General features: G+C 40.1%; 3 protein-coding genes and 1 long non-coding RNA gene across 17 annotated transcripts; all 4 read right to left on the bottom strand.

Annotated features, from left to right (window-relative positions):
- Window positions 1-10,894: 10,894 nt before the first annotated feature.
- LOC115801214 (uncharacterized) lies at window positions 10,895-20,302 on the bottom strand. The gene is made up of 3 exons (XR_004021727.1): window positions 20,163-20,302; window positions 19,800-19,865; window positions 10,895-10,955 (listed from the first exon to the last, which is right to left on the bottom strand). It is a non-coding gene; the product is annotated as an uncharacterized LOC115801214 (long non-coding RNA).
- Window positions 20,303-28,554: 8,252 nt separating this feature from the next.
- On the bottom strand, window positions 28,555-41,331 carry LOC115774473 (kinesin-like protein KIF23). Of its 8 annotated transcripts, none has more exons than XM_030721784.1 (24): window positions 41,252-41,331; window positions 40,554-40,620; window positions 40,099-40,227; window positions 39,717-39,822; window positions 39,430-39,566; window positions 39,212-39,324; window positions 38,894-39,064; window positions 38,570-38,605; window positions 38,032-38,144; window positions 36,557-36,678; window positions 36,245-36,359; window positions 36,039-36,118; window positions 35,814-35,933; window positions 35,515-35,674; window positions 35,212-35,373; window positions 34,775-34,941; window positions 34,480-34,653; window positions 33,798-33,992; window positions 33,237-33,554; window positions 32,048-32,281; window positions 31,727-31,815; window positions 29,422-29,482; window positions 29,299-29,339; window positions 28,555-29,185 (listed from the first exon to the last, which is right to left on the bottom strand). In XM_030721784.1, the coding sequence occupies exons 1-24, from the start codon at window positions 41,263-41,265 to the stop codon at window positions 29,170-29,172; spliced, it is 2,940 nt and encodes a 979-aa protein (XP_030577644.1). In that variant the 5' UTR covers window positions 41,266-41,331; the 3' UTR covers window positions 28,555-29,169. The 8 variants fall into 8 exon arrangements, with proteins under 8 accessions (XP_030577644.1, XP_030577651.1, XP_030577676.1 ...); XM_030721791.1 differs by having other exon boundaries at window positions 36,245-36,347; XM_030721816.1 differs by lacking the exon at window positions 33,237-33,554.
- A 2,386-nt stretch (window positions 41,332-43,717) lies between these two features.
- On the bottom strand, window positions 43,718-52,242 carry paqr5b (progestin and adipoQ receptor family member Vb). Of its 4 annotated transcripts, none has more exons than XM_030724861.1 (8): window positions 52,149-52,242; window positions 51,671-51,798; window positions 48,545-48,750; window positions 48,035-48,161; window positions 46,809-46,853; window positions 45,996-46,092; window positions 45,202-45,346; window positions 43,718-44,688 (listed from the first exon to the last, which is right to left on the bottom strand). In XM_030724861.1, exons 1-8 carry the CDS (start codon window positions 52,200-52,202, stop codon window positions 44,414-44,416), a joined length of 1,077 nt encoding a protein of 358 aa, XP_030580721.1. In that variant the 5' UTR covers window positions 52,203-52,242; the 3' UTR covers window positions 43,718-44,413. The 4 variants fall into 4 exon arrangements, with proteins under 4 accessions (XP_030580721.1, XP_030580727.1, XP_030580734.1 ...); XM_030724867.1 differs by having other exon boundaries at window positions 46,809-46,817; XM_030724874.1 differs by lacking the exon at window positions 46,809-46,853.
- A 12,857-nt stretch (window positions 52,243-65,099) lies between these two features.
- Window positions 65,100-122,093, bottom strand: glceb (glucuronic acid epimerase b). Of its 4 annotated transcripts, XM_030725770.1 has the most exons (7): window positions 121,913-122,093; window positions 98,561-98,666; window positions 86,814-86,880; window positions 86,103-86,632; window positions 77,129-77,374; window positions 69,767-70,059; window positions 65,100-69,293 (listed from the first exon to the last, which is right to left on the bottom strand). In XM_030725770.1, exons 4-7 carry the CDS (start codon window positions 86,617-86,619, stop codon window positions 68,562-68,564), a joined length of 1,788 nt encoding a protein of 595 aa, XP_030581630.1. In that variant the 5' UTR covers window positions 86,620-86,632; window positions 86,814-86,880; window positions 98,561-98,666; window positions 121,913-122,093; the 3' UTR covers window positions 65,100-68,561. The 4 variants fall into 4 exon arrangements, with proteins under 4 accessions (XP_030581630.1, XP_030581624.1, XP_030581636.1 ...); XM_030725764.1 differs by lacking the exon at window positions 86,814-86,880; XM_030725776.1 differs by lacking the exon at window positions 86,814-86,880 and having other exon boundaries at window positions 86,103-86,628.
- Window positions 122,094-144,179: the final 22,086 nt, after the last annotated feature.

The following is a 144,179-nucleotide window of genomic DNA, read 5'->3' as shown; positions in this document are numbered from 1 at the left end:
GTCAACTGATTTTTGTAGTTGACGTCATCGATTATGTCGACGAATCGTTGTAGCCCTACTGTCAGGTCAGCAGTCTTTCCCATGATTGTGGCTGCATGTACTGAACTAGACCAAGAAATACACGTTTGAATAAAAATACAGTTTGAATAGTATCATATTATTTTAATTATCAACATTTTTTTAAAAAGAGGTTTGAAATATTTCAGTAATCCTGTCACGCTCTCTGAAAACATGTCAGCACTTATATTTCTCTTCTGTCAACTTTAATAATGTTGTCAGACATCCTACATAAGTGTTTTTTTTTTGTTCTTTTTTCAGTTCTGATAATAGTGTGCTGTGCCTCCTACTTCCATTGGCACATCTATAGGTCCAAAAACTCACGGCACATAAAGAAATGAATCGAACTATGATTCCAGTTTGATCTGAACTGACACAGTACACTGTTTGGTCACACCACAGCCTTGGGAAGGCTTCATAACCAATTCTTTTGCTTTTAGATGCTTTTACGTGATTGGAAAAAAAACTTAGGTGACCCCGCTGCATTACAATGAGCCATTTTAACAGTTGGTGTGCATTTGAGCCAAGGAGTCATTACCCAGAGGCAGAGCACACGGGTGACAAATGAGGCCTCCAAGTGAAACAAAGCCAGATTAGAATATTTTTCTCCTCTGAATAAATACAGAGAGCATCTTTTTGTGTGGATAAAGGATAAGGCCTTCTGTAATCTATTTATAGTATTTGTATTATGTTTGTACTATAGCAGATGGTGTAGCCCTGCTCAGCAGTGGTATTCCTGAACAGGATTTAGTTCAGTCAAATTCAAAGTTATGGATATGGTATTATGAGGGTGCCACAAGCGGGCGCATTTTAGAGCAGCTTTCATTTCATAATGTTACCAGTATGGCGGTGTATAAACCACAGCACATTCAGTAATGTGGGGATTATGGCTACAGCAGGGTTATGGGGAAATCCAAGGAAAAAGTGTTAAAGTGCCAGCTGAAGCTAAGAGCAAAACACTTAAAATATATATTTTAAGCAAAAACTATAAGCTTGTATTGAATGAAAGTATGCTGACAGCCTTCATCCACATCTTATCTGCATTCATCCACTACCATTAATCTAACAGTGGCACTGTTGTGATAGTTTGTTAGTATTTGATAACAAACCAAAGTGTTGAACGCATGTGGACATGGTTGTGGTAGAAACTGAAAAAATAAAATAAATATCAGGAATCATCTGTTACATAATAATATCAGTAACAAATTTCATGACAGATGTTTAGACAATTCACTCACAACTAATGTGAGCCTCATAGTTATGATAGAAAATTCTTTAGGCTAAATACCTAAACATACAGTTAGATTCACAAGTTTTTGAACAATGACACATTTTTTGGTCATTTTACCTTTTAATCAAAATTGCAGTTTTATTTCAGGGATATTAACAAAAGTACTGCATTGGAATTACAGACATTTTTATACACAGTTTAACCTTGGTTTCATCTGTCCAGATTTTTTTTGTTTTTAAGATCAGTGCAGGCGCTTTTAGGTGCCGTTTACACGAAGCCGTTTTCACTGGAAACGGTGTCGTTTTGATGCGTTTCAGCCTTTCGTTTACACGATGGCGTTTCAGAAACGATTCGCGTTTACACGAGGACATGTGAAACGATGAAAACGATGTAGTTCCCATGCCAGGCCACAAGTTGGCGTTGGTTTTCTCTTTGCAGTTTGTTTACGCAAGACGCGCATGCGTGGAGTGACACAGTAGGTAGTGCGGCAAATTGTTCATTACTTACAAAACGGCCAATGTGAGAGGTTTTGTGTGGACAGATGATGAGGTTGGATCGCTGCTGCACACAACGCTGAATTACAAAACGGTAAAAACACAGGAAAAGCATAAGAAGCACTCGTGAATCCGCGAGTGCTGTTTATCAGTTTGCGCGTGCGCGAAAAACTGGCCGTCGCAACCATAGTGCGCATGTGCGAGTCGAGCGTTTTCAAATCACCCCGGTTTCAAGTGTTTACACGAAAACGCAAGCCGGTGCGTTTCTGAAACGCTCCACTCTGGACCCCGTTTCTGAAACACATCGTTTTCACTCTGTTGTCGTGTAAACAGAAGGGCGAAACGCATCAAAACGACACCGTTGTCGTGTAAACGCAAGGCCGAAACGCATCAAAACGACACCGTTTCAAAATGAAAACGGTCTCGTGTAAACGGCACCTTAGATGTTTCCTGGCAAAGTCTGACCTGTCTTTGGCCCCGTTTACACGACAATGATCCCGTGGAAACTGTGCCGTTTTTCTGTTCTTGTTTTTGAAAAGTAACGCGTTCAGACAAAAACATTTTAAAAACAATTGCCGTTCACACGCTGTTGTCATGTAAACAACATCCAAAATGCAACAAAACATCGTTTTTACCTAAAAATGTTCTCGCGTTAACGGGGCCTTTGTTCTTGAGTGTAAACCCTTGTTGTAAACCCTCTGTATTTATATTCATGAGTGCGTCTTTTTTTTTTTTTTTTTTCAAAATTTTTTGATCACAGCTGCTTTATTGACAGTGTAGGTTACGACAGGAAAGCGAGAGGACAGATGGGGGGAGATGTGTGGCAAAGAGCACAGGTCACGTATGTGGTTGCCTGCTCTACCACTGTGCCACCCTGGCGCCCATATTCATGAGTGTGTCTTGATTGTAGATTTTGAAAAAATCACATCTCCACAAGAGTGTTGGCTTGACATGACTTGGGTAGAAGTTGTGAAAGGGTTTTTCTTAAGGAATTGTGATCATCCACTTCTGTGGTCTTTCAGTCCTTTTGGTTTTGATGAGCTGGCCGGTGCAATCCTTCTTTCTAAAAATGTACCAGATCATTGATTTGACCACTCAAAGTTTTTATTTTGGTTTTTCAGCCTTATGATGACATCCTTCCCTTGAACTGACATCTCTCTGGACCTCATATGGAGAGTTCCAGTGCAAAGCTACCAAATGCAAGTTCAACACTTGGAATCAACTACAAATCTTATTTGCTTAAACTGTCATTGAAAAATGAGGGAACAGGCCTCACTCAGCCATGAAACTGTTTATGAATCAATTGTTCATTTACATATTTTGATTAATTGTTTAAAATCTATCATCATGGAGGCAAAGTTACAAAAATGTGTCAATGTCCAAAGATTTATGGAGCTCACAGTATGCAGAGAAACCAAACAGGAGAAGTGAAAACCTTCACCTGACCTAATGGAAAAGCCAGGGGACCACAAGGTAACTAGGACGTATCATCTTTGGTATCACCTTTTCCTGACAGTCCTCCACAGAGTTGCTTTCATAACTGACCAGCTTGTTGAGTGGATAAAACATTTAACTGAGAGCAGAGGAAACGAAATCACAAAAATACAACCATGTACTGTTGCAATGTGTGCTTTTGCGTATTATTATGAGATTTGCAGCTGGTGCAGTCTGTCTTCAAGTTCACAAGTTCAAAACACTGATTTCTAGATGTCTGCACAACAGTGCCCCCCCCACTTCAAAACATTAACTCCTACACCAGGGCTCTTCAGCTCCAGGCCTCGAGAGCCCCTGTCCTGCAGGTTTTAGATGTGTCCCTGATCCAACACACCTGAATCAAATGGCTGAATTACCTCCTCAGTATGCAGTCAAGTTCTCCAGAGTCCTGCTAATGACTTCTATATTTGACTCAGGTGTGTTGAAGCAGAGACACATCTAAAATTTGCAGGACACCGGCCCTCGAGGCCTGGAGTTGAAGAGCCCTGTCCTACACAGATGTAGCCCTGATATACAAAAACTGGGCAACTGTTGATGCACTTTGCTAATGTCTTATTTAGAAGGTGGCCCTGCTAATTGAGTTTTAATGTCAGTAGCCACTCTCGTACATGTGTTTGACCAAGCACTGGGGAAAGTTTAGATTTTGATAGATTACAGCTGGCCGCTACTGGCAGCTCCAAAGGTCACGGGCAAAGCTGGGACAACCACCACAACCTCGGCTGATTTTAAAGGAAACTTGCCCGTGACCATTTTAATTTCCTTTTACAGTGTTCACAATAGTGAACAAGCGCTCCCCTAAATAAGACAAGATGTGGCATACAAAACAACCTTTACTATGCATATTAACAGCTATTTTTAACTAAGAAGCACCCCATAACGCATGCTTCAGGCTGAGGCAAAGTCTTCAAAGGTCATGATAAATCACACAGATACAAACAACACAAAAACGTTTAAGTTGTACTACAATCACTCAAGGCATGTAAGTAAGTTCTAACAAGAAAAGATCATAAAGAACTGCTGATCTAACCTCACAAAGAGAAAGCAATGAAGATAGCATAAACATCCATAATGCCCAAGCAGAGTTAGAAGGAAACTAGAAAACTGAACTGTATCCAAGTTGAGAAACAGTACAAGGTTTGTAAGCTGGAATTTGAATATGCTCTCTGAATAAACAAGGAGAAATTTGCATTTTAAACAGCAACACATTATGTGCTGCAGCTTTGTGGAAATCATTAGTTACACACTTCCTTGCAATTAGTTTGCAACTTCACCCCACACATTGCATATGATAGGAAGGCACAGAGAAAAGCTCTAGTCTTTATGAGAATCACTCACCCAGAGCACAAGATAAAGCAGAGCAATAACTTATTTCAAAAAATCCCAACCGGCTAATTAACATTGTGAATTCAACCAGAAAGTCAGTATTCCTCTGACGAGTTTAATTGCATTGATGTGTGAGCCACAATTAAACAGCTCAAATAGAGAGCTGCTTTGGCTCCCATAAATGACAGTATTTTCTCACCTCAAAGACTGTAACAGGATTTTTTTTTTTCCCCGAGCATAATCAAGTTTAGCTTTACCTGAGCTCATTTGATGATTTAAGAGACTTAAATGAGTTTTCCTACCAAGGTTAATTATGAAGCTCTGAATTTAATTTGCCACTGTGCTGATTGCTTATTTATAAAAAAAAAAAAAACGTCTTCAGCTCTGCTCAGAGGTAATGTGATTACTGGATTGGACTGAGCACCAGCCAAATAATGCTGTGTGCTTAAGCTTGCTGATGAGTTTGAAGGGTCACCGATAATCAAGATCTTCCTTGGCTGTAACAAGCAGTGAATGCAGAACAGTCGAAACATTTGGTCAACACTATAATATAAACGTGTTTCACAGAAATATGTACATGACAACAGTTTTCACTAAAATGAGATATGGCTGCTCTTTGTCCGAGTACTTTGCAAAAATGTCATTTTAATTGGCAGCTGAGCAGGCCTGTTAAACTCTAGATTTCTTTATGCATAGTGAAAGCTTTACTCTATATTTAAAGACTTGCTGGACCCATTTATTTATTTATTTTTTTAGGATTTCCAAAACCTAAATCACAAGAGCAAAAGTGTAAGGAATGATTTACACAGTGCATGTCTCCTCTGCTTCAACATAAGCTGCGATCCTTAATATCTCCAGTTACTGGTTTACTACCCACGATTATATCTAAGTCTCCTTTATAAAATTTCCATAAGTGGCCATAAGTGGTCATCATTAACTGGTGAATATGATAATGTCAGGCTACCCTACAAGAACCCAGGTAAAGGCCAGGACCTCCACTGTATCCACAGCAGCCCTGGATGCAATCAGAGTTTATGCAAGAATTAGCACTTTCTCTCCTGCTCTTCACGCTGATTCACTTGCTAAACACATTCTGCATAATATCACAGATGTAGCCTTCAAGTTTGTTTAAAGAGCCTTTTACAGAGTTCTCATTTTTAAACGAGTCCATTTAAACATAGCTGGAGCCAAAGTTAACTCTCTATAATCTGCTGATGTGCTTGTGTACCTCAATCTGAAATCAAGAATTTTCCGTTTATGATACTATGAAGCTAAAGTGGTAAATCTGCCACTGTTATTGTGCCATGGAGGAATGTGAAGATTGGCAGCACCTAAGAAGGGTGAGGCATAGTGAACAATTAGATGCACTAAAAGTCAATTACCAAAAAAAGGCAGCTACATTACCAAGATACATACCAACAAGACCGACAGATGACGCGAGAGCACGATGCTCTCATTCGTTTCTAACATATTTTCAGTGTCCCCACTCATCCTCACCATCCCCTTGACAACATCTCTTTCAGCTGCACAATGCTTTGCCTCTCACCTACAGGCTTTTTTATTATTATTATTATTATTTAAATTTTGCAAATTTATAACACCTCTAACATTGTGAAGCACTGCTCAAAAAGGCCACCGTGGCAGAGAGAACAAGTGATTATACAGTGGTACAACTCATCAAACGGAGCACTTGATATCTCAGACAAGTGAATTTAATAGCTGCCAGTGCTTGACCTTCTTCACAGGGCCTCCATTTTAGTCATTCTCCAGCAATTCCAAATTGAAAGAGTCACATCAGCCAGTGAATATGTGCAGAGAGGAGATCGAGAAAGTACACATAAGAGAGAGGAAGCACTTTGGAGAATTCACCCCCTCCCTTAGGGTCTCTCTCTATTTTCAGTCTACCCTGGTATAGCTGACTGGTTTGGGAGTGGGCTTCCCAATGGGATGATAGTGTGACAGTGTCTCTGAGTATTTCTCAAGCTAAAGTTTGTGGGTAGAAAGGAGGACTGCAGACCACCCCACTTACTCGATGTCTGAAGGCTCCAGTAGATGTTGCCAGCAATAACATTTTGGCTATGAAGGGCACTGGTGCTGCTGCAGACTGGGCTTGGTTATTCACAGTAACATACACAAGGCAAAACAAAAAAAACCCTCTGACTTATTTACTGTATATATATATATACTGCTCAAAAAAATTAAAGGAATGCTTTTTGATCAGAGTTTAGGATAAAGTCAGTTAAACTTCAGGGATATTGATCTAGTCAGTTAAGTAGCAGAGGGGGGTTGTTAATCAGTTTCAGGTGGAGGCCACTGACATTTTTTCCCTCATCATCTTTTCTGTTTTTTCATTAGTTTTGCATTTGCTAGGGTCAATATCACTACTGGTAGCATGAGGCGATACCCGGACCCTACAGAGGTTGCACAGGTAGTCCAACTCCTCCAGGATAGCACATCAATACATGCCATTGCCAGAAGATTTGCTGTGTCACCCAGCACAGTCTCAAGAGCATGGGAGAGATTCCAGGAGACAGGCAGTTACTCTAGGAGAGCTGGACAGGGCCGTAGAAGGTCCTTAACCCATCAGCAGGACCTGTGTCTGCTCCTTTGTGCATGGAGGAACTGGATGACTGCCAGAGCTACAAAATGACCTCCAGCAGGCCACTGGTGTCAATGTCTTTGACCAAACAATCAGAAACAGACTTCATGAGGGTGGCCTGAGGGCCCAACGTCCTCTAGTGGGCCCTGTGCTCACTGTCCGCCACCGTGGAGCCTGATTGGCATTTGCCATAGAATACCAGAATTGGCAGGTCCACCACTGGCACCCTGTGTTTTCCACAGATTAGAGCAGGTTCACCCTGAGCACATGGTACAGAAGTGAAACGGTCTGGAGAAGCCTTGGAGAATGTTATGCTGCCTGTAACATTGTTCAGTATCGGTTTGGTGGTGGGTCAGTGACGGTCTGGGGAGGCATATCCATGGAGGGATGCACAGACCTCTGCAGACCCTGACTGCCATTATATATGAAGATCAAATCCTTGGACCCATTATCAGACCCTACATTGGTGCAGTGCGTCCTGAGTTCCTCCTGGTCCACAACAGTGCCTGGCCTCATGTGGAGAGAGTATGCAGGCAGCTCCAAGAGGATGAAGGAATAGATAACTGGTCCCCACGCCAATAGAACACCTCTGGAACATTATGTTTCAGTCCATCTGATGCCTCCCGGTTGCACCTCAGACTGTCCAGGAGCTCAGTGATGCTCTGGTCCAGACCTGGGAGGAGATCCCCCAGGACAGTGACGTGCAGTCAGGGGAGGCAGGTGAGGCACGGCCTCACCTGTCATCGTGGAAATATAAAATTAAAAAATAAATTAAATGGTTATATTCATTCAGTGATTTGTATTTTAAAGTTCTTTTCCATTTAACTACACCATTTTTAGATTAGTTTTTTTCAAAATCGTTGAATTTTCGCATTTGCCGGTCAAATACTAAGAGACGAACGGTGAGGCACCAGCCCGGCGAGCCGCACCACGGATTGCGCAATCCGTGGTGCGGCTCAGTATAGTCATTGCCAATGACTACTAACTGTGCTGGCATGCTATGCATTACTTTCCCTTTGCATGTGGCTATTAAAATGTTCTAACACTTTTACTATATGAACTAAATTTCTATATTTTAGCTGGTGTATATAATGCACAGTTTTTTTTTTTGTTTTTTCATTAACAACTGTATGTGTGTGTAATGCATTATATACACATTGATCTAGTCAGTTAAGTAGACTAGTCAGTTAAGTGAATTTTCCTTTTATTCGGATGTTATTCTAAAGAACACCACGTTTGAGCGATCATGAAACTGCTGCGAAGAGACACTAGGTGAGGCACGCAGTTCTCGTGCCTCATGGTAGGGGGCGCTGGTGATCCCAGGGACTCTACGACTCCTCGGTGGCAAGCTACCATAAACAGTTAGCAAGGCCAGTTAGTTTTTCCTGTTGCTTGGCCTTATGTTCAACATGGAAGATTACATAACTCAACTGAAAGAATTTTCTAAACTGGACTTTCAATCGAAGCAGAAGATAATAATTAAAGGAAGACCAACACCGGAGCTAAAAGGTTTGCTTCAGACTATGTTAATGTTAAACAAAACAACTGTTGCCAATCAAATGGTGAATAAGCTATATGTTTGTAAATCTGATGTGATGACGTCAGTGCCTCACCAGTCACGACCCTCACCGCACGTCACTGCCCCAGGACACCATCCATCATCTCATTAGGAGCATGTCCAAATGTTCTGAGGCATGCATACGAGCACGTGGGGGCCACACAAACTACTGAGTACTATTTTGAGTTGCAGTGAAATTTTGGCAAAATGGACTAGCCTGCTACAGCATTTTTTTCACTTTGATTTTCAGGGTGTCTTAGAATTCAGCCTCTGTAGGTTGATAATTTTCATTTCCATCAATCAATGTGGCATCCTTTTGTTCCTAACACGTTACCTATTTTGTTGTTTGTTTTTTTTGAGCAGCGTATTATTCCTCTTGTTCAACCAGGGTCAGACAAATGAAAATGTTATCAAGAGTATATTTTTCTTTTTTAAGAACAGCATGAAAATTGAGCACAATAATGCAAAGAAAATACGTTTTTTGTGACCTAATAAAACCAGTCCTATCTGACCAAACAGTGCAATTTCACCATAGGTCCAGAACTGTTCACAATAAGCCTCCATCAGCTTCACATCACTAACCTACAGCTCCACCCCTGAATGGCCTGCCATTACTCTCATCCTCCTTATGGACATCCTGACATTCATAAGTGAATCTATTGATAATTACAATTATAGAGAGTGATGGAGCTCATCCCTCAAGTTCCAGTGTCGCTCGTGAAACATGCAGTAGGTTCTGTGAATGGAACAATTAAGATAATTGACTGTACAAGCCCCATTAACAAAGCCTGCTTGCAGCTAGAAGCTGTGATTAGATTAATTCTCATAATGGAGAAGCCCTTGTTCCTCCATTGTTCTCCATTTGCCCTCTTCATTCAAGGTGCCAGTCACATCCTGTGAGTAAGGTTTCATATTCAACTGAAATCACAGTGTTTGGTTGGACACAGGATAAAGAACAGCACACAGTCAATGTAAGAGTGGAGGGTATTTAATCAATACTTTAGCAACAGCTAAGCAACTCTAAATTAGATTTCTTTTCCCACAATTCAAATACTGTGTATTTTAGAGCTCTATTAAAAAGAACTGTATACATGTAACAACATTTCTAACATTTCTCAAGATGTGCCTCCATCACAAATAGACACAATCCAGCCCAGAGGGGAGCCCCTTTTAGTTTTTACACACTTTTACATGTTTCTTTTTTTAATGATGGTGGAAACTGGATAATTAAGCAGCAGTTCAGTTTAGCTAAGTTCAGTTCTCACAATCTTGAAGCTTTTATTTGGATGTTGAGTTGAGCCTCTTCAGCAGTACTAACATCTGTTTGCAGCTCAGGGATCTTCTGGCAGGTTGCACATGCGATATTTGTATGGATGATGTTTAACATCCATCATTTGTTTTCCAAATTTGCTCCCCCTCATTTATACTAATCAACTGAACACACAGGAAAAAAGTGACTAACCACTTAGTAAATTGTTACTACATATTAGATTCTATTCTGATTTGCTAGTCTTGAATCTAAGTATCACATCTACTACTTGCTGTGTTCCTATTGACTCTGACAATGCTTGCTGTGTGTCTATAGTGCTCTCAAACTCAGTACTGTATTCATTTTAGTCTGCATAGGATAATTAACACAACTATATGACCCTAACAGAACATAAAAATTCATCTCTAAATGACCAAAAATGTAACAAAGATGATCAAGTATAAAATATCACAATGTAGCGGCTCATTTTTTTTTGTTCCACCTTACAAACAGCTACAGTCCAACACCTGTCTACACCACTGCCGCTTATATGAATGGAGCATGGAGGTTAGGACTGAGGCTGTGGCTCCTGAATTTTCCTTTTATTCGGATGTTATTCTAAAGAACACCACGTTCTCTTTTATGTGGTCTGCGTCTGTCCAGTTGATTCAAGAATGATGTGCATTCCTCAGCTTCTTACAGCCATGTAGAACAGGACGCACTGCCAAAGTCAAGAATGGTACTAATGTAAATGCAGTTATTGGACACTGCTTTGGAGAAAAGAAGGATAAAAAGCCATAGACACAATATCACAGTAGCAAATGTTAGAACATACCACTTGGCAGAGAGATGAAAAAAAAAATGTTTTCTTTCTAATAAAGCGAGAGCGCACAGCTGCTTCAGATTTGTCCCATCTCTGCCCATTTGCAGTAAGAGCTCCTTCATGATGTCTGTAACAGAAGACAAACCAAATACCTTCTGAGTCAACACAACCTTGATGCAGCCTGCAGTTGGAAAACAAATAAACACTGGCTCACGCTAGGTAGCCCTAGCGAATCCACTCAGGAATTTCAAATACTCTTGAATTTATTTTCCATGAAGTCTTTGGGGCAATCAAAGGGGTCAATTTTACTTGGAAAGAGAAAAATATGAGGTAAATATTTTCAGGGAAGCTGGTCCTATTTGAAATGAAATGGCTTCTCTCTTCACCCCTGCCCTCTGTTTTTTCAAACATGCACAGTGTACACACACACACACACACACACACACACACATACATATACAAACAGCTTTTCTTTAGACACAGTCCAGTTTTTTTGGAATGATCAGCTCCCCTGCCGCTACACCAACTGACACGCTTGTTTATTTTTCCCATGCCCACTTTAAATTCCAACATTTCCCCCCAACCGAAGAGGTCCATGTGCGCTTGGCCAGGAGGATGAAAAAAGGTAGGAAAATATCAACAAGTTGTCATTTACATCAGAATAAAAACAAACAAAGCCAGGAGAAAGGAGCTGCTAAGGAGGTCCAGCTTTTTTTTTTTTTTGGCTCCAGGAATCCTTCTCATGTGGCTTCAGGCAGCCTGCCAGCCAAATCTAATATGGATTTATATACAAAGAAAGTGCTTAGTTTAACATAATGAATATTTAATCATGCATGGACCCTGTAAAGCAATTTTGCAGAAATAATTGAAAGCAGACTTTGTCTCGAGGCTTGGAAAAAAAAAAGAAAAAAAAAAAACACAACAGCTAAACTGTTGACCCAAAGGAGCCCAAAAATCTCACGCTGGATTAAATGTCTACACTGCTGGCATACACTCTGATAAATGAGGTTAGGAATCTGGGGTGGAATCAGCGGGTGTTAAATCTGCTGATTCTGTCAGGGCGAGAGAACACACAGATGCCTTGCTATGCATATAACACATGCACAGGATGAGCAGCTTCATCCTACATCCCTCAGCTGTCTACACACTCTGTATACTCTTTCATTCAGAGAGCAACGAGTCAGTGAAGGAATACAGACATGAATGCACCTGTGTGAGTCAGAAAACTCATATTAACTGTCTTTTCAGTAAATGAAAAAAAAAAAAAAAATCCAAACACATTTTTTGGGCCATTAGTTTATGTTTCGCTCTTCTCATTATACTCCTAATCATCCAGCAGTATTGTTAACTTGAGCAGTGATGTGACAGTTGTGATGACTCTCTCTCCACAGACTTTAGAGATTTTAATAAAACCAATCCCAGCTTGCCAATTAGCCAAAAAGCCCACCAGGAGAAATGCTAGATTTTCATCAGGAGAGCCTCGCCAAAGCACAGCCGAGATAAAGTACAATCAATCATAGGAGAAATATTACATCATATGAAATGCTTTGCACAAGGATGTCTCACACAGTTCATCTTTTGTGATTATTACTCTCTCCTAATAGTATTACAAAGAGACTGTGACGATAACATTGCACAGCCTCAGGTCACAGAAAAATACAAGAAAAGCTAAACTTGCATATAAAAAAAAGGCAGGACGGGGGCCACATAAGCGGATTTGAGGGAAAGTGTTCACTTATGCAAAATAAAACAGGTTATCAGGTCTATTTGGTGATTCCCTGGCACCCTTAATAAATCAGCTTAGGGTGAGGCCTAACGGCTTCATTCACCTCACAAATCTCTGCACTGCAATAACATGCGCCAGCGAGCACAGATTAATTTAATAACTCTTTAATATTCTCCATGAAAAAGAACAGGAGACCAACGAGTCAGGAGCATATGGGGAGGGTGGTGAAGGTGGCTATCTGTGGAATAGGATATTGCTGCAGCAACAGATTGAATATTACGTAATGATGTCATTTATATTCCATTCAAAGTGCTAGCTTTCTAGACTGGGGACTCAAACAGAGCTGGGGATTTGTCTGTGATCGAGTGTAATACTGAGTGAAAAAGTTTGCACGTATAGTTAGCATGAATAAGGACGAAGGCGAACAGGTAGTGGAAAAATTGCTTTATTATATCTGAGAGCGTGTGAGACTTGATGTAAAAAGTCAAATGTAATATATATATATACATATAAAAACATTAAATAATAAGCAGCAGTTATGAATCTGTTTGGTTAGGAAAATTTAATATGAAGCACTGTCTCCAATTGTAACCATGTTTTGCATGTAAGCAGTTCAATCAAAGAAAGCTCTCCCCCTCGAAGGCTGTTTCATTTGAATAATTTTTATGGTCTGAAAGGGTAAAATTACATATTTTTCTTTACAATAAAGAGGTGAAGATGAAGCCATAAAATAAACATTGCATAACAGAACTGATCTTTTTCTGGGAATTCCCTGTGCAACCAACTACATCTCCCTTGCAGCACTGCCAACCCACAGATAATAATTTAAAGTGCCCATATTATGTTCACTGGTTGTTTGTATGTGTGTGTGTGTGTGGCGGGGCGGGGCGGGGGGGGGGGGGGGGGGGTATAATGTGAGGCCAACGTTCAGCACTTCTTCTTCATTAGGATCTGGATGCTGGATCAACATCGGATAGATCTGAAAACTAGGTTGGTCCACATTCCTAATAGTTCCTAATAGGATTTTATTTGCTGTGCACACAATCCTGAATACATCACTCTTCTGGAGAGGGAACAGCAAGATGGAACAAAACTGATAACGTCTCAGATTACATGGTGCTGTTTAATAAATGCCCCTGTTTAATAAGGGTAAATGGTCCGCCCTTGTTTAACCTTACAGGTTCAACAAAGCACTCAACAACAGGTTTCAGTTCACCGACTCACATACAGATTGCAGTCATACAAGATGCTCGCCTGCCACTAGGGAACAACAAAGGGACGCTCTGGCACACACAGGTGCCAGGGAACCGAACCGCTGACCAGATCGGCTGAGATTACTGGACAGTCCACTCTACCCCCTGAGCCACAGCCGCATGAGTTTCAATACCCACCCCTAAAGAATAGGTACTGAAAGGGACTGTGGTTTTGGTTCCTGCAGCCAACAACTGCACATTTGCTCGTAGCTGACATTTTATAGTTGGTTGAGCATAAAAAAAGACAAGAAGACTGTTCATTCTTTGTCGGATCATATTCCTTACAAGCCACTAGGTAGGCTGTAGGCATTATAAATTACACATGCTTAATGTGTTACATAGTGACGTAGATAAGTCAAACAAAGCCTTTCAGGCAGTGTTGCACAGACTCTGGCTTCTGTAACTTTGCACACCTTTCACATGCACAAAAAAACATATACACATTCAAATCCAGAACTATTAAACACATTTTAATGATTACTTGAGAAATGCTGAAACAGTTGTTTGCTGTCAGGGTCCTGTTCCTATGTTTTGCCTGCGTTCCTTCGTCGTGTCTGTTCATTCTGTTTCTTGTCTTCTTCCTGTCTTACTTTGGTAGTCCTTTTATATCACGTGCTTTGTGTTGTGTTTTGCGGCCCTTGTCTCGTTAGTGTTGTTCTGTTCACCTGTTCCCCCAGCTGTTTCCTCTCTCTCCTCGTTACCCCCTGGTGTATATACTGTTCGTGTGTTCTTCAGTTCTTTGTCATGTCGTCATCTATGATTTCCCCTACGTAGTGTGCCTCTCTGTTCCGTATTTCCTCCCTGTAATAGTTTATTCTTTGTAACTTGTTCAGCCAGCAATTAAGGCTCGCTTTTTGTTCCACTTCCACGTTCTGCATCTGGGTCTGCAACCTGTCTGCCCCCCCTGCTACCACACTGTCACATGACTGCCAAAAAAAAAAAAAAAAAGCTTGCATGGCAAGAATAGACAAAACAACACTTTTTCACAGCGATCAATCTACAGAGCTCTCAAAACATAAACAAAGAACAAACATTAATGTGGGAACCATTGTGTTTATCCCTGACTTCAAGGATAAACACAATGTTTCTAGGGTAATATTGATTACATTAGTTTCCAACAAAACTCAGAGGAACCAGAAGAACCTGAAAGTTCTCCCTTGGACTGAATCCTAAACAAATCAAACGGTTTCTTGTGCTCCTTAATTACTTTTTTTTTTTTTTAACTTTCTCAGCAGCCAGTATAGTCACACTTCAACAAGCTAACAAAACATCACATTAAAGTTCCACTACTACATGTTCTCCACACTAGCACTGGCAGCTCTATTGACGTTAATGTTCCACATGCTCATGCAACCTCATTTCCAAATAATTGTGAGCTGAGTAAAATGTTAAACAAACATGTGTATGCAAACATGCCCACATATATGGCATGTCAATAATAAAGATGATGATTCTGAAGGAATGGAAGGCTACCAGCACTACTCATTTCACCAGATGGTTTGGGGAACTAGTGTCAGGGAGTGCGTAGAGTGTGCATAAAATCCACCCATCTATCTTAAAGGAGCTCAGGCTCAAAGAAAGCAGTGGCCTTTCAGGCTCTGGTTTAGTTATGGTTTATTTATCTTTATTTTTGATGGTAGAGTGTGATGCAATAACGAGAAGCCTGCCTGATAGTGTGCAGTTATTTCCACAGAATTGTGTTTTTAGTGCCGCGCCACCTGACGGCTCAACGATCACAGCCGTTCAGTACTGCTTTCAGCCATGCATACAGAGATTTCTCTGGACTCTGAATCTTTTAACAGTATTATGTACCATAGATAATGAAATCCACAAATTTGTAAATTGAGAACTGCATTTCCCTCCTGTGTTACTGACCTGTTGTTGGTTAACCTAATTAGTTGTGAGTTGGCCCATCTGGTGTGTTTTCAGAATTACACAACTTTTCTAGTCTTTTGTTGAATCGATCCCACATTTTTCGGATGTGTTGCCGACATCCAAACAAAGAGGCCAATTTATTATGCTCCCTGTTTCCGTTTTTCAGTTGAATGCAGAGTTCAAATTCTTGTTTTGACTTTACACTGTGACCCAGCTTTTAAAACTGGGCTGTAAATAGAAATACATAAATTACAAAAATGCCCCCGAAGTGAAATATAAGAGCTGCAAGTCTAATGCTAGTGCGGGCACCCTCACCGATTTCCAAATCACTAGTGGTGTGTCTGATCACGTTTGGATTTCTCTGTCTCGTGCCAATGTCTGACTCTCCTCCGATTTGTTGACTGTTATTTTACATTTATCACAAATGACTCCATTTATTAGTGATATTGTGGGATTTTTTTTTCATAATTATCAGGATCATTTTATTACCCAGCCCTAGCAACATGGCAACAGATCACTCTAAACAGCCCTTCAAAACAAATGATGTCTGCTTTTCCATTTTGCGTTGAAGATGATAAATATCCTGTAATCAGCAAAACGAGGCATAACAAAATGACACGTCGGCATCGGAAACAAGTGTTGAACACATCAGATGGCAAAGTGGTGCAAGGGGTGGAGGTGAGGCTCAGAGAGAATAAACAGAGCTTGCAGACGCTGTAATGAGAATTTGCTCCATTTGGCAGTAGCCCACAGCAAAGGTCTCCCATCTGTTTCCTATTGGAAAGGGAGTCAACAGTTTGAAGGGGGAAGGTGGAACAAGGAAATGAGAAAATGAACAGGCCACAGTGACATCTTGTGGCAGCAGCTGATAACACAGGGGAGGGTGGGGACAGGCGTATGCGTCCAAACATCCATTTGTAAATAAATCGATAACACAACAGATCAGTGATGCTGGAAAGCATTAACAGCTGTTCTTCACTCCTTGTGTTCAGGTGGAAAACGGAAGACACGAGTAAAGTTTCCAACATGACCTGGTCTAATCTAAACATCTACAGGAAATGCAAAAGCAGAACATGTTCTAATATCTGTAGTGTTTGATGAAAAACACAAATGGTTTGAGAATAAACTGAATCTCAGATCTCGTGTGTTGTTTAGTTGACAAACACTGCTACATCAGCACTGACTTTAACTAATGTTAGCTTTGGAGTCTACTATTTTAAAGAAGGGTACTGGCTTTGTCCTTGTGTTCACTTTCTCCAAAGAACATGGGAGTTGGCTGACAGTGACAAAAGATTTGTTTGCATGTTAAGTGACGGTCGTTTGTGCAGGAAGATTAAACACTAAGGTCAATGTTGAACCTGTGAAAGCACTCGACAAAGAATGGCATTACAGTTGTTATTAATGTGTGTGTTTAAACTGGGTACACACACTCATGTTTAGTGTCGGTGTGTGTATCCAGGGGGTGTGAGAGGCTTTTAGCAAGATCAACAGGCAAAGCGGGTAAACAGGCTCAACAGTGCCTATCACCTGTGGACGTGTTATACAGGAGCACACGGGCCCTGCCTTTAACTTTCAAACTGTGGAAACAAGATATAAGAGAGGTTTCACATGAACCCTCAGCTCAGCTACTGTCACAAATGCATATGTAAAAATGTCCTCAGCCACAGACTTATGTTGTCAATTTTCCCATCAGTTTTCCCATGATTACACTGACTACTCTGAAAAATTCACTGACATTCTTCCAAATGATAATCACTGTCAGTTAGACAGTAATGCCTAAAGATACAATTTAAAACTGGTCTTTTGCTAAGCCATCTGCTGTCTGTTCTGTGTAGACACAACACTGGCTCATCACTTGAGTTAGGTGCCTTTTATATGCTTGAATGATTCACAGGTCAGTGTTGAGCAGCTTAACAAACAAAAAGATTCCTCTGAAAATGGTCAGGCATGAGGACTGGACTGAAAATGAGTGAAAAAGTAGCCAATGTCTAAATAAAAACTTTAAAAGACCTTCAGAAAGCTGAGAACTATTGTTTCAGACCACTTAAAAAAAATGTACAAGAACATCTGGCTCCCTGGAAGCAAAATATAAGGAAATGAGGGGTGGCTCAAGACTTTTACACAGTACTGTAGGCCAGTAAGGAAACAAAAAAACTACCTCGACTGTCAGTGCAAACTGTGAAGTCACGTTGCCTTAAAACTACATGAAATTTATGTTATTAATATTTATATTAATTAATTAGTTTCTGCTATAATTTCCTTTGATGGTAACTAAAGTATGACTAACATTTAAAATTTTTTAGGCAAATCAAAGATCATCAGCTTACAAACATACTGAAAAAGAAAGCACAACACAAGATGTGTTCACGTTTTCTACATTTCATAACAGCTGCACTTTGTGCATTGCAAGAATAAAATTCACTTTTGTCAAACAACACAACGCCTCCAAAATCGAGGCAAAACTATCTACAGCAGTCCACGCCCATATTTTTCTCAGTTAACTTCAGATTCTTCCTTCCACAATCGATGCATCACATTAGCTGCAACCAATCAATACGTTATCTACAGTTGCTACACATTCGCCTCACAATCGGTGTGAGATAAATGTGTAATAATTGTAATAAAATGTAATAAAACTGTGTTGACATTTACTCAATGTCAGGCAGTGGACATAGACACCAACCTGGAAATTAACTGGGAAATGAGGTAGCCCACGACAGCTCCTTGTTTGTACCGACACTGTTTACTCTGAACACACACAGATACACATGACTGTACAAACACTCTTTGCTGACTCAGGAAGTGGCAAAGGAAGCAAGTGGAAAGAGGAGGGAGCTGAGGTGGAAGAGTGCAGTCATATATTTTTAGACAACGGTGTCAAAGAGTGTAATTAAGACAGATGTGGGGGGTAAACAAACACATTATCTATTACACTTTTTTTTTTACTCTGACCCCTCTGTTACACACACTCACACACACACATCAACAGTTGATATGAATATCTAAATACACTGGCCAACACTACCAGCCAAAACTTCCTCATCAGCCTCACCATTCTGTTCATTTGAAACAAAACTAAAACACAGCACAGCAGGACTCACAAGCCAGGAGCCAAATGATATTCTATTACTATTTTACTTAAATGCACCTTCAGATCAAAACTACCATGACTAAAAGTCCACTCTGATTATCACAGTGTGTGCGGTCTTATCAGAGGCCAAAACACTGAAAAGTGCTTTATAATACTACCAGGTAGGATTTTACAAAGTGTATATTTTATCTTCTGTTGCTATGATTGCAAGGCAAACAGCAGAATAATACTCAACACTTTACAAAGCAGTCAGCCAGGAATGTTTTCATGCACATACTTGACTGGCCATGACTGCCAGATATTGCCGCATTGTGTTGGGGCAAAAGTGGAGCCAGGTTCAACATTTTTGCCACCCCCAGCGTGCAGTGAAATGAATCGGCAGTACACCGAGCACACAGAGCATGACAAACAACTACACTGTAAGGAGATCTGAATTTGACCCACAGCTTCATCAGGAAACCAAAGATATTTGTGTTTTCTGTCCTCAGGCCTCTTGGCTATGTGCAGATAACTTAAATAAAATGCTTTTTTTGTGCTTGGACTCCAGGAACTGCAGACAATCTTAGTTTCTAAATGCTGTTTTAAGGGCCTTTCTTAGCTGGTACTTCAGAGTAGGTACTCTCCCAGCACTACTGCAGCTGCACAGTTAGCTACATTTTTTTTTTTTTTAATTTGACAAACAGAAAAATTTCCCTGGAATTTATGTTTTTCTCCCAGAGGGTATTTACACTGGGGAAGTCCCCTGAACTGTTTGGTCCTAGAGCAATATGACACAGCCAGATACTTCCTAAAATGACGTTTAATTCCTTTTAGGATGTTTGGTTAGTAATCTAGGGTTTTGTTTTTTTTTTTAAACACTTCTCTGTAAAAACCAAACTCATTAGAATTTATTATATGTGCATACCCGCTTCACAGACAGTTCCTAAAAACGCAGTAAACTTTGTCATACTGTACTGAATACTGTATGTTATAAAAAAAAAAAAAAAAAACATTGCAGGTGGGGACGGTCCATTTTCTGTACTGTACCTTGTGTGACGCCTTCATCAGATGTCAGGTGGGGCAGGTGCTTCAGTCTGTGGGAATTTGGTGACTCTGTGTTGGGAAATTGGTTTTAAATTCATTTACATATAATGACTACTAAAATGAACATGAAGAGGCATCAACTCCTGACTTTGCTCCACTTCTAGGTAGTTACACTGTTGGTTCGCATTTTTCTTAGACTTTGAATTATGTCTTTAATTACTGTACATAAACTTTAAGAAACTTAACCTGAGTAGATAACCAACATGTATACATCTATCAGAACCAAATAAATAAACGAATAAATACAGTTGTAGCTAGCATCACTGTACCTTGAAGAAGGCAGCGGTTATACAGTAACAAGCTCACCTGCGTCATTTATTGCTCTCTTGTACAGTTTCCTTCTCCCTACCTAATGTATCATTATTAGATAACAGAGCTTCACCTTTCTTTAGACTTTGGTATCATTTTTAACAACTTTATTCGTGTTAGTCACCGTTCCGACAAGGGGCGGACTGAACCATTCGCGTCCTGCTCGGGGGGAATTCGGGCCTCAAGATCGACACCATATGGAGCCGAACTTAAAGGCCCATTCAAACACACCGGACCGATCAGGTGTTGTACCAGAAAGTGATTTCCGGTGTTGTGCCAAAAAGTGATCGTCTGCCAGAAAGTGAATTTTGATGTTTCTATGTGCTTTTATGTGTAATGTCTTTGCTCATATTGGTGAATAGAGTGTAGTCAATAGGATTTATGAAGGGCTTAGATATAAAATGAAGAAATGACCTGTTATTCAAGTATGTTTATGACCCTGCATTGTTGCATGTACATTATAATAAATCCAGTCCTCTTTGGTCACTGAAAATATCTTTATAGAGTGTAATTTCATATTTGTTCTGATTTCTGCTGCTCTCTTGGCCACATATCTCTTTAAAATCTGGCCAATCGCAGTTTTTACCCTGATAAATAAAGAATAAGTCGCTGCCAAAAACTGATTGCAGCTTCAACCTTGTGACAGAAATGTTGTGTCTTACTCAAAATGACTTGATATCATTCACGAGAGATATGTTTGACAAATTTTTCACAGACTATAGGTCAGCAAGTCATTTACAACAGTTTAAATATGGGCAATCATTTTCTGGCAATCACTTTTTGGCAGACGATCACTTTTTGGCACAACACCTGTATTTAAACTGTTGTAAATGACTTGTTGGACATCTCTCAAACACATCTGTCATGAATGATATCGGGTCGTTTTGATTCAGAAAGAACATTCCTGTCGCAAGGTAGAAGCTGAAACCAATTTTTGGCAAAATTACTTTTTTATATATATCCTTTAATTGGTTAAAAAGTGTCCCTGACATTAAAAAAAATGTCTTTTGCAAGAAGATCTGGCCAAGGGAGCAGGAGAAATTTCAACAAATATAACGTCACAGCTTTATAAAAATATTTTATGTGGCTTAAAAGGAACAGATTGATTATAATGTAGGTACAATAAGGCTGGGTCATAAAGATACTTGCAAAAGGGGTACTTTCTTTCTTTCATATATAACCCCTTCATAAATCCTGTTCACTACAGTCTATTTACCAATAAAAGCAAAGATATTACACATTAAAAACACACTGAAACATCGGAAATCACTTTTTGGCACAACACCAGAACGGAGTTTCTGCGCCTTCAGCTAATGAGTAATTAAATCTGATAGGCAGGTTAATTCATGTTGCTGTTGAAACGCTTTGTTTTTCGTGCGCTAAGCCTGGCCTTGCTTCCAGTGACAGCAAAGTTGCGGTCGCTATAGGAAAGGTTAATCTGTGACACTGAAAGATGGAGGGAAATGTAAGAAAGAGGAAGGAAGGTAAGCACTGCTCAGCAAGTGACATTTACCTTACACGTTATGTCATGATTCAGTTTAGCGTTTTTAAATCAGGTGTTGGATTTGTGTTGCTGAATTATGTTTTTGTGAAACATTTTGCAGAGCAAATTGAAGTACACAAATTTTGTGTTATTCAAAGGTTGCATGAAAATACCACGTAGCTTAGTGCAGGCTACACTCGTTAGTTTGCAGGACTGAGATGAAGTTTATAGTGCTGCACTGTTGTTGGACTGGTTATCTAGGTTACCAGCTGCATCATGATGATCACTGAATTCTACCTTTTATACCAGCTTTATAGTGTCTTGGGGCAGTGAATATCGGAGTAGCAGCACAAGTCAACTGATCACAGACTACACACACACACACACACACACACACACACACACACACACACACACACACACACACACACACACACACACACACACACACACAAAGTCTACTGGATCCCACAAACAAAATATCATGCAACTTATTTCTAAGTAACTCTTTTCCTCTCACTGCACCGCTACATCTTAGGGGTTTTTTTTCCCCCCACCTGCCAAATCCCACTAACCCCAAGTTGCAACTAGTAGAAACAGCTTTTGCCAAAGTTACAGATTCATCAGAATTGACTAATGTGTTGTGTTTCCTTGCTCTAACCTCCTAAGCTCCTCATATACAGTAGTGGTCACCATAACCCGCTGGTTTTGGACTCAGTGCCACGCTGGTTTTCTGAAGCCAGAAGTTAAAGTATTCATGCGAGCAAGTTTTAGAAAGCTGATGGGTGCCCTGCAGACAGATTTCTGCTAATTAGTGGTAAATAACAGACTAATAAAATGCTAGACTTACTCCCAGCAAAACTGAAGTATAAACTTGTTGGACAGTCTGTACCAGACACCAAGCCACATGACAAGTCACATAATCCCAATAAAATCCTCTAAAACAAAATCAACAGCAAACAGGGTGGAGAGGGCCTAGCTGAAGCTACTCGAGGAACAGATGCCAGTGTCGGGAGACCTGTCGATGGAACCAGACGCATCTCTAACTTCAACATCCAGGCGGATGATTTTAGCTGAGTATTTAAACATTGCGGTCTTCTTCTTCTTAGAAGAAGAAGAGGTTTGCATTACTGCCTCCTGTCACATTATCCAGTCACAGTGTTATCAGCAGTCCCAATTAATTTTATTCAATTTAGAAACCTAAACAGTAACTTTCTCCCCTCTGCTGTGCCCCCACACAGAAGCACACTGCTAATATTGCTGTTCCACAGCCTTAACATTTGCGTGCCTCCACTCATCTTTCTCTTTGCTTCATTGTACCTCCTGTATAATACTAATGTGCGCTCCTCTGCCTGTCTTTCGTGACACCAATTACAATGGCCAGTCAGATGTTCCTCCATAATAAATTTAAATCAGTGTGTCCTATTCTCAGTCTGTCGATGATTCCCTTGCTTCCCAACCCCTTCTATGTTCCTTTGTATTACATGTAAATGTCTGTCTTTTATTTCACCATCCCAAATCTCCTGACATCACTATGAATCATTTCCTGCCATACTTTGCACTCTCCCTCTGCCTTTGAGAATTTGACATCAGTATCCGTGTTTCCTTTATTGGCAGATTCCTTGTTGCCTGGAATTCCTACTGGTACCCACATGAATATTATGACTGATTAACTGTGAAATGAGTGAGAGTAAATCTAAGTGTCCCTGTATAGATGGCTGTTAAAGCTGATACTGAATTATTGCAAATAAGTATTTGGTTTTCTTTCACTTCCTCTGCTCATTCCAAAGCAAGCAACGCAGCACATCATTCGACAGCATACGGAACATTGCAGTTTTATCAGTGCTGACTTGCTTTTTGAGTCGACGTCAAGCGGCCGCTAGAGGAACTGCAGTTCTCAGAGTCTCCACACTGGCTTCTTTTGTAGGTTTCTACTTGGAGAGGACAAATGAAGGCAACACGGAAGTTCTTTGAATAGCCATTTAAGGCTGGATCTAAAAGCAATGAAGTATAAAACATCTAGCTGTTGCATTTCTGATCTGCAGTTAGACACACAATCACATTGAAGTCATTAATCTGAGTGAGCTGCAGTTATTAACACGGCTGTAACAGAAAGTCCACATTCACCAATTACCTAATATCACTCATATAAGCCAACTCAGAGTTTGAACTTTAGGGCTTAGTGTATATTTAGTCTGTCATGCTACAGTCTTTACTGAACAGCATGTTTGTTTTTCCAGCCTTCTGTTTACTTGTACATCACGTCTTTGCGTGTGTACACAGGCCAACAAAACCCACCAGCCGCTGTGCGTCTGCATCATATTTGTGCTACACTGGGAAGAAAATTACCCAGAAAGTAAAAGCCTCAAACATCAAATACATGGTGTGTAATCTCTCACTTTCACACAGCAGTGCACAAAAAGGTGACCAGTCTAATACAATGAACCAAAGCAAACACAAAGTCCACAACGGATAAGAGGGGCCATATTTAAGCAGCCATTAGCAGGTGTTTGACCTGAGGAAGCCATAAACCTGTGCTGTCATATGGTATTTGCCTCCACGCTGCTGAAAGGCTAGCTAGTTAAACAACCAGGGAAGGAAACGTCAGTGTTTTTAGATGCAAGCATTGAAAAGGGGTTGAGACTGGCTGAAAGACACGTACCACTCTCTTACCGCAAAACCAGGTCACAGGACAGGATGGACATCCTGTGGGCAACAGAAATCACCACAGGATAAGTTTTCCTTGAGTTAGATTTTAAATCTGTGTCAGCCAAAGATTATTATTAGGTCACCAGCCATGTGTAATCAACTGGGGTCTCATATTAAAACAAAACAATTTGACATATATATATATATATATATATATATATATATATATAATTTTTATTTGATATGTGTTAAAAGTGTTGGAGTCCATATCATGATGAACAAGTTATAACGACTTTGCAAAGGACAGAAAGCCAGAAGCTCTATCAAAACTGTGCAAACATCAAAGAGCCAGGCTTTCTTAATCTTTTCAACTGGTCTTGAGCAACAGTTCTCCGGCTTTCTGAAGGTCTTTCAAAGTTTTCCTTTGGACAGTGGCTGCTTTTTTACTCATTTGCAGTCCAGTCCTTGTACCTGATCATTTTCAGAGGAATGTTTTTGTTTGTTAAGCCACTTATCGCCGACCTGTGAATTATTCAAGCATAAATAAGGCACCTAACTCAAGGGATGAACCAGTGTTCTGTCTACACAGAACAGATAACTTAGCAAAGAACCAATTTTAAATTGTATCTTTAGGCACTTTGTTACTAGCAGCCTGTCACATAAATACATAATTTGCTCCCATTTCTTTAGTTGAATCTAGTAACAAAAAAAAAAAATGCCAAAGAAAAAATAGGCAGAAAACAGTATGTTTGCACCAACAAGGTGACTCTCAAAGAGCTATTAGCTGAAAACTATCTGCAGCAGGTGAGCAGTATCTCTAAGTCATGTCCTTATGAAATAGGAAAATTAAAGCTCTGACACAGAGATACATCTGGCCCTTTATTTGATCCGTCTACTGTCCGCTGAAGCCTCGTCAGAAATGGTCTCAGTAGAAGGGTGGCTGTCAAGAAGCCATTCAAAGGCAAAAAGGGGGAAAAAACAGGACTGGACTGAAAATCAAATTTGACATTTCTGATTCAAATCTTTATCAATATGTACGGAGTAGGTCAGGAGAGAGTGTCTACAGACATCTGTAAAACATGGTGGAGGTTCTGTCATGGTTTGAGGGCTGCATTTCAGCCAGTGGTGTTTGAGATCTTGACAAAATTGATGGAATTATAAATGCAGAAAAGTACCATTAGACTTTGTTCTAACATGCAATACCATCTGGAAAACATCTGATTGGCAATGGTGTCATTTTTCAACATGATAGTGATCCCAAACACACTGCCAAAAAAACACACAATGGAACACTATCAGTCATGGATTGGCCTTCTCAGAGCCTGAACCTCAACATTATTGAAGCAGTGTGGGATCATCTTGACAGATAATGGAACAAAAGGCAGTCAACATCCAAAGAAGAGCTTTGAATGTCCTTCAAGAAGCCTGGAGAACTATTCCTGAAGATTGCTTAAAGAAATGAGAAGAAAGCTGCCTCAGAGAGTTCAGGCTGTGCTGAAGAATAAAGGTGGTCACACCGAATATTGACCTTCAAACTTATTAGTATTGTACAAACTCTGTTTTTGTCTTATATGCTGTATTTCCAGGTATGTTTGTACATTCCAATAAATCACTGCACATCTTTCCCGAGCAAAATGTAAAGAAATGTGGGGTGGCTCATAACTTTCGTACAATGCTGTACACTCTCTTGCACTGCATGTTTTTCAAATGTGTAAAATCAATTTTCACGTTCCTGTTCACCGACTGATTTTTATACATTAAAAGCCATTAGAAGCCATTATGAGATCATGAAGGTAAAATTACTTAGCCAGTAATGCTTTCAAGGATTTTGAACTCATTTTCACATCCTCAGCAACACTAACCATGCATAGAATAACAGCACATTAAATCATTCACAACAGGTTAACACAGGGGAGAAACACAACAAAAGCAGTTCAGTTATGAAGCCCTGGATGTTTTTTTTTTCTTTTTTAAATGTTGCATCATCAGCCTCCTGTATATTCCCATCTTTGAAAAACATGTGAGCAGTCAGTGTTTGTAACATCATGTTTAGTGGCCTCTAAGTTGAGAAAAAAAAAAAAAAACCCTACTCATATCCCATCAGCCACTTTTAGTAACCAAATTGCCCTCCATAGTCAATTTGCCAAGTGCACATTAGCCATCACCACACACACTTTTCAGCTTCATTTCCTGTGAAGTGAAAATAAGGCAATTTCAGTCTAATGACAGCTCATCATCCAGGCAGAAAAGTAGTTCATCAAATCAGTGACCTCATCATCCTGGTTGTCCAGGCATTCACTGTGAAATGATACCGCTGAGGCAGCAGGGAATCATGGGAGGCACAAGCTGTCTAATGTCAGTGGCAGTGAATGAGCAGGCAGCATTAAACCTCCATAAATGGATGACTGTCATACTCGTTTCACTGCTGGGTCATCTTAGGTCAGGAAAGTAACTTGCAGAAAGGAAAATAGATCATAAGGCCAGATGAACGTTTTAAGGTAATAATAGCAGATCAGATTTAGCCTAAAGAAGAATGAAACCCAGATCAGAAGCACATACTCCTCACTGAGCTGCAATTAGAAATACATTATGTGCTTTCTAGTGGTTTAGTTCCATCTGCTGTTCAGACTGTAAACTGCAGGTGAGTGAAATGAAGCAACCCTTATCAAAAAGTGGTATAAGCAAAATAAAATATTTATTAAGGAGAAAGTGAAGGAAAAGAATCATGTGTACTCTATAAAGATGTCCAGGTTTAACATTTTGTAATGACTGACACGCTGCTTCCATGAACTAATCTATCATTTTAAAATACAGTTATGCCCCAGTTGCTCCAGCTTTGCCATTGCCCTTAATAAATATCAATGGAATTTTATACAAACCAAAATCCAAACAGAGATTCAGTCCGCAGGATTTTAGCGGAGGTGGGGACAGAGCTGCTACTGTGTACTTCTACCTGGTAGTTTGGTTTGACATTTTTCACCTGCTGACAAGCCAAAAATGTTGCACAAAGTGCCTGCTTGTCAGCAAAGCGATCTGTGCGCCGAGTCTAAAAGGGAGCCTTGAACTCGAGCTGAGATGCTGCAGCTATGACAAAATGCAGGAGGAAATACATGTTTGAGTTTTAGCTCATGAAATCTCTCTTTACATGAGTTAATAACAGGAAGTCCCCCCAAAACTATTAAGAATAATTAAAAGGATCATTTTTCAATGAGCAGATTATTTATTGAAGCTACTCAGCATCCATTTACATTTTTTCTTGTTAATCATATAAAAAAATACAACAATGAACTACACTTATCGGTCACTTTTTTAGGGCTCACAAATGCACATATCTAATCAGTCAATCACATGGCAGCAACTCAGTAAATTTAGGCATGTTGACATGGTCAAGATAACCTGCTTAAGTTCAAATCGAGCACTGGAATAAAAAGTGATTTAAATGACTGATGTGGTTGTTGGCTGGTCTGATTACTTCAGAAACTGATCTACTGGGATTTTCTCCACAAAGCCATCTCTAGGGTTTAGAGCATGTCTGCATGCACATCAACCTTGAAGCAGACAGGCCACACCGGGTGCCACTCCTCTCAGCTAAGAACTGGCAACTGAGGCTGCAACTTGCACAGGCTCACCAAAATCTGATGAGTCTCAATTTCTGCTGCTACATTTGGATGACAGGATCAGCATTTGATGTAAACAACATGGATTCATCCTCTCTTGTATCAACAGTTCAGGCTGGTGGTGGTGGTGGTGGGATTTTTCTTTGCACACTTTGGGCCCCTTAGTACCAACTGAGTATTGTTGTCTCTCTCTTTATGACCACAGTGTACCCATGTTTTGATGGCTGCTTCCAGCAGGATAATGCACCATGTCACAAAGCTCACATCATCCCAAACTGGTTTCTTGAACATAACAGTTCTCTGTTCACGGTCACCAGATCTCAAGAACAGGCAATTCTCATCATGGATGTGCAGCTGACAAATCTGCAGCAACTGTATGATGCTATCATATCAATATAGACCAAAATATCTGAAGGCTTCCAGCACCTTGTTGAACCTGTTAGAAACTATAGTACATAAACTGTAAAATGTATGTAATATGCTGACCTCAATTTGAAACTAGACATGTTTAACATAAAGATCGACAACCGTAACTGCGACACAGACATGCAAACACAAACAGAAAATAAGGTTAAATATAATAAATTCACTTTAAGCTATTTTCTCTTTGTCGGGGAACAAGTCACGATGAGACTTGGTGTTCGTATTTGAATAAATTTAATGCCACCAAAAAGAGTCGTGTGCTACAGATCTCAGGAAAACGCTTCATAACACCTATTTACATGTAGCCAGAGACTGATTTCAAAACCTACATAATGGTGTAATATTTACAGTTGCAATTCTACACAATATAATCTAAAACTGTGTTTTTATAATCAGCAATATGCTTGATGTGACGATCAATCAATCAATGACCTTTGAAAAGAAAAACAATGACATACGGGAAAAAAAAAAAAAAAGAGAGAACAAACAGGCGTATAGCACACACATATGCTAATCTTTGAATAGTACATGGCATTCAAAAGTATAAAACATTGAATTGTTATATAGTGCTTTTTAGTGTGTCCATGTTTTTAAGAAGCAACATTTCCAGTAATCAAAAAGTTACACTAATCCAGCAATTACAAGTGAAATATTCTACATTATTCCAGCTATGATAAAGTATAATACACCAGAATAATTTCTAGTAGGAAATGACATAATAATAATTAAAAAAAAACTCTTCGTATTAAACAGATGCATAGTTTCCCTTCACCTTCCTGACAGCCAGCCGACCTCTTGCATGTCATACAAAGACAAAAATATTTAGGGCAGTTTAAGGCCTTCTGCGTCTGGAAGAAAAAAGAAAGACGAAAAAAAAAAAAAATCCATAGCATGAATAGAGTTCAGTGTAAACACCACAATTAATATTCATCTATAAAGCATACATATGCTCTCTGCTTACTTTTGATACCCATGGGCTGAATTTGTGCTGGCCACTGGAGCCTGAGGGAGGGAAAAGTATAAGAAGTGTTGAGAGAACTTTGATTAGAAAGAGTTCTTGTCTTTACAGTCTTTGAGAGCTTACCCTGTTTTCTATGTCCTCCACTTCAGCTGGTCCTTCTGCAGATCCTGATCGTCGTTTGCGACTGAAACAAAACAGTTTTTAATCAGTTCTCCGAACAGAACACCACCATCATCTATTAATCTACTTCATATAATTCATAAATTTCCGTAAATTGGTTTGCTGATGACACCCAGCTCTGTCTAACAAACCTACCACCACTCTCCCACCCACTGCCATCTGTGTTTGCCTCCACTAAATCAAGTCCCGATTCTCCTGCAGCGTTCTCAAATTGAACAGTGATAAAACGGAGGTTCCTCTCATTGGCACCAAATCCACCGTGTCTAAATCTAACAGATTCTTCCTCCCTATTGACAACTTCTCAGTTTCTCCCTCCTTTCGGGTCAAGAGTCTGGGTGTCATTCTTCACCACAGCAGAGCTGTGCTGCTCACATCATCACCTGAACGCCTTCATTAGTCACATCACACCTGTCCTTCAGCAGCTCCACTGGCTTCCAGTTAAATATTGTATTGATTTCAAGATTCTGCTCTTCACTTTGAAGGCAAATCCATAACCTTGCTCCGCACTAACTCTCTGAACTTCTGCACGTCACCACACCCATTCGCATGCTCAGGCCTTCTTCTTCTCTTCATCTAACTGTCCCCTCCCCCCATTTGACTACCATGGGGTCCACAGCCTTCATTTCGGCTCCTCATCTCTGGAATTCCCTCCCACCGTATCCCACCCTAACCCTCCCTAACGTTGACTCACTCATCACTTTCAAATCCTGTTTGAAAACCCACCTCTAAACTGGCTTAATCACTTGTCTTCTACCTGTCAATCCTCTCTCCTTAGTCATTTTACATACTGTAAACTTGTTTCATTTACTCGGGTATTTTGTTTTGGTTTATTCTTATTCTTTTTTTTTCCTCCTCAACTCTTCTGTGTAAGGTGACCTTGAGTGTTTTGAAAGGCGCCTAAAGTAAAATGTATTATTCTGTTTTCAGTAGTGTTTGTGTGCATGTCAGTCTGTAAACACAACAGCTTGAAAAGTTTTAAATTAATTCTGATAAAACTCTGTAGGGGTGTAGCGTGGGGGTCGCGTTAACAGTCCATTAAAATTTGCCGCCCATCCACCAAGGTCTTCAACATAACCTTGGAACAAAACTAACTTAGGAACTATGATTCTTATAAGTGTGATTTGTATTGTCAACATATAGAAAGTATGATATAAAGATTTAAAATATGTCACATTTACCTGACCTCTGACCTCTCCTTCAAGGTCAACAGATTGATCTAAAGGTCAAAGTGATTATAATGCTATTTAAAACTGTTACTTACTGCCATTGTTTGCATTGACAGGATACAGGCATATAGGGAATGTTATATGGGGATTCTAAATAGCACGTTACTTTGACCTCTGACCTTTTCTTCAAGGTCAAATAAGGTCAAACTTTCATTGATATTTCTTATCTTTAAAACTTTGCTTAAAATTCTGCTGCCTTTGTTTGTATTGACAGCATGTAGGAAATGATACTAGTATATGGGGAATGTGTTATATCCTTAAAGAATGTATTGTCAAGACAAAGCATGAGCTGCCTAGTTCAAAATATAATGCCATATAATATTATATAATACGCTCAAGTTATTTATATGCAGTTATTTACAGATCAGTACATATTATCTATTTCCTACTCCTACATAATCTTTGTGTAATCCAAGTAAACATCTGTCATGCTGTCCTTATCTGATTTCACTGCACTACAAACTTAAAGTACATTAAAAAAAACAAAACAAAGAAAATAAAATGAATATATACAAAATACAACAATTGTCCCTTAAAAGTAAATACCGCCCAGAGAGTAAGCTGCCTTGGTGGACGATTCAACCTTTTCTAATCTCAATTTCGTGACATTTATTGAATTTAAGAAAAGAGGCCTAGTTGAAAGTCCACCTTTAACATTTGTGTTGACTTAACGTCAGTCTAAATGTTTGGTATCACAAACATTTGACTCATATTCAAATTGTGTCCATTAAAAACTCTCTGCTCTGCAGTCTTGGTAAACATGGCTCACTGAAAGAGGTATCAGTTATCTTTGTACAGCTCGTCCTAGTTTTGATCCTACCTGCAAAAACACTTCTCTCTATATGAGTGAACTGCACGGCTGCTTAGTGCAGGGGTTCCAAGCATAGAGCACATGAATGTGTTGTAAAACTCAGTAATTCATAAATTACTTGGATTTTACTTGCATTAATAACTGTTACACGTTTCTGTGTTATAAATAAATTCATATTTTTTGTACCAGTGGTACTTTGTAAATACTTTACCTCGGTGCTGTTGGGCACTCTTGTTTGAGAGTCTCAATGTCAGTAAATTGCACAGCTTGTCCTCCACTTCTGGTCTTAAACACATTGCCCTGAAGGGGTTTAAAAAAAAAAAAAAAAAAAAAAAACTTCCACAGATGACCAAAGGAGAACACTTGAAGACAATCTGATCATAAACAATAAATCAGTATGGAAACAGGAAGAAGTTTCCCATTAAATCAGGATCACAGGTTGAAATCAAACTGACTGTAATCAAGTTAAATCATTTTACATCTTGCATGAATTTATCCAACACCAAAGATTTGCCAAATCTTTTTATTTTACCTTGATCAGTTTGGTTTCGATCTCCCCGTCGGAGGCAAGCTCTTGATGTCTAAGCACATATTTGTGGCATTTAGACAGAGCCTTCTCGCTCGGGGTGGACACCTTGATTGCATTGGGTATGATTGGCTGCATGACAGTGTCTAGCTCCAAATTAGAGGGTGGTTTGTGGTCTACCCATTTCTCCCCACCGGCAGAGTGTGAGCGCCTGTGTTTTGGATGAGCTGGAAGAGCCTTCTGGTGATCCCAGTGTGAGAAAGACAAACCAGGAAGTTATTCACATGTGACACCAATTAAATTTTGTCAGGGTGAGTAGAGGGAAGGTGGAACGCTAGAAATTGCTAGCTTGTTAGGAAAATAAATGTATTGCTGGAGGTCATAAGAATGTAGTGCATTTCAGTCTTTGTTTAGAAATGTCCAGAAATAAAAGGTGGAGTCCTCCCCAATGACATCCAAAAACCAAGAGTTTTCTGGTCTTCCAGCAATACATATAATTAACTAGTGCATAATAAAAGAGAATGAAGAAATGAATGTGAATCAGCATGCAAAGCAGAACAAAAGAAGCATGGACCCATTACAAAAGCCAATCATAAACCTTAATGTTGCAGCTTTTATGCAAAGAGTCCACTGACGTTTGAGTTTTACCACCTTTGTCCCTACCCACTTATCACCTGCTTGTTGTAGCGTCTTTAACATACAATTTAAAGCGCCTTGAGACAACTCTTGTGATTTGGCGCTGTGTAAATAAAATTGAATTAAAGTGGTTTTATTGAAGAAATTTCAGCATTAATCTGAAAATTAGCAACACTGGAGCTGTTAATACATTTTTCAACATAAAGGTGGTTGTGTTTATTTTAAATACCGTGTTTATGTCGTTTTACACAGTGTTACTGAAGTACAAGAAATAAAGCATTTCTAGAGAGCAGTTAGCAACCAGCGACAGAAAGAACTACAAACATAGTGGAATTACTCATGAGGCTTAAGATGCAAGTCAAGAAAACTTCCAAGCATGAGAGATGAGTGTGCCTTAGAATGAGGACAGGAGAAAGACCAGCCTGTACTGATGCTGCAACTTGGTGCATTTCTAAACAAGCAGACAGCTACTGGCAATTACAGATGCAGTTCTACACAAAGGTGAGGCTTAAACTACAGGCTCTCAGAGATACACATCTAGGTTCTCAAACACACTAACCCTTGTGCCTGCTTCTAGGTCTAGTCCATAGACAAGAGTGGTGGCAGGGGCCTCAGTGTTTGGGGCCCCGCGCTGGCCTCTCCTGCGACCCACACTGCTGGTGCTGTGGCATGGGGCGGGAGTCCGGCTCCTGTATTGGGGAGTCCCAGGAAGCCTATACTGACTGCCTGATTCTACAGGGAGCCTCTGCTCCCACTTAGAGATGCAGGAGGCTACTGAAGGATAGTCAGAAGATGAGGAGGGTGTGGAGATGGGGTAAAGATCCTGAACTGCCCTAACACTGGCTTTAATTTGGTGGGAAGGAGTTTGGCTGAAGTCCTGAAAAGTGATGAAGGAAAAGGAAACTGGTACTGTGGATGTTAGGTGCTCCAGATTAACACAGATTCACAGCGGGGTAACACACAGTAGAAAAGAAAGTGATGTGACCAGTAAGCACAAAACATTCAGGGTTCCTGCTCACGATTATCACAGTAATCAGTAACATGCAAATTAACTCAGGTTGACAGAATGATGACGCGCATATTGGTGGATCATGCAGTATTAGGAAATAAAAAAACTCACAGGAAGCGGTGATGGTGACGCAGACCTCTTCTGGGCGATGTTTCGATCCCTCTCCCTGGAGGGTCTCTCAGGCTTCTCTGGACGCTCAGCGGGGCCGCTGCTCTCCGTCACTATGGCCTTTAGCTGCTTCAGTTTTTCATCCTTTACCCACAGCTTGTTCTGCATTTCCAGCTGCTTTGCGTTCACCCGTCTCTCCTAATTAGCAAAGACAAAAGATTTAAAGAACAGTCTTATTTTATATATATATATATATATATATATATATATATATATATATATATATATATATATATATATATATATATATATATATATATATATATATATATATATATATATATATATATATATATATAAATAAACAGCCTTTTAGGAAAGGTGTGAAATAATTTACCAAGTGGGGTTTGTTATAATTATAAGGCACTGTTCAGATTTTGGTAGATAATGTAGCTTCATTTCTTCTCAACAAGTTATTCAATGGTAAGCCCATCAGATCTGAACATACAAACTAAATTAGACCTTCAACTGTCAATATGAACATGTGATTGGGGGAAAATAAGCAAGAATACATAATATTCTAATGGCTCAAAAACATGTAAGCTTGTTTCTTAAAGAATAATTGAATATGATTTTTGGGCCAGTGCTTCCAGAAAATAGAGTGACAGTGAATAATCCCACTTACACACTCCTTCTCCCACTTGAGTTTGGTGTCTGTCATCACGCCTTGCATGCGCTGCTCCAGGCGCTTCCTCTCGGACAGCTCTTTCTGCAGCCTCTGCTCCCGGGTCTCCAGCTCCTGCTGAAGTGAGCGTTTGTCCTGCTCGTACATGTCTGTCGTCTTCTGCAGGATATCGATCTGAAGACGAGCAACAGTAAAAATGTAAGCTATTATTTAAAAAGGAAGATGAACTGAACGCACATTTCCACATGTTTGTTTGAATATGTGGTTCACGGCAGTTGCAGAAAGAAGATGACACCTTATATTCCAGAGTTTTGGACTTTTTCTCTAATCGCTCGATCTCTGTCTTCTGGTTGAGAATGACTTTGTCCTTTTCACTCAGTTTGCTTTGTTGATCGTGGAGGAAGGCGTCCCTTGAACAGAGCTGACTGTCAAACTGCTGAAGCATGGACTTCACTGTATTAGCTGTAGGGAGAAACACACTGATAGCAGCAGCTGCAGATTTGCTTTTATTTTTAAGCATTTTATTTATAAGTATTTTATTTTTAAGTCAATGTTACTTGTTTGTGAAAACAAAAATATAATCAATAATGTGAAAAACCTAAAAAAAAAATCCAATACTGGAAAAAATGAGGCCGATGCATCACTGCTGTATGGAATAAAACTTCTCTCACTACCTAATCGTGCAATGCCAAAGGCTCACAATATGTTTGCAAGAGAAAAAATGGCTTTTACCAGTTTTATTGAACTGTTCTGTCATCATCTGGCGGACCCGATGCCTCCTTTCCAGGACCTCAATCAGACGAGGGAGTGTTTGGTCATCATTTGGGTCCACCAGCTCACAGGTAGGTAAAGCTGGAAGGCTTTCTATGAGCTGAGTCATCAGAACTGCGTCATCTATGTGAAGAAGATATAGTAACGTTTGTTTAAAATTAGTAACATACAATAAATAGCTCAAATTTATTCTGAATTGACATGTATGAAAACAAAATGATAACACCGCAATGAGCTAGCAATAGAAGCTCGAGGGTGATTTACCAGCATTACTGGGACCTCCTCGTTCTTCCAGGCGACGTGACAGCTCATCTCTGAAGGCCTGGTTTCTGTGCCTGCGTCCTGGAGCAAGGCCGCAGATTGGACGGTCAACCGGCCGTGCCACTTCTACCTCTTGGGTCATCTCTGCAAAGCGCATCACCAGCTGCAACACACAATACAGAGGACTCTTAGAAATGGACTGTTTTCATTAAGCAGCCAACAAGGCTGCAAAATCAATGTTAATGTTTTTGTTCATTGTGACGAGCTCTGACATGTTGCTACACGAAAAGAAAATGTCTTACCACAGTTTCTTCATAATCGTCAGCCTTTGGGTTGACACAAACAATCATCCTGACTTTCCCCTCCCCATCAAAGTAGTTTTTAAAAAGATGGGTAACTTTAGAGTCTCTGTATGGTACCATCTGAGGAAGAAAAAAAAAAAAAAAAGTTCTGTGAAACTGCAATGGCTGAAAAATCAAAATGGTAAAAATCAGAGATCACACAGGAAAATTAAAAAAAATATCAACCTTATTAGTTCCACACATCTGATTTTCACGCAGGACTTCCATACACGTGCGCAGCGTCATCAAGGACTGGTTAATATTTCCTGCAAACAAGACATTACTAGCGACGTTTGGTCTCTGAACAAATGTAGTTACTACATAAATGAAAGTAACTTTCAGCATGTGGTTAAAATCAGAGAAGCTGAAGGAAAAAAGCAGAACAAACTGACCTGCTTCACGAAGACGGCTTCCCTCTGCTCTGGTTCTGTTGGTGCGCTCACTGCCGGCCAGGTCAACCAGGCACAGCTGGCTCACGTTCACCTGGTTTTTGTCCTGTTCAGTGACCTTGTGTCAGAATCACTAAGCATCAAACTGGACTCATTTTATTTTGACCAAGTTAAAAAAAAAAAAAAAAAAAAACAAAACAAAACAAAAAAACAACTCTGGCTTTCTTTGAATAAAAAAGTATCACTAAAAATACAAATCTCTGCAAACAGAACACTGACTTATGTTTACATGTTTCAAAAGGAGCTGCATGTCACCTGTAGTATGTGGTCCCCATCAGCATCTAGTGGTGCCTGGGCCAGTTTTATTGTGAATACACTGTGGGAGCGGCTGGATTCACGGTTGAGCTGAGTGTTGGCTATCCTCCTTTTCTTTTGTCCTGGATGTAGAGCAGATCATTAACACAATCAGAGCTCAACTTATTTTTTATTAGGTTAACAAATTTACTGCACTTTCCATTTATTCATGCTAATCTGATTTATGCTGTGACCAATGAAAAATTGCCCTGCTGAATATCAGCATGACAGGAGCACTGTAAAAACAAAGTCATTGGTGCCCATTTACATGCATTATGGAAGTTCTTTTTAACCTCAATTCCAAAAAAAAAAAAAAAGCTGGGATACTGTGTAAAATGTAAATAAAAACAGAACACAATGCAATGCAAATCTCATAAATCTATATTTGTTTCACGGTAGAACATTAAAAAAGTTTAAGTCAAGAAAATAAAGCTTTTTAAAAAGAAAAAAGAAAAAGAATTTGATGGCAGCAACACGCTTCAAAAGTTGGGATAGAGCCATGTTTACCTCTAACATCTCTTCTTTTAACAACAGTCAGTAAACATGAGGGAACTGAGGAGAGCAGCTGCTGGACTTTAGGGACAGGAATGTTGTCTGGATTGGAGGCAGGCCCGCACCCAGACTCTTCTAAAATGAAGTCATCCTGTTGTTGTGAATTCCATAGGCACTGATGTTCCCCCATACCATCAGAGATGCAGGCTTCGGAACCGTGTTCACAGACAGTGATTTCTGGAAGTGTTCCTGAGTCCATGCATTGATTTCCATGACAGAATTGTGCCTGTTTTTAACGCAGTGCCCTCATGAGGGCCCGAAGATCACGGGCATCAAATACTGATTTTCAGCTTTCTCCAGATTCTTTGAATCATTTTGATATTATGCACTCTCTTTATAACTTTGCACTGAGGAAAATTATGCTGAAATTGTTCCACAATTTATAGACTGTAAAAAGATGATAGTTTTTTCAGATTGGTGAACCTCGGCTTTTCTTTTCATTACTCCTGAGAAATTCTGCCTCACCAAAATGCTCTTTTTACACCCAATCATGTTACTGACCTGTTGCCAATTAACCTAATTAGTTGCAAAATTTTCCTCCAGATGTTTCTTTTTAGTACCACTTACCTTTCCAGCCTTTTGTCTCACCTTTTTCGAGATGTGTTGCTGCCATCAAAGTCAAAATGGCCTGAGATTTTTAATGAACTACAAAAATGCCTCAGTTTAAACATTTGATATGTTTTCAATGTTGCATTGTGTTTAAAATATGGGTTTATGAGATTTGCAAATCATTACACCGTTATTTACACAGCATCCAAACTTTTTTTGGAACTGGAGTTATATTATAAAGATAAAATATTTTGGTTGTTTCAATCACAAGGAAAAACAAAAACAAAAAACTGTTTACCTTTTTCAAACACAGGCGAGTTCTGACTTCTACTCACCCTTCCAAAAGACTTCAAAAGCCTCTTCTGTCGATTTTACCTCCACCTCTGTGCAGCCAGCCACATACATGTTATGATTCTGATCCTCCCGCAGAATCTTAGATTGAGGCGGTCTAAAACAAATTAAAAATGTTTAATCAACTTACACCAATGAGGTAACACAATTACATGTTGCTATAGCAAGCAAAGCAGCAACAGCCAAATGACCAATTAGTGTCCTTATTAATAAAAATATGCAATCCAGGAAGACATACACATTCATTCAGGGGTACAGACACATGCACACAGCGTTTGCACACAAGCAGCGAGATGGTTCAGGGACACTGTTTCTCTACATCAACAGTACGGACAGACAGCCAATTAAAGACAACAGTGAGCAAAAAGACACACAGCTAGTAAGCTACACCTATGCTACAGGCAGACTGCTGGATTAAAGGGGGGGGAGATGCACTGATCATCTAAAACAACTTATCAGCTACAGCCAAGTTATGACTATGAAAAAATTGCCCTGTGTAATGCTATTTTACTGGCCACATACTCATTGTTCCGCACAGGCGTGCTTCCACCGAGCCACCTAACAAAAACAGGGTTTTTAAAATTATAACTTGTTGGTAAAAAAACCCAAAGAGCAAAAAATTTGGTCTTTTTTTTTTTTTTTTTAAATCTCAGCTCCAACAAAGCAGCCATCTTCATGCACACTAGAGATAGTAACAATTTCTGTAACACACAACTAATACCAGAATATCTGCAGCATTCATTACTTTGCCTCAAACGTGTGGGTGCTGTTGGGTAGCTCTGTACAGAGAACCCTTCAACACGTCACTGTTTTTCAAAAAGCACACGCTGATTTTTAATCTCTTACTTTGATCTGATCGGGTCATACGGAGCATCTTCAAGGAGATCGTAGATATAGTTGTTGTAGATCTCGATGTAGGAAACAAACACGCTGTAACAACAGTCTTCATCGACATTCTCAGATTTACAGGCTTCCTCGGAACTGATCATATCTGCAAATTCTGGGTCAGGCTTCTGCCTAAAAAATAAATAAATAAATAATGCAAACGTAACCCAACATGATGAACAGCATTCAAATATAAACTTTAATCTCAAATGTCAACAGTGCTTGTGAACACCATAAATATATAAAGTGAAGAGTGGACTAAAAGGACTTCTTAGCTACCTGGAAGATGGCGTTTTGGGCACAGTCTGCTGACTGTCTCGCTTCTGCCTATCGAGGAGAGCGTCAACCTGACTCTGGATCTCCATGGCATTTTTATCATCTGGTTTGAACACCTGATGAGGATTTTAAAACATTTTTCAATAAATGTCTCATGGCGCTTTGTGTCAACTGTGCGAAAAACAAACACAAAAAACACAAAACCATTCAATGAGCCTTACAAATCTTTTAGCCTGAAAGGGGCCAATGCTGTTGAAGATCATGTCTAGAGAGCGGGGGAGGAGTCCACCTTCACCAGGAGAGCCGGTCATAGTGAAGGTTTTACCACTTCCAGTAACGCCATAAGTAAACAGCAGACCTGTGAACACAGGATATCACAGTACAGTAACTCCCATACACACAGAGGACAAGGACTCATGTTGGTGAGAGAAAACCTGCTTAGTATGGTGAACTAATAGAACTTATGGGAGGTCTTCACAGTGCGCATTACACATTTCAAGTCACTTACCATTTTTACAGTGAATGAGATCCTCCACCAATGGCTTGGCAATATCCTCAAAAAGCTCCAACTGAGTGGTGTTAATGCCAAATACTTTCTTAAAGGAGTACTGTGTCTTAAGGGTAAACAAACGTAACATACACAAATGGCATTTAGCAGAATATAGACAATATTTGCAACTATTACAGTGTATTAAAGTACTGTTCAAGAAAGTCTAACATTTCCACTTTCAGGTATTTGATGGGTTCAGGATTGTTTTGTGATTTTTAGCACACTTTAGCACAGACAAACTGAGGTCACAAAAAGGAAAGAAATAATCAAGTATGGGTGGTCAGTTTGCTTTATGTGTTCCGATAACTTGCCAAGTATCAAAAGACTGCAACACACTTACCTCCTTGTATTCCCCATTTCGGTTAGCTTTAAGGCCATCGGGAGCATGCAGCTGAATGGTGGTGCTGCTGATCATCTCAACGCAACATTCTTCATCCTCTGACCCAAGGGGACGTATACGGCAGTACACCTACAGTAAATATTTTTCTTAGAATATGTTTCGAAGTCTGTCTTTGAGCTTAAAACAAATTCACCATAGCTGAACACGATACAGCTACTAACAATCCTTTAGATGATATTTAATAACATTTACAAATTTAAAAGTGAAGTTCAGATGAGTCACTTTTTACCCAAAGCTCTCTGCAAAGTATTGCCTTTTACATTTGAGTACTAGACTAGAAAAATGTGAATAAGAAAACAGTGGAATCTCCTTTATTTATACTGAGTGCTCTTCCTGCTATTTTAGTGTGAGATTATTTCAGTTTCATGTTTCATAAGAAAATGAAGTTCACTTACTCCTACAGGATCTCTTTCTATGTTGGATGCCTTCTTTGGTCCAGGTCTCCGAGGAGTCTTCCCTTTGCTGTGAGTGTCAGTGCAACACAATCAACAACAAATACACTATTCAGCGACATTAAATCTACTTGAACAAATATAATTTAAACAGTTCAGTTATTCCGTCTGTGACAAAGAGCTGGCTTAAGGTATTATATAGGAAAATACTCTTTATGGCTTTGTACATTGCCAGGAAAAGACATACGTGCTGAAAGGGGCAACCTTACAGTCACACAGGTATACGGTAGACGGAGGGATTAATTGAGAAGTAGCATTTCCGAAATTGTGAGTCAGTCTAACGTGTGTCTTATGATTTACGCTAACTAGCTAGCTAAGTTAGCTCCGATGTCACTCGCTAACGATAGTCAGCATTTTTTTAAACTCATCATTACAGTTCCTACTTCAAGCTAACCACTCGCATTACACTTTACATTATTATTTTAAAAAGCTCACGAAACACTGTCAGAAGTGAGGAACTGAATCTGCGCTTGTACTCCAGTCGGTCCGTTTCCAGACGGTTTTAATTACGCAACGATAATCAAAGAGCTTATTTTTCAGAGAACAACCATAAAATAACCAGTGCCATTTACATAATACATCACTTACTACTAATGTGCTACCTGTTTAGTTTTCGAAATGTAAAAGATAATAATACTGACCCCGGTTTCAGCATTGTTTGTGTAACGGAGCGCCTCTTCTCGATTTGAAAATTTCCCTCTTGTAAAACGTTCTTCCGAAAAGCTGCTGTTGCAGCCAATCACAATGCAGACAGTCTGCTCTGTAGCGGAAGTCCCGCCTCCGCCTCCCGCACGCCCCCTAGCCCCATGTCTTTACTGGTCCTGGATCAGCTAACAGACGTGACCGAAAATCTGGTGAGTTCTGTTTTGATAGATTTAACTTATTTTTGTTTTCAGTTCTGTTTTTAAAAGTAATGCAGCGACATTTCACTTCTATTCTAGTTCTAAACTTTGGAAAGAGTACTTGACAAATGCTACTAAGTTACACCTGAGACGTGGATGGGGACTTGGGCTACAATATTTAAATTGCAGCGGTGCATTATTTTGGGAAATAATACAGAGAATTGCATTAAATCGCACTTAATTCGACAGTTTATCTTTTACAATCGTTTAATTATGCTTAGCAGGGGTCAAAGCGGCAGGCACTTAATTTCCTGTATTCAGGTGGACTTTATACACCAATATACCTTTTTTTTTTGTATCTATATATTGTTAAATATCTTCTTTCTGTTACAAGCATTGTCAAGGTTCCACTTTATGTGGCACTGCACAGCATTTCTATACCTGGTTCTGAGGCAAAGTCCCACATGTTTAATGACGCTAGTATCCAAAAGTCAACAGTAGAGGGCATACACTTTTCTAAAATCTGGCCTTTAGAGTGAAGAAAACAAAGGCTATCATCGGTCATATGCAGGTTAACGTGTCATTCGCCACCAAAATATGATGGAAACTACCGCAAATGAAATATACTGCTCAAAGAAATTAAAGGAACACTTTTTAAAACGAGTATAGTTTCAAGTCACTTTAGCAGCAGAGGGTGTTGTTAATCAATTTCAGCTGTTTTGGTGTTAATGAAATTAACAACAGGTGCACTACAGGGGCAACAATGAGACAACCCCCAAAACAAGAATGGTTTTACAGGTGGAGAACACTGACATTTTCCTCTCCTCATCTTTTCTGATTGTTTTTTCACTAGTTTTGCATTTGGCTAGAGTCAGTGTTACTACTGGTAGTATCAGCTGATACCCGGACCCTACAGAGGTTGCACAGGTAGTCCAACTCCTCCAGGATGGCACATCAATATGTGCCATTGCCAGAAGGTTTGCCATGTCTCCCAGTACAGTGTTAAGAGCATGGAGGAGATTCCAGGAGACAGGCAGTTATTCTAGGAGAGCTGGACAGGGCCGCAGAAGGTCCTTAACCTGTCAACAGGACCTGTGTCTGCTCCTTTGTGCAAGGAGGAACTGGATGACTGCCAGAGCTACAAAATGATCTCCAGCAGGCCACTGGTGTCAATGTCTCTGACCAAGAAAAATCAGAAACAGACTTCATGAGGGTGGCCTGAGGGCTCAACGTCCTCTAGTGGGCCCTGTGCTCACTGCCTGGCGCCATGGAGCCTGATTGGCATTTGCCATAAAATACCAGAATTGGCGGTTCCACCACTGTTGCCCTGTGCTTTTCACAGATGAGAGCAGGTTCACCTGAAGCACATGTGACAGACATGAAAGGGTCTGGAGAAGCTGTGGAGAACATTATGCTGCCTGTAATGTCATTCAGCATGACCGGTTTGGGGAGATATATCCATGGAGGGATGCACAGACCTCTGCAGACCCTGACTGCCATTAGGTATCAGGATGAAATCCTTGGACCCATTATCAGACCCTATGCTGGTGCAGTGGATCCTGAATTCCCCCTGGCGCACGACAATGCCCGGTCTCATGTGGCGAGAGTATGCAGAACACCTCTGGGAAATTATGTGTCAGTCCATCCGATGCCAGCAGGTTGCACCTCAGACTGTCCGGGAGCTCAGTGATGCTCTGGTCCAGATCTGGGAAGAGATCCCCCAGGACACTATTCATCTTCTCATTAGGAGCATGTCCCGACATTGTCAGGCATGCATACAAGTATGTGAGGGCCACACCAACTACCAAATACCATTTTGAGTTGCTGCAATGAAATTTAATCAAAATGGACAAGCTTGCTGCATAATTTTCTCACTTTGATTTTCAGGGTGTCTGTGGGTCGATAATTTTCATTTCCATCAAACGATGTGGCATCTTTTTGTTCCTAACACATTACCCAGTCCATATCAGCATAGAAATCCAGCATGATTTTTTTTCCCCATTGAGTTCTGATGTGTCAATGTGTTCCTTTAATTTTTTTTGAGCAGTGTAGGACTGGAAAACTACTTATACTGTTTGTGCCACATTCAGTTTGTTGGGATCTGATCCCCCCCATTACAGGCCATAAATACTTTGGGGATAAATGCTAATGCTCCAACAGCAAACAGGAAGCTCCTAATTAAAAGCAGAGGGATACAGACAGATGTGGCTTACAGTTTATTTGGAAAAAGTTCATAATAAATAACTTTGTTCTTTAATACTTTCAGTTTTGTAATAAAAGAAAAGATGTAACAAGACAGAAACATCAGATATTTGAGGGACTCAGAACACATTAACTCTCTTCAGTAACTAAACTGTCTGCTAAGCTGCTGCTTTTACAGACAGCGATGTCACCTTTTACTTAATGAAAATAATACAACACAACAGGCCGTACAAGCTCAAGCATCAGAAACATGTGAAGACACAGAGTCAATTCAGCATTAAAATCTGGAATTAAAGGACAAATTATATTTTACATAGTTTTTGTTCCCTGCAGTCTCTTCATATACCACATGTGTGGAAGTCAGAGAACTGAACAAAAATATAAACATGTATGCTCTGCCTCATAATGTAGCTAACCTGCTACATTTGTAGCTTCATATAGGAACGAGTTTCCTCAGAAACATTTAAATTCATTACATAATGTGAAATTTAACCAACACTTATTGTTAATTTTCATGCTGTGCTTGTGCACTGCACCTATATTTCCATCCTATCCACACAACAGCAGGCATCTCCGTAAATTAAAGACCAAATGCAACCGTGATTCATTTAAACATGTCAGTTCCTCATCTGGTGCATTCTTTACCATGTTATACTATTAATTATACCCATAATGCAGTCCTTTTGGTCTTGTGACCATACAAAGTGTATGCTTGGGAGCAGCTAAAATCCCTTAACCGTGACCTGTGCAGCTGGAGGTTCAGCTGTGGGGGCAGAGTTTGTCTTTCTTTGGGCCCGTACTGCATTTCTTTTCTTTGCAGACTGGGTGCAAGAGGAGAGGTAGACTGTAGAGGAAGATGATAGCCAAATTCAACACCACACAAAGCAGCACTGGGCCCACTGAGTTGCCAAATGTGATGGGAGTTGAGTTTTCGACGAGCCAGGGACGTCGTGTCACCATGTCCTGCTCCAGGGCCTGCATCTGGAAGTGGGTGCCGAGGATGGCGCATACATGGAAAAGCTGATGGCTGTGACCTGCAGAGGGAGCAGTTGATACACGTTTGATAGAGGAAAGGTAAAGTAAATACAAACCTTCACCACTGAGCAAATGATTCACATTGGAAACTCATTTCCACAGGATGGAAAAAAAAAAAAAAAGTGTAAGCCAGCAGAGAGAATAAATTTTAATATGAACTGAAAGAAGCACAGTACTGGAAATGTTTGTCAAACTAGTCAAACATTTATTTCAAGGTTAGAAACAAAGACTTCATGACTAGATCACTTCTTTTAGCGCTGTTCAACAGCTGGCGCTTTTAAATGTCTCCTTTGCCTGTCTGCCTTTTGGTGCCAAGCAGGTCGTGTACAGTGGTTTGTGTTCTGTGACCGCAAACAACACTGTAGCCAGACTGAATCACACCAGTGAAGCTAAACCACATATTCCTGAAACACTGTGCACATCTAAGAGGAACAGGTGATAACTCTGTGTCAGTAAATAGGCAGAAAAAGCTGAAGACACTAATAATTACAATGAGTACAGATCAGTTTTACCTATGTAGTCAAAGCTGCCAGGTGCCAGGCGTTCAGGTAAGTGTGTGGCAAACAGAAAGCCTGTGAGGAAAGCCAAGGCGATGTGGTGGTAGTGGAGGATGTTGGTGTCATTATCTGTGCAGCCCTCCCCTACACACAGGAACACCTGTGAACACAGCACAGCATGAGCGCATTTAACTTTAATAGTTAAGAGAGAGATGACTAGACAGGACGCCACTTTTAGCACCTCCAAATTTCTTAATGAAGGTCAAACTCTCAGCATCTGCTGGTTGAGCTGCTTTCATGTTTCCAACCACAGCTTGAGAATACTTCTGAGACTACATCAAGGCAAAACAAGAGTATTATTTACATTTTTATTTTAAATGTCAAAATCGTATCTCTAAACCAGGAGCTAACTGGTTTTAAGGTATTCGGGGAGGTTTCATACAGCAGTAATTGGCTTCTGCTTTGTAAATCTTACAAAGGGTCAATGTCATGGTGACCTTCCATAAAATGATTCTATTGTTTTATGATAAACTATTTTCAGCTCGCGACCTTCAGGGATTAGTGATTTTTATCACTAAAAGCTGAACTTGTTGCTAATTTAAATAAAGTTCCAGTATTAATGACAAAGTTATGCATGCGTGTGTGTGTGTGAGCATGGAGCACCAGAGACAAATATCCTAAAAAAAAATGCAGGATTTTGTGGTGTAGCAGCAAACTCCCAAACTAACCATTTAACAGTCCTGGCATATTTTGCCCTATGACCTCTCAGATGTGTCTTGTGAGGGAAATGGATGTGTAAAGTGCCCTACCCTGTAGAACAGAGGAATGCTGTCAAACAGGTAAGGGTAGGCAAAGGCTATGACTCGGAATAATTTGCTGAACTTTGGATGCTGGAACTCAAGGAATCTGAAATAAAAGAAGAAAGACACAGTTTTTAATTATCACTCATAAGAAAATTGTGGAGGAAGCTCTATGGAAACAGCATTGCATTAGTAATGTTATAATTATGTAAGAACTGATTAATAATTTAATACATTTTTTAAAAAAACACAACAGCAGCTAAAATGGAATTACAGCTGAATATAACCGGAATGAGTGCGATAGGCAGAAATCTTAAAAGAAAAAAAGAAAATAAAAAATATTTTAAAAATAAAAGAAATCTTACATTAAAAGAAAAGGTGCTTAAATTTGTGACAGTTACATCACAAAGTGTAACATGTAATTGTTGCCCAGTCTTTGTATTCTGCATGAAACCAGGCTTGTCTTAGATTTTTCCAGAATGAAGTCAGGTTGCTACAGAACGTGTTTAGCTGCTCTGAGTGGCAGCTCCTCCAACCTGCCCAACTGAAACTGTACTTGGAGTCAGTCACCGTTTAGGGCTGGTCCCTATAGTTACGGTCACATAACGCCAATCATATTGCACACCAAGTTGCTCAATTGCACCTTTGAAATCTCATTCACCTTCTGCAGTGTGTCTGAAGGTATGTCAATACTTTAAACATGACTCACATTTTTATGTAAGTAAATTACATTTACATGATGACAGTGTAACAAAAATGCATTAAAAAAATGGAAAATGAAAGACAGGAGGAGCAGATTGTTAGTGAATGCATTTTCTTTACCTCTTTAGGCTGTCATGATTATATTGTAGAAATGGTAAGCCAAGCCTTAGCAGTGGGGAGAGATTAATGAAAGAACATTCATTAGGAAGACCAAGTCAACATTTCCCAGTACATAATGAAATTAATAAATGTGATTATTGCTTTTAATGCAAGACATGGAATGATGATTATTTTGCTTCTATCACTAAAACTGCAGCAAACTTTACATTTCCATAGATTTCTGATCTCCAGTCACTGAGAACAGTCTGGATTTTGATGTAAATCACGCCCAGCATTGTGCTGTACATACCAGGCACAGAGACCAGGCTGACTCATGTACTCAAGTACAATCTCAAAGACACGCAGCCTACAAATATTTGTTAGTTGCTACATTACAATGTTGTCTTGGACAAGGGTTAGGGTTAGGGTTAGGTTAGCACTGAAGTGCTGTAAACACATTTCACTTCTTATTAGTTCAGCTGAGTTGAGGAGATGAAACCCTGACTGCGTAACTGGATAATATTTCCTAGAAACGTGTTTTTAAGCTCTTCTGTTCCATATTTGGCCTAATACCAATCTGATAAAGATGACACAATAACATGTATGTTGACCTATGCAGGGTTACAGCAAGCATTGGAATATCAAAGTGCAGCATTTAGTTTGTTATTATGCAAACATGCATAATAATGTAAAATCTTAACCAAATATTTTTGAAGGTGTTCCCAGACCTCAGAGGACTCCCCTAACCCTTTATATTACAAAGGTTCACCCACAGCAGGAGCTTTAAATGGGTACACACAGTCATGCATGTCCTTGTTCAGTTCTGCGCCGTGCATCTGAATGAAAAAAGCTTTATTGTTTATAGTTTTATTGTATTTGCACTGTTATGCAACAGAGAGCTGCTCTTCTGTTTTGTTTTTTTTCCTATTTTCATACACAGTGCAGCTTTTATATTTCACTTATCTCATGGAAAATGAGCAGGGGGATTTTTGGTTGGCTGGAATCAGTTGAAAATTGATTTTGTATTGGGGATTCAATCTTTATATTCAGTTGGAGAATTTTGTTAAAGCCTCAAACTTCCACGTCTTGCAGAAAATGAATGTTATATGACCAAAAAGTGAAGCAGTCTAATGTTAAGAAAGGGTGCACATTAAAATGGATAATATGGGGACCTCTTTTTGCATAATAAAAGCATAATGCTTGGTTAGAACCAACATTAGCAGTAGGGGTGAAACTTCTTATTTTACCTTGAGTAGCAGGCTAGGTTGGTGCAGATGACAGAGTTGAACACAGCGATGGTGATGTAGTACTGGTGGAAGGAGCTGTTCACCCACTTGTCAGGGAAAACGTAAGCTGAATAGACGATTGCTGAGCCTGCAGCAGAGCACACCATTAGCATGAAAATCTACTCTTCCAACGCTCCATATTTCTAATTAGAAAAAGATATCTGTCCACTCCAGTCAGCTAGGATATTTAGTTGAGACAGAATATTGCAGCCAACTGCAACTCCAATACAATCTGACCTATAAAAGTTCCCCAAGTTTAGACTTCACCTAAAACTGAACTTCAGAAAAGGGAACGGTTTAATGCACAGTGGTTTCACTGAACATATTTAGATTATGCACTCAAGTGAAAAGCGATGATATTGCAACAATTGCTATGTCCTATTCTAAAACTACAGATGCATACATTTTGCATCTTCCTCAAACAGCGTTTCTTTCACTGGGTTCTTGCCACCTTAAAACTTAAACACTTACCCAGGCTGTAGAAACTGAGAGCACCGTAATCAAAAAAGAAGCAGATGTGGCGTGCGCGCGCTGACATGGAGCTGAAGGTGTGAGCACAGCTCGACGCCAGCGGATAAATGCAGCAGGTGAGCAGGAAGATCACCATGGGCCAGGTAAAGGAGTCCTGCCATGCAGTCTGCATCAGCACCACCGTCACTACTTTCCATAGGAAGTACCTGCCAAGAGATGGGCTGGGTTGATGAAATTGGAATGGATGTAGCAGTACTAATGTTGTGGAATAACATTTCCAGCTAAGCAGCACAGACAGTCATCTAATTAAAAAAGATAATGCAGATGCATCCAATTACAAGGAATGTCTTTAGGGTCAGTGAGCGGTTTGATGAGTATGATGTAAATCGAATGCTGCAGCCTTTGTAGTCACCAGATCAATGCTGCTGAACAAACATGGCAGATTTTCCAGTCGTGGCAAACAGTGGTCTCTGATGCTGACTAGGTGACACTTTAGGCGGGGTTTTCCTTTCATTTGTCAGCCATCAAACAGGCTAATTAATATCTAAAGGCTATTTTGTAAGGCTAATAAGGTTAATATATAAAGTACTCTAACTCATAATTACTTATTAAGAGGAAAGGTAAAAAAAAATGTTCTTGAAACCAAAGCTGTAAGACGCACCTACATGACTAAATCCAACTGCAACAGTTTCTGTCGTCTGAGTAAGCTGCTGTATGCTCAGTTCACTGTGATCACACCACTTGTATTCGCATATATGAAATAACATGCACTCCACACATCAGTTATGATAGTGAGCACAGTATAAACACACATCCGCTTCCATGTTTTGCACAGCTTTTCGCAGAACCACATTTTTCATTTTTCACCTTTCTATTTGCCAAAGGATCAAACAGCCAAAATGTCAAGTACTAAAAGCTGACATCCCAGCTGTTCCCCCCTCCTTCCAGTCTGTATGCTGAGCTACGCTGTCTGCCTCCCAGACTCAGCTCCATACTTCATGCGCAGATGCGAGAATCCCAACTTTTCGTCAAGCCAAGAAAGTTAATGATTGCACTTCCGTAAGTGTTAACTGGAACTGGAACATCTAACCAGCTCCTTGCTGTGAAAGGACACTAAACGCTGAACCATTAAGCTGACCAGAAAAACAGTTGATAACGAGCCAAATTAGAGATTAGCACAAATGCGTATGTGGAGCTATCTTCTCCATCCCAGCACCTGTCAGTGTAGAAAAAATACATTAGTACTCAAAGAAAACATGTATTTGGCATTTCCCTCTGCAGCTGACAGGTTTTTGCAAACACTTTTATCTTATCATAAGGATATTGTATTGCCTTGTGTATTGCAGTCACTGCCTCCACTTCTCACAGCACCTCATTAATAAATCAACATTAGTTGTGCTTTTCTCATCACTGAGCAGTTAACTGATTGTGGCAATTTACACAAAAGCCTTCAGCACAGATCTGCTAATTACTGCCTAGGCTGTAGGTCTACACCGAGCCCCTGGACACCAACACCCATGTGCCCTTTGCTTATTCTCAACACACCCACCGAGCCACCCACATCACCCGTGTAATCAAAGCAACTGGCAGGAAGGAAGTGCAGCACAACTTCTGGGAAAAGAAACTTCTGAAGTAACTTTAAATCCTGACACAACAGAACAGCATCAAGATGGTCGTTACAGAGCTGCCACAAGCCGTGGAGAGCTTCTACCTCCATGCATGGATGTAGTGTTTGTCAAACAGAGAGGAAACAAGTTTAGGAGGAGGCCGAGGAGCTGAAACTGCTTTAGAAAAGAGTATTCATTATTTTCCTGTCTGTCTGCCTTTGCCTCTCTTTGTTAGTCATACAGACTTCCATGTTAGGTTTAATGATTCAGTAAAACTATTATTTTTTTTTTTGCTAACTTGAAGGTTTTAAACTACAGGAACTTAATGCATGCACTTATGCACTTGTCAGACTGGATTTCTTATCACAGTTTTCGCGTTTCAGTCACTTCCCCATGCCCCGTGCTGCCTAATCACTACAGTTCATGCTGCAACCACTTCCACACATGAATTTTTTTCTGCTCCTTTGTACATCAACACATGTAAAAAAACAAACAAACAAAAAAAAACATATAACTTCATCATAACTATGCTCATAAAGAAGAGAAAAGGTTTTCTGTAAATGCTGGGAGGAATGATGCGGAATGATGTTACAAAAACAGGTAACTGAGCATTTGCCTGGGAAGCTTAGTAATCCTCCTTTGTGCCAAGAAAGTCAGAAATTTCTGTCTGTGGGAGAGTGCTGATACCAACAGACTCCTGTAAAGCTCAGGTTTTGTCATACATAAAATACCACTGATAGGAAGGCACAGTGACGCACAGTTGCTGCTGGAATCAAAACAAACCTGTATGCATGTTCAGTCCTCATGTTACGTAAGTCAGTGCAAACTGATGCTGCTGAAGCTGCAGATCCTGTGAGTGATTGGGGAACATCTACGCCCCGTGAAAACTGTCCACGCTATCCACAGATTTTTCTTTATGTAATGTCCACTAATCTGCAGCCATCAGATCTTTACTAAGCAGACACTGAAGTGGCAGTCACCTCTGTCAGTACACAGTGCCCATACTGATTGAGGTGATAACAGGTCAGAGTGCAGAAAATGTCAGTTTGTTAAACACAAAGATATCAGGTAAGCAAATCTTTAAAGAAAATTCTAAAACTCTTAATCCTACAAGTTGTGCAAGATTCCTTCATTTATGAAGCCGACCAGCTCCCCGCTGGTCGGCCTTATAAATCACGAGCACTGTGCTCCGCTTTAAGAAGCTGCTTTCGGCTGCTCACTTATTCACAAAGGAACCACCACAGCAGGTAGCTCTGCATCTCTGCTCTGCTTAGCTTCTGCATAAATACACTAAATTGTACTCTTAGTAAACAGAGAACCAAAACTGCAATAACTATGATCGAAACTGTACTTGACTGCTGAGCTGTCAGCTCATGTACAATTCAGGCCACCTGTCTGTTTTTGGTTTTAGCATTTAATCAGAATTTTAATGTTCAGGTGTGTCAGACGTGGTCAATCTACTAAGCACACAACAGGGGGGCAAAACAGCTATGTGGAGGGGAAAAAATGTCAGCTGTACCAGGTGGGCAGAAAGTGGGTCCAGATATTGAGCGTCTCATTGGTCATCTGGAAGAGGCTCAGGATGCAGTCGGTGGCTGAGCTGCGGGGGTGCCGGTACCCAGAAATAATGCTGTCCTCATGGAAAACCTTAGTAAAGAAAGAGTTGCAGTTAGTGCTGAGTCCCAAATTTGAGAAGCCTGATTTCATTCTTAGAGTCTAATAAAATATGCACAACTGGGAAACTTTTAGAAGATCAAATTCATGTTCAGTGTAAAAGAAAAAAATCCACAAAATATCTCATTGATCCTTTGAGAATGAGGTCTAACCAAGGCTGGGGAACCCCTTACTGAAATATGAGAGAGGTTATATAAAAAGTACATTTTTGACTTACAGTTTTCTTCAAAATGAACAGGTTGTTTATTTATTTATTCAAATTTCCAGCACTTACCCGGTCTGAAAACTGAAATGTCTTAAAGATTGAGTGGAGATAAACTTACTTTGGGGACTTGATTGATGGTGAAGACTCGTGGTAATTTGATGAGGCTGAGCATGACTACTGCAAGGTGCTGCTGTCTGAGAGGAGAGATTAACTGAAGCCAGAAGCCGGGTGTGCCTCCGTCTTTTAGAAGGTTTGTGTTGCCATGCCGTTTTCAAGGTCCCTCCCCTTCAAACCCAACAAGATTATCAGGTATACCTGTGCCACTCCTACTCCTGCTGTCTCTCTGGAGGTGGAGCATGTACACACTGGTGTAGCCTCACATAAACAAACACACACACACACACCTGCTAAAAGACTGGACTAAAATCACTGCTGCTGCTCTCATCACAAAAACACAGCTGTGATTGACATAAATGTGTGCAACTGAGGACAATATTTGTACCCATTTTTCCTGCCATAAGTTCTCAGCAAATGCAGTGGGCGGTAATCTCAGCACAGTGCTGAACTTCACAACCACTGAGTTTCAGGCTGGCCAGATAAGGGTGACATCACGACTGGAGGGTGTAAATCAGTCTGGCACAAAAGTCAGCAGAGCTCCTTTCACGCCGCTTTCTTGCTCACCTCCCAGTTAAACTGGTGTCACCATCTGCCCCCCCCAAACCGACAGCAGCCGTCACGCCCAGCAGAGACGGCCGAGCCCAGTCGGAGCTCTCCGGGCCTGCTATCTTGTTCAAACTCTGAAACAATGAAAGCAAACATGTCTCACTGCTCCTGCAGAATTAGGAAGTAGAAAGTAGGAGATGCCTTTTATGTGGCTCGTTTGAAGAACTATGAAAAGAGAAATTTAATTAGATTTTGTTGGTGTGTTACATTTTCATTTTGGTCAAATCATTTTAAAGGGAGTAAGAGATCATGATCCGAGTAAAATGACAATGATCATTAAGCTGTTGCAGAATGTCATTTTGGCTTAAGAATAAACAGGAAGTTGATACTTTATCCACCTGGTTTCTAATCCTCATTATCAAGCTTCTGTTTTCCAACTCCTTCGAACTGTTCTAGTCCAGATATATTTAAAATAAACATAAAGTCCCTTAAACCATTTAATCTTTTAGTGGTCTAAATTTGAGTGCAATCTCCAAGCTAATTGTCACGATTACATCGAAACCACCCTCCGTAATCCACCATGCTGTGTTGTGCTGTAAGCTGCAATCACAACAGCTCAGTGCCGTGAACTAATGCGTGCACTGCAGTGGAGCACCTTGGGATTTCATTCTGCTTTCCCTCAGAGGAGCAGAGCTGCCAGAGCAACATCTCGGGTTTAAAGCAAAGAAAATCCACCAACAGGAGCTGCTCCTCTCACCCGGAGTCAGTTTGGCTCAGCTCAGGGTCAGTTACAGTTAAAGTGTGAGTTAATATGTAAGTCTTTAAGAGTTTTCAGGCCCACAGAATAAACAAAGTCAAGTGTAGAGAGTTATGGCTTCAATAGAGGATAGAAAACAAGGTTATTTGTAGGACTGTGTAAAACACACACACACACACCACTGCAAGAGGGATGTCTGAATGATGTCTGAATTTAATAATTACATTTTTTTGTTTTAATATAATTTATACTCATCAAATTTGGCAACTCACTTAATACGAGGGCGAAAACCATTGAGAACACAACTTTCAAGAACTTTCTGCCCACACCCATCCAGCATTAGTGATGGGTGTGGTTGGTACACAGGACAGTATATTTCATGCACCAACTCCTGAACAGTGCAGACTTATGGAAACACATTTCCTGTCATCATGTTGTGGTTGAATCTGCGTTGTAACAAACTTCTGTACAAACCCAGATAATCTTGTACGGTGTTGTTTTGCTCTACTTTACAATTGTACAGTAAAATATTTTTTTCTTTATCAGTTAAGTCACAAATCTAATTAAATCAAGTGTATTTAACTGGATGAACTCCATCCATAACTCATCTGTGCAGAATCGTGTTGTAACAAGTCTGATTAGCTCATTTAACACACAGCAGCTGATAAAGAAGTGACCAAGGAGGTGTATGAAATTGTAGCCACCCGTGAAGGTGTTTGCTCTGCCCTGGAGCGCACAAAGACCTCATTTAGAAGTGTCGTTATGGGCACTTCTGTTCAGTTGCGTTCATATTTTAATTGGTGTGGAGGTGTGATGTGGTTTCCAATGCTCGTGTGACTGAGAATAAAGTTATGGTTTAACTAGCGAAAGGCCAATGATTAGCTGAAAATGCGTCATAATTCAAGAAGGGACAAGAAATTGAATTCATGGTACAAAGACAAGATTAAGACCCTGCTCAGTGCTGGGAACAGGGTTTTTTTTAAAGATCTAAACTACTGAAACATTTTAGGGAAGTAACTTGTTCATGGAGCTCACAATAGAGAAACACATTCACCAGCCACTTTGTTCAGCTGCTTGTTAACACAAATATCTAATGAGCCACTCACATGGCAGCAACTCAGTGCGTTTAGGCATGCAGGCATGCTCATGGCGACCTGCTGAAGATCAAACTGTGCATCAGAATGCAGAAGAAAGGGGATTTAAGTGACTTTGAACATGGCATGGTTGCTGGTGCCAGATGGGCTGGTCTGAGTATGTCAGAAACTGCTGATCTACTGGGATTTTCCCACACAGCCATCTCTATGGTTTACAGAGAATGGTCCAAAAATCAGAAAATATCCAGTGCGAGAAAATCCTCTGTTGATGTCAGAGGTCAGAGGAGAATGGCTGATACAAAGACTACAGTAACTCAAATAAACACTTGTTAAAACCAAGGAAGAGCATCTCTGAAAGGACAACAGGGCAAACCTTGAAGCAGACGGGCTACCATATGCCGGTCCTGTCCTGTGCTTCTGATCATCAAACAAATAATATTAGACAAAGCTAAACCGTGCAAATGCAAATATAAATGATTTTTCCTTATTAAAGGAAAAAGCTATCCAAACCTACTTTTTGGTGTACTTTTTCCCTTTGTGAAAAAGTACACCATTAACTGTCTCGCTTGTTAAATCATGAATTAACTGTGTTTAACCACTTTTTTTTTTTTTTGGAAAGCTGAGTTCAATTTCACTAGGCGCACCCAGGCCTGATTACTGCTTAAATAGAACCTGTCTGACAAAGTGAAGCAGGCTAAAAGATCTCAAAAAGCAACACATCATGCCACGATCTAAAGACACAGCTGAGAAATAAAGTCACTGACATCAGTCTGGAAAAAGTTACAAAGCTATTTGGACTTTGGGACTCCAGTGAACCACAGTGAGAGACGTTATCCACAAACGGAGAAAACGTGGAACAGCGGTGAACCTTCCCTGGAGTGGCCGACCTACCAAAATTACTCCAAGAGTGCAACTACGACTCATCCAGGAGAACATCTAAAGAACTGCAGGCCTCACTTGGCTCAATTTAACTGCATTATTATTTCAGGTGATTCACATTAATAACAGCAGCAGTTCTGACATGAAGCAGTTCATCAGTTTATTAGAAGTTCTTTTATTTTAAACATGTGACTGAACCCAAAAGTCACAAGCGTGATCTAATTTTTTTATGTCGGAGTTACAAATGTTCTTGATGTTCCCATCTCTGATCATTTTTCCATATTTTCAGAAGTATTGTGTTCATCTGTCAAAACTAATACCAGCTGAGTTATTAACAAGCATGACATCAGTGCCAGTACGGCTGAAATATCTATTACTGAATTTTGAGACACTGTCATCGTGATGAAATTATGGACAATTTTTCTGATGTCATTTCTCAAATTATCGATCACATTGCAAGCTCAATGTCCACATTATCACCTGTAAATTCTAAATATCTGGAAGACGTTACTCAATTAAAGTCTTGCACCTCTTTACTTGACCCCATCCCCATCAAACTGTCAAATCTGTATTTCATTTTTTTTTTCTATAAATCATTGTCAGCAGCTCTTTGCAGCCTGGCGTTTTCCCTGTTTCTCTCAAATGTGCTGTAATCACACCGCTAGTCAAGCAAAACAACTTAGATCCATTAGTATTTAATAATTATAGACCTATTTCTAATCTTTCTTTTCTCAAAAAATATATGAAAAAAATGTGTATAAACAACTGAATGATACCTTTCATCTCACAGTGTTTTTGATAAGTGCCAATCAGGTTTCAGCTCTTACTAAAGTCATCAATGACCTGAAGAGCAACAGTGACTCTCAGAAAGTTTCATTCTTGGTTCTATTTGATCTCACTGCAACACTACTAATCCTGAATCCAAAGGCTTCATGACTCAGTTGGTTTAACAGGTCAGGTTCTTGATTTTCATCTTACTGTTTTTTATATATATATATATATATATATATATATATATGCTCCCACTTGGTACTGTAAGAATCGTAGTATATCCTATATCATTCTTATGTAGATGATGCACAGTTGTATCACTTTCCTCTGATGATCTAACCTCTGTTCACAAACTAATGAGCTGCATTGATGACATTAACTGTTGTATGAACAGAGACAAAACAGAAATATTTGTCGTCAGTCCAAAAAGTCAAAGATGGAATTTTTTTTCATATTTATTTATCATCCCTTTCTCTGAAACACAGCAAGCAAGCAAGAACCTTGGCATTTTTTTTTTTTTTTTGCATAGTGATCTCAGTTTTGATAATCACATTAATAAGGTCGCCAAGACTGCTTTCTACCACATAAAAAATATATCAAAAGTTAGAAAATTATTATCTTAACCTGACTGAGAAATTGGTCCATGCATTCATATCAAGCAGGTTAGACTACTGTAACACTCTGTTTGCAGGAATATCCAAATCATCAGTAGGACGACTGCAGTTTGTTCAGAATGCAGCAAGTACCAAGAACATTTGACCTGCTCAGTGTCTATAACCTGATTCAGCCTCTCGGGTCATCAGGTGCAGATCTTTTAGCTATTCCCAAAATTAGCTGTGCTGAGAGTGCTTTCAGGTACTTTGGTCCTGTTCTTTGGAACAAGCTGCCCGCTGACCCGAGGTGAATGACAACTATGTCTACTTCCAAAAACAGACTCGAAACCTTATTATTCACACAGGTATACACTTAATAACTGTGTGTGTGTGTGTGTGTGTGTGTGTGTGTGTGTGTGTGTGTGTGTGTGTGTGTGTGTGTGTGTTTTCTTGGTAATGTTTGTTTTGTTGTTTTTATTGCCTTAAGGCATAGTAGACCTACAGAGGTTTATGGTTTTTTTGTGTTTTTTTTTTTTATTTATGTTAAGCACATTCAGTTTATGTGAAATCTGCCATATAAATAAAATTGCCTTTGCCGCTGCCACCACATAAAATACAGGATACTGGCAACCTGTAGCAACAGTGATGTTATTTTACACTTAAAAACTGGAGGTCAGCGAAAATTGCATTTTTACTCTTAAAAAGACTTGAAAACGTAATATTTAAAAATTATTGTCATGCAAAGGGAATGACAACTTCAGAGAAGACAAGTGCACCTTATTAATATAGCAGCCAGAGGTAAAAATTACACACATTTGTCACTTAAGTAAAAATAAGGTACTTGGTAAAAAAAAAAAAAAAAGATGCTAAAATAATACTCTGGTAAAAGCTGAAGTACTGAAGCAACTTGTTCACTCGGGTAAAGGTGAAAACATACAGGCTCTAAAGTGTTCTCAAAGTATAAAAATAAAACGTAGTCCTTGGAGGGCATTTCTACCAGCTATATTTTGCCAAGCTAACTAAACCTTTTGCCATATTAGTATCATAATAAAATAATATTGGTACAAAGGAAGACAAACTTTATTTCAACTTAAAGACTAGTTGTAATGAATTTACTAAGCCTGGACATCTGTTATGTGGAGCACAAGCAGAGAAAAACAAAGGGACTTAAAAACAAAAACTTGCTCTATTTCCTGTTGCCATCATTGTAGTTTGGTGGCTTTGCCTCCACACCTAAACAGAAAAATGAGTATAAGTCGATGTTACGCACGCTATCATGGCTGCATTCCCACAAAGACGGTATAAAGCTGGAATTCAGTGAGTGAATCTAATCAGCATCAACACCTTAAATTTAAATTGTCTGCTGCCTGGTTGTAACCTAACACTGATCATGAACACCACAGCTCCTCCAACAGTCCTACACCACCAGCTGCTTTAAAGAGGAAGAATTCATCTCCATATACATCAAACACCATCGATCATAATTATCCAGAGAAGCTCCCAGTACACTGACCAGCTGACGTCCAGTAAAAGCCCTGTGATACTGATTGAAGTGAAACATTAAGTTGATGACAAACTAAAAGGATAAAACTCGAGTTAATGAGCAGAGAGACATAACAAAGGCAGTCGATCCCACACAGGACACAACGGGGTCACTGAAAGGTTTGCTGAAAACGTGACTCTTATGCATGACTCTGTGAGCCATGTGTGAAACAGCCGTCTCCACGGCATCATTAAAACACCAGTTTAAGGATCATCCATAGAGGAAGAACAGAGACGTGGAGAATCACTGGTTTGAGTGGATGTTAATGGACCAACGCATTTTATTTTGTTAAATGTCACCCATCAAAGTGAGACTGAACACAGCCACGCTGGCATTTGTAATTTCCCATTTAACCACAAGGTGTCAGTGTCTTCCAAGAGAACCCGCTCAGGCCCACCCTCAGCAGGTTCAGCAGCTGGCTATGATGATGTCTGAAGAGCAAAATCTCCAAAAAACTTTTTGTTTCTATCTTTTCTCCTGAGGAGGTTTACACATTTTTATTTTGCATTCTCACCTCTTGCATGAATTAATTGATCACTCAGTGACATTAGACGGCAAAGCTACCTTTCTTGGGGGGGGGGGACATCACAGGGAATTACAGCTCATCACCGCAGGGACAGAAAGGTCTTCGTGTGCTGCTAGCTTCTTTTATTGACTGTTAATGAGAAAAAGTAACAAGTTCGCTTCAGGCCAACGCTCCCCCTCTCCTCTCCCATGAAAGCCAAGCTGAGCCTCCTGTGGCAAGCCCTGAATGTTCGTGTAACATCAGCACAACCACCATGGAGCTTCTTGCATTAAGCATTCATTGAGTCATTGTTGCTGAGGCAAACATTGCTTTACTTAATCCTAGGAGAAGTTTGTTTCTGCTTACTGCACATGACTTTGCGGTGGTGCAAGCACAAATATTACATGATGGTGCTATACAGTATTGTGCAAAAATCTTGAGCCACCCCTCACTTATTTATATTTTGCTAGGAAGATGGGAACTAGTTGCAGTGATTTAATGACATGTTCATGGAAATACCGTAAGACAAAACCAGAGTTTGTGCACTTGTAATGAACTTGAAAGTCAATATTTGGTGTGACCATTTTTATTCTCCAGCACAGTCTGAACTCTCTGAGGCAGCTTTCTTCTCATTTCTTTAAGCAATGTTCAGGAATAGTTCTCCGGGCTTTTTGAAGGCCATTCAAAGCTCTTCTTTGGATGTTGGCTGTCTTTAGTTCTGCTCCCTGTCAACATAATTCCACTCCATAAGACCTGTTGCCACTGATTTTCAGTCCCTGTTCTTGTTTAACTTGTATACTTCAGCCTTTTCTCCCCATTTCCCTTCCTTAAGTACTGCATCTTTATATCCTCCCTTCCACTGAGATAATTTCTTTTCTCTTTTTTTTTTTTTTTTTTTTTTTTTAGCCATCTAATGGTTATGCATTTCAATGCTGCTGTGAGCAATATGTTTACAAGATATCTGTTGGCCTTCCTGTCCACTCCCTCAGGTATTTCTCCATACTGCCACTAGGGTTTTTTTTTTTGGGATGTCTCTTCTGAAAATTGCTTTGGAGAGCGTCAAATATCTCCTCCCAGAATACACTTAATTTAGGACAAAGCCAGAAGATATGGGAATGGTTGGCATTCCCACAATCTCTCCAACATGAGCTGGGTTGTGTTGGACCCATTTTACCAGTTATTGCTGGCGTTCTGAAAAATCGGTTTATTACACTGAGATCATTTCTGATGAGTAAATGGATCAACCGAAGGTCCAGATGCATCTCTCAGGTCCTGTTTCAGGTCTTTGCTGGATTTTTTCCCCCTTATTTCTCGAGGACATGCCTTTCAGATACTGTTTATTTGCTGTGGATATTTTTTAGGCTAACCACTTAGTTTTTCCATTTATCCAGTTTCCTCAAATTTTTTAAGAACATGCTGTACACCATGTCAACATATTCAAAATTTTCAGCTAATAGCTCTTTGGAAATCACCTTGTTGGTGCAAAAATACTATTTTATGCCTGTCGAACTGTTTTATCTTTGACATTTTCCATAGATTCAGCTAAAGAAATGGGACAAAAATGATGTGGGTTTTTTTTTTTTTTGTTTCTTTGTTTTAATGACAGACTGCTAGTAACAAAGTGCCTAAAGATAAAATTTAAAACTGGTTGTCTTTCAAAGAGCTTCTGGCTCCTAGAAAGCAAAATATAAAGAAATGAGGCGTGGCTCAAGATTTTTGGACAGTACCATAAAGTACATATAATATGTGACCAACTACAATATCAGAATCTTTCATGCACAGGGTAAAAGCAGCAATACTGAAATATTCCGTAGCCATTACAAGCAGAAATCCAGGATAGAAAACATCAGTAAACTATCAAAACTATGTTTCACTTTTAATACAGATTAATTGCTATTGTTACTACCACTCATAAATGATCATGACAGCAGCTTTTATTGTCGTATTTGATGGAGGTTCCACTATTTTATTTAATGTCAGGGAGTTAAACCTGTAACAATACATCACGTTTTTACAAGCAGGTCATAAAATACACATTTAACATATCAGCCTAACCAAACCAGCCACATAGAAATGAAAAAATCCAAATAAGTACAAATAAAATACGGAAATACTCTTTTTAAAATCAAACAATCAAATCTTCCTGATTCAGTTACCATTTTTAATAATAGTAGTGATTGTTTCTGCTGATTCTGTGTGTGTGTGTATGTGTGTGTGTGTGTGTGTGTGTGTGTGTGTGTGTGTGTGTGTGTGTGTGTGTGTGTGTGTGTGTGTGTACAAAGAGACCAAACAGGCTGCTGTGCTGCAGCTGCTCAAAGACTCTGCTGCCTCCCTGGTGTTTTGGTTGATGAGGTGTAGTTTGTGTCTCCAAATGAGGAGCATGTGTGGCAGACGCCCCCCTGATACATTATTAATAGTTGCCAGACTCCAGGCGCTCTTTTCTTCCCTCTGTTGAATTTCAGACCTTCACAGCTTCTTCTCCTCCTTTGCTCCATCTAGAACCCACCCCCACGACTGCCCCATCTCCTCATTGCTCTCTTCGAGCTTCCATCTTCATACCCGACTCAGTCTCTCTGCTGTGTAAACCAAAGTCTGTCAGCTTCTTATAAATGAGCAAAAAAATAAATCAGTTACCCAGCTTAGAAACCAAGACAATAGATTCATTTCATTCCACAGTAATAATGATCGCCTCTCTGTCTCTGGTGTTCACTCAGTAGCGAGGATGAGGCCGAGCTGAATTTGACACACCGTCGGCTCAGTAGCACAAACGAAAGCAGATAAGAAGTGAAGTTGGAAAATGATCTGGCAGAGCACGGAGAGAAACAGATTGCCTGACGACAGTAGGTAAAAGCTAATGAGGACTTTTTAAAGGAACTTCTCAGCAGTTTGGAATATGTACTTTTTCTCTTCCAGAGAGCAGATCAACATTGCTCATATCTGTATGTCAGTTGAATATAAAGCTAAAGATACACTTAGCTTAACCAAAAGCCTTTAAACAGTAAGCGAAGCCGGAGTCATAGAACAATAACTTCCAAGGGGGAAAGGTTTTTAAAACCTTATTTTAGGGTAACTTTTTAAAAGTTTTTTTTTGTCAGATTTGAGCAGTGATTCTGTATTTATAATAATTGATTCATATGCTTTGGTGACAAATACAAATTAACTTGGATAATGCTTTAAAATAACCACCTAACTGAGTGCCCAGAGGTCTTTGAGAATGGCTGTCAAGGACTTAAATCTTGAAGGTCTTTGTTGAGGCAACAAAATCAACTCCAAAGCTCACAGAGATGCGTTATTTTGCATTTAATTTGTTTCATTTTTACAAATAAAGTATAAATCTGAAGCTTGCCAATAAATTAAAGACTGAGGCATAGCATGTTGGCAGGGCTAAGCTAGCTGTTTTGAATTCTTTCTGCTAAGCTCAGTAGTTGTTGGTTGTAGCCTGAGGTGTAGTACAGTGGTACTGATTTTTAGTTTCTGCCTATAAGCATCAATTGCCTTTATACATGCAGATAATTTAAATGACTTTGAACCTGGCATGGTTGTTCTGAGTATTTCAGAAACTGCTGATCTACTGGCGTTTTCAGCCATCTCTCGGGCTTACAGAGAAAATATCCAGTGAGCAGCGGTTCTCTGGGTGGAAATGCCTCGTTGATGCCAGAGGCCAGAGGAGAATGGGCAAACTAATGCAAGCTGATAGGAAGGCAACAGGAACTCAAATAACCACTTTTTACAACCACGATATGCAGAAGAGCATCTGTGAGTGAACAACACGTGGAACAGCAGCAGCAGCAGCAGCAGCAGACCACACAGACTCACCGAAGTTGGACATTATCTACACCACAAAGAATTAAGGCAGTTTTGAAGGCAAAAGGGGTCCGACCCAGGCTGCTGGTTGCTGCATATATGTAAGTATTTCATTCAAGATCAAGACTTCATCAAAGTGCAAAAAGTTACAAACTACAAGCCCTCTTGAAGCCTTTAAGTTGCACTGTTGCATTGCTCTCTTTTAGCTCCATATTTACACATACAGTTTTTTTCTTTCCCACCTCCCCTGAGAACCCTAGACAACACACAAACAAATCCAATAATGCAGGGTTCAACGGTGTGTTAATCTTATCAAGTGGGTAAATTTATGGACACTATAAAGCCTGTGGTTTCTGGGCACCAGAGTACCAAGTATTCACTGTAATTTTATCATGGCCATCTCAAAGGTATCTGAATGGCAGCAGAGGCAGAAGAGGCTGATACAAAGGCCGTGAAGAGGCGAAGCTTATCAGGTTTATGTAGGGCTAATTAGAGGACCGGGAGACACAGTCTCTGTCAGGAGGGACAGTAATATCATTAGCTTCAAGAAAAGAGGAGGAATGTGATGTGTGGGGTGGTGAGGGAGAAATTATGGCTGGATTGTATTAATGCCAGAAGGTAATGAAAAATGCAAGCGGGTGGCAGGAGATACGGTCGTTCTCAGGTGTCCGCGCTCTTCTCTGGATCAGAATAGCGTAATTAGGATTAATAATTAATCAGGATTGTTTTCCTTCGAAGCCGTTTCACAGCGCGGATGTTCAGTCTAGAAAAAACTGTTTCTATAATACACAGTCAGAAATACTTAACATTTGACATGAGCAATTTTAATCTGAATTAACTAGAAATAAGAGCGTCACTGTGAATAACGTGTGAAGCTGAGGAAATATACAGATGATAGATGGACCTCTGTTTGTATGTGATAAATGAAGACACAGCTGTACAAACAGACTGAAGATGCCAGCTGAAGTTGTTTCGAGGTAAAGATCTGATCGGGTGTGGAGTGTCACTCAAAAGTGCTGAAAGGAGCTGAAGCATCAGCTGACATGTACAATCTGGCACTGGAGTGTAATTGGAATAACTGGGAACTAGTTAAAAGCCACTCAGCCCTCTCCGGTGACAGCCAATCAGAAATTAGAGATGTTAATATTGAGGATGACAGAGCAGGTGGTTTGATTATGAGGCACACAATTAAATTACACAGAAGGGTTTGTCATTAGATCCGAGCAGGCAGAAATGACATTAGTGGGGTGCAGGCTTGAGTGATGGGACTAAATGGTTACATGGATCATGGATCAAAAAAAAAAGATTGCCCTGAGATTGCATTGATTTTTTTTTTTTTTCGATTTTCCAGCCACTTTCAATTGCACAGGTCACATAGTGGGAAGCAACCTCTCTCCAAACAATCGCAGTCTGACTCAGATGCTTGCAAACAGCTGCCGCCTAATTTATAAATGCAGACAGACTGAGTAAGTCTGCACTGGTGTGTCTTTGCAGCAGGGGACTCAGCTGGTTGCCAACTGAATTTACATGCATGGAAACGGAAACAGAGTTGTGATTTTCTCTCATTTATCACAGTTAATGACTGTATATCACAAACTGATTGCATGTATTTGCCAACCTGACCACATTCACTCGATGAACTGTCTCCAACTGGTTGCTGCTTTATTGCCACTGTAACGCATCATCACTGGGAGTGATCGCAGACCTGGTCTCCATCTTTGCAACTGTGTCCCGTGAACTTGAAATAGTTGCTTCAATGATTTTGGTGTTGCTGAAGTCTCCAGCCACGGTTTTCCCCAGTGTGACTGTAGCATAAACAAGTCAGAGCCATTGTAGTACAGACATGGAACCTGTGGGTGTGAGATCTGTGCCCTGGCTTGTTCTAGCACATACTGCAAATCGGGCGTGGATCTGGTGATTCTGTGTGTTCCACGAGCCGTTCCTGAGATTGTACGGCATGACGTAGGTCACTGACCTGCTGGGAAGCCCACTGCTGTCAGAACGTTGTTGCTGTGCGTGTGCACGTCAAAACAACATCCACGTGAATGTCCGCACCGTCTTTGCAGTCTCCATTTTTCATTTTCTTTTGTAAAAAAAAAAATACTCATAAGGATCTAAACTGCATCCTAAAGATACCATTAAACATAAAATGCAATGATTTCTGCTGATTTCCATTAAATCTACTGAAGCCCAAGGCGCCATCTTTGCATTGCAAATCCCAAATATATTCAGTTGTTGATTAAATAGGGGATGAAGTATAAAACTGTCATAAATAAGAAGCTGGAATGATTTGTATTTCTTGGAAAAAGAGCTAAAATCATCAATAAGTGACTGATGATCACAAACTCTACATCTATCTGTATGGAGAGCCTCATTGAGCTGCTGTATTCATGTCAAACTGTGGGAAAAGGAAAACAGACCAGAAATTTAAGAAAAAAATGCTTTTATTTTTTTACACCTTTAAAAAGCAAAATCTTAAAGCACAAAGATTTACTCTGTATATAAACACCTCTCTTCCTTGGACTAAAAAAATGGTAGCATTTGCACATTGTGCTTCGATTGCAAAGTCTGTACAACCACTCTGGGTCTCTCGTGGTGTCACGATCCCAGTAAACATTTTATTGCATAAAATCACATTTGACCACAGTGGCCATTTGCTGAAGAGTTTTAACAAAGAGTGTAGAGGCGGGAAAGGATACCACAGAAATGAGGAAAAAGAAGCTCCCACACCTGTTACACAGTGAATAACAATAGCAGCTTTCTTAATGAAGGCGTTGCACATTGTCCTGAAAAGAAAAAGCAATCCAAAAAAGAAACATAACTAAAATCATGTGACAATAACTGAGAGTTGTGCTTTTGTCTAACTAGAAAAACCAAACCAAACCAAACCAAAAAAAAAAAAAAAAACTTGAAAATTTGCAGATGATTCTCAGGGGAAAAAAAATATCACTCTCAAGGAGAACCTGCAGCTATTGGCTCATTTCCCTTTAAACAGTAGCTTACTAAACACTAATCTCTAGTTGCACACAACCCCTTTACAATAAGCACATTTACATATCTTGTTTTAACTATAATCTACTCAACCTACATCTGAAAAAGTAGCATTTCTCAAAAGGCAGTGTCTCTCCATGACATCTCCGAGGAGACTTTTACATCATTAAATGCTGAATGGAAGTTGTTTTGCACAAAAATATACAAATACACTTGAATCAATGACTTTGGTATAAACAACATGGAGCTCGTTATTCTCACGCAAAAACTTCCATTCCTGAATGTTCCCCACTTCAGATTATCTCAAACATCTACGAGATAAAAATTCCCGCACCCTTTAGAGAAAAAAAAAAGCAATATAAATGAGTATAATCATAAAAAAAAGGTTGAGTTCACAATATTTGACTTTATGTTAAAGAAAAAGTTAAACAGTTCCCTCATTATTGGAAACATTTGTAATTTTCCAATAATAAAACAACAGTAAAGAAAGCAATAAGTGATAAAACAGGATTACATTAAAAAAAAAAGTCATGCTTACAGATTAAAACTTATGTAGAGAAGAAATATTTTTATGAATAAACTTGATTACATGCAGACCATTCTGCCTTTGCCTCTTTTTTTCTTGGAAACTCAGATTATCGACAGCGGCGCTAATAATTCAGTATAGGTGAAGCCTGAAGGCTGGGAATCAATAACGAGTTTGGAAAAAGGGAACCTGCATGTCCAGTGTTTCTCTGATTTAGTCCTGCTAGCACAAACTCAAATAACTTGAAAGCTGAAAGCTTGTGGGAAAATGATTTTGTCTCATGAACCTGGTGTTAAAAAATGAAGAGGATTCAGAAGAAGCCCAATCTGCTGCTGCTTTAAATCTTCAAAGGCAGATCAATGAAAGCCTCATTGTTGCTGAGGGCTCCGCTTTGTTTTGTTTGTGAGTGCGATGCCGGTGAATGCTGACTCATCGTGAGCAGCGACTATACCGTGAACAGGCTCTCCAGCCTATTAGCCGGGTGAATTGTTAGAGCATAGGCAGGCCTCTTTCTCTGCGCTCCGTGGTCAACAGGGCAGCGCTCAGATTAAAAACACCGAGTTCACGCACTCACAGCGGCTGAGAGGAGCAACGAGAGCCTGCTGGGACCGAGCCTTTGTATGCTTGTCAAGAATTTACCTCCAGCTTTAGTACTTCCTGGCATTGTCTATTTAAATGGTGTGAATTAACATAGTAGTGAAATGCAGCTGTGCTTCTGCTGCCCACATTCACCTCCACAAACACACAACAGAGACATCTACACCACCTACGCTCGTATCCTGCAATTATCATTTTCCAAGCATGGGTTACAGAAGAAAGGCTTTTCAGATGAGTTCCCAAGTAAACAACAAGCTGAAAAGGCCAAAATTTGGGGGGGGGGATTAAAATGTGGCTAGACTGATGGTGCTGATATTCACACCAAGCAAAACAAAGATCTGAAATTATAACAATGACAGATTCACAGGGAGGGAGGGTTTGGCATTTAAGAAGTTTCACAGAAATATCACCTCTAAGTAATACCTCTGCCTCATCTAGTGTTAAACATTTAGCCTCATTCACACCTGCAATCAGTTGTCTAAGTAGTAAATGTTGCCAACACACCAATGAGAAAGCTTAGACTCTTTTCTTTTTTTTTTTTAAAGTTTAGATTTTCCTGAACTGTGCAACTGAAAAGAAATGAGTGGAGATCTAATGGAGATCTTCAGAGATCCTTGTGTTAAACTCAGTCAGCTGAGATCTCTCATATGAGACACACGTGTTCTAATAACCACGCTGAACTCAAAGTTACTCATAAGTTTTAAGTTTAAGTAACTTTGAACAAAACCAGGTAAAGGACAGAAGCACACAGGTGTGTCATCCTGACCATCACAGGTAGGTACTTCAGCACTGACAGCTAATTATGATAAATGTATCATTTTTAAGCGTTACTGCAGGGGTGCATTGATTACCACAGGAACAATAACATTGTTACAGTGTGCTACCTCAAACAAGCTTGCTTATTACTCAGTGGCTTTCAAGCAGCTCAATAGACCTCATATTTATTTTCGAGGGGAAAAATACATCTACTAAAGACATAATATAATTATTATTTGCTAATATTAATCTGTGTTTAGAGAGAAAATAGGTTTGGAAGCATATAGCATTTGATTTTCCAGCGTTTCTATAAAGGGATGAATCCTCTAATAGACATCTCTGACCAAACATTAAATGTGCCATAGTTTAAAGAAGAAAACAATCCTGTGTTTTAATTTGAAACTCTTACGGGTTTGCAATAAAAATGTTGCTGTGGTGAAATATAATGATTAAGTATTATATATTGACAAGATGCATTCTTTTTTTTTTTTTTGGCAACATTCTCCTTCAAATAATTTATAATATATTCTGTTATATACAGTTTGTTTTAATAAACTTTGCAGATCTGAGATGAAGTGTTAAAAAAATACAATTGCGGAAGAAAAATGTGCTGATGCATCAAAGAATATCAGAAATGTGATTCACAGAGTTTTTATCTTTCACCACTGACATATATTCTTTGTAATAACACACACACACACACACACACACACGTACACTTCCTGAATGCAGACACACTTCAAAATGAGGTTTGTGCATAAGTACAAACACTAGCTCAAGGAAAAAAAATAATTAAAAAAATAAAAACAGGGAGAGGAGAGCTACAGTGGATGTTGCAGAAAATAAAAAACCTGCAACAGAGCACACGAGAGAGTCTGAGTATTGAGAGCTTCAGCTGACTAAACTCATACTTCAGATTGTGGACCTCAACCAGTGGGATGCACACAGACGCACAATGCGAGGCACACGCTGCTCATTCATTCTTTGAGTCTCACAGAATATATTGATCCTCTTTTCATCTCAGCCTTTAGAGTCTGTGGGTTGTAGTTTGTCTAATTGTGCTTGGCACGAATACCTTTTAAGTAGGTTTTCCATCGCCTGACCACATCCTTGAAGATGGGGGAGTTGTCTATGGACGCCAGCAGCTGTAGCTGGTTAATGTGTGTCGTGTGATAGTCCCAGCGAGCCAAGTTGGGCGCAGTGCCCAAAATGAAGTGACGCAGGTCATAAATGCTCCCAGACCCTGTGTCAAAGAGCGGCAGCATGGCCTTCAGTGACTCCATGCCGCGGCTGAACAGCTGCCCTGCCTCCCTGCCGAGCTTCTCCCCAGCTGTCTCAGTCAGGTCATAGAGTCCCAGCAGGGAGTAGATGAAGCCGTTGAGGACAAAGGAGCTGGGTGTGGTGGGGTATTCTTCATACCAGTCATATTTGTTCATGAACACAGCTTTGACCCCATGTTGCACTGAAGGCACCTTGTAGGGTCCTACTGCCTTGAGGGCAGCATTGAGGTACGCCTGGTCCTTGGTGAGGAGGTAGGCTCTCACAAGGGTGGACATGGCCTGGCCCTGAGCCATGGCCGAGTACCAACCGGGCTCTAGAGGTCGGAAGCCTTCACCTAGTTTACGGGTGACCATAATAGGCCACCCCCCTCGCTCGTCCTGGTTGCGCAGCAGCCAGTCGCTGGCAGCAAAAAAGGCAGCCATGTGGGCAGTGGTGGAGATGGTGATGTTGTCAACAAAGCCACGCCCATGTAGGACTAATCGCACCACACGTCTGGGCATAATCTGAGAAGAGACAATAAATGAAGGGAATTAGGACTTTATTTAGCACATTAAGTTTTCACAACAACTAATGACAGTACTTATGACACACAAGTTAAATTTAACACAAAGGAACCCTTTGACACAATACAAACAACAAAAAACTCTAAGCAGCTTTCTTGCTGAACTAATTAGAATGCAGCTTAACATAAGGCCGAGTTTCAAGCTGCAACACCATAAATATAATCGTGTTTACTGGATATATTCCCAATGTACTCTTTCCTATAAAATGTGAGACAGTAGTGGAAAAACATGTATTAAAGCTTAAACAGGGAAGCAGTTTTGTTGTTATTGTTTGTTTTTTTTTTTTTACTTGAACAATGACCGTTGCCAGTTCAGTTAATCAACTAATTGTTCCAGCTGCAACTACACAGTCATTAGAACACAAATATTTTATCAGAAGTACTTTCAAAACCAACGGTTTGAGTTGAACAAACCTTTGTGGCTTTAACAGCCTTGGTGTTGGACAGCCCGACGCCCTTCCTGAGGTCAGTGAGCAGATCCCGGGTCAGAGTACTCCAAGTGGTTCGCGGCCCAATCCCGTAGGTGATATCACGGTCTCTGAAGGCGATGAGCTGCATGCTGGTCACATAGTGGATTGTGAAGGGCGGGCCCTTCTCTGTGGTTTCAAGGATTACAGATATGCTGCTGTTGGAGACAAACTTGATGTCCAAGCTGAGAATGAAGTCTTTGGAGTTACCCAGCTGGAGGGACACGCCTTCGGAGGAGTCTGTGGTGGTGGGGGTGAGAGGGTGGGTGCAGCAGATTAATGAGACAAAATTGCAGGAGAAAAGACATTTAACAGCATTTATTCAAAGGCACTTTGTCAGGGAATTAAAAAAAAAAAGAAAATCACTAACCTAATTTGACTGATTTTAAGAACTTCTAATGATTACTGGGTGAGGGACTATTTTTATCTTACTGGAAGCTTTTTAATCTGAGTCTCTTAATACACTCTCCTCTCGTGGTATAGTTATATAACAGCTCGTCTTTTTTGTTAGTATTGACCAATTTTCATGTTCTCAAATGATCAATCACAATGAGCCTACTTTAAAATTAATCACTGGTCAAAACCTTACCATTTTTACCACCATGGGTTTTGCCATTATTACCTGTGTGATGTGCCTTGCTGTCTCGGTGTGTGTGTGTGTGTGTGTGTGTGTGTGTGTGTGTGTGTGTGTGTGTATGAGAGAGAGTTGATGTGCACACATACAGAGACAAGCTTCTCATGAGATCTGCAGTACAGATGTGTCACTGCACACTGAGCCTAATAAGGAGGACAGAGAGGAGAGGGAAGGCACTGTGGAGAGGAATAGAGGAGCAGCAGGAGGGAACAATAGTGAAAGAAGAAGCTGATGCATTGCAGCAGCTTCCCCATTTGCATCTCCATGTCTCCTCCCGTCAAAGCTCAAAGCAGAAACTCAGATGATATTCAGTTTGCACAATGCCACCTCTGACACTGTGTCAGCTCTGTGCCAGTATAGTTCAGCCACTTCCAGCTCTGACTTCATTTCAAGACCCTGAAGTATCATGTGGTGATCTCTGCTCTGGCCTTACTATTTGGTGTGCACAGCAAAAAGAGGAGAATGTTTTCTAATCAAGGCTCCCCAAGAATAAAGAAGAGAAAAGGTCAAGAAGTCAAGGAAAAGGAGAGTAATAAAGTGATGGCTCGCACAAGTGCTCTTAAAGCCAGCCCTAAACCGTACAGAGTGAAAATGAGCCAATAGTGAGGAGACAATTGAAATCAGAAGACAGAGAGATCCCACATCACATAAGTAGAGAAAGCAGAAGCAGATGAGGCCAACTGAGACAAAGACAGTCGATCAGGAAGAGAATGAAGGAGAGAGACAGTCTGGCAGGGGCCTTTGGATGACTACGGCTCTTTAATGCACTCATAAATCCATTACTTAAGGCAATGCAGAGAGTAAGTGGATTTGTACTCTGGCCCTGTGATTACTCTGCCATCAATAAAGGATGGGCAGGGAATATAGACGAGATTCCACCTCCACCGCTCGGGCTCCCTAGCTGTTTAGCAGTAAGTCTGGAGACAGAGATGACACGCGGCTAGAAATATGCCCGTGTAAATCACGCTTGTATACATGAGTGAGCATGTGAGATGAACACTTGAAAGCATGCACGGTGCCAGCTGTACATGTGCAGGTACAAAAGACGTGACAAGACAACAGTCGATGGAAGTGCAATATTTTTTTCATCACATTGTGTTGCTACTTTGGAAAGTTTTTATGTCTTTAGGGCTGCGAACTGTGTTTTTTATATTGATTATTCAGTCGGGTTTTTTTTTCTGAAGTGTGAGAAAATTCACCTTTGGTTACTTCAATTTTAAGTCTGTGCGGATGGCTCTTTATCAACTCTACAACTAAGATCTGCAATTCCCCCACACCATTCTTTGAAACTTTGTGATATTTTACACGGGGATTGTGAGTGAACAGCCTTTTTTCAAGTCCACACTAGAAATTCTTGATAAATACTCAGTCACAAGAGACACGCTTGACTTTGATATCAAAGATAAAATCCTTATGATTTTCATGAAAATCACACCCTTCTCTGCAATACCACCTCAAAGTATTTACATGCAGCATAATCTCTCAGTATAGTGGCAGAGTCCTCTTTTCCTGTGATGGGTTCAGATTGTCTAATAATCCACAAAGGATTCAAAGAAAAATGCTTCACGCCTGTGACCCAGTGCTCCTGCTTTTGATGCCAAATCCACTGTTTACAGTTTAGACTCCTTCACTTCTATCACAGCTGTATTAAGCTGCTCCAATGCAAACGCCACATCTCTTATTTCTGCAGTTTCACATTCAACCATCAGATGGGAGGTGGGTGACTGCTCATCAAAAGAGCGTGCACAAAACGGGACTATGGCAACTGAAAAAAAAATATATTCACAAGGATCTCATGGAACAAGGAGCAGCTGCTGGAACCTGAATGAGCCCCACTGTTGTTGGAAAACTACTGTTCAAAGCATGAAATCGGATTGTGGTCACAGTTATTGACTGACATATTCATTAGAACACTATGACTGTGGTCAAATGTTCTAGTGTCTAATGAACACTATGACTGTGTGTGTGTGTGTGTGTGGGCAGCACAGTGGTTAGCACTGTTGCCTCACAGCTACAAGGTCCTGGGTTCTATTCCATCTTGGTCCGGGCCTTTCTGTGTGGAGTTTGCATGTTCTCCCCGTGTCTGTGTGGGTCTTTTCCGGTTTCCTCCCACAGTCCAAAGACATACAGTTACTGGGGTTAGGTTAATTGGTGATTCTAAATTGCCCATAGGTGTGAATGTGAGCGTGAATGGTTGTCTGTCTCGGCTATAACCCTGCGAGAGGCTGGTGACCTGTACAGGGTGTACCCTGCCTCTCGCCCTATGACAGCAGGGATAGGCTCCAGCCCCCCTGGGATCCTGAACAAGATAAGTGGAAGAAAATTGATGGATGGACTACGACTGTGTTTGGCTGCGAAGAGGAAAAATATTCTTTAAAAGGATCTTTTCTGTTCATTAAAAAAAAAAAAAAAAGGCAACGTAAACTATGGTTCAGTATAATGGAACACAGTATCATCACTAAACCTCCTGTAGCTGATGTTAACTGTTTCTCCACTGCATCTGCTTACACTAACCTCAGCATTTACCAAACTAAAACTGTGGCCCAGTACTCTGGGATCATGTCACCCACAATGCTAATTTTATTAGTACTGTAGCTATTAGTCTGCAATTTCTCATGAGTCACACAGTGTTTATGTAACAAAGCTGGGAGTTGCATGTGCTTGCTGGTATTTTTGCCAAGGGAATAGGCTGTTTTTTTGTCCGGTCTCATCAGTACGGTAAAAGTCTGAAAACTCAGACACAGATGTAGACTAACTGGCTTTTCCTTGATTCAACCGGCGGTGCAGGGTGACTGGCTGCTGCCGCAAAGGACGGCACAGTTGATGCTAAAGTCCAACAAATGTGTTCTGCAGATGCCTGCACAGGGCTGTCGCAACGCACTACAAAATCCATTTTTCTCTGATGGTGTGATTCCACCTTATCAGGGGAACAAAACGCGTTTCTGAACTATCAACCAACCACAAGGGTATTGAGAAAACAAAGGTGCTCAGTGGCAGGCAGTGTTCAGGCAGGAAAGTGCAGATGGTGGATGGTAGGTTATTATCAGGGGACAGACGATTGATCCAGTTGTCAGAGGCTTGGAGAGATTGCTCAACACCCGTGCCCTAGATACAGTAAGGAGGGAAAAAAAAAGAAGACTCCAACAGGAAGAAGGGAGTAGGAGGAGGAACTGTAGGGAGGCAGAGACAGAAAGAAAAACTGACAGCAGAGGAAGAAAATAAGGAAAGTTTGATGAGAGACAAGAATAAGGCATCGTAATGGGATGGGGAAATATGACTGCAATGTTTAGGAAGCACAAGAGTGCTGAGGGGTGATAAGTGGGTGGAAATAAGTCAATAGAGGTGGAAGACTGACAGAAACCTAGCGTAGAGAGGGAAGATTAATGGAGAATGAAGGCTGCTTAGCGAGGGCTGAGAAATGATGACGATAACATGATGTCAAGGTAGGAAAGCGCAATAATGATGAGTTGAGCTTTAAAGCAAATTGAGCAAGTAGCAAAGGGAGAGAAAAAAAATGTAGAGGGTGGTGAAAAAAAAAGAAATTGGCGATGATGAGAAGTTGAAAGTGGAAGAATTAGGGGGATGGGAAAATTACAGTAGAGACAGGAGCTCGGGGAGAGGATGGAGAGAATGTCCTGAAACATCAGCAGATCAGTAGAGAATAAAGACAGCTCACAGTCAGCACTGGGTATAAGATGTTGACTTCTCCCAATCCCCAAAATAACTCTGCCAGCTATCTCCTGGCCTTGGTCACTTTAAAGCTGTAAAACTAGGCCAGATCTCTAATCTTTACTGTAATAAACAGTCTGATGAGTTGAGCTTTAATTTACCACTCAGAAATGCACAACACTGCTGTATTTCTTGTGTTTCACAACATGACAGAGAGAATACACTAAACATTCCTGTTAGGCTGAACAATTTATACAAGGCTGATCGCAGAGGGTCTGCATGCACACAACTACTTGAAAAGTTATTAAAAGCCATCTTCAGTCATATCTGTAACTTAATATAACTTTGTATATCTTTTTATACAGGCTGGTCATGTGTTAACAGTACAGCCTTTTTAAGAGCGATACCAATATTTGGTGACTGAAAAATATCAGCCAATATTTTTTTTTGATATATGAAACAAACAGATTTTCCAAACAGTCTTTACTAATATGACAGTGCTGTTTACAAATAAACTTTACAAATAAAGTCGTGGATTACTCGTTTACACTCTGCCTGCCTCTGCACGGATCAGCTGATTGTTGAGTTTGTGTTGCCAACAGGGAAGTTGCAGAATGTCCTCTGGTGGACAAACTATGTAACATCAACAGTCATAACATTGTTGAAGGGTGTTTCTTCCATCTCTTCTTCAACTTTTTAAATGTTTATTTATTGGTCAATACTGATATACTGGAAAATATTTACTATCGGCCGATATGCTGGCCCCGCTGATATATCAGTCAGGCTCTAGTTAACTCTAGGAGGACTCTAGGCACGTAATGGCTCAAGGCAAAATTTGGATCTAACATTTATCAAGCTAGCTTTTTCATGTTCTGCCAGCTTTTATCATGGAGATATCCTGTAAATGTGACTTTTATAACAGCCAGCGCATAGTTGCTGTTTTACACTGTTTGTGTACTTTTGTGTTTATTGTTATATCATCACTGAAATACTGTAAGATATGCTAAAGAGTGAGTGCTTCTGGTGTGCTGTTGTTTTTGATAGTCAATTACAGTGTTGATGGTTACTGTTTTTTTATTAACATTTGTGTATATGTGTGTCTCCTGTGAGGCAGCAGGGTGTCACTGCATGTGTGTTGAGCCTATCTTTAAATTATTATTTATTTATTATACTTAGATTTTTGTTCAAGTTTTTACCTTGTTTTTAAGGGCCAAGACCACATAAGAAAACATGAATAACTCATGTACATTTTGCTGAATATATAATTTATAGGTATGATTTCAGGAAAATACTGAATTGTGGTTCTTACACTAATCTTACATTTAATTTTGTGAACTTCTGGTGTACACTCGATCATTTTTATTTACAAAACTGAACAATTTTAAATATGTGTTTATGAGAGCGGGAGCATCTGTGTTCACTAGTTTCTTTTCACAGTGAGACAACCAACAACTGTTGCACTACCACCTTTAAAACTTTCTTTTTACTTTGTCTGAGAAATCATTTAAAACTGAGCATAAAGCTGTAATCAAGGCCACATTAATCAGGCAGCAGCCAAGACTCTTTTCTGTTGATTTGCCAGCTCACAGAATTAACATTTACATGAGTTCAGTAAATATTTCATCCTCTCAAAGTAACAAGTTTCATCTAAACATGCATGTTTTCAATTGTTCAGGCATACATTAAGGAATACATTAACATACATTATTTGAAACAGTGCCACGTCTCTTCTCACTCAACCACTCAGTGAGAATTAAACTCACTTGCTCAAACTTGCAGTATCTGATTCATACCCACCACATGTTGCAGCCCTCAATACAATTCTGTGTGGAACAATGAAAAGAACGAAGTGGGAGACTTTCCTTTCAAATTTTTTCCCTCTGTATAGATCAATTTTTAGATGCATAAGAGAGAAGGCTGCACACAAACAACTATACAGTGTGAGCGAGGCTGGAGCAGAGTGTCCTCAGTTCCATATGAGCGAGTGAGCCGAATGAAATTAGATTCCTCATAGTTGAAACTGTGCGAAATGGCAGCAAGGACAGTGCCATTATTCAGTCTGTTTTATTACAAGTGATGAAATTCTCCATTTTCTGAAGGCCTATTAACTAAGCACTTATGGAGAAATAGGCAGTATATGTTAATATTCATCAGTCTCTGCTGCAGTTCTTACTGCAACACTCAAATCTCACTGAAGACCTCTACAACAAAGAAAATCTTTTCAGGGGCCTTCGTGTCTAATTGATGCCTGACTTATCATGAGCCTTCATATATTATTAATAATACAGTCTATTATGATACTGCTTTTAAATTAAGCAATTAAAACAAACTGTTGATCGATATCAAAGTCTGGGGAACAGTGATAAAATTATTAATAAATCACTTCTGACACTGTGAAAGTTATCTGATGACCACTAAATGACACTAGCTTGCCACTGCAGCATAGTGAGCTACCACTCGCTTTGCAGCTCTGAATACCGGAGAGAATACCGACCCCCCACATAATACAGTAGGCAAGTCAGCTTTAAGCATATGAAAATAATATGCTTGAAGCATTTATTAACACATGCAATGAAAAGTCACATACAGCCTAGTGAAAATGTACTTAATCTCATCAATAGTCTAATAGGCTCTATTTTGCCCGTGACTAATAAAGATCATCAAAGTTCATTTTAACAGCTATATTTATGTCTTACTGAAAGAAAGAAAAATAGAATCAATCTCGTCAAAGTGTTTTTGTCTGTAGCACCAGCTGGAATTTCAGTGTCTGATTAGTGGAACAAAATCGGATGAAATTTGTGCTTCCTTAACCACCACACTTTCTAAGAATATCATTATGCTGTAGGTCCACTGTCAAATCAGACAGTCTGCCAGTACACTCTCACTGTGGCGCTGACTCACTGCAGACTATCATCCTGTCCTCGGGGTATGCTTGCTACAGCCACAGTTAACACGAGATAAGCTGCTTGCCCTGAGGCCATCTGGGCTAATGGAAGGCTTAAATACCTGGAGCGCTGAACTGCCGCACGGAGGTAGCTCTGGTCTTGTCATGGACACGGCTGAGGCTGCAACCTTTCGGTACACTCCAGGGTGCGGTGTTGGTTCGGCTGTCCCTCTCCTCGGCTGTGTCGTAGACCTCCACGTGGGGAGCGCGCTCAGTCAGGTTTTTGCTGTAATGGCTCAAACCGTACTGGGCAATCTGGATGGCATAGAAGTAGCCCTGAGGGCCCCACTGAGTGGACAGAGGCACACCTGGGTGGAAAGGCAAGAGGAAGAAAAGGAGGAAATTGATGTTAAATAAATACTGAAAATGGTCTTATAGGCAAGAAGCGTGATCATGTTTCCACTGGCTGGAACTTTTATGAAGTACAGAAATGCTTCTTAATCTTAGCTGGCATGATAAGCTGAGTTCTCTTTTAAGCTCTTCGCAGTCTATTTCAAGCAGATGTTCCTTTCAAGATGGCACTTGTCATAACATGCCTTTTTCTTTTTTTATTTTCTTGAGGAACGGCTAAATCTGTTAAGTGCAGCGTGACACTGAGTTCATAACCACAGTTGTATAAAAAGAAACTGGTCCAAAATTAAATATTAATACCAACACTACAAATTTTAAAACATCTCATCTACTGGAGACTGACTACGGCTATTAAAACAGAGATTAATTTAATACACACACAGAATAACAACAGTAAAACTAAAGAAGAAAAAAGGCTAGAAAATAAATACCACCAGCTACAGTAAATGATTGGACGATGTGGTGAAATTCAACCTAATCTATTGCATTTCACTGGAGGCGAGCTTCTCTGTTCATACAGCCAAAAATAGCTCCTAGCCAGGAGAATCACTCTGATTAACAGATAGCTCATTTTAAGACCCTGTGACAGGGAATGCACACGTGCTACCCAAACCCCATCCTTCTGAGAAGAATGTAATAACCTCAGATTAGGGCTGACAATACGCCGCCTCCTTCTAAGCTAATCACCGCTGCATACATAGCTGATCCATTTCGGTATCTGTTCTTTTACAATGTAAAAGTCCAGCTGCCCAACAACAATTCAGGAAGAAAGCTCATTCTTTTAATGACCGAAAAGACTGAAAATGCCTAATTTTATAATAATGACAGCACATTTTTATTATAGTACCCTCTGTACATAAAATGCAGCTCATAAAACAACAACAAAAAAAAGAGCAGGCAATTTCAACTGCAGTTAAAAAGACAAAGGATGATTATTCAAAGCAATGTAGAAAGGAAACTATACATTTACACACATAATCTGGTCAAGTAGGATCATGCAGCGGAGCACTTTGGTTCTTACAATCATTAAATACAATAATAATTATACTGCACAATTCTTAGAACCTCTCTAATTATTTTCTATTTATTTAACACATAATACTGCCTTTTACTTGGCAGCAAGAAGACCCATCGAAACCTATCCACCCCGTTTGATCCTCCGCACAGGGTCCCAAACAACCACTGCACCAGGAGTTAACAGCAACAAGGATGTATTGATGTTCTATTCAAAAACACAGGTATTAGTAACCAATGGCTGCCCATCCACAGTACAAAGCACAATCGCAGAGGACTGATTGTATGTTCCTGAAGAAGTGCATGTACTGTCTTTATTTCTGCACACAGAGAACTTTACACAAATAACTCTTAGAGATTAATAGCTTAAATTTCACAGACGGTATGTGCATAAGTGTGAAGAATTATTTCAGACAGGATTCTTCTTCTTAACTGCAGACTGTCAGTCACACTGACAAGCAGAAAATGTGGCACAATTTTCAGCTGCTCCCTGCAGTGTTTCCAGTGCAGGCCAGCCACACATATTTGCTCCAATCCACAAAGGCTTTTCCATGTGCCTGTACTCATGGTCCACTTTTACAAGTCAACGTGACACAGAAGTGGCCATCAATAAGTTGTGTGAGCAGTCCGTCCTTGCTACAGCAGGTCAAGCAGAGATGAAGCTGTGCATTTTTTTCCCCTTGTACCACTCAATTACATGGTTTCAACCCTGTGAGGCATGCTTAAATTAACAGTTATGTTTTGTAACAACTTTATCATGATGCACTTAATTTTCCTTGCCTTGAAAAGGTCACACTTTAGTGGGTCACAACATGCACGACTAAAATATTTTTAATAGCCAACATTAATCGGGGGCAGTCTGCTTCAATAAATACGTCATCCAACTGCTCCAATTATCCTCCTCCTCTAAATTTTGGATGGCAGTATAAACAAATTATGAGGCATTGAACAAGATCGTGTGATGTCTGATTTGACCCGATGAGGCACTGAACTCCGTTAAATAATCTGGCATTACATTTATTTATATGTTTAGATTTTAAAAGACAAGTACAAAGGATGAGGCAGTGCCCCAAGAACTGATTTAACCAATCTGTTCATAAACAGAGCCCAAAAAGACAAATGCACACGCTTACACATTCCCTCACACACTTCCATACCAGACATTCCTCCCTCCTTGGCTTGTTACTGGCATCTCTCTTGACAACTTAAAGAAAATGACTGTCAGAATCCTAACACTGTAACACTGTGCGATCCACTGCATACCACCAAGTAATCCATATGGAAATGACTGTTAAGCCTCCATATATTTTCCTGACTCCAGAGAGCAGACTTTTCTAGAAGTCTGAAAAACTAGGTCTGCAAATTCCAGTAGGCTCCAGGGCTTGACACCTACTGGAATTAACAGAGAGAGAAAAGTGAAACAAAATCTTTTTGTGAAATGTTTTTATACTTTTTAAACACAAGCTTTGTTTTTGACCTCTAGCAGGTCAGGAAAATGTAAGCTCTGCTGAGCAAAATGTTTAATATAAAACAATGAACCACTGCCAGTAATTTGTATTTTGAAAGGTTCAGTTGTTGTGCTGAACTTACAGTGAATTCAAGCCCTTTTGCAGATTTTCGCTTTGTCTAAATGAAATGTTTTTTGATAAACAACATCAGAATAACAGTGATACAGTGATGGAGAAAATTCAGCATGTAGAAGCTAAAGGTAAAGGTGTTTCCTCAGGACTTGGTGGTTGCCTAAAGCAGAGCTAAAGAAAATAAATATATCTGTGAATATTCAAGTGCCTTTTTTGTCAGTTTGTCAGAAGCATGATGCCAGTGGGATTTTCATGTTGCTCTTTTTCTGCTGGGTGCTTAAAGTAGAAGATGGTTGCTAACAATTTAATAAATGAATGATATACATTTCTATGAGATTTTATGTTGCATTTCTACTTTCTAATGACTAAAGGGCTTAATGCAACTTTAACATTTGACGTATTTCAGCTGAATACATCGAGAAGCACTTAAGGGAAATAATGCTCTATTTATTCTGGTGGACAATACAATTTCTCCGAGTGTTTATAAGAACTGGCTCTAAGTCCAGCATATTCTGTAGGTGGACACTACTGGATAATTACACAGATCAAAAGAAAGGACTCCAAACAGTATTTTGATTTAACATGACAAGACACGGCTGGTCAGTCTTGACTGTACACGACACACATTGCACACGACGCCTCCTGTAGGTGGTGGGCCTACAGGAGGGCAGGCCCAGGCTAATGCCCGGCCACCAGACGCTCTCCCTCGAGCTCCCTCATCGGCCTGGCTCCAGGGTGGGGCCCCGGTAACCCTATCACAGTTTCCTTGATGTATTTTCCATAGGGTTCATTAGAATCGCTCTTTGTCTGGCCCCTCACCCAGGACCAATTTGCAATGGGAGACCCTACCAGGGGGCAAAGCCCCTGGACACCATAGCTCCTGGGATCACTGGGACACAAAAACCCCTATACCATGATAAGGTGGCAATTCACAGAGGATGGATCCCCATCTTTAAGAATGGGGACCAGAGGGTGTGTTTCAACTGTCGTTGGCTTACACTCCTCAGCCTCCCCGGTAAGGTCTATGCCACAGTCTCAAGGATATTCAAGTGTGTGTGGGAGTTTGCCCGTCCAGTCTACATGTGTTTTGTGGACTTCAAAAAAAGCATTCAACAACGTCCCTCGAGGTATCCTGTGGAGGGTACTGTAGGAGTATGGGGTGCCTGGTCCGTTGTTGCGGGCCATTCAGTCCCTGTACAACCGCAGTGAGAGCTTGGTCTGTAATCTGGCCATAAGTTAGACTTGTTTCCAGTGGGTATTGGACTTCGCCAGGACTGCCCTTTGTCACAGATTCTGTTCATAATTTTTAATGGACAGAATTTCTAGGCGTAGCCAAGTGGCGGAAGACTTCCGCCTTGGTGGCCTCAGAATCTCATCTCTCGATTTTGTGGATGATGCGATCATGTTGGCTTCATCAGGTGGTGGCCTCCAGCTCGCAGTTGAACGGTTCACAGCCGAGTGTGAAGCAGTTGGCATGAGAATTAGCATCAGGCCATGGTCCTCAGCTGGAAAAGGATGAAGTGCTCACTCCGGCTTAGGGACGAGTTGCTGCCCTAGGTGGAGGAGTTCAAGTATCTCGGGGTCTAGTTTACAAGTCACAGAAAAAGGAATTGACAGATGGATTGGGGCTGTGTCTGCAATGATGCAGACACTGCACCGTCTGTTGTGGTGAAGAGGGAGCTGAGCATGAAAACAAAGCTGTCAATTTACCAGTCAATCTACAACTACCCTCACCTATGGTCACGAGCTGTGAGTAGTGACCGAAAGAACAAAATCGCAAATACAAGCAGCAGAAATGAGCTTCCTCCAAAGGGTGGCTGGCCTCTCCCTTAGAGACAGGGTGAGTAGTGCAGCCATTTGGGAGGGGCTCAGAATAGAGCTGCTGCTCCTCTGCATCGAAAGGAGCCAATTGAGGTGGTTCTGGCATTTGACTAGGATGTCTCCTGGACGCTTCTTGGGTGAGGTGTTCCAGGCACGTCCAACCAGGAGGAGGCCCTGGGGAAAAACCAGGACACGCTGGAGAAATTATCTCTCTTGACTGGCCTGGGAATGCCTTGGGGTCCCCCCCAGTTGAGCTGGAAGTGGTAGATGAGGAGAGGGAGGTCTGGGCTTCTCTGCTTAGGCTGCTGCCCCCATGACCCAGCCTTGGATAAGCGGAAGAAAAAAGATAGATGGAGTTGCCAGCCCCAGATAAGTGGAAGAAAATGGATGGATGGATGGAGACGTTTTGTCTAGCTGACTAAATTATATGGCTTTCGTGGAATCACAGACTGATACATTACACTGGTTTGCACTGATGTCCTGGATTCTTTTCTGAGACAATTCATCCAAGACCACTTGACTTCACCAGAAAGTACTATATCTTACTGAGTGTGCACAGGTGCTAGGTAAGACAGGTCATCTGTCATGTATGTGTTTGCACAGTGTGTAAGTAACCTTTAAAAGGTCATAAAACTATTAAGAGTTTTTAAGAGCTCTTTTTGTACAAATATTGAAATGTTGTTGGTCTGCACTAAGACTGCCAGCAAAAGGATAGCCCAGGGGAGACAAAAACAAACCAAAAAAAAGGACAAAAATGAGACACATTGTGATTGAAGATTGTGTCACTGCAGAGTTAGTTCACCCAATGGTAGTGCCCTGGCTGTTGAAAGATTCAGTTTTCTTAACTTTTGTTCTTTCACTTAGTTTCCTTCTGACGCGGCAGGAAAAAGTGAGGTCTCAATTTTTAAACCTCTAATATGAAACGGCAAACCCTACAGGGGGTAATGTGACAAGTAATGACATAAATTTACAGCATTTGTACGTGCTTGCATGACTAACAGCAGTAAAATTACAGAAAGCATGAATTTGATGAGTGACAATAAAATTTTAGAATAATTTGCCTGAAAAGGTTCTCAAAAGAATTTAAAATGAACTATTTAAGCTTCACGTGGAGGCATTGTGAAGGTGCACAATGTATAGGCAAGGAAGGTACCACAAACTTCCACTTGTATTTCATGTGTTATTGATCCACCACATTTAAATGGTGTTGGCCACAATCAAGTAAATGTTTGCTGAGAGAAAAAAGGAAGAAGAAATCATCAACTAATACCTTTTAAAATATAGCTGCATTCATAGTTGGCCTGAAAAAATTTACCAGCATATGAAATGGGACGTTTTTGCCCCAGATATCTGTTATCTGTTCGCTGCTGGCCACTCTGGAAGCCCTGAAACACTGGCTGTTGTCCCAGGAGACTAAATCATGAGATGATAGCCAATGAGTTTTGTGACTGTGTACTCTGACAATTGCATTACTTATCAATATATTCAGCTGCCTCCTCTTTGTCTTGGGCTACAGCTGGCGACGGCAGTCAGCCATCTCATCACAAACGGACAGTGACGTGCCGATCATGGTTACATCCTCCGGCACTGCAGTTAATCAGCAGAGTGGGTGGGCTAGGTCATAAAAATTAACATGATTAATAGCATCTGATTAAGAGCAGATGAGCTGTGAGTTGGTGAAATAATACATCATTAATGAGGGGGACAAAAAAAAAAAAAAGTACCTTTCTAAAATGTTTTCTTTTTGTTCCATGCACAAATTAGGAGAGAAGTCTCCTACTTTGCCAGCTATTCATATTATTTATAATCAGTCTACTTAATTGTGAAGTTACTCATAACATCACAAACATCCCACTGACAAATAACTTTAATGTGTGTGGATTCGTAAATGAAAGAAACAAATCTGTTTTGAGTAAGGTGGTGAGCTTGGTGTGGTAGGCAAACAAACCAATTGATCACTCAGAACAACTTGGTATTGATTTGCAGTGATCCTTCCCTCTAAGGGGCCAAGAGGACCCAAACCACATTTGCTATTTTCCCCTGTAAAAATATGTTAAGTAGAACAGAGGTGTTTATGTTTTTACATGTGCAGTATTAAACAGTAGGAAGCCTTGAGCTTATAATTGACCTTGATAAATTGTGTGCGTGTGCAAGTGTGTGTGTCTGTGTGTGTGTTTCTCCTTGATTCTATTCTATACTATGTGCTTCCATACGAATTTAGAGGGTAAGTAGTAGCCAGGTGCTGTAATTAAATGCAGCTGATTAACTGATCATCAGCCAGTGTGAGGACTTCTATCAAAAGAGAAGTTTTGGCATTTTGCTAGTCTGGAGCGTTCAGGTGTGTGTTAACACAATCTTCCCAGGAGTGGATGTCCCATCATATTCATCCCAAGGTCAGACTGTGCAAAGCTCAGAGAAACTGCAAAAAAAGCAAAGGGCTACATCTCAGACTCTACAGGCCTCCGTATGCATGTTAAACATTAAAGTTCATGACAGTACAATTAGAAAAAGACTATAGCTATGGGACATATGGCTTTTTTGGGGTTGCCAGAAGAAAGACTCTTTTCTCTAAAAAGAACATGCCAGCATGGCTTAGGTACAGGGTTGCATCTGGATTGACCACATGACTTCTGGAACAAAGTCCTTTGGACAAATGAGACCAAAATGGAGATGTATTGCCATAATTCAGAGTACCACATTTGGCAAAAACCAAATACAACCACTTCAAACCCCCCCCCCTCCCCTTCTTTTCCCCATGACTGTATATCTTGACACATCCGCAGTAATACTGAATGAACAATTACTTTTAGTGCTTAAAAATTGGCATCTATAACCCATATCCTACAGTGGTCAGGCTCTGAAAACAAGTAATTTGAAGACAATTCATTGTGCTGTGGGGGGACAGAAAAAAACTGATTGAGAAAATAATCTGTGGTTTAATTTGATAATAAAAATATCATTAAGATGCAGACCTAATAAAAAACAACAGAACTTGCTGATAACCAAGTTAACAAAACAGTTAACTGCTCTACATGTGGCTTTCTGACCTATCCAAGCCTTATAATTGTATTATTCTCCACCAGTTTGCTTGAAACACAATCCCTTAAAGGATTTATGAAGGAAGGTGTCATGATGCAGCTTTAAAATAACAATAAGACTACCGTGTGTTTCTGTTTGTGTGATTTCATTTTTTTTGTCATTATGTATAAAAAAAAAAAAAAAAAAAAAAAAAAGCCACAAGTTTAAAAAAAAAAAAAAAAGACATTTACTGCTGTGAAACTGCTCTCACAGACAGTGACCATCATTATTCATCTAGCTTACCTCTGCACCTGACATTTTGCTGCTGAACACTTCCTCCTCACATTTACCCGTCACAACAAGAGCCAGCTTCATGAGATGAAAAGGACTCAAAACTGCGGCTGACTAATCCCCTACCTCCTGATTCTGTTATTTCCAATGAGAACAGTGCTATGTTTGAATTTATAAGATAATTTTGTCAGGGACAACAAACAATATATTCTGTGTTCCAAGCCTGACACTGTTTCCTTTTTTTTAAAAACTTGACAGTAAAAGAAAGATAATAAATATCTATTTTGTAATTTCAAGCAAGTACAAAGGACCACTTCTTCAAGCAAGCGGGAAACAGAACTATATTGATGACAAAGTGGTTTCAACTAATAGCCTTTTAAAATGAGCTATTGATCCTTCCTGGCCATTATCTTAAAAGGAACCTTGAAAATAAAACGGCTTTCAGGATAGACCACAGGAACATGGAGGGATATGGCCACTTAACAGAAACCCAGCTGTTTGTATCAATACAAGAAAATACTGATAGTGAGTGAAGAAACGAAAGACTTTTAACTGAGTCGACACAAATCTTTAACAGTATTTGTTTTAAAAAAAACAAAAATCAAAAGGTGTTTGGAACTGGGTGGCAGAGGCTGAGACTTTTCTCACAGCTTAAATCGGTAATTTACAACGTGCCATTTTTTTCTTACGGAAATTGGCTTAATTAAGCAAATCACACATTTCTCTGTGAAACAGGGTTTGATTTTTTTTTTTTAGAGCCTTTTGTCTGTTTGTTTTGTCAGTGTGGCAACCGCTTTTTCTTATGAGATGAGCTGACATCTGACACTACTTGTGGAAAGCCTTGATTCAGCAGTACCTGAACAATAAAATTAAAATGAATATTCAGATACATAAGTACCTCTATTATGAATTTAAGACCTGAAACATGTATGCAGTCTCAACCTAAACAAGCAAGCCTTACCTTCCACTCCACTGATACACTTGACCCGGTCGCGGACCTCCACATTGTATCCCTCAAATGACATGAAGACTCCATCAGGGTGGTAGGGTTCACGTTGGGTGTAAACCTTTGAATAGCTGTGCTGGAACTCAAAACGATCGTAGCCGTCGTACTGCACTATTTTGCCGTACACCTCAAAGTACTTTTCTACCCAGGAGAAGGGCAGGTAGACTTCTCCGCCTTCTCGCCGTCCTTTGATAGTAGATTCATCATTGATTAAACAGTCGATTTCTTCATACTTAATCCCTCCAACAAGCCCGACAACAGGCGGGGGCTCGGGAGGTTGTGGCGGATGCTGCTGGCTGCTGATGCTAGCATCCCCAATCTGAGAACTTGTAGCCACCAAGTTAGCACGAGGCAGGATGCGTTTGGAGGTGTCGCTAGAGCAGCGGTTCCACAGCAACGCAGTGATGAGTGTGAAGAGGGCGCAGATAATGATGAGGGTCTTGTAGTTCACCCGAGCAGCCAGGCAGCGCATGGTCACAACCTGCCTGCAGGACGCAAACAAAAGCAATTCATTAGAAGAATGTAACTGATGACAGTCAGAGCAGTCTGTGAAGAATTTTACACCTATAACTCCCAGTATGATAGACCGGCAGCCTGCTGCTTATGATGTGGGTTAAAGTGCAAACAAGCAGCTGCAGAGGAAAAGTGCATACACCTAAAATTTACCTTTACAATGCAGCAGGATGGCATCAGACTTCTCTTCTCCTCAAATCTCTGTATTGAAAGTATATATCTGAAATTTATAGATAGTGAAACGTTTACAACAAGGACGCATTGCTGTGTGTGGTCTTTCTTTCCGTCCCGTGGTGATAAATACATGGTCACGACATCAACTTTGTGCAGGAGAAATCCGTAATCCTGTGCCGCAATCACTGAAACCTTGTTTCTCGTTTACAATCACTTTAATGGAGAGCGCTGACTAAAGTGGTTACTTAAGTGCATGTGAGTAACATAACTGCTCTGATCTTTTACAAGGACTTCAATTTTACAAATGAGTAAAGTCAACTGATTTACATTAACAGCACTTAGACCAAGTAGATAAATGGAATGAGGTCATTACTGAACATAACCAAGAGAAACTAGTAAAACTTTATGGTGAATATCACAGTTTATAAGTAACTACAGTGTCGAGTGCTACCGCTCTTCAGTGATTCTCTTATTTGTTCATCAAACTCCAGAAAAACCTGAGTGAAAGCTGCTTGGAACAACTTTCCCTAAATAGATGGCACCTTGTAATTTGTGTCAAACCCAGAGATTGCCCACTTTTGTCTGGTGAGGAGACTGTGTAGCTGTGGATGAGTCACAAGCACCTGAGGACAAAGCTGGTACATTCATGTTGTAATTAAGACTGAACAATCTGAACAGAACCAAATTTGGTGTGGTCTAACAGGCAAACTGTAGATTTGTGCCAATTTTTATCCCCCCTTTTCTTTCGGTTGAGGTTTGGACTCAAGTCACTTGTAGTCACAAACACTTCTAATCAGCATGCCTGCATATGAAGGGATAGTTCAATATGTTGCGCTTTCTTGCAGCTAAAGCCAGCTTAAGTTGACACAAAGTCTGGAAACTGGGAAGTAGCTAATCACAGAACCCATCGAGCAGAATCTCTAAATCTAACTAATTATTAATGCTATAGCTTTTTAAGTCTCACGAAAGCTTAGAAATATATCGGACAACTGCTTGGCCAGCAGCAGTTGCCAAGCAACCAGCAGAGACTCCGGGAAGTTATAGCTCCTCGCAAAGATACACTATGGCAAACATCTTTATTATTATTATTATTATTTTGGACAATAATGACCTCAGGTGCAAAATTGCTTTAACACAGTAACCACAATCATTATTACCTTTAAAAAAAACATTACTGAACTAAAAATAAACTGTGTCCTTTAGACAGTGGACTTCTTTAAATAAACAAAATGAGGTGGAGGTGGTGGGGGACAGACGGTCATTGGTAGTGGGTTAGTGCCAGGTGAGGAGGAAATCCATCTCATAATGAACTGAGCTAAACTAAGCCAAAGCCATTTTGGAAACCCCTCCAGGCACTTATCTGGGCAGTTATTTTTAAGTGTTATCTACATTAATTAACTTCAATATATTGGATATAAATAATGGATGTATAGAAGTTGACTTTAAGTTAGACTTATACAGCCGTCTTTGCTGCAAAATTCAAAAATTTTTTTCGTGCCTCCTTCTTATACAGTGTCTCTGACTAAGCAGTGAGTGAGTGAATTTGGACTTTCAGGAGTGGTTAAAGAGCACTGATATGAAGAACCTGGGCACCTTGGATTCATAATGAAACACAATGAGGACAACACTGCAAAAAAATGAATGCATTTCCTTTTTCTTTTTTTTTAAAACCAGAGCCATGCCTTTGTGATAACCTAACCTAAATACATGAGATACACATTTATCATCACGACAGTGTATTTCCCATATTGCACAACTATTTCTTTAAATACACACTAGAGTCAAAACAAACCATATCCTCTTGCTGCTTGCCTACCATCAGTGTCTGCAGACAAACCCAAAATTAAATTTGAGGTCATTCTGTTTAATTTTAAAGCACTGCATCCTGCTCAGCCCATAGTGCACGTCCCCTAGAGCCTCTCCTCAATTACCCTTTCAAAAGGTTTACACAATCCCTCATGTCTTAAATTGACATTTTTGATTCCAGTCTTAAGAGATATTTTCCCCCTAACTGAATCTACATAAAGGTTACGGTCACTATCATTTGTATTCTTTATCAAATTATGTGTTGTTCCACCTTATGGATGTTACATTTATTATAGTAAATTATCTGAGTGCATGCTGGCTGATATGCTTCTTTTCAGATTATAAATTAAAATGCAGCATGCAAATCAGACATGTTACTGTCTGAATCAGACTGGATTTGTGTTTTCATGTCCTCTGCGTCTCTCTGCCATTTTCACCAAGCAAACAAGAAATCAATACACATCCTTAGGTCTCCTTCTCCTCCACACTAATTACAGCTTACTGCTGATAGAATTTACTATTACACTGATGACAGGGCCCCATCCTCTGATGACAGAGGAGGGGAGAGGGAGAAAAATCATTAGTCTCCAAGTTCATTTCACCATCTCAGCTTAAACTAGCCACAACTGAAGGTCAGCACAATCAATGTGCATTAATTGGACAAAAGTAATCCTTCTGTAGCATTGCAAAGTCAAATTATCACACTAGTGGCCTCTTAAGAAAGTTAATGCATTAGATTACTCGTAATGAACAAGTGCTTTGAAACACAAACGCTGAGGGAATGCACCCCATGCCCAACGGGGGTGGGGGTATATATTTTCGTTCTTATAAACTCAGTGATGGAGAAAAGGCTTTGGTGCAACTCTGCAGCTGATAACTTATTGCCACACGTAAAAACTATCATTGATATTTAGAGAAATGACAGCGTGGTGCAGTGATAAAAGATGAGGCTGATGGGAGCTCTGACAATGCTGTAAACGTGAGGCGGAAAAGCTGGGGACTGCATCCTGAAAGATAAGTAGAAACAGCCCTGTCAAGGAACTGACAAATAATTGGCTCTTTTTATAGTGATTCGTTGCTAGTGTTGAGCTCAGGCTTAAGGTGGATATACATGGGCTTAAAGCGTGGCAGTATCCTAAAACCTCTCACTCACTTGATTTACCTAAGGGCATGTCCCATTTCTCAAATGTAATTTACATCTTCACGCTAGAAGAGTAGGCACACTGGAAAAGAGGTTAATGTCACGGGTGAGCAAATTACAAGATGCAGTTTGTTTATGGATCAGAAACCATGAATGTTCTGGCTGAGATCTCACACTCTCCGACACCCAAATAAGCATTTCCAATGTTTCTATAAGGCTGGAACTAGCTGTAGAAAGGAAAAACAACCGTAAACAACAGCTGAGAAAAAAAGACGAGAAACCAAGAAGAGAGTGCGGGGAGAAAAAAAAAAACAACAAAACAGAAACTGTGCCTTGAGCAGAATCTGAAACGTACACCACAATAAATATAACCAAAAACAGCAGCAGACACAATGTTGAAATTTCACTAGTGAAAGAGTGGTATAGGGCTTGCAACGTATAGCATGTTTTAAATAGGAGAGTTGACAGTGTTTAAAAATGGGCGTCAACCTTTGCACAACAGGTGGTGACAGGACCACTTCCAAAACATGCTCTTACCTGAGGCCGTAAGGAAAAACGTACCTAAGCCACGCCCATGTTTTGCACTTCTTCTGGTTTACTCTATTATCATCACGATGTTTGTCTTTTGTCACAATCATAAGATGCACAGCAGAAATATACAATGAGCACATAATTTACGAGCGCTGACTGTTTACCTTTTGTTTTGACATCCGATTAATCTTTAAACAAATGAATCTGTTACTGTGTGTCACATAGTACGGGAGTGTTCTTGGTCTGAATCCCAGCGTAGTCAGAAAAGCAAACGTTACTCCTCCAGACTTTAGAAATCTGAACACACTGTCCAAATGAAAAATATGAACTGTCTGTATTACAGACTAAACTAAGCTGACACAGAAAGAATTAGCTTGATTTATTGTTCCCTTGACTCCATTTGCACAAATGAAGTTCTTTGTAAATCATCTCTGCTGCTATGTTAATTACAAGGCAAAAACAACACTGAGTTACGCAGACAGTAGCTGCATTGTCTCTGGTGTATTTTGACCCAAATTCACTTCCATCCATCAGTAATCTGTTCTCATCAGAAGAAAGAAAATTAAGAACCATAGGAAGCCTTGTCTATATTATATCTTCCTTGTGAATAAATGTAAATGAATGGCTGCCGTGACCCAGCAGAAAAAGGCAGTAGTTGTGTAGTAATTTTTTGAATAATGACAATGTGGTACAGCTGAATAAATTCAATCAACTCTATTTCACTGAGTTTTTTCATAAAAAACTTTTCCATAACTTTAACCATTACTATAATCTTTTAATATTCTTTAAGCAAGCACCATTCGTTACTTCTAGTTTATCATACAGAAAGAATGAAGATAGAAGACCAGCATAAGAAGATCTGAGGACTTGTTTATACAATACATATCTTTGTGTAATCCACTGGTTATCGGATGAGCTTGGGAGGTTTTGCATAGATATACTTCCCTTTGGTGATAACACTGTTTTGACCTGGAAGAAAACTACACTGTACACAACACTATAAAATATATTTACAAAAGGCAGATACAGCTGGACAGCAGGTGAAAGACAATCCTGTTGGAGGATAAAACTCTTCCATGCCTGACAGATTAGGGGAAAAAGCTACTGGAAAACAAAAGCAGCTTTTCAGCTTACAGCATCCCGGTGTCCTGGCTGTGGAAATTGAGAAGTGACTGCAAGTACAAGTGAAGACCTGTTGAGATTTTTTTTTTCTGTTTACATTATATGTTATATTTATGTTTATAAATATAACAAAATTATGTTATATTTATAAATATTTATATTATAAATATGTTATATTTCTACAGTACCAGTCAAATTCTTGGTACTGTATAAGATGGTGTGATATATTTCATTGTGACACCATTTACTTAGAGGCATGACAAAAGGATTGCAAAGGTTAATTTTTTTTTTTTCAATTGAAAATGTAATGATGTATTGAAAAAGAAATGATGTTTCAAAGGGTCACAGGGTTTTTCCACACTTTCCTATTTTATTTTATTTATTTTTATTACAGACCCAATGACTAATCATTAAATAAAAACTACCGGAGTATTATAAAAAGCCATAATATTTCTAAGTACATGTAAAATAAAAAGTGCTGCAGGAAAAAAAAAAAAAGAAAAGAAAAAATCACATCTGACTTTGCTAAACTAAGCTTTATACCCAACTGAAAACTCCTAAATGATACTGTTGACAGCTGTACACTGTAGCAGCCTGAGAAAACATCTGCTTCACAAACACAGGTCTAGCAAATTCAAAGTGATGAATCCCTGAGGTCCCAAGACACTCATGTCTAACACCACCAAGATTCTCTGCTGCTACTGCAAATCAGAGGATCTACCTTTAAGCTGTGCTAGATTATAAAATATGATTAATCTTTGAATGCAACTGATTTTTAAAGACTCCCATTTAAAAAAAAAAAAAAAAAATCCCATCTCTTGAATGGGAATTTCAGTTTAAACCAGCTGCAAATCTCTGTCCAGGTCCCCAGTGCAGAATGTACAACATCTACACCAAGTGAAAACGGCGCTGGGCTTAGGGATGGGTGAATGGAGTTGTTTTTCTTCTCCAGCTCCAGGGGTAACAGTCACAAGCAGTCATCACAGCAATAAAAGCTTGAGTGCTCGTCAGATATCCTTGGGGAGCTATTGGAGCAGAAGCCCAGAATGCGTGAGGTGCAGGTTTTCGTAGCCTGAACTAAACTCCTGGCATTTCACTGCCTTCCTCCAGGGGTAAAGTAAGGCAGGGGTTTGAGACTGCCTGTAAATTATCAGCTTATGCTGAATGCTGAAGCTGTGAGGCTCCTGCGGTGATATGACGGTGTTTGTGTGTGCGTGTGTGTGCATACACTGTGTATGTGTTTTTAAGCCTGATTATGATAGTGTAGGCACCAGAGCAATTCAAGGCAACTGACAGGAAAAATAAACAACTTGCATCTTTATCCATGAAGCATAGAGCATGCGAGGAGAACTACTTGCATCTCCTTTTATTCCAGTTATAGTACACATAGTCTATACTGTGCATGCAAAGTCAATTATACATTATACTGTCAAAAGAAATTATTCCAAGAATTAATGGACATACACCAATCTGTCACCAATATATTATAATCTGCTGAGTCATTAACCTTACATTTAAGACACAGGTGAAACTCCTAAGAAGTTAAAGCTCTTGACATGTCTAGACATTACCACAGACATAAAGGTGTATGTGAGAATGCAAATGACCAACTTAGTTGGACCTGACGTTAAATGACCTTTAACATGCCAGCTCCCTATAGTGCAAAGTCTGTCATGTCATGCTGCATCCATGTGAGAATACAGCAGCTAGCCTCCGTGAAGACCCCCAGCTGGTTAGTGAAATCCTGCCTCAAGCTCAGCATCTTTCTTGTCACCATCTTAGCTTTTTGAAACCAGACATCATGAACGTATGGTGAATCCAACTGCAAAACCAAGGGATGCTGCACAACAGACTGACAAATTGTTACAGAGGGAGCATCCCCTGGTTTATCTTCCTTGCTGCCTCAAAAGAGGACCATAATTTAAATATGACTTGAAACTAACAAGGGATTTATAATTCTGTGTTAAGTCTGCACTCTAGGTACGTCGTAACCACAATCCATTTTTAAACCCTACACTGTAATCTACACCGTAACTTAGCATGCACTTTCCTAGAAATGTAACTACATGTTGCCATCGACAGGCATATACCGGACAGGTGCACACTCCCCTCCAAAAGTACTGGAACAGGGAGGACAATCTCAATTTTTTTTATTATGTTAAACCCAAATGTTTTCTCTCTACAGGAAAAATTAAAAAAAAAAGATCTACATCTCAGCTTTTATTTCTAGGTATTTAGTTTATAGTTTAGTTTAGTATATAGTTTTTTAACTCCCTTCAGTCTACTCTTTAGCAACTAAAATGCATGCTCTATAGGGTTTAAGTATGGAGATTGACTTGGCCGGTCTAAAACCTTCCATTTCCTGCCCCTGATGAACTCCTTTGTAGTTTTGGCAGTGTATTTTGGGTCATTATCTTACTGCACGATAAAGGATCTGCCAATGAGTTTGGCTGTATCTTTCTTTAAATTGACAGACAAAATGTTTCTATAGACTTCTGAGTTCACTGTACTGGTGCCATCATGCATGACATTGATGAAGATTAATGAGCCCGTCCCAGAAGAAATCATGCAAGCCCAAGACATGACATTACCGCCACTGTGTTTCACAGATGAGCTTGTACACTATATTGCCAAAAGTATTCACTCATCCATCCAAATCACTGAATTCAGGTGTTCCAATCACTTCCATGGCCACAGGTGTATAAACCAAGCACCTAGGCATGCAGACTGCTTCTACAAACATTTGTGAAAGAATGGGTCGCTTTCAGGAGCTCAGTGAATTCCAGCATGGTACTGTGATAGGATGCCACCTGTGCTACTAAAAAATTCACAGTAAACTGTTAGTGGTATTATAATAAAGTGGATGCGACTGGGAATGACAGCAACTCAGCAATAAAGTGGTAGGCCACGTAAAATGACAGAGTGGGGTCAATGAATGCTGAGGCGCATAGTAAACTAAGGTTGTCAACTTTCTGCAAAGTCAATCACTACAGACCTCCAAACTTGGCTGAGCTGCTGCATCCAAGCCTTGAATCACCAAGCACAATGCAAAAGGTCAGTGTAAAACACGCATTAGACTCTAGAGTGCCGAATCACATTTCTCCATTTGGCAATCCCATGGACAAGTCCGGGGTTGGTGGTTGCCAGGACTCATCTTCCTGCATTATGCAAAGTTTGGTGGAGGGGGATTATTGTGTGGTGGTGTTTTTCAGGAGTTGGGCTCAACCCCTCAGTTCCAGTGAAAGGAACTCTTAATGCTTCAACATACCAAGACATTTTGAACAATTTCATGCACCCAACTTTGTGGGAACAGTTTCGGGATGTTACTGTTCCAATATTACTGTGCACTTGTGCACAAAGCAAGGTCCATAAAGACATGGATGAGCAAGTTTGGTGTAAAAGAACTGGCCTGCACAGAGTCCTGACCTCAACCTGATAGAACAGCTTTGGGTGAATTAGAGCGGAGACTGCGAGCCAGGCCTTCTCGTCCAACATCAGCGTCTGACCTCACAAATGCACTTCTGGAAGAATTGACAGTGTTTGCATCTTCAGTGTTTGGACTGCATCTTCTAGTGAAGCCGATGGAATGCTTACTGAGGTGACAGAGCAACGGAGTCAAGATTGTTTTCCCATCAACTTTCAATCAAAAGTCAAAACCATCTTTTATATACAGTCTGAGGCTTAAATCAAGTATTTTTCAGTATTAAGAATGAGCCTGAAGTGAACCATCTCCTACTGTATGATACAACACTGTGCTGAGCTCCTGTTATTCAAGTGATATTTTATGCCTCTTGAGAGTCAAGGTTGTCAAAAACATGCAGCAAACTTAAGTGGTTAGCAAATAGCATTTTCAAAATAAGTTAACCTTTGTAATTCTAGGTTACCGTCACTCAAGTACAAAATGTCATTCGCCAAACCTATATTCATGCCTGTTCAAAAAAGGTATGGCCATTACTGTCACTTAAATTAGCAGATACTCAGCAACAGCAGATCTCAGCTATCAGTCCCAAACAGACACGAGAAACCTTTAAACCCTCATCACGTAAAATAATTCAGCCTTGTTTGGAGGCAGCTGAAAAGTGAGTGGACTGCTTTGAAGTTAATGCGCCTGTGTGTTTAATCTCTGGTTGGAGGATTAAGCAGGTCATTACTAAAAAGCTTATAACTGAGGTCTGCTGAGAGATTCAGCCAACTCTTAATCAAATAGAAGGGAGACGAGAAAAATATAGGCATCATTTTAACAGCAGGTCATGCCCAGTGCTTGCCCTACAATACCACAGAAACAAATGTGGATTTAATAAACACAGAGAGGTAAAGGGATCGAAAAGTTAAGAAGGGAAGTGATATAAAAGTCTAGCCTATGGTGTGTAAATGATGCAACATAAATTGGGATCACGTAAATGCTGGCTGTTATGAGGGAAATGATAAACCGATTGACCAAGTCCATTACCATTTTTAAGAGATTAATGTGGATATGTATTAAGTAGACATGTACTGATTGCAATTTTCTTAGCTCAAGTGTGACCAGCTGATTACAGATTTTTTTTTGCCAATTCTGATTCTGGATTTTTGTGACATACCAATAGTGATTTTTGCCGATTGTGATTTTCTTTCTAAGAACTATAAATGCCAGCATACACAAACAAAAATCCACTTTTCTTCCGTGCAAAATACCATCTATGCAATAAAAAGGAAACAGGTTGTTCGTGGTGTTTGAGAATTTGCAAGCAAAAAAGTTGTTAAATTCAGTAAAGAAGCATGCGTGGTTACAAGTATAATGTTCTTTTCACAAGATATGTGGTGAAAATTGCAATAAAGGGTTATTTTTAAAGGGAGAACACATCGATCCTATTCATGTGTTCTTCTGTGAAGAAGTGAGCAACCACATTCAATTCAATAATTTCCAAAAGCCACAATCCCTGGACTTAGGATGTTGTAAAATAGAGCAAAAATAACTTCTGCACCAGCCCAGTAAATTTTTCTGACACTGAAATTTTATTTTAAACAAAATCCCCTTGTAAAAAAAATTCCTCCTGTGGCCCCTGTGTTGACTTCATCAGTTCCATACTTGTCACCAGGTGGCCTAATATGATCTAAAGTAGATGATATATGCAGTAATATATGCATTTTTCAGCTTAAAGGTAGCTTCCAGTCATGAGGTAAAAGCATTTTCATTTTTGTATAATTTCTACAGTGGCCCATTTCAGGTCTACACATGGGCCACCAGTTGATCATTTATGTTTACGCTGATATATTTATGCTTCTGCCCGGTAACTGTACTAACAGTATCAACTGACAACCGCCCACAGGAAGAGTACTAGGCTAGATTTCATAGTAAAAAGAAATTATTGGCGCCAGGGTGGCTCAGTGGTAGAGCAGGTGACCATCTATGGCGCGAGGCAAAAAGCAGGAAGCAGGTTCGAGTCCCGACCTGTCGCTCTTTACTGCACGTCTTCCCCCATCTCCCCTCCCACTTTCCTATCACTCTAAACTGTCAATAAAGCCACTGTGGCCAAAAAAAAAAAATTATTAAACTTTACAACTTCCTCCAAACCTGCACTAGGTTACAGGATCTGTATATCAAAACAAATGTCAGTTACATCATTTTACAGTATGTTTATAAATTCACCAGATAACCGGACATTCCTGTCTCTCCTCTCTTACCCAACCAGTCACAGCAGATGACTGCTCCTCCCTGAGCCTGGTTCTGCCGGAGGTTTCTTCCTGCCGGAGTTTGTCCTTCCCACTGTTGCCAAATGCTTGCTCATAGGGGATCGTTTTGATTGTTGGGTTTTCTGTGTAATTATTGTAGGGTCTTTACCTTACAATATAAAGCGCCTTGAGGCGACTGTTTTGTTACGCCCCAGTTGTGATTTGGCGCAATATAAATAAAATTGAATTGAATTAAGCCTTTTCTTTTTCACTAATTTCCATTACTTTCCTTGTTATTGTGTTGATCCTTTGTTCATACTGAGGCTGCTGGCTTGTGGCCTGCTCTGAGTTCTGGATAGCTTTAATTCTAACCACTCTGCCTTTGCTAGCTTCTTTAAAATGCCCATGCAACTACGCAATGTGAATAATCATAATATGGTTAAGGGTGTTTCTCTAGTCTCTGCTTTACTTTCTAATTTTTTATTCACTGGCCATTATAAGGACTCTGAACCCTATGCAGTAATCACAGTCCTCACAGGCTGTGTCAACCCGAAGTGTAGTTACATTTTTCGAGAGCTGCAAATCAGATTACGCCGTAGGTTACCGCGTTGAGTTCAGCGGGAACTTCCGGTTACATACTTAGATCCCGCACACAGACGCATAATTCAGGCCTAAATATAGATAAATACCAAATAGCTAATACTGGCTGATAATATTGGCCTGCTTATGAATCAGTTGAGTTTTTAGCTTATTACATTTACCTGTTTCACAAAGCATATGGTAAATGGCAATTTCACCAGAAACAAAGCTCAAAGAAAGTCATTTATTTTCTAAATAAAAACACTATGTGACTGCTCTGAAGCTCCAAAATATACAAACAGCTCTTACACTGCACTACAATGTGATGCAACAAGATACAGCCTCAAACATTCGCTGTGGATTGAAATGGTGTGTGATTATCTAGAGCTTATAGCAGTGCTGCACAGGGGTGTTTCAATATCTCAAGGCCACCAGTTTCTCCTCACACAGATGCACAATTACCTGTGTTATGCAAGCAAATGAACAGTTATTTCAAAGAGCTCTGTCTTCCCTTATGCTATCAATGGTTCAGTGATTGCAAGAAGAGAAATGCAGTGCTTAAAGGGACTTGTAACAGATATGCCTAATAATTTCATCATGCAAGTGAGACCACGCCATTTTTCACAGTGGATATAAGAGCAGATTTAATTTGCCCATGTAATGTAGTTAAGCAGCAATCTGCATGCAGAAGAGGTTTTAGTGCACATCCAAGTGTTGGTTAATTTCATTAAAAAAAAAAAAAAAAAATCTTGTGAATGTTAAAACTTGTCATAGCCAAGGAGTGTGCATGAACCAGCTATTTACACGAAACCTCTCCTCTTGTCTGCTGGACCTTAAATATAACAATTTTACCCTAAATCTTGATGGTAACGTCCATAAGGATACTGATACTGACCTCTTCTAATCCATTTACAAAGAGACGAACAACTGGCTGAACATCCTGTCAAACTCCACCCAGTCTTGCCACAGCTTGCTCTTCTGGTACTTCCTGCCTGCAGTATCTGTAGCAGAGATGAAAACATGTAAAGTCAATGTTGTTTCTCAAAGGCACCTCAATTTTTTTAATTTTACTACTTGATAAATGACAGCGTGTAGCTGTAGCTGTGTAAGAATATTGTACACCACATATTAAATCCAAACCAACAGATTGTGTACTGCCCTTTTCATGCTTGAAGTGCTTTCATTTGAATTGAGATCTTCACTCAAGTCTAACAATTTGTCATTAAAGTAGCTAAAAAACAAACAAACCAAAAATAACCAGCCATAAGCAGACTTTGTGTTATACAACCACTTTTTTTTTTTTTTTTTTTTTTTTTTTAAAGTCAATCCATCTTTTCCCCGTACCTATTTATTGCTACTGAGGGTCACACAAAGGCAAAGCACACACTGAGTGAAACACACTGGACAGCTGTTGGTTACAAACCCCAATTCAGGCAGGTAAAATCCTCACACATTAACAGGAAAGGTTTAGTTAGCATTAGCTGATAGTGAAGAGTGAATTCCTCTGTGCACTGGTTTAAGCAGGCTCTGCATCCCTCAAATGAAATCCTTTAACGGGCTAAATGTTTCCTGGGGTAAATTATGACTGATCACTCCTAAGCAGCTTTTCAATACCACCTTTTCACACAGCAGCAAAATTAACTGCTGTAACTTTTTTCAGCGTAGCAAATTACAACCTTAAATCAATGCCGCAGACATCGATGCATCATAAATTAAGATAAGAAAACCGATGCATATTTGTAATTGCAGCTACTGCAGGGTCACTAATGTACTGCCAATCTATCAGTTCAAATGTGCAGAGTTACATGGATACTTCACTCTGAAATTAATCTTAAATTAAAGAAGGTGCTACATCGCTAGACCAAAGAGAATATACTGATCTTTTGTGCTTATTGACAAAGGAATTAAATTAAGATATTGAAGAAATTAAACCTTCTGTCAGTGCACGGCCCACTGTAATTTGACAACACTTGAAGAGAAAGCAGAAAGATAAGGCCCTTAACAAGGCAGGGTGTAACTGGCAAATCAACAATAATTGCAATATTTTTGAAATGTAACCAGATGGAGCAGAGTAAAATTGCTGCAGTGATCCTGAAGTATCTGGTGTAAATACTTCAGGATCACTCAGTTAGGAACCTTTCTGAGGAAAACTGACTATTTGATGGCAACCAGCCTCTCTGGTGATATCTGAAACTAAAAAGTCTTTGCAGTCCTGTAGGGGCTCTACCTTACAAATATAAAGTGCCTTGAGGTGGCTGTTGTTTGTGGTGATTTGGCACTATATAAATAAAACTGAACTGAATCAAAAGTGTGGGCATTTTTGCTTTTCTCACCAAGTAGTGATGATATGCCGAGCAACAATTCTGTCTATTCATCTTAAACACACTACAGCTGGTCTGCAACGAGTTGCTACAAATGATGCAGAGAGACTGGCTTTTTCTATGCAATTAGATTTCCTGGATCCTGGCTAAGAAAAAAGAAAACATGTTAATGAAATATTCCAATGACACTCTGAAGACACAAAGGGAGGACGGGCGTGTGCATGTGTTTGTGGCCTTTCACCTGAAAGAAAGCGCTTTGCCATCCAGCCAGAGTGAGAAGGAGACAGAAATGTCAGCACTCTTAATCAATATTCCCTGGCTACTGTATGAGGCTACTGATGTTTTTAGAGGCAGGTGTGCTGCAGACAGACGGTAAGAAGTACAAAATGAGAGTGAACATCAGCCTGGAGCAGCTCGTTTTTCCCAGAGATAATTCTGCAACACCCATGCCACCATTTCAATCTCTCTCTCTCTGAACATCTGGATAAAGTGTTATTTTGCTTAAATAAGCATCTCTGTAGTTGACCTGCTGCACAGGGATTGTAACCCACAAGGACCAGCACATACACACACTTGTACTGAATGCTTCAAGATGGCACAGCTGAGCGTGAATGTGCCATTATGTGTCCTCCATCTCTTCTTCAACTCTTGGGCCCAAAGTGGATAATCAGTTTCTTAAAGTAAATAAATAAATAAATCTGTATCTACATCTTTCAAGCACCAAACAGACCCAAAAACACATGAGCAAAGAGGTGCCTTTTGTGGTGTTTTTAGAGTCTATAAACCTTATCTGATTTTCTCAGATGATTTTATGATTTATGTCTGGGGTAAAAACAACCCACTTATATCAGATCATATTAATTAAAACATAATATCAAGCTTATTGAGCTTCAAGGAAAAATGATTTGAGGCACTGCATCAACAGTAAAGGTCACATATTTAACAACTAAGTGAGGTGACTACTACCCAGATTAATACTCTAGATCTGTCTGATTGAGCTCAGAGGGTGATTGATTACCAACACTACTAAGCAATTTTCCAGGGAAACCCTGAATACACAGAGATCTTACATAAATAAAGGGTTTGAAGGATTTGACGAATTCATTTATGAAACATTTTTTTTCAATTGTGACTATATAAAAACATGTTAAAGATGCTTTAATATGTGCACTGCTACCATGCAATAAATGATTCACTATAGCAGAAAACACCCCACTGGATGATGGACAGAGATATTTTTCAAGAAATATCAATATTTGAATTTCTAAGAAGTTTCATGTTCGTGCATGAGCTCTAAAAATATATATCATCTCTTAAGGATGTGTAATCAAGAGCAGACAAAGCTGAGTAGCACTCCAGCCCCTCTTTAAGCCGGTTTAGCATGTGGCCCTCCAAACTTTGCACTGTGCTGACACCATTTTCACAGCCTTTACATACTGTCCCATTCAATTGACCTTTCTTAAGCAAGGGGCTGACACCTTGCATATGAATCACGAACATCAACTTTATGGCTCTCTCCTGTGAATACATTTTGAACATTAGCCCGAGGATATTTCTTTTATGATGGTTTGACTGAGAATGATATTAGGCCATTAATTACTTGAGTCATTCCTCTTTTGCTGGCGCCATCACACATGCAGCCATCTATCATGACTTGTAGTGAGGGTAAAAAAAAAAGTAAGAGAGAGAGAGACCCATCTGTTGGGCATTCATAAATACATTCATTTTCTTTGGGGAGTCAATGACTGGCCAAACACTGAATGATCGCTCCACGGATGCCACTGTGGAGCCAGCTATCACTGACCATCTGATGCCCAGAGCAATATCCAAGAATTCTGCGTCTGCAAAGTGAAGAGCTCAATTAACTGAGATTTCTGCTTGCAGAGCTGGAGAACGAACTGATTAAATGTGAACACTTATCGTACAATTCATCAACTCCACTTCTGCCCACATACACACACACACACACACACACACACACACACACACACACACACACACACACACACACACACACACACACACACACACACACACACACACAAGCCTAAAGTATTCTGTTACACAGTTAGAAAAATAAATAAATAAGATCAGGCTGATGCCAAGGTCAATGGATAAAAACAGTCTGCAGCATAATGACAATGAATTGCTTGGAAGACAAATTTATATGCCAAAACAAATAACCGTCTGGACCACTTTGTAATATGTGTTTTCAAAGAATACACAACAAGCAAGTTACATTTAGATTTAGACTTAATCTGTGGTTGGACTGGAGACAAAAGTTTCTCCTTTCAGGTAAATATATACTATATCTGATTTATAAAAATGAATAAATAAAACACCATGAAAAAGGTAACTGAAATGCTGGCTCATTACTCATTTATAATGAGGTGTCAACAACAACAACAACAACAACAACAACAACAAAAAAAGCAGACTGGGTACACCTTTATATGGTCTGATATAACAGAAGAAAACAATTTAAAACTATTAATTCCAAAAATATGCACAGACCAAACATCAACACCAAAATGGAAATCTTTACTTGAAGGGTTTTTTTTCTATAATTCGATCAATGAGCACAGTTTAAAAGCAACAAACCTGGGGACCCATGCTAGTCACTTAAAGCACCAGCCCCTTGCCAACTTCCCCAACTCTCAAAACATTAGGGTAAGTTTCATACTGGATTTAGCAAACAAAGAGGGTTTCAGTGAGCCTACGTCACATGCTGAGAGATGCGTCGTGGTTGTCACAAGTGTTTAGGGATATAGATAGTAAAATCTGATTTTATTTAGTGCTGCTTTGCATACATTTATGGGCTGTGTCACTCTCTTTTTGTGCTTGTGAAGAAATGCCGCTTTGTTGCACCAGCTTACTCCCAGATAGGGTACAGCTGTTCTCCCAGTGTTTGCTCTCCTCTTTCTCACGCAGAAACAATTTTCCATTTGTGAATTCCCACCCCATCCCCCACCGCCCAAAAAAAAAATCCCCATAATTCTAGATTTCCCCTGTAGCGTCACGAGGTCCTTACCCTTTAAATACACCTACACTGAGCACTTTTTGCATCCAGTCATGGGAACACCAGTGTTAAGAGTGACATAGTTAAAGGTTGAGGCAACAAGAACAGGCAGGCTCTGGGGAGGCAGGTGGAGTCACTGTGCAAGCCATACAAAACAGAGACACTTAAAAACTCTCTGAGAGCCACTACTGCTTTGCGTTCCAACTCTTAAGTGAAGAAAACAGGATGAGAGGATAAGTCTTGGAGTGGGAGGCAGCAAAAAAGCAAGCTTGCAATAGGAAGCCAAGATGAAAGTAAATAAGAGTTGGGAAGTTTTTAGAAGCACAGCAAATATCTTTGTTGCCTGTCAGGACTGTAGTGAACCCCGTTTTCATGCTAGCAGGCAAAAGCTGGTTACAGAAAGAGTAGACCATCAGATTCCAGCAATATGTTAGAGAGCGAGAGAGTAAACACACAACCTTAAGCAGCAGTAATCAACAAGGCACAGGGACTTCATTATCTCAGTATGAATGAAACCTGAATTGTTGTGGTGTCCATGTGAAACTTCACTGCAGATAGTGCTGCTCACTTAGAGTTGCCATATTCAGATTGATCTGATTTGGAAAAGGAAAAAGAAAAAAAAAAGAGCAAGGCTACAACTAACAACGTCTTCCATTCATTAAATTATTCAATTCTAAAGAGAAAGGTAACAGACAGGTGCATGCTCAATAGCATAGCAAACAGCCATGGTTAGTGTGCAGGTTGCAGTTATAGGATGGCAAAGCTGTTACTTACAGTCTTCAGGTCATTTTTCAGACTCTGTAGATTTCTGACATGCGGTTGAAAGACAAATCACATGAGAACATTCCCTTCTGGGCTCTGCGTATCTGACGAACAGCTCTGAACTTGTTCGCAGCACAGACACCTCGGTGTGAGCTCTGTAAAAGAGGAGGGCTGTGCCCCAGCTGCCTTCCACATGAAGACAAGACTTGCATCTTCAGAACCTTGTTAGTTCTCTGAAAAGGCCACCGACTAGTTTGGAATATTAAGCAGCTCATGCTGTCGGAAATCAAAAGGATTTTGGGAGAGAGTGGGAAGTTTCAAAAAGGCTTTGATGGTATATATCGTTCAATCTCCAGAAGATATGACAGGATGAAAAAAAAATAAAGACAGGAGAACAAAGAGCCTCTGAGGGAGGAGGGAGGCAGAGGTTATTCTTCTCCCCTCACAATTCTGAATATGCATATATCATTATTCCTCAATCAGAGCGTCTTGCTCTTAAAATGTCAAGACTTCTGACTGAAAAGACGAAAAAGCAAAAGACAGAAATAGAAACTAAGAATGAAGAAATGGGACACCAAATGTTTCAGGTCATTCATCATATCAGACACACAAGTAAGATGGTCGCACTTCAAGCAATATACAAATGTAGAGCATAGTTAAATAATTAATAAGTCTGAGGCCTGGCAGCACTGTTTCTTTAAAAAAGGGGGGTTGCAGCTGTAGATAGGGAAAACCACACCAAACTTTGTAATGCAAATGTTATGTGACTTGGAAGGTTCACTTTCTGAGTCTGATCATTCCTGTCGTGGGAGGGGAACATTAATGAGGATCTGAGGATGGAAAGATACCGTTTCCTGCTGTAGAAAAAGCATATTATGAATCCATGCTTCTTCTCTAGTTTAAACTAAAAAACAGTTACATAATGAAATGATTACTAGATGCCTGAATAATTACAGAAACAACGAGATCCCTCTGAAAATCCTGAAGGACACAAATGTGCACGGCATGTTTCTTAATGTGACTTTGAGACAAATATGTTGATTTAACAGCACCCTGTTGTATTGTGAGAATTGCCATCACTCTGAGAGGAGATTAGATTAAGCATAATAGCATGTCTCCTGCAATATGCCTTTCCTTCAATCATAGTAAAATAGATTGTTGCCAATAAAAATGGATTCTTTCAGGAATACATCTGAAATCTAATTTTTAACTTTTAAGAGAACAAAGTTGTTCGAGACCTAAAGAGACGATGAAGATGGTTGAGACAGTGAGATTTAATATGTAAAGCACATTGGCTCACACAGCTAAAGAATTTGACAGAAATGTCAAGAGACTGCGGGCCATCCAGCAACAAGGTTGAACATGTGTGGCAATGAAAAAAAGGCTGTTCAGAGGGAAAGTAAAAGCCCTGAGGCGATTTTTAAAAATGTCTCTTTCTAGCTGACCTTGGCTTTGCCATATCCTGCAGGTTTACCTTTAACTGGCCTTACCAAGCAAATTATTACCCCTGTCAAGGCTCCAGTGTCCTGCCAATCTTCTGCTTTCTCTACCTTGAATGCAATTGCTCTTGGATATTTCTGCTCAATTTTGTTCTGTAGCTTTAAGTCAAACCTCTTTTCGTTTATCCATACATGATATTTTCCTATGGTAGCAGCGAGATATATAAACTGAATTAGGGAGATTGTAATTCTGTTTTTTAATTGTGAGGATCGAGGAATGTAATGTTCTAACTTTACAGATTGCACAACAGGGCCATGCCAGTTCCATGACACTGTTCAGAAGTCTTTCATGTTGTAACTCAGTTTCTAACCCAGAATATCCATGTGCGCGGCTATAACACTTCTGTCACGGTCCAAATGTCCACTGGAAGCATTTCAGAAGCAGAGTATCTGCAAACTCTCCTTCCCTCACAGTGTATTTTATCACAAAGATAAGTTACATGTAAACAAATGACATGTAGTGAGGGTAACTGGTTGAATGTTTCTCTTACTTGCAGCCACAAATAGATGTACGGGAGATCTTGGACCAATAACATGACAAATAAAAAGAACAACAAATGTGCTAATTGTGTCACACTGGCGAGGTTCTTTGACAATTCCAGAGCAGTTGCCATTACACATGTATGCGGTTATTTATAGCACTGCTGCATACCATTTCATCATCTTAGACGTATACACACACACACACACATCTAGGCAGATGCACACAATGTTCTATAGATGGGGTGACAATCTTTGATGAAGTCTTTCTTGATACTCATACAAAATCCAAGAATACAACCAAACTTTGCACTTATTCGTCTTAGAAGGCTGTAAAAAGCTCGAGCAGTCAATACTTTTACTCTGAGTTACTCTGAGTAATTCCCTGTCTGTTGGTCAGTTGGTAAGGTCGCAGATAATGACGTGATAATGACCAAAAAGAACAAAAAGAAAAAAGAAAACCAAACACACAAAAAATGTCCAAAAAGGTCAAATAAACCTCAGACAAACTATTTACAATAATCCACAGATAAGGTATCAATCAATTACATCCCACACGAACAAGGATCTTCCCTGGGTAGTACTATCAGTGTCCCTTATAGATTAGATGCACAAAGTCAGTTGAAGATATGACATTGAAATAGCCAGGGCCCATCACATTCGTCAGTGCTAACAGGGCTGTCAGAGCTGAGCTGAATAGCAAATATGCTAGTCAGTCATGGGGACAGTTATAAAGTAGACAGAGGCAGCAGAGAAACAGAGGAGAGGAGACATGTCTGTACTGTAATGGTACAGCGAAGCCTATTTATGCAGCTGCACTTCTTCATGTGTAGCTCTAGAGATACGGTAAATTCACTCTTCTTTCTGCAGTCAGCTTTCATAAATTTTTGCAGTACTCATAATGAGACTTCAGGTATAACAACAAAAAAAAAACACAACAGGAATCAATAAACTTTTATTCAAATGACCACGCACAAGTCTCTAAGCTAGACACTGATGCTCACTAGTATAAAAAGGCAAACACACGCAGTAAGTGACATTGGAAGGAAACTGTATAATCAAGACTTTTAATGAAACATTACAAGTGATGTAATTTTGACTTCATTATTACAACCATCCACAAAAAAAAAGAAAGAAAAAACTGAATATAAATTCAAGAATGCCATGCTTACAAGTCAATCTCTGTGTTTTGACTAAAGTCTCGTGAAAACATGAATAATCTCTGTCTTCACCAAGTCTTGATCTCCTCCTATTGTGCACTAGCCAGCACTGATTTATAGCATTCAACTGGGGCTCTGCTACCACAAGCAGGTTAGGTGAAGTGCAACAAACAAGAGTCCCCAGAAGGGTCCCACTCATGGGGAGTAAAAGCAAACTATGCAGAAAGGCCAGCAGATTTAAACCTTCTTGCTGTGAGGCAACAGAGCTCACCACTCAGCTATTGTGCTTCCCCATTGTGTGGTAAATAGTTTTCTAATTTTGAGGTAATAATTGGGAAAAAAAAAAAAAAAAAAGCTGTCTGAACACAACCAGTTAGCCCCAGCTTAAATCCTCTTTGGCCTGCCAGTTTGAGCAGAAGCTCATTAGTGGAGAAGCTGCTGAAATAACTACAAAAAATGTACTGCTCATTTGTATGTGGGAAAATAACAACAGAAAGTAAATTAGCAAGCCTAACGCTTCGGTCTATGCACCAGTGTCCACAACATCTGGCTGCATCACGCTTGCTGGACGTGCTGCCACTTGCTATCTAAGCTCTTCGCAAAACTCACTTGTCAGTGTACAGAAATGCACATAATTACCAACAACCGAATTACTTTTATTTTTTAATTTTACATTAAGGATTTGAGGCTGACATTACAAATAAAAATAAATAAATAACATTAATGGTATTTCATTTAACTGCTTCATTCCACATTTTAAAAATATCTTCAGTGGCTGCTCATATTTAACACTGGTAGTTGTGAAGGTTTTACATAAGTTAATTAACTAATCATGGGTCTTATGATCCCAAATGTTTTGCCTTTAGCTGAAGTATTTGGCTGCTAACATGTATTCAGACACGAGGCTCCAAAAGAGCCATGAAAATCTGAGTGCTGACGAAGCAGGTGCAGTGGTTGCAGCTAAATTCTTTTGGGATTTCTTCCAAGCTTAGCATGTCCACCCAATCCAATAAAGACTTAACAGGTCTCTTGGCCCAAGGTCACGCTTCCTACCCTAAAAGAAGGAAAACTTCATTTGCAGGCCTAATCAAGCGTGAACGTCACAAGGGCATAGCGAAGGAAGGTCACGGAAGGCTAATTTTGCTTGGGGAAGATGAGACAGCTTTCAGTCTCCTGGTTTTGCAATATTGGAGGGTGTCGAGTTGTAAAGATGGCTATTAAAACAATTAACTAAGACATTCTTTATCCACATTGGGTAGTTAGAGTGGATAGCTCTTATGAGAGTGAATGCAAAATGGTAGCCCAGGGAAATTTCACTACTCAAGCTTCATGCACTGAGCCCTTCAATTATCGAGCTGGATGGAAAAGAACTCCTCACAAAAACAACTGTTAAATTATTCTTGTGGCCAACTACTTCCCTGCTTTGACAAGAAGCGGAGAAAAATATCACAGTTTAACGCTGCACAGACTGTTTTAGTTACTACTATAGAGAGTGCAAAACATGTCTGTGACCACCCTCAACCCAGCTGAGCTGACTGCTCACACACTCATTCAAACGTTCATTCATTTTGTAGCTCCAACATAGGGCAGGATTCACTGTTTAGTAGGGCTGCAACTAAAGATTATTTTGGTAGTCGACTAATCTGTCAATTATTTTATCTATTAGTCAACAATTATTTCAAGCTTACCTCACACTTGTTCAAGCCTGCCCACCTATTAATATCACCTTGTTGTCACTTCTCACAATTAAGGTAATGACCCATAAAAATAAGAGTTTGTAACTAATCAAAAGTATTTTTAACATTAAAGTGACCATCACAGTAAATATCAAATAAACAATGCATATTAAAGTGAATGCAATTTTTATTTTTAAATGAAAATATAAAGTGCAAGTAAGTAAATAAAAGTTACCTTCTTCTTCGTTAGTATAGCTGTTATTGGCAGACAATGGAGGCAATACTGCCCCCATATCTTCCTGCAGTGTATTGCAGTTACAAAATCACATGATAAGCAGAAGAAAATGGATGGATGGGTTTTAGAATATGACGCCATGACATTAAAATTCCACATTGACCAATTTTTGTAGTTGATGTTATCGAGTATGTCGACAAATCGTTGCAGCCCTACTGTTTAGAGACTCACTTTTCTGTTCTCATTTTTAAAATATCAAACAAGCATTAAAAAAAAAATAGCTGAAATTAATAGGGTCACTCACTCTGTCCATAAAATCTCAAACATTAGTGAAAAACACCTGTCAGAATGCTGCAGAGTTCAAGGAGGACATCTTTGTCTGACCAACAGTTTAAAAATAATATATTTAGTTTACTATGACATAAGACAGGCTGAAAATATTTGGCATTTTTGCTTGAAAAAATGTCTCAAATTTGTTGCAGTTTAATTTTCTGCTGATAAATACTTTGACTTGTTTAAGGTCTACTATGTTCAAATCTCTCAATATCAATCAAATATTAACACAAACAACACTTCCTGCAGCTGCTTCTTGAGCAAGAGCCAAGTGACTCATCACTTTATGTGTTGCCAGTTTTTATTCACTGATATTTTGGTGCAATTTTACTCAAGCTCGTGCATTTGTGCACAATTAACACTAGTTAAGTTATAACGAGTTATAACAAAAGGAATTTGGACAAGTAAACACATACACACACACACTCGACTGGCACAAATACGCCCAACCCAGGACAGCCTTGACAAACATGCTGTTTGTACCACTTGTGCCAAGTTTTTTTTTTTTTTCCCCTTCTTTCTACCTCAGTTCCAATTCAAATATTTGAACAAGTGAATGACTGTAGTGACTAAAAGTGAAGTGAGAAGCATTTGGGCTGTTAATAATGCCTTTTGTGTTATACTAACTTTTACTGCACAAAACAAATGCTGAGAGACAACACAGTGGCATCTCTATGCAATGCCGCTGAAAAGACACTTGCAGTAAGACGACTACATTACTAGTTTACATGTGTGATTAACTCATAAATATAAAAAAAAACTGCAGTGCTGTGGGTTCTTTGGTTTGAGTACTGATGAAAGATGGGACAGAAGGCGAAGGCACAAGCACACCACACAGGATCATGAGCCAGCCAACCAGAGCAACTCGCTCCCTGTAGAGTGTTACAATTCCTTGGAAAGCCTGGTTGGACCCACCAGCTCTTAATCCAATCTACATCTATAATGCTAAATTTGTGTTAGACACATTTAAAGACTTGTTTTACCTAAAGTTCAAAAGTAAAGTGCATAACAAGACAGGACTGTGTCCCTTTTCCAGGGCCACTTTCTTTAGCTCTGCAGGGTGGTATTTAGCGGGATGGAGGGATATAGCAGAAAGTGCCTGAGGGCGGGTTATGGCTACAAAGAATGCAAACATAAGCTGTCTGCGTGTTGCCTTTGAAGCAGGCTATGGTTGGCTGTACTGTGGAGGTCACAGGGCAAAGCAACAGCAGTGTCCCACAGAGAAACTGGGCTCGCCCAACCCCCCTCGACCCACCGTTTAATATGAACAAAGAGTGAAGGCTAAAAACTTAAGAAACATGTAGATTGAAGACTTACAAAAACAACCATTATGATTAATTAAAAACAAAGGCAAAACAGGCTGTAACACAGTTTAACAACATAATTTATAGAATTTGGGACAAGGCCTTTGTCACACCAAAGAACTAACATGCCCAAATGGCTTGTCTTCTCTAACATGGTTCAACAAACTCATCTCAGAGCACTGACCCGAAGGGACACAGAGCACCAAGCAGCTTCCCTGCACAAGTGTAACTATAGCAAAGCAGTAAAAGGATGGATCTCAGTGCTGTCAGGTGGAACACTGAGATCAGTCCCTGGCACTTCCACTACAGTAAGCTATGGCTGGTAGGGGTCCAATGTGGAGTCTGCCAAGTCTCTTGGCCTGAACACAGCAAGAATTTGTGACTGATTGCTTAATCTGGCAGTATTGATCTGAAAATGGGAAAATATTATATACAAATCATATAATCAGGGTGATTTTCTTTCAACTTCATTATGCTGAATACCCAAACATGAACTGCATGAAAGAGACAAATCCTCTACCAACCACCATCAGTTTACCAGTTATCAGAGGATCAGTGACCAGGATAAATTTTATGCATCAGGGGTTTGAGTTTTAGGAAGTGACATCCATGCATCCAACACAGAGAAGACCTTTGTGTATTAGCTCATTATTAATCACTGTGGGAAAAACTGCACTTTGTGTGCACTGGAGACAAAAATCCCAGCAGGAACCAGTTCTAAAAAATAGAGCAGTGGGAAAGACCATTTTAGACATGTGCTCCATGCCATTAATCTGACTGCATCTGAACTTCAGTGTCATGTCTTTTCTGTAAAAGTAATGATGACAATCTTACTATAGAGTTCTTACACATTTTTAACAGTACAACTCCATGAATGTTCTACAACTTTTTTATGGCCGGGAAGATTTCCTGGCAGGACATTCTGAAATGTCAGAATAAGTTCACATCTAAATGTACTTACAGAGTTCACATTCTTCCACATTTTAAACTAAAAACAGAACTTTAAAGTGTATTTCAATGTCAAAACTAAGTTCGTTAACCATGAGATGAAGTAAATTTCTAGATCTTCCAGTCTGTTTTCTGTTGAATAGATGACACTGATAAAAAAACAAGGTCCACCATGACACAATCTTATTTCCAGCTCTTATGGATTAAAATTGAGCTCTTTATTTACCCCCCCGTCTTGGTGAATCTTGAGCAAATTATACTCCGGGTTTTTAAAACTGCTTTCTGGAACATGCTTCAGAAGGTACAAGTCTCAAGAGATAAATGGCGCTCACTACCAGTCTTTATGCCCTACACCATAATAGAGTTGCGACCACAACCATCTACACCAAATATAAAGGCTTTCATTTTGACTATAACTGCATGATGGATGTGAATAATGCAGCAAAGTACTCGACAACTGTGAGAGCCCTCTGTGTTTCCCCTGCAACTTGTTGTATACAGCACAGGTTTTGCCACTTTGAAAAAAATAACTCAGTGAGGAGATAACAAGTCTTATCCAGTAAGCTGACCATTTTCCAGAAATATTTGTAACTAATCGTTTTTAGCCTTTGGCCAAATGGAATATGTCTGTGTTGGTGATTTCAGTGTGTCTTTGTGAGCTGGATGGATATGCTGACATGCTATATGGCTCACTTTTATTGACACCGCAAGCTGATGTTGGACAATTCACGTTAGCAACCACTGCATTGTTCTTCTTGGACTTCATGCATTAATTATATTGCAGGTTGTGGTGTGTTTTCAAGCACTTGAATAAGTTAGTTGTGTTGCTTTGCAGCAAATATACACCTCTACAACACTTTTCATATGATTTGTTCCTGGATAACACCCATGTGCTAAGCCAGACATTTGAATTTTGTTGCAAATTGTTTTTTTTACTGTAGCATTACCCATCCACAATAGTCCAAGAAACCTCAAGCTGCACAGTCCAGGGAGCAGCTGTGATTGGAACATGCAGACATGGGGTCAGGCGCTGATTTAGGGAGTGCTTGATTTGCTTTGCGTTCTATTGGTGGAGAACACATTTTACTATCACTTGATGGTGTTCATTTAACTGTGGAAATCCCAAATAGTGAAGAAGCTTAAAATCTGAAGATTAAAATCTTGCACAGCTCTAACCTAACCTAACTTATCACAGCTGATGATTAGCCACCTGTACTGACTATAGCACCTGCAATTTGAGCTTTGTTTCTGGACACACCACCTCAAATGGTCTTTTTTTGATTGCGGATGAGAAAGAAACACTGCACCATCACATCAAGAAATGAGGTAATGAAGATGAGATTGTCTTTGAACAGCAGCAGTGTAGCTAAGGCTCCTTTAGCATGGCTATGTAGACATACTCCATCCCAGCTGTCATAGGCTGAGAGGCAGGGTACACCCTGGACAGGTCACTAGCTTGTCATAGGACTAAAACAGAGAGAGACAACCATTCGCTCTCACATTTATAGCTATGAGCAATTTAGAGTCACCAATTAACCTAACCCCTATAACTGCATGTCTTTGGACTGTGGGAGGAAACTGGAGTACCCGAAGAACATAGACACAAACACAGGGAGAACATGCAAACTCCACACAGAAAGGCTCAATAGGTTCCTTTCGATGCGGAGGAGCAGCAGCTCTACTTTAAGCCCCTCCCGACTGGTTGCGCTCCTCACCCTGTCTCTAAGCGAGAGACCAGCCACCCTTTGGATGAAGCTCATTTCTGCCGCTTACAGTCGCGATCTTGTTCTTTTGGTCACTACCCAAAGTTCATGACCACAGGTGAGGGTAGGGACGTAGACTGACCAGTAAATTGACAGCTTTGTTTTCACGCTCAGCTCCCTCTTCACCAAAACAGACCGGTGCAGTGTCTGCATCACTGCAGACACAGCCCCAATCCATCTGTCAATCCCTTTTTCTGTGACTTGTAAACAAGACCCCGAAAATACTTGAACCCCTCCACCTGGGGCAGCAACTCGTCCCTGAGCTGGAGTGGACATGCCACACTCTTCTAAATCTGAGGACCATGGCCTCAGATTTAGAGGTACTAATTCTCATGCCAGTCACTTCACATTCGGCTGGGAGCTGTTCCGCTGCAAGCTGGAGGCCACCACCAGATGAAGCGAACAGGACCGCATCATCCGCAAAGAGCAGAGATGAGATCCTGAGGCCACCAAGGCGGAAGCATTCTGCTACTTGGCTATGCCTAGAAATTCTGTCTATAAAATTTATGAACAGAATCTGTGACAAAAGGCAACCCTGGCGAAGTCCAACACCCACAGGAAACAAGTCTGACTTATTGCCAGCAATTCAGACCAAACTCTTGTTGCAGTTGTACAGGGACCGAATGGCCCGCAACAATGGGCCAGACACCCCATACTCCCGCAGCACCCCCTACAGGGTACCCCGAGGGACGAGGTCGAATGCCTTGTCAAAGCCCACAAAACACATATAGACTGGATGGGCAAATTCCCACGCACACTTGAATATCCTTGAGAGGATACAGAGCTGATCCAGCCTTCCGTGACAAGGACAAAAACCACATTGTTCCTCTTGAATTTGAGGTTTGACTAATGGATGGACCCTCCTTTCCAGCATCCTGGCATAGACCTTACTGGGGAGGCTGAGGAGTGCGATCCAGCGATAGTTGGAGCACACACTCCTGTCCCCCTTCTTAAAGATGAGGACCACCACCCCTGTCTGCCAATCCAGTGGCACCGCCCCAGATCTCCACTCAATGTTCCAGAGGCGTGTCAACCAGGACAGCCCTACCACATTCAGAGCCTTTAGGAACTCAGGGCAACTCTTGTCCAACCCGGGGGCCCTGCCACCGAGTTGTCCCCCACGTCCCCAGACTCTGCTTCCACTACAGAAGCCATGTTCAAAGCTTTTCAAAGCTTTATTTATTTATTTTAAACTACGCTGCAGCTAGTAACTTTTATGAACCACTCTGTAGTCTGAATCTAAACGTCATGCAGTTACATAACAGATAAACATGCAGATCACAACTACACAAGTCTCCTGTATATTTGTGGGTGGCTGTGGCTCAGTAGTTACACAGGGTCATACACTAATCAGAAAGGTCAGTGGTTCAAGCCCCAGCAACTGCTGTGGATAGTGTATATCCAGTGGTGTGTGGGTAGACTGTATGCACAGAATAATATGTTGCATGAATGGGGCTTCAGGTGTAAAGTGCTTTGAATGGTCAATAACACCAGAGGAGCACGCTATAAATACTTTTTTTTTAAGTTACTGAGCTAAAAATAAAACAGAACTGGAGACGTGTCATCTCTACCAACTGTTTTTTAATTTGCAATTAAAAAATAAAAAAAAAAAGCACTGCATACACACACACACACACACACACACTGCTCTTAGTGACAATTAAAGAGAATTAAATGTTCAAAGTGTGGTTACACTTCACTAGAGGCAATGCTGACAATGCTAGTTGCCACAAGCGTAACAAGTCATTTGTACATGTGTCAAATATTTCACATCTACACTGGCTCCCTAGCCATGAGTCTGAAGGAAACCAAGAGAAACATGCAAGATTGAGTCATGTTATCACACTAACTGTTGCTATAATCAAGCCAAAAAATATGATGACTTACTCTGCTGTAGGGAGGGCTTGTGCAGAAATCTGAAATCAACTGTTGCTCAGAGGAGAGACTTTTGAAAAAATGCCACACAACAGCCAGTGCTAAAACAAAGTCAAATTGAAGATTCCTATACAGTACTTGTTAAAATACCTAATACCTAAACAATAGATGGATTTATGGTCCGAGTAAACTGCGTATTTGATGGAACAAATATCACCATAACACCCCTCCTACTACATGTCTCCAACACTGGATAGAGGGAAATCTGAGTTGCCTGTAATTAACTTTTCACCACCAACAACCTGACACTGACACCCGGTTCTTGCTGCGGCTGGCCAGCTCTGTGGAGAAGAGGAAAAAGCTGACTGTACCTTTTAATCCAGCTCTCTTCCTTCACTCGCAACCCTGGCACTTATCACATGTATGTTTCCCTGGAGGAACTGTCTGAAAATGCACACCATGCTCACTGTTTTTTAACAATATCTAATCTCCCCATCCCTTCCCCCTTCTGTATGACTCACAACTACAAACGCTTGATTTTCAATGAGGATGGACCACACATCCTAATAACCAGTTCCGAGAGACATTAAGCAGCCTTTAGATCTTTGCTGCTGCCGATTCTTGTTGAGACAGACATGCTTAGACTTGAAGCAGTACAATAACAAGGAATGATATTTATTCACACGCATCTGCAAAATACAAACAGCAGGTACAATCAATGCAACTAGTCTCAAGTTTACGTATGATAATGTCTACATGGTACACATCTAGGGCTGCAACTAAAGATTATTTTGGTAGTCGACTAATCTATCAACTATTTTTTTGATTGCTCAATTAGTCAACGATTATTTCAATCTTACCTCACCTGTTCAAGCCTGCCCACACTGTGAATATCACCTTGTTGTCTCCTCTCACAAGTAAAATAATGACCCATAAAAATACAAGTTTGAAACTAATCAAATATATTTTTAAACAGTGTGACCATTAAGTGAATGTAATTTTTATTTTTTTTAAATGAAAATATCCATCCAGCCATCATCTTCTGCTAATCCTGTTCAGGGTCGCGGGGGAGCCCCCCTATGAAAATATAATGTGCAAATAAGTAAATAAAAATGGCCTCTGTCCAAAAGTTCAAATAAGGATTCAGATTAAATCAAAAAGATTTTTCCATTAACAGGGTATCAACGTGACGCACTCAAACGTACCCATTTAGAGCTGACGTCACAGCTCCAGGGTGCCAGCGTTTTAAACGCTCACATATTGTAGTGATGCTGCCGTGGAAGGAAAGCTTTGCTTTGCTCAGTCTGCATTCAACTTTATTTTTGTTTTCTGTGAAATGCTCCTACACCTTTGACAGTCTGTCTCCATTTTCTTTCATTTTCTCCACCCTCCTCACTGTTCCACCATCGTTATGTTGTTCACGTTACTTTCTTCTTCTTGAGTATTGCAGACAATGGAGACAATACTGCCCCCATATCTTCCTGTAGCGTATTGCAGTTACAAAATCATGTACGTGGTTTTAGAATATGACGCGTCAACATTAAAATTCCACATCGACTAATTTTTGTAGTCGACGGTATCGATTATGCTGACGAATCTTTGCAGCCCTACACACATCTGGTTTCCACTTTGCTCTCACTTTGCAATAATAACACGACAAAAATAAATAAATAAAATGACCAGAGTTCAGTATAAAACACTGTTACCATTTAACAGCTCCCTGCACTTTTATACTTCAGCCAGAAGGACACTTGACAGTTCCAGGCAGTGTGTTGAAATGTGCTGATTAAGGGCACTCATCAGAGAAGAGACTGAAATGGCTCTGGAAGGACACATGTCGACAATAAATCAAAGCACAATGACATAAAATTGCAGTGTACCAAATTCAGCAGATAGCCCTAAATAGGACTGTGTTTAATATGTACTGGAGACAATGGACTAAACAGAGTTGTTACAATGAATGTGTCACAATGCAGCTGATTAGCATCTCTGGTGCTCTGTGTCTACACTGGAAGTACTCGGTCACAGTACCGAACTGTAGGTCACTCAATACACCAATGTAGTTGCATCTGTACAATGTATGGGATGAGGAAAAAAAGACTACATACAGGAGTGATCAAAATGGGATCTGTTGCCATTTGAGACATGCATGAGATGGATGAGTGACAGGACAAATGTGACTGAAACACGTTCTTCAAGTCTTAGGACTACAATTGGATGTATTTAACACCATAAAGTGACAATTTTGTGTGGAAGGAGCAACACAAAATTCAATGAAAAGTTATGACAAGGTGTATTTTTTAATCACATTAAGAACTGGCCGTGATACATCTAAGAGAGCCAGAAAAAGCTGACTAAATTATTATTTTGCAAGTGCTTTATGGATTTCAAAGTTCTTTGTTTGGATTTAGATTGGATGTTTGTATTGCAAGTTTCATTCACAGCATTCACATGTTTGTACAAATATTTGTATATACTTCTGTCTTCTATAGGATTTTTTTGTTTTTAATCAGCTCTTTTCTGATTGGTTGAATGTAATCAGCACACTGCCAGCTTCTGCCAGTGTTCCTGCAATCTGCCACAGCTCAAAAATAGTAAGAATCCACGCTTCACAGAATAAGGTTTTGTTTCTTTATCCACGTAGGCACATTTCTATACACCCTCGCTGGCTTTTAAACAATAATATACAAACCTCTTTTTTTCTATTAATTGGCAGCAATTCACCAATTTATTTGTTCGCTTACTCCCACCAGCTGGCTGGTACAGACTGGGGCATCGTTAACTTTTAAACAGCTTTAGTCACTACATGAGTTTTCACACATATGCAGCAGTCCTGAACTTTTCCAGATATCACCCAGATGTGTACATAAGAACACAAATGTCTGAATCAGTCAGTCTGAACACCAAACACACTTTACCCTGCCAGCTTCTGAGCACAGAGTGTGTGTGTACATTACACACACTCTGAGCACAGAGTGTGTGTAATGTACAACAGAGCCTAATAGTGTAGGCAACTGTCGGAAGACTTCACAGTGAGTGGGTGGGCTCCGTGTGTCGTGCATCCCTGACGTTCCACCCAGGAACCACCGTAATCCAAACACTCAATTTCCATTCATGAGTGTGGAGAATAATCTCCCAACACTGCCCAGAATTCAAGTGGAAAAACTGCCTATGTAGTTAAAAGTTGTAATTCTGAACAACCAAGCTTTAACGTCTATTAAAAATGTGCTAACTCTATTACAGCTTTCTGGGTGCACATGTAAAATCACAGCACCAACTGAAACCAGGTAGCCCTGAACAGGAAGTTTTAGAAAGGGATCAATGTCAATTACCAAAGTTGCCAGAATGGCTGCCACAAATGTCACAGATTTACAAGTTTCTGGATAAGAGCACTCCATATTTCAGTTTAGCTTTTGACCATAATTTTGCATTTTCAGGAGCTTCCACTGCATCACAAAATCTTCACCAATATTTTCAATGTCAGAATTGAGAGTGCACTGAAATCAATAGCAACAAAAAGAGTACATTTTCAATTTGACAAATAATATCCTGCAAAAAATAAAAATAAAAAAAGCTTTTAACATTCCAGAATTTTTCTAGCATTTATGTTGTTCAACAAAGTATGAAATTCAAAGATTTTTTAACACACACAAAGAGATATATTCAAAAGCAGGTATCGTTGAACATAAGCTACAAATCTATTGCTTAAAAAACAAAATCATGGCACACAAACATCCTCTTGTTCATACCCGCTATCACAATCCCCACTTATAGGAATAAACATACTATATGGGCCATCGATCTAAATGTAAATAAGATTGAATGCCATAAGTCTGATTTACATTTAGATAAGTGGACTTTAATTTCGTTTAGAGAAAAATCCTCATTTTCACACAAATGAATCGATACGCAGTATGATTGCTTACTAGATCAATGAGACTAGAGTTAGAGCCATAAATCAGCTGGGAAGATATACTGGCAGGATTTAGCTTAGCTTATTGCTGTGTACAATGGACAACAAACAACAGGGTGCAACATATACAAGAGAGTCACCCTGACAGCCAGAGGAAACTACAACAATAAAGTGCATAATGACAGTCGACAACTGAATATGTTTATACATGGATGGGGCTTTAAATGGCTATCTACTCCTCACGCACATAAAAAAAACAACAAATAATATGCAAATATTTTTATTAATTAAAACGATATGTCTCTTACTTCCTAAAAGTCCATTCTTAGCGGATGTGCAATCATATTTCAGAAGAATTTTGTGTCAAACTCTGATAAATTAAAACATTATAACGCCTTACAGGGGGACTGAACAATACAGATTATTCCAAAACAATAGCACATGTCAAGGCACGTGACATACTATAGATTTTGTAAACTGATTCAGCAGGGTTTGTGAGATACTACCAAGAACAACTAAATAAAATAAGCCTACACAGGTCCTTTTTCCACCAACCGTGTGCCGGTGCCAGTATTTGAACCGTTCAATGTTTTTTCCACCACGAACGCACTCGGTCCTTGGCCAAAAAACGGGTTCAACTCAGTTCATGCCACATATAAAAGGATGGAAAGTACGTACTTGTCGTCTTGCTCGTAATCACTGTCTGTGTTTACCTCTGTGCTGCACACAGACGCTGCAGTAGTTTTGTTTGGACCGTAAAATGTGTTTGCAGCACAAGAAAGGGGAGCATATCTCCCACATTTGTGCTCTTCGGCTTCCGTGTCCAGACAAGGACCTGCCCACACTCCTACGTAAAGGATCAGTTCACGAAGCGCAGTGGAAACGCAGGCCCATTCTTAAGCGTTCCACCAGTTCATTGAAACCGACACCAGCACCGGCACCTTGGAGTGGAAAAGTAGTAACAGGGTGCTGGGAGAACCACTGTGGCTAGATCTCGAATACTTAAAAAGGACCAAATCATGATTTCAAAGATCTTACAGAGTCTAGGCCTAGGTAGGTCAAAGCTGCTTTGGCAGCATGGGGACTGACAATCATCATATTTGGAGTGTTCATACCCAGAACAAATCACCTCTGACAACTGACTTTTTAACTTAACATGAAGGGAGAGACACACCCAAAGTGAGCAGCAATTTTCAAGTAAGAGATCTGGGATACTGGTGCACACTTACATAAACAAATGCAGTGCACTGTGTAGGCAGAGGCTGCACACCATTTAAAAGGCAGCTGGTGCATAAGCCAGATTCCATGCTTAGTTTAAAGGGCATATGCGCCTTCCTTGACCACATAATACAACACAACAGACTTGTCTCGATGCTAAATATACTTAAAATTCTGCTGAAAGCCAGACAGTTATTGCGGATATATTTTCCCTCTTTGCCATCACAATAAACACAAAAAACATTTAGAAACAAACAAACAAAAAAAAAAAAAGCACACATTAAACTTTGATCACTCTGACAGCTCCATGCTTTGTTTAAAGTGACAGCTTCTGCCATCAGGAAATATTTCCCCACCATTTAACAGAATCTTCATCCTATCCACTCATCACCACTCCCTGCACCTCAAGGAGAAAAACAGGAAAACCCAGAGGCTCACAGATAACCCCGTCATTACAGTTTCCCACACAGTAGTACAGCTGGCTAGAGCAAATTGGACCCATTTGTGGTTCATAACCTCAATTATTTTATAAGGAATATACTATACCTTATTGTACGTTAGTGTGTCTGTTTTTTTTTTTACAATAAATGTGTCTTTTGTAGAGCCTGACCAAACCCGTGAACTTAGTGGCAAATATCAAGTATCAATACAGATCAAAATACTGCCTGTACAGGAATGCTTTAAGAGATAAATTATTAAACTGGGGCCAAATAATCTGCAAACCTTTTCCCCCTTACTGTGACCTAATTTTCCTTGCAAGGAGTAAACAAACGTCTTAGTTTTCACAATAACACCCGACTTAAATGGATAGCATGAACACATCGGTAAACTATAAATGACCGAAAACCATTTTAAAAAAAGATCCTTAACAAACACAAACTGTTAACAGCTGTGTAGTTAACACAACGGAGAAGGCTCAGGCTCTGAAACACTGATAAGACTGTTTAAGCTCGATCTGAATATTCTGTACTCCTAAAAGCTTTTCTGCTCATAACTGGTCCTTTACCTTTAGTCTACACTAAACACACAGCTACAGAGATGTGCGGCGCCTCTGGGTGGGGTAAAAGAAAAATCCTTGCACATGTTAAAAAGATACTACCTTTTAGACCCTTAAGGAGTACCAGCATTAAAAGTCGCTATTCTGCTGCAAAGACGTATGGGTTTAAAATTCTTCAAGATACTACAAACCAACAGTAAAACTCTCGCTTCAAGCATCAATGCCTGCACGTTAGCTAACCGGTGGACAAGTTAAGTTTGTCAGTTTCATTCACAAAAAGCTTGCCATGGCTCCCTCCCTTCGCCACCTCAGCACCGCTTCATCGACAGGACAGTAACCCAGAACTGATATCACTGTGTCGAGCTGGCAAGCGAATTAGCCAGCTAGCTAGTGAGCCAGCCAAGGCACTTTATACTAAGCAGATGTATCGTTAGCATACAAGCTAACAGCGATATGCATTCCAGAGAGAGTCGACAGTGAGCTTTGAAGTTGCTGAGTGCCCCCCTCCAGCTCCTCTCTGGTTCCCTTAACGCACGCCGACCAGCTGGGGGCTTTAATTCAAGACTTAACGACAAAGTGCTTTACGAGTACAACTTAAAATGTGACAGAAGAGGAAGCGAAGACCGGCGGGGGTTTAAATGTTGCTTTGCTGGTGTTAAACTCAACTGTGAAAAAATCAGCTAGCCCTGCATATGAGTGTCTGGACAGCGGGAGCCAACAGGACGATAAGGGTAGCAACCTTACCTGCAGGATTAAAGGTGTCGTGCCAAGTCGGAGCTTGGTCAGGGACGTCAGTAGCTTCTTTTCGCTTAGTCGGTCACTTTAAAAGACCCCTGCTTTACCTCAGGCTGAACCACGGTCAACCAAAGGTACTGCCCGCCTTGTGCTGCCTCCCAGCCACAACAGCGACTGAGCACAGTTCAGTGTCTGCCTCTCACTGGGAAGAATCTGTGGCATCGCGAGAGAGGACGAGAATTCGTGGATGTCCACGGACCAATCACAGCAGCCGCCTGTAGCGAAGCCTTTGTTTTTGTTTAGGGTTTGTGTGAAAGAGGTTCGCTATAAAATAGATTATAATAGAAAAAAAAGGTTTCAAATTTTCAAATAAAAGTAAAAAAAATATATTCTTTGTGCAATCCTAGTCAGCTTGCCAAAGTGCTATGTTAATAGTTTATGGATAGTTTTAGTCTATAATCCATTTGAATAATTTGAAACCCATGTAAATAATAATAATAATAATATCAAATACAAAATACAAAAAATAATAATAATAAAAATAATTTAAAAAATACAACCTGAAATAAAGTACAAACTCATGAACATGAGAGACCAAATGATGAAAATTTAATTAACTTAATCAAAGGCAACACTGCATTAGTCAAAAGCCTAACTATTACAAGCTGCACGAACCTGAAGATTAAAAGAGCTTCAAACTGAAGAAAGGCTTTGTAATCTGTGTGTCTACAAGTAATTGAAACCCTGCTGCAAAGCAGTATTTTTGATCATTGCTAGCAAATGAGAACTGAAATGAGTATTACATTGTATTTTAAGCAAACCATATCATAGCTCTATAGTGTAGTGGTTTACACATCCACTTGGCAAGGAAAACATTTCTGGTTCAGTTCCAGTTGGATACACAGATTCCCTTTTGGGCTTGCATCCGGTGTAAAAATCTACCTCATCAAATGTGGAGCATGAGCATTTTTTTTTTTTTTTTTAATTTCCATCAGTTTTTTTTTTCCAACTAAATAATATGATAGATACACAGATAAAACCACAGGTGTCTGTGTGTATACCTGTGCTCAGTTGTAAAGAGGAAGCTCATGTTTTGCATGTTGAAAGGGCAAAAATAGCTAACACAGCCTCAGGTGGTCTAAAAGGTGTGTGCAATGCTGAAAAGGGACACAAAGTATCACAAAGCATCTGTCCTACATTACTCTAAATGATTCAGACAGACTGCACTGCAGTATTTTTGGCTAGAACGAGGGACCTCTGATGAAATTCTCAAGTGTGTTACATTAAGTGAATTTTATCTTTTCTTAGAGCTCTAATGTGTTTTGCATGAAACTGCATGAGGGTATTTCAGTAAAGCATTAAATAAATGAAAAATCCTGTTCTCTTTAGCATATGCTGATCCCAAGTCTTATGAAATACTTGGTGAGAAAGGTTGAAGGAAGATGATATCATCACAGGCAAAAAGAACCCAGAGTGTAGCACATGCATGATGCAAGACTGCACCATCTCTCTGTGAGCGTCGCACATCCCCACCGTTAACTTAACTGGCACTAATGCTGTCTCAGTAGCTTTAGATGTCCTCGTTAAAACCAAAATATATAGATTCACCAGTCTGCTGCTGTTTAATAGTTTTGCAGACTCAGAGGAATCCACAGCTCCTTTTTGAAATTATTTCTATTTTTTTTTAAATTTACTTTTGAGATCAACAAGCCAGCATCTTCAGCTCTGTGTGTTTAAACATGTAGAAGTAGCCTACATGCTTTTGTTCCATTATGGCTGGAGTACTGCAGTGTTTTTATTTATTTATTTTACTTTTTTCAGAAATCACTCAACAGATCAGGTAGACTAAGCAAACAGCAAAGGAGATCACATTACAGTGCGTCAAGCAGCACAAAACTGGCTTGATTTAGGACCGCTTCAAAGATCCTTGTGACCAGAATCCAGAATATGTTTCTAAGTTGTTCTGAGGAAATAGAAAATATAAAAAATCTTGTTTTGCCATATGAAGAACTGATGCCAGCTAAGGCGTCATTTTAAACTATTAATGACATTTGTCTTCGTGGATGAGATGTTTTTACATGTAAATAGTCCACGTAATTTTGTTACATGAAATGAAAAACATTAAATTTAATGGAATCTACTCAAATGGAATTTACTTGACTAGTATACATTCAGGTTACAGAACTTTGGTGCCAAAGGGACCAGCAGGTCAAAGCTTTTATAGATAGATGTTTCCGTGTCAGGTTTAGTCTTTGTCTCTGTGTTAGGTCTCCGTTTTGTGTCCAGTTAGTTGCAGTGCCTTGGTGTTTAGTCCTTTGCTCCTGATATCTTGTTTAGGTTTTGCTCTGTGCTTAATATTTATATTCTCAGACCCTCTTAGTTTTAGTTATCTGGGTTCTGTTCTTGGTTATAGGTTGCTGTATTCTATCCCTCGCTTAGTTATCAATGCTTCCCTGTGTTCCCTCTGCCTTGTCAAGTTTTTTTCCCCCATCTGTTAGTGATTCTGTGTTTAGTTACTCCCTGTTTCATTTTGTTAGTTTTTTGTCTCGTGTACACTGTTTAGTTTTGTTCCCCTTGTCTTGTTTCCCCCCAGTGAGCTCAGCTGTGTTTCCTGGTGTCCTGTTCTCATCTGCATTTGTCCGTTGCCTTTCCATGTTCCCCTGCCTCGTCCTTCTGTTCCTCCCGATGTCAAGTTAACCCTCGTTTCCCATTCAGTTGTGTCTTCCAGTTAAATTGTGGTAACTGTTGTTTTCTGTGGCTTGTGTTATACTTACTTTCCCTGCCTCATTATGTCTATAGTTTCCAGCCGTGCGTCCCAGCCATTACCACCACTCTCGTAATCCTGTGAATGCTTATATCATCTCCGTCTTTTCTTTGGCGCGTCCTCCCTCATCCCTCTATCCTATGTGCTTCCTTGATCAGTGTTTTCCCCTTTGACTCTGAGGTTTGCATTCCTGGCTCCAGTCCTGCCTAGCATTTCTATTTTGTATGTTTTGGAGGAAACTTCAGCACTGAAGCTGCTTTTTGCGTTTCCTGTCTCCCGAGTCCTGCATTTGGGTCCAAGTCTGCCTGCTGCACAGCCTGTACATGACACACATTGGCTAAACCAACAAACTGGTGCATTCTTAAAAAGAAGGAATCCACCAGCCAGCTCAGCAACATCAAAAGACCTGAAAGAGCACAGAAGATCGCTAGAGTGGATCACTGCAGAATTATTTCCACGCTTAAGAAAATGTTCATGATTCTATAATCAAGAGTGAAAATGGAAACAAGATGCAAACCACTGGTTACACTCAGGAACACGAAGGCCAGATTAGACTTTACCAGAAATCATCTAAAAGAGCCTGCACAATTCTGGAAAATATTCCTCGGACAGATGAAACCAACATTAACCTGTACCAGAATGACGGGAATCGAAAAGTATGGAGAAGGAGAGAAAAAGCTCATGATCCAAAGCATATCACATAATCTGTCAAACATGGTGGAAGCAACATCATGGCATGGGCGTGTATGGCTGCCAGTGAAAACAGTCATTAGTGTTTATTGATGATGTGACTGCTGATAGAAGTAGCAGGAAGTGTACAGAGCTATATTCTCTGCCCTAGTTCAGCCAAATGCTACAGAACTGATCAGACAAAGCTTCACAGTGACCCAAACCATACTGGAAGAGCAACCCAAGAGTTTCCCAAGGCAAACAAATGGGATCTTCTTCAATCATCAAGCCAGTCAGCTGATCTCAACCCAACAGAGCATGCTTTTCAGTTACTGAAGATAAAACTGAATGCAAAGAGATCCACAAACAAGGACAAATGAAGGTGGCTGCAGTAAAGGCCTGACAGTGCATCTCAGGTGATGTCCATGGGTTCCAGACTTCAGGCAGCCATTGACTGCAAGGGATATTATCATGATCCAGCTCAAAGTTCAGACAAAAACAGGGAGACCATACATATAAAGAGAGTCTTAGATAAATAAAAATTGTATTAAATTAAACTCAAAATTATTTTTCATTGTGTAGTGATTATATACAGCTTGGCAATAGGAACTTCATATTAGATCTTTTTTTTTATAGTTAAGTAATTACTTTTCAGAGAGGTTTTATGAGAGATAATATTACCAAATAAATGAAAAACAAAAATACTTCCAAGAGGACATTTGAGCATGTCGAAATATATTTAAATGGGGTTCAGAAAGCTATTTGATTTTGTGCTGTGTATTTGTGGCATTGTAAAATCAAGAAACTTGTTTGTACTGTTATAAACTCTAAATAATATTTAAAGCAATAATGGGACTGATGATGAATCGAAACGTAGAGGAAACATATCGTTTCTCAGTGTTCACAGACGCTGAAAATTCAGTAATTCCCTCTGTACAGAGCAACAGTCTGCACATTCACTGCTGAAAGGAAGACGAAGTACTAGTGAGAGCACACTCACACTCACACGAATTTGAATCTGGGATTAAATATAGGCAATTCAAAGGAGATAATTTTCTCTTTTTGTTTCTTCCACCGTTGAATGCAAAAGGAGAAGGGCTGATATGTGAGTTGCTTTTGGTGAATATTCAACAAGGCTTCTTCAATCGGTCGAGACTATTTCAGCGCTTAATCATATTTCTGGCTGACAAGCAGCAGCAACTTTTTCGATCAAGCCCCACTCGCTGAGAACCACCCCCACCCCCTGACAAAATTTTATGGAAACTAGCAGCCATTTTCTTCCTTTTGGCTTTTTTTTGTTTTGTTTTGTTTAATTTCATTCAAAGGCTGATTAAACACATCACAGCTGAGAAGATTTCTGAGTGTGTTTTTGTGGCTCAAACACTCAAAGTCTAAACTAACCTCACCGCTGAAATGTGGACTCACTGAAGCTGTTGAAAAGAACTTCAAACAGCAGTCCTACTTTTAATACCTGTCAGAAACCATTCCAGAGCAACATCAGCATAAATTGTGGGATTAGGAGGCTTAATGCTCTGTCTTAAAAATCAAAATCCTTTCTTACAAATGATACACAAAGTGAAGCCTCGGCGGCTCAACTCTTCTCTGAATTTCCCAATGCTGAAAGGAGGCCCCAAATACAGCAAAAGCATGAGTGGAAAATAAGACTTTCCTTGAAGAAGCTGTCAAAAATATAATAAAAATGTTGAAGGCAAAATTGAATGCGATATGTGTGTGTGAGATGTACCTGTCTGCGCTACAGCCAGAGGGCTGGCTGAGAGAACCTCCGAGGCCATGGTCCCTTCTTTTGGTCTTTGGGCTCCAAACTGACTGACTGAGTGAGATAAGGACCTCAAAATCCCCACCATTCATTTGATCTGTGGCCATTTGTATTCTAAGTCTGTTTCTCATGTTAACTTTTGGAAAAGGAGGGTAGGTGCTCTCTCTATCTGATATCAACCTCAGGCACAAGAAAGAGATATAAGCTGACTGACAGGGCTGTGTGGACAGAGATAGTGGGTGGAGGGGAGGTCTTGCTGTGGATGAAGGCATTCAAAATACATTTCTTTCTGCAGTTTGACAACATCATTTCTTTTCCGGAGGTTTTGCCACAACTTATTTTCCACATTTGCTGAATGTAATACAATTTGCACTAATGAAGAGTGGTTTCGCTGCTGCATAAAAAATGGCAAAACCCGTAGAGACCATTCAGACTGATAACAGTTTGTTAGTTACATAGCTAATTTACATTCTTAGTCCTTGAGAACAGTGAAGTTGTGCTGCTAATGGAAGAAGAGAGCAAAGGGAAATAATCAAATGCTAATTTTCACACATGGCACCCTGGGACGTAGCTGACACAGGCCTGGATGCAGTAAGCTTTACAAATTAATATGACTGGGAGCGCTTCTGTATTATGTTTACAAGTGATGCACAGAGACAGATTTATCAAGAGCAAGTAAAAAAGTAAGATTGAAGGAGTTAGTTCCTGTTACTGAAAAAGATGTGTGTGGCAGGGTGCAGATGCTCAAGGTAAAATGACACTGAGCGTGAATAGCACCCAGTTCACATAGACAACAAAATAATGTTGCAGTGACAAAACATGTAGGTGAAGAACATGAAACTTTACAGTTAATGTTACACCGCAAAGATCTTTCAAGTTTAACAGAGGAACTCATCATAAACTAAGTGTTGTAGTACAGTATAGTATTCCAACCATGTAAGTCATCACATACACCTGCTTCTGCAGCTACAGCTGATTTATCTGAAGCTCCACCATACAGGTGCTTTACAAAAGACAATACATTTGGAGTTTCAGTTTGCACAAAACAATAAGACCATCTTTCATTGCAGAGGCGGTACATGTCAGTTTCACTCTTTTATGCTCGACTTTTCACACCTACCTCTCCTTATCACCCATCCATCCGTCTGTCCGCTCACCTGTCTGCCCCACCCACATCCTCAATCATCTGCTGTCTGTGTACACCTGCTCTTTGCATCCAACCATCTGATAAAATATTCAGTGCGCATCTGAACCCTGCAGTCTTGCCATTAAGCCTGTTTGTTTAGATTGCCATTATAGACCAGCCTCTTGCTATTTTTGGCACATAAGTGCATTCATACTATCATGTCTGGCAACTTGAAGTGTTCTATGAGTAACTGTATGGTTTCCATTCAAAAAGTTAAATGTGGGACACAATAGACAGACTCCTCTGCTTCAGTGGCCAGAAAGGAGGGATTGCCAGGCAATTTTCAGCCAGCAGACCCGCGACGTGTCTTCAACATAGACGATGATGCTACCATTTTTTTTTCCAGGCATAAGAGGCAAAACCACTCAATGCACTTGTTGCATCATTGTTTAATGCTTACATATGCTAAACTGTCATCACTGTGTTCAGAGGCAAAACAAGTTGGAGGAGTTGCATTAGCTAGTGCAACAAATGCAATCCAACTTTGCAAATATCAGTATTAGTAAGTGCACAACTCAGTTTGAGACAATCCTGTCCTTACAGAATTCATGTAATATACCACAGTGAATAGTGTACATATAGCAGCCCATAACATGAAAGTGTACAAATGCTCCAAATAGGCAACATGCTGGAAAAAGGTACTTTTTCCTTCTAACTTAGTAAAGCATCTGGTCTGCCTGTGAGTTAGCTGCACTGAGTTGTCAGGTTGACTGAAGTTGAGAAACAAATTAATTAGACTTACAAAATTAAGTTGAATCAGCTGTTTGATCCATATGGGCTGTCTTTACACACAAACCCCTTCACATTTTCTCAGCTGGCTGAGTCTTCAGTTCTCATGGACAACTTACATCCACAGCTGCTGAAGACATTTTGTATCAAATTCAACCTGTGATTCTGTTCCCAGGAACAGTGAGGTAGATCAGAGGCCTGCAGGAGCATGGGAACTGAATTCAATATTAATGATCACAATTGCTTTTATCATTCTAAAAAGAAATGATGACACAATTTAACATGGATTAAAGATACACAAGTTTCCATCATGTCTATTTACCACAGAAATGAAGAGTCTCTGGGGAGTTGTAACTTTCTAACAGCACATTCAGGGAAATCTGCAAATATGCTAGTTTTATTTCTTATGAATTTAATAATGTGAACAAATTCACACCTCATCAAGCTCCATGATTTAAGCCAACAGTACTCATTTTAGAAGTTCAAATGAGAAAAGATGAGCACATTCCTAATTCCTAAATTACTGCATGTTATTTGAGCAAAATATTTTTAAAAAAGAAAAGAAAATCACAGAAAAACACCTCATTAACCCAGGTGTGTCCTTATAAAATGTCCCTATTGACAATATGTAATATAAGTCACATTTGAAACATTAGTACATGTCCATGCAGAAATGCACATCAATATAGCAACACTTCATGTAGGTTAAGTGTCAAATCTTCGGTTCAGCAAAGCCACTTTTCACACTGTCATCTTATATAGTTTGCATATCCCTTTGCATGAAACATCTCTTTAAAAGTTGAGGGCCACCTCATAGGCACAGTCTGTTAGATTAAGATTCCACACAGAGGTGAGTCTGTCTGACTGACAACTGATTGATCTCAGCGTCCAAAGTGCACTGTGAGTAGAGCTTCTTTGTCTTCTACTTTATCTGCTGTCTCAGGGTCATAAAAGATTCATGTACTATGTCTTCCAGTGTTATTTCACTTACATTAAGTAGAGTGAAATAGAGTGCCATAAAGAGAGAACAAAGGTGAGTTTTCTTATATATTTATATATATATATATATATACTGCTCAAAAAAAAATAAAGGGAACACTCAAATAACACATCCTAGATCTGAATGAATGAAATATTCTCATTTAATACTTTGTTCTGTACAAAGTTGAATGTGCTGACAACAAAATCACACAAAAATCATCAATGGAAATCAAATGTATTAACCAAAGGAGGCCTGGATTTGGAGTCACACTGACATGGATAGGTGATAAGGAGAGGTAGGCGTGAAAAGTCGAGTATAAAAGAGGCTCAGAGTGAAACTGACATGTACCGCCTCTGCAATGAAAGATGGTCTTATTGTTTTGTGCAAACTGAAACTCCAAATGTATTGTCTTTTGTAAAGCACCTGTATGGTGGAGCTTCAGATAAATCAGCTGTAGCTGCAGAAGCAGGTGTATGTGATGACTTACATGGTTGGAATACTATACTGTACTACAACACTTAGTTTATGATGAGTTCCTCTGTTAAACCTCAAAGATCTTTGCGGTGTAACATTAACTGTAAAGTTTTATGTTCTTCACCTACATGTTTTGTCACTGCAACGTTATTTTGTTGTCTATGTGAACTGGGTGCTATTCACGCTCAGTGTCATTTTACCTTGAGCATCTGCACCCTGCCACACACATCTTTTTCAGTAACAGGAACTAACGCCTTCAATCTTACTTACACACAAAATTAAAGTGGAAAAACACACTACAGGCTGATCCAACTTTGATGTAATGTCCTTAAAACAAGTCAAAATGAGGCTCAGTATTGTGTGTGGCCTCCACGTGGCGTATGACCTCCCTACAACGCCTGCGCATGCTCCTGATGAGGTGGTGGATGGTCTCCTGAGGGATCTCCTCCCAGACCTGGACTAAAGCAACCGCCAACTCCTAGACAGTCTGTGGTGCAACATGACGTTGGTGGATGGAGCGAGACATGATGTCCCAGATGTGCTCAATCGGATTCAGGTCTGGGGAATGGGCGGGCCAGTCCATAGCTTCAATGCCTTCATCTTGCAGGAACTGCTGACACACTCCAGCCAAATGAGGTCTAGCATTGTCCTGCATTAGGAGGAACCCAGGGCCAACCACAATAGCATATGGTCTCACAAGGGGTCTGAGGATCTCATCTCGGTACCTAATGGCAGTCATGCTACCTCTGGCAAGCACATGGAGGGCTGTGCGGCCCTCCAAAGAAATGCCACCCCACACCATTACTGACCCACTGCCAAACCGGTCATGCTGAAGGATGTTGCAGGCAGCAGATCGCTCTCTATGGCGTCTCCAGACTCTGTCACGTCTGTCACATGTTCTCAGAGTGAACCTGTTTTCATCTGTGAAGAGCACAGGACACCAGTGGCGAATTTGCCAATCCTGGTGTTCTCTGGCAAATGCCAAGCGTCCTGCACGGTGTTGGGCTGTGAGCACAACCCCCATCATGGAGTCAGTTTCTAACCGTTTGTGCAGACACATGCACATTTGTGGCCTGCTGGAGGTCATTTTGCAGGGCTCTGGCAGTGCTCCTCCTGTTCCTCCTTGCACAAAGGCGGAGGTAGCAGTCCTGCTGCTGGGTTGTTGCACTCCTGTGGCCTCCTTCATGTCTCCTGGTGTGCTGGCCTGTCTCCTGGTAGCGCCTCCAGGCTCTGGACACTACGCTGACAGACACAGCAAACCTTCTTGCCACAGCTCACATTGATGTGCCATCCTGAATGAGCTGCACTACCTGAGCCACTTGTGTGGGTTGTAGAGTACGTCTCATGCTACCATAAGTGTGAAAGCACCACCAACATTCAAAAGTGACCAAAACATCAGCCATAAAGCATAGCTACCCAGAAGTGGTCTGTGGTCCCCACCTGCAGAACCACTCCTTTATTGAGTGTGTCTTGCTAATTGCCAATAATTTCCACCTGTTGTCTATTCCATTTGCACAACAGCATGTGAAATTGATTGTCAATCAGTGTTGCTTCCTAAGTGGACAGTTTGATTTCATAGAAGTTTGATTTACTTGAAGTTATATTGTGTTGTTTAAGTGTTCCCTTTATTTTTTTGAGCAGTGTATATATATATATATATATATATATATATATATATATATATATATAGAGAGAGAGAGAGAGAGAGAGAGAGAGAGAGAGAGAGAGCCCTTCCGTGAATCGCCACCTTCTTGTGGTGGAGGGGTTTGTGTGTCCCAGTGATCCCAGGAGCTATGTTGTCCGGGGGCTCGTTCCCCCTGGTAGGGTCTCCCATGGCAAATTGGTCCTAGGTGAAGGGCCAGGCTCAGGGAGGGAGCTTGAGGAAGAGTGTCTGGTAGCCCATGGTACCCGGCTGGGCACAGCCTGAAGAGAAGACATGGACCCGGCCTCATGTAGGCCCACCACCTACTGGAGGCGTTGTGGGCGGGGTAATCGAGGTTGCTCCATCCAGTGACTCCATCGTCCTAGTGGGAGACTTCAACGCTTACGTGGTCAACGACAATGAGACCTGGAGAGGCATGATTGGGAGGAACGGTCTGCCTGATCGGAACCCGAATGGTGTTTTGTTATTGGACTTCTGTGCAAACCACAGTTTGTCCCTAACAAATACAATGTTTGAACATAAGGATGTCCGTAAGTGCACCAGGACACCCTAGGTTGCAGGTCGATGATCGATTTTGTAATTGTATCATCAGCTCTGCGGCTATGTTCTGGATGCTTGGGTGAAGAGAGGAGCTGAACTGTCAACTGATCACCACCTGGTGGTGAGTTGGATCAGGTTGCAGGGGAGAATGCTGGACAGACCTGGTGCACCTGAATGCATAGTAAGGGTGTGCTGGGAACACCCAAAAGAGGCACCAGTCCGCGAGATCTTCAACTCCCATCTCCGGTGTCACAACTAGCGGTCTGAATTACTAAGTGGACCCAAGAGCAGAGGCGGACGAGGTGGCGTGAGTGCTTTACAAATGATTTATTGGAAACAGCGTTAGAGATGTTTAGCACTGGGGGCTTGCAGATGAATCCGGCGTGGTGACAGGTGGCTGGCGGCTTTCACAGGACACCAGGGGAAAGGGGAATTCTCTTTGATTCCGGGATTTGAGAAGCCCTGCCGGGGTGGCACGTAAAGGCAGCAGGGGTTTGGATGGTCCGTGGGGAGGGCAGGCAATTAGGAGTGTGTGTGGAAGGTGGCCGGTATGTGGTGGCTGACGAGCGGATCCAGGAGGGCAGGCAGGCAGGCTGCTTCCTAGAGACACACAGAGACATTAACACCTGACGGGCAGTAAACACTATGAACCTTGTGATTTGGCTGGAGGTCGTTACCACTGTGGTAGAATGACACTCTGGCGGAGACCGAGGGTAACACCTGGACCTTAAATACAGGGCTAATCACTGCACAATAGGTGTGCAGGATTATCCAGCTCCGACCTCAGGCTCCGCCTCAACATAGCAAAACACAGCCAGACCTGCCCCCTGGAAAGGAAGAGAGAGAGAGAGAACAAACCACCACAACAAAACCCCTGCATCCTGACATCCGGCCGAACTTCAACAGCATTTCAAGGGAAGCTGAGGACATTAAGTCCGAATGGACCATGTTTCGCACCTCCATTGTTCAGGCTGCTGCTCAGAGCTGTGGCTGCAAGGTTGTTGGTGCCTGTCATGGTGGTAATCCCCAAACCAGATGGTGGTCACCAGAGGTGAAGGGAGCCATCAAGCTGAAGAAGGAGTCCTATTGGGCTTGGTTAGCCTGTGGGATACCGGCAGGCCAAGCAGAACGTGGCTCGGGCGGTGGCCAAAGCAAAAATTCAGGTGTGGGAGGAGTTTGGTGAGGCCATGGAAAAAGACTTTTGGATGGCCTCAAAGTGATTCTGGCAAACTGTCAGATGACTCAGGAGGGGAAAGCAGTGCCCTACTCACAGGGGCGTAGGAATGAGTTTCCTATTGGGGGGACACATATCGGAAACCTGAAAGATCCATAAATACTCTGAGAAAAGCATTAAAAAAAATGCTATTTGATCTTTTACTTTCTTATTTTTCAAATGTTTCTTGGAAAAATAGTGTTGTGTACACTTATATGATTGCATGTATAATTTTCATATGTATATGTTTTATAATCGTAGGACATGGGCAAACTGGCTTGATCACTGGCTTGATAAATGTTACCAGTGCATACTTAACTGTTACCAGTGCATAGTTACCAGTGCACAGATAAATGTTACCAGTGACCAGATAAATGTTACCAGTGACCAGATAAATGTTACCAGTGCACAGATACTTGTTACCAGTGCACAGATAATTGTTACCAATGCACAGATAAATGTTACCAATTCACAGATAAATGTTACCAGTGCACAGATAATTGTTACCAGAGCACAGATAATTGTTACCAGTGCACAGATAAATGTTACCAGTGCACAGATAAATGTTACCAGTGCACAGATAAATGTTACCAGTGCACAGATAATTGTTACCAGTGCACAGATAATTGTTACCAGTGCACAGATAAATGTTACCAGTGCACAGATAAATGTTACCAGTGCACAGATAATTGTTACCAGTGCACAGATAATTGTTACCAGTGCACAGATAAATGTTACCAGTGCACAGAGAAATGTTACCAATACACAGATAAATCGTCCCCTTAGAATTATAAGGTTCTGACATTTTTGACGAAACTGAGTTATTGTCCTATACTTCTATCAAGGTTCTATCTGCAAAATCAAGCTTTAACTTGGTACCATAAGGTTCTATCTGTGAACCAATAGGCACTTGAAATGTTCACAAGAGAGCCAATCAGGCTGCTGGGGCTGTTTACAAGACATCTAAAGCTTGAGGATTTCAAAAATGAGTTGATAACAGACAGAAGTACTAATGGCAGGAAAATTCTTAACTTTTGATTTCTTTTTTTTAGATTGCACTGAGCTGTTTCTTTGCACTGTTAGCTACGAAGCTAGCGAGCTAACACTAGTTTTGTATTGCTTGTCTGTGGTCAGTGCTAACATAAGAAAACAAACAATGTAGTTGGTAATATTGTGAATAGTCAAAGGTCATAATATAAGTTACCTCACATATAAAATATTATTGATTGAAGAATGACTTCAGATTTTAATATATTCTATGACCTAGCAGTGGTACCATGCTAATGAGCTCTGTCTGTTTTTATTTCTGTCATCAAACTCCAGAAGAGCAAGTAAAAGAAAAAACACCAGAAAAGGGACGGCAAAGAAATTGTTTCATTTTTCCTGAATAAATACAACTGAAAGAAAACAGTTCATTGTCAGTGACATTTTTATAGCAGAATGATTTTAATTAAAGATCCAAGTTTTAAAAATCTACCTTTTAAGTTGGATGAGTTTTTATTTGGATTTTTGTACTCAGTGGACATGGAGTCAGAATCTAAATGTTTATTCAGAATTTTAAAGAATGCTTTTTCAGGTAGATTGCAGTTTGTAAAATTTAAAAAGATCTAGGCTAAATCGGAAAAAAAAAACATTGTGGTAAATTATCCAGAATTTGTTTGACTCTCTGTACAAATTTTATTGAAATTTGAGTTTGTTTATATGTCAACATATACACCTCCTAAATTTATATCAAATGTTTATTTTGTTCTATTTATTTATTATAAATTTTATTTTTACTTTTTGGTTTTCATATAATTATATGTTGAGTTATCTTAAGAAAACTTTGGAAAAATAAAGGATGGGAAAAAAGAGGGCTCAGTCTGCCAACATGAGTTTGATGAAAGGTTTGATTTTTTTTTTTTTTTTTTTGTACAATTTGTGTAATAGATGTTGTGCAGCAAGGCGGCATGGTGGTTAACACTACTGCCTCACAGCTAGATTGACATCTAGGTCTGGGTTCAATTCCACCTTGGCCCGGGTCTCTCTGTGTGGAGTTTGCATGTTTTCCCCGTGTCTGTGTGGGTTTCCTCCCACAGTCCAAAGCCACGCAGTTACTGGGGTTAGGTTAATTGGTCACTCTAAATTGCCCATAGGTGTGAATGGTTGTCTGTCTCTCTGTGTTAGCCCTGCAACAGGCTGGCGACCTATACAGGGTGTACTGTGCTTCTCACCCTATGTCAGCTGTGATAGGCTCCATACCCCCCCCCCCCCCCCCTTCCCCCTGTCACGACCCTGAAGAGAATAAGCGGAAGAGAATGGATGGATGGAGATATTGTAGCACTGAAACATTCAAAGATAGAACTTTGTCAAGCATCATCTTCTTCTAGGGAAGGGAAATGTGTCCATAAAAACAGTTTGCCACGAAAGAAGAAATGTAAAAAAATGTCACAGAATTCATTAAATTTGATTTAACCACACTTGTGGACACTCTATTATATCTATAATTTTATGGTTTAAAACTTACTATAAGTTAACTATTTTTCATTCCTTGAAAATCAGTAGTAGTTATCACATTTTGCAGATAGAACCTTATAATTCCAAACCAAAAAGGAGTTTTTAGAATTAGAAGGTTCTATCTGCATTATACTTGTTAAAAAAAAACAAAACAAAAAAAAAAAACCCATTTGCACATTTAATAGGATTTTGATATTACTGATTTAGAATACATATAGAGTGTGTTTCATAATCATGTGTGAACAAGACTTATTCCATGTATAATTTTTGCTATACAGAGTGCAAAAACTTTAAAGCTCAATATCTCAAAACTAGTCAGAACGTGGATAGAACCTTATAATTCTAAGGGGTCAAAATGTTACCAGTGCACAAATAAATGTTACCAATGCACAGATAAATGTTACCAGTGCACAGATAAATGTTACCAGTGCACAAATAAATGTTACCAATGCACAGATAAATGTTACCAGTGCACAGATAAATGTTACCAGTGCACAAATAAATGTTACCAATGCACAGATAAATGTTACCAATGCACAGATAAATGTTACCAGTGCACAGATAAATGTTACCAGTGCACAGATAAATGTTACCAATGCATAGATAATTGTTACAAATGTATAGATAATTGTTACCAGTGCCCACATAAATGTTACCAATGCATAGTTCCAGTGCACAGATAATTGTTACCAGTGCACAGATAATTGTTACCAGTGCATTAGCATAAAGTTTCATTACAAATGTATGTGAGCTTCGTGGCCCCCTGGTGGTGGTAGCCGCATTTGTCGCCTATGCCTCAGTCCGGCTGTGTTCATGGCAACGATCCCGACAGACTGTTTTACCTCATTCAAGAGTTTCTGACTCCTGCCGCTGTCTCCCACCTCCCAAATACTCAGAGCCTCAGAGGAAGGGGGGAGCGCATGTTGTGCCTTCAAAATAAAAGCATGCGAGTTAAAGATTTCAAAATCAAGTATTTTTCTCCTCTGCTGTGTAATTTTTGGTTGGGACAAATGCGCCTGTCTCCAATACTGGGGGGGACACGTCCCCTCCATCCCCCAGTTCCTACGCCTATGCCTACTCACACAGTCTATAGTGAGGGGGGGGGGGCGGTGCTGACTTCAACTGAGGCTATAGTCAGGTGTTGGAAGGAATACTTCGAGGACCTCCTTAATCCCACTTACATGCCTTCTGTAGTGGAAGCAGAGTCTGGGGATGAGAGGATGACTTGACCATCACTGGGGGTGAGTTAACTAAGGTGGTTAAACAACTCCTTGGTGGCAGGGCCCCTGGGGTGGACGAGATTCGCCCTGAGATCCTGAAGGCTCTGGATGTTGTAGGGCTGTCTAGGCTGACACACCTCTGCAACATCGCATGGAGATCTGGGGCGCTGCCACTGGAGTGGCAGACTGGAGTGGTGCTCCCCATCTTCAAGAAGGGAGACCGGCGTGTGTGCTCCAACTATCGGGGGGATGACACTCCTCAGCCTCCCTGCTAAGGTGTGTGTACACACATCTTAGCAGGGAGGCTGAGGAGTGTTTTTTTTAAGCCATTCTCAATCCAGGAAAAAGATTCTTTTAAGCTGATTAATGGTTAGGTTTAAGTAATATAGTAGATGAGTGAGGAAATACAAGCTTTTTAAACTAAAGTTTCCAAGTAACAATGTCAGTTTAGAATCTTTAAATGCAAATTCACTCCCACTCCCTCTGCTCTAACTTTAAATCAATGCAAATAGACTCACTTGTAGTGTGAAGGACTGTTTTTCACCAGCTCCAGTGGCATTAACTGTACCACAGATTCAGAGACACTACAAAAGAACTGTAAGCATCTAAATTTAAATGAATTGGAAATGACATTTTTCAACAAAGACATTGTAAAATGCATCGTCAAACAGAATGAAATTTAAGAATCATTTGCCAAACGTCAAGGAAAAAGTCAACAGTGCCAATGTGATTACGCTGTTCCCCCACCTGATTTCAATACAAGCACTTGTTTCGGCCAAAACACTTGCAACACTTCATTTTTTGTTATTTATTACTTTTTTTGGCCATTACCATAAAGCTGCTCATTTTTTAAAAGTTTATAGAACTGCTGAAGCTGGCAGCTCCTCCTGACAGCCAAATGAAAGCTCAGCTTTTTCTGTTACAATCCATCACTGAGCCAAGGCGTGCTTTGACAAATTTGAGTCTGTGCACTTTTCAGAGGGCGCATACATTGTATCATTCGGAGTTTCACCGAAAGCAAACCTGTCATGACTTTTCAAGAGGCAATCCAAAGTCAGTACGTGTAAATCGTGACCTCTGTTTACATTCTGCCATCTTACTTCAGCAGTGAATTGAAAATATAGAATGTTCAACCAAGACTTGTGGGAGATATTTGGATGACTGAGGTAGGTTGAGTGGATGGATGCTATAGTAATAAAAGGTGTAGTTGGTCATAGATGAGGAGAAACCAGGATGCTAGCATTCATCATATATGGATATTGGTAACCATAATTCTTAGTGGTCCATTTATCCCAAATCTGAAACTGCAGAAGCAAGAGAATCATTCACATCCACAAATGCTATCATGCTAACAAACTGTTATTCCAGAGCTTCCATGTGTTAGACATGATCACGAAGAAAGATTTCGATTTTGTAGCTACCAGCTGTGGCGATCCCTCGTGAGTAAGGGAGCCGCTGAAAGTAGCTTTAAAATATAAACATTTAAAATAACTCTGTTTGACTGCTTACATTCCAGATTTGTAAGTAATTTCAAGTATGGTTATTTATTTTTACAAAAGTAAGGGCTTTTCAGTGAGTCACTGATATTGACTGAATTTGTACAGAACAGCTAATGTAAGCCTTTACACTAACACAAGCTCATCATTTTCACCAAGTGGACATATTAATCTACAACAAGACCTTTGTAAATGTAATCAAATTAACATAGGTGGCAAATAAGAAGCGTTCATGCTCAGTTTGAACTAAAGGTAGCTAGATAAGCTGCAGTAAATAAATTCCTTACACATCTTTTTGCTTTATTTTTCAGTTTATTCGTGGGGCCAGACTCTGACCCATGCTCAGTTTACTCAGCATGTTAAGGAATCTGGAGCAACCTAATGTGTCCACTGGTTATGATTTCTATATGGCTTAACAAGCAGTTAGTGAGTGCTCCCCCTGACTTTTTGTTCTGTTACTGTGATAATAATTTACATTTTTCTGTCCAGTTTTCCAGCGGCGAGAAAACTGTCATGCTTATATATTTATCTAGCGAGACCTGCCTGTTTCTTTACCTCCTACAGGCGAGAAGAGACAGCAAGATGGAGCTAGGAGAGCAGGCTACAGCTGTGTCATCAGATCAGTGCTGCCATTGTTACAGCTATGCAAACACTCAGAAACACTGGAAATTAAAATGGCAATGCTTTAGGACAGATAACGCTTTTCAGACACTTGACAATGAAATTGGCTGTTTCTGTATAGTGTTTTCATTGGCAGCTGGTCATGACTCAGAGAAAATCTATTACGGTTTTTTAAAATAAAATTCATACTCATGTCACATTTACTGAAGAAAGATGAGAGATGTTTACAAGAGAGACGGGCATAAATGACAAAGACATACTGCACACATAACACCTTTAAAAACTGATAAATTGATAAACCTTTCTTAATATAGAATTTATCCCTCATAGAAAGTACAACACTAATTTTTCTTGTAAAATTAGCCGGGCTGACCAATTTCCTGGTACAAGCAGGAATGGAGAGCAGCTTTATGAGGCTGGGGCCGCTTCTTATGGGATAATGAAAATTATGCAAATGAGGACTAAACTTTGAAAACATTAACACAGGGAGAAGTCATGCAAATTACAAAAGTTTTTGTTATCAGAAAAATTACAGCTGAATTAATCGTACTGCACTGCAGTGATTTTTAGGAGCACTGAAACTGATTTTTTTTCCCTCCGTACACCAGGGGCACGATGCACCTGTCTAAAAGGAACAAGTGGTTGTCTTCATGATTGTCAATCATGTCACAAAGAGTGCTTCTGTGCAAGTTCTCCAAATCTCTGCAAAGAGACAAGAGTATTCATGAGAGTGGGCCAAGCTAGTGTAACACTGATTCAATGTGCATGATTGTTTGTCAATGACGTAATGACGTATTATGTTTATTAAGATGATTTGCTTCATGATGTTATTTGTGGTTGACAGAGCGCTGTTTTCAAACATGGACATTACTAAATGCAACAAACTGAAAGTAGCAAAACCAGCATGTCAAAGCGCTACACGCCAGGGCACAGACACTTGTCTGGGCTGGCTAACAAATCTTCTTTTGAATAGGAAGCAACAATATATATATATATATATATATATATATATATATATATATATATATATATATATATATATATATATATATATATATATATATATATATATATATATATATATATATATGCCGCCATCTCCAAACCATAAATCGCAGCAGGTCTCACATCTTGCAAACCTTCCCTTCCACTCTTGCTGCTGTCCTTCTGTCACAAATCACCCGCTCCACCCTACCTGCACTCTCTTCTTCACCTTTTTTGTGGCCTGTCTGTTGCTTTGGGTGGTTTACCCCAGGTATTTAATCTCATCCACCTTCACTCCACCTCCACATCTTCTCCTGGGAGCCTCAATATTATACCTGTCTCCCTCTCATTCACACACATGCATTCTGCCTCACTTCTACTGACTTTCATTCCTCTTCATCCCATTTCTCCTTCTTTAGTGTCTAACCTCATTTACAACTCATTAGAAACCTTTACCTTTGCCACCTCTCTCTTTGCCATACGTATAGCCTCCCAGCCCACCTGGCTACTTTCTTTGTTAACCTGACTATCCCACATTTTCATGCTAACCTCTTCCTTCGAATACGTTCTCATTCCACCACCAAGTCTCCTTGTCCTCTTTCCTCTGCCCAGAGGATACACCAAACACCTTCTTGGCAGTTTCCCTCTCCACTTCAGCTGTACTTCCCAGTCATCTGGCAACCCATCTCTACTCCTCCCTGAACTCTGTGCAACAAACATCCACCATTTAATCCTTGCCTCTTCCTTCTTCTTGATGTCCAAAGCCATCCTACAGCCCACCATCCAATGCCGCCTAGCTACATTCTCCCCTGACACCACCTTGCAGTCTCCTATCTCTTTCAGATTGCACCTTCTGTATAAGATGTAGTCCACCTGTGTGTACTTTCCTCCACTCTTATAAGTCACCCTTTGTTTTTCCCTCTTCTTGAAATATGTGCTTACCACGTCCATTTCCATCCTTTACACAAACTCCACCACAATCTGACCCTCTGCATTTCTCTCCTTAACACCGTACCTACCCGACACTTCCACATCGCCTCTGTTCCCTTCACCTACACGCCCATTAAAGTCTGCTCCAATCACCACTCTCTCCTCCCTGGGGACACTCCCTACCACTTCATCCAGCTGACTTCAGAATTCCTCTTTCTTTTCCAACTGGCATCCAACTTGTGGGGTATACATTCAACATCACCCCTCAAGCTGTAATATTAGAAAGAACACCCCAATAGTCGCCGCACTGGGTGACTTGCAACTACAAGTGTTGATTTGTTTCAGGGATGAGAACACTAAATGAGTGTGCAGTAAATGCTTGCATACTGATGATTAGCAGATAAAACCAACAAACTATTAGCTGGCAGCATGGCAGCATTTGCTAATTAGTCTAAAATACAAAGTAAAGCTGAGGATGATAGGATTGTTATCACATCTGCTGGTGCTGATTCATAAATGAAAAATTGGGTATTGTATTATTGGTGATGGTAAAACTAGAGGTATTATATTTCATCCTGAGGTGAACATCAACACCTCTGCCTAAGGTCTATGGAAATCAGCCAGCTGGCTGTGCTAAAGGAAAGTGCAGGGTGATCACCAAAGTCACCTAACAGAGTCTTGAAAGTCTGTTCAGACTGTAATGGATTTTTTTGGGTATTGACCCCTCTTTTCAGTGAGGCCTCACAGTTTTTGCCTCTCAGGATTGTTGGAGGCTTCCGTTTTGCCTCTATCAAGGCCTCAAGGACAGCCTGGTTGCTTGCTGTCTGGGTTGGGATTTATAGCGCAGAACCTCACTGTGTTTTTTATCAGGAGATGAGAGCAGACGTAGGAAGGGGAATAAATAAATCTGTAGAATTATAAACTTCAGTGAGAAACCTGGTTTCATAAAACTTCCATAACACAGGCATCATAAACTGCTTCACAGTGTAAAACAGAAAACAGACAAGGAAAATGGAATTACAGTGTGAAAATAATAAATAAAATAATAATAATAAAAAAAAATCTTTAGATTGTGGCAATCTATCAATACATGATTAAACTGAAAAGGTGCAAGTGGTACAAAGGTATCAGTTGTCTTAAGGTCAGTGTAATTCATCCTCAGAAGACCATGAATATCAGTACAAAGTTTAATGAAAATCTGATCTACGATGCGACTGAAACTGTCATCCACTGACCCACATTGTGAGCCTCTGAGTCTCATTCCACCAGCCTGCACAGATGATCAGATCTGTGTCAAATGCTCCTCCAACACATAATTAGCATGAGGACACGACTGCACATTAACACAAAGCAAATATATAATTATGCGTCATCCACCATATTTAAATACAATTGGGCACAGGCAGAATCTATATTTGTGAGTCTATATGCAAGTTAGAGATACACCAAGAGAATGATAAAGCTTATGTGTCTCTGTGTATGATTGCATATGCACAGCACTGCAGATTGAAACAATGCCACGAAAGTGAACTAAAGCAAACAGTAAATAACAGGAGTGTGTTTGGAAAATCATGAAGCACAGGTGAATGTATCAGATGCTGTTTCAATATTAGAAAGGGTGCTTTGTGCCTTATTTATATTCCCCACTTTTTCATATGTCTCAGTGACTGAGAGGCAGGCTGAAAATCTTCCTCTATTACCTGTACTGGATCTCACATTGATAATACAAAAGAAATCCCATCCTGCATTAGCCTGAACGCCAGCACCACCCATAAAGATCTATCTGAGCATGAATGCATCTTAAATAGGCCTGACATGTGATTTGTTTTGACACTGCGCACCAGTGGAAATAAGCTACTGGGTGCTGGGAAGCCATGAGCACGAGCAAGGGGGAGAGGCTGAAGAGAGTCTGCACGGTAACATCTCTAGCTGAGTAGAATGGAGAGGCCTCATTAAAATTTAATTGCAGCACGATGTTGAGTGCATTGCCATCCACATCAAGATGCATGTGACCTTCTTTTTTCACATTTCTCATTTCTAGCAAATGAGCGCGTACAACTCATTTGTGCTCTTGTCAGTTTAGGGGGGTCTGATTATATGAAATGATCTCACAAAAAACACGGACTCACTCATTTTAACAGTTCAGTTAAAAAAAAAATTTAAACAGAAAAAAAAAACCCCAATTCAGTTTCTCAGAAAATAAGGTTTGGTTTTCAATCCCCCCCCTTAAACATTAATGTATATGTACAGTGACAATGCAAACCACACTCCAGCATTAACAATGTAGCCTGACTCACACAGTCCCTCACAGTTCCAGCTTGATGTGAGAAGAACGAGTCACACGAGAAGGAAGCGGGCTGCTCTGTATTCATGCTAGATGAGATTTGTGCGTGTTTATCGTCTTCCTGTCCTGGATGGGTGTTGAATTACAAGGTACTGTCTCCAAACTGCCAGAATCAATTAACATGAATAATGAATGCCTGCTGACGCTGTTGATCTTGAGTGTTCATTTTGTTCCAGCTCCCATTGTTC

Source organism: Archocentrus centrarchus, chromosome 3 (genome assembly GCF_007364275.1).
Source record: "Archocentrus centrarchus isolate MPI-CPG fArcCen1 chromosome 3, fArcCen1, whole genome shotgun sequence".
NCBI lineage: Eukaryota > Metazoa > Chordata > Actinopteri > Cichliformes > Cichlidae > Archocentrus > Archocentrus centrarchus.
This window is presented reverse-complemented; position numbering and strand designations above follow the sequence as displayed.

Excerpts from the sequence above, each read along its gene's own strand:
- paqr5b (XM_030724861.1), bottom strand. The coding sequence starts at position 52,202 with ATGCTCAGCCTCATCAAATTACCACGAGTCTTCACCATCAATCAAGTC. Across the intron at positions 46,093-46,808 it reads AATCATGACAGCCTAAAGAG|ATTCCTTGAGTTCCAGCATC; the intron begins GTAAAGAAAATG and ends CTTTTATTTCAG. Across the intron at positions 44,689-45,201 it reads TGGCAGCTTTGACTACATAG|GTCACAGCCATCAGCTTTTC; the intron begins GTAAAACTGATC and ends CTCCCTCTGCAG.
- glceb (XM_030725770.1), bottom strand. The coding sequence starts at position 86,619 with ATGCGCTGCCTGGCTGCTCGGGTGAACTACAAGACCCTCATCATTATC. Across the intron at positions 70,060-77,128 it reads GCGGCAGTTCAGCGCTCCAG|ACTCCTCCGAAGGCGTGTCC; the intron begins GTATTTAAGCCT and ends CCACCACCACAG. Across the intron at positions 69,294-69,766 it reads AGGCTGTTAAAGCCACAAAG|ATTATGCCCAGACGTGTGGT; the intron begins GTTTGTTCAACT and ends GTCTCTTCTCAG.
- LOC115774473 (XM_030721784.1), bottom strand. Across the intron at positions 35,675-35,813 it reads ACGATTATGAAGAAACTGTG|CTGGTGATGCGCTTTGCAGA; the intron begins GTAAGACATTTT and ends TGTGTGTTGCAG. Across the intron at positions 34,942-35,211 it reads AGAACAGTTCAATAAAACTG|CTAATACAGTGAAGTCCATG; the intron begins GTAAAAGCCATT and ends TTCTCCCTACAG.